Source organism: Rattus rattus, chromosome 14, assembly GCF_011064425.1.
Source record: "Rattus rattus isolate New Zealand chromosome 14, Rrattus_CSIRO_v1, whole genome shotgun sequence".
Lineage (NCBI taxonomy): Eukaryota > Metazoa > Chordata > Mammalia > Rodentia > Muridae > Rattus > Rattus rattus.
The window spans coordinates 75,914,168-76,058,346 of record NC_046167.1 but is presented as its reverse complement, the minus strand read 5'-3'; the positions used below and the strand labels follow the sequence as shown (position 1 = coordinate 76,058,346).

At 46.2% G+C, this 144,179-nt stretch overlaps 1 protein-coding gene and 1 pseudogene across 4 annotated transcripts; one reads left to right on the top strand and one right to left on the bottom strand.

Annotated features, from left to right (window-relative positions):
- Positions 1–28,928: 28,928 nt before the first annotated feature.
- Positions 28,929–92,912, bottom strand: Ptch1 (patched 1). 4 transcript variants are annotated; one of them, XM_032884189.1, is made up of 24 exons: positions 92,643–92,912; positions 83,202–83,394; positions 66,892–67,081; positions 64,530–64,599; positions 64,318–64,409; positions 62,741–62,939; positions 62,316–62,437; positions 61,398–61,545; positions 60,453–60,584; positions 59,978–60,133; positions 59,072–59,170; positions 58,464–58,589; positions 52,281–52,399; positions 51,279–51,681; positions 50,622–50,931; positions 45,288–45,430; positions 43,103–43,286; positions 41,111–41,391; positions 38,807–38,944; positions 36,942–37,084; positions 33,196–33,295; positions 32,495–32,749; positions 30,445–30,988; positions 28,929–30,027 (listed from the first exon to the last, which is right to left on the bottom strand). In XM_032884189.1, the coding sequence occupies exons 1-23, from the start codon at positions 92,643–92,645 to the stop codon at positions 30,446–30,448; spliced, it is 4,149 nt and encodes a 1,382-aa protein (XP_032740080.1). In that variant the 5' UTR covers positions 92,646–92,912; the 3' UTR covers positions 28,929–30,027; position 30,445. The 4 variants fall into 4 exon arrangements, with proteins under 4 accessions (XP_032740080.1, XP_032740079.1, XP_032740083.1 ...); XM_032884188.1 differs by lacking the exon at positions 92,643–92,912 and adding an exon at positions 84,943–86,022; XM_032884192.1 differs by lacking the exon at positions 92,643–92,912 and adding an exon at positions 84,039–84,344.
- Positions 92,913–106,215: 13,303 nt separating this feature from the next.
- On the top strand, positions 106,216–106,660 carry LOC116883262 (annotated as a pseudogene).
- Positions 106,661–144,179: the final 37,519 nt, after the last annotated feature.

The following is a 144,179-nucleotide window of genomic DNA, read 5'->3' as shown; positions in this document are numbered from 1 at the left end:
AGAGGGGCTAGAAAAAAGAGGGTGGCATAAAGATCAATGGAAATTCCACAGCAAAACTGGCAGTGTGGAATCCTGATTGAAGAGAGTGGAAAACATTCGTGAGAACAGGGGACAGCAGGCACCATGATGAAGAGAAAGACAAGTTTTGGTGCCTGGATGTCAGGGGGCGGAGACAGTTCTGAGAGTCTTGAGTCTATATCTAATATTTTGTATGTGTTCCTCCTCCAACCCTCGATTCCTTCTCAATTACCACTAATTAATCCCATGTGAAGCCTGTGAATTTGCCTGGGACTGCTGAGGGACCATGACTCTTCAAGAGACATCAGAACTCACAGGTCCCTATTGACCACAAAATTATGGACTATTCCCTGCTCCGCTGAGACTTGGGTAACAGTAGTAGAATATTAAACACCCTGCATGTGTCAATCATCCATTTGTTCCTGAAGTAGACAGATAAGGCTTTCTTCTCCATCTCTCCAGGCTCCTATGGAGCTAAGCTCTTCCAGATTCCTCCAAGGCCTTGCAGAGGCAGATCTCAAAGACACAACCTCGTGGTTTCCATTCCATTGCATTGTATTGGGATCCTCCCATGGATTCAGGGCATGAAAGGGTGGGAAGTGGCTTGAAACATTAGTTCCAGTTGGTTTGAAGCTATAAAGAGGAAGCTGTAGAGTGTGGTGAGTTTTACAATTTCTAGAATTCTTTTGATCATGAAGACCAATGTGGGGGAGGGGTGGTGGCATGGGGGAGGGGTGGAGAAAGAGGGATGGAGTTGCTTAGAGAGGTGACGGTTACATTTTTTGGCGCCCTACAGCGTTAATTAGACATTTATTTCCAATCTGATTGGCAGCACATTTTTTAAAAAGAATTATTTATTTATTTTATGTATATGAGTACACTGTGGCTGTCTTCAGGCACACCAGAAGAAGGCATTGGATCCTATTACAGATGGTTGTGAGCCACCATGTGATTGCTGGGAATTGAACTCAGGACTTCTGGAAGAGCAGTTGGTGCTCTTAACCGATGAGCCGCCTCTCCAGCCCTCAACAGCACATTTTAATGAAGAAATAGAATGCATCACAGCCTGGTAGTATACGCTTTACTTGCAATTTATGAGGTGAACGTCCCTTGACAACTACATCTGATTCTCTCAGATAGTGTCAGCAAAGCAATGTATAGACACTTTGTTGTCAATAGGCTTGCTGTTATTAATGGCTTCTGCATTTCCTGCTTAATTCTTAGGGCCATTCACTTTCATCGAATTGCTTTCCTTAAGCTAAGAGAAAAAAAAAAGTGCAACGTTGGTCAGTCTGAATCACAATGGGACAGTATGCAGTGTGCTAGTCTGTGATGGAAGAGGCTCTCCCTTAAGCACTAGAAGACGAAATATTGTTTCTTAGTATCTCCTCATGTAGCCCCAACCTGACCTCAAACTTGAACAGTTCTTCTGCCTCAAACTCCAAAGTGCTGGTCTTATAGTTGTACAACACTATACTTGACTGGCGATTTTTAGAAGTGTTTTCCCCCTCCCATTCTCTTTAAATGGGATGTTTCTTAGTTAAGTGAGACTAAATTCTGTAGGAGTCCTAAACCTTCTATGACCCATCAGAAGCAGAAAGTATGTGTGAAACATCCTGGCCATCTAGAAATGTTGATGGCCAACGTCTCTGGAATGTTTTATTTTGTGGTATTTCACCTGTTCCTGTTTACAGCGGGCCTTTAAAGATAAACACCTTCAGTGTTTTCACCTCTACCCATGAGTGAATATCCAGAGAGGAATGGAGAATTCTGCCTTTCTGTAGATGAGCTAGGTGACTAGGAAGAACAGCGGCAGGAGAGAAGGAATCCTCTACAGACAGGAGTGGCTAGAGCTGAACCAATAAACCAAAGTGTAAGTGGCCCTAGTAGAGGCTACTGAGGCAGCACAGAGTAAAACCTCAAACTTTTTCAGGGAAATGGAAACATTGAGAACAGCCCAGGAATTGCCCAGAACACACAGTCCTCTTAAACAAGAGAGCATTTATGGCATTGAGAATTAACATAAGGAGAGGAAAGACCCACATATCAGCTACCCTCTTCCCTTGCCCTGACTAGATGTATTCTAAGGAGCCCTCCAAACGTGGAGCCTAACCGTGGTCCTAGAATTTTGTGACTCAGGGAAAATGCACCCTGTGCCTTATTGAGGACCCTGCTCAGATGCCCAGATGTTCGTCCACCTGGCTCTCATCATCTTCAGTCCAGCATTCCAGTTCCTCAGGTATGAAAGGTGCTACATATATGAAACGTGTGGGAACACATATGTATATGCACACGTTCATTCACATGCTACAGGGAACATGTGACAATCAGAGGACGATTTTCGGCAGTCATTTCCCTCCTTCCACCATGTGAGTTCCAGGTAGAATTCGGGTCATCCAGCAGGGTAACATGCAACCTTTACCTGTTATGCCATTTTGCCAGTGGCCAAGGTGATCATTTTCAGGTCTGAGTATATAGTGAGGTCATGGACGCCTCTGTGTCTGAACGTACGTGCCCACGGTGCTGTTTTGTGTTTTTGCTTGCAGTGCGTAATGCATTCTGGATGTTTCAGTTTTGCTTCTGGTACTGGTCCTGTCCTTGTATGCTTGGATCTATAGCAGACAGCTGCTGTAATACCCCCAGCCTGAGAAATGGCAATGTATACTTGAACTGATTCACAGAACCATCTCTCCGGCACAAGTACCCAACTCCCCTCAAACACAAACCTCACTTGAATGAACAGCTGTTCTCTCCTCCATACCTAGACCTCACTTCAAAGTTCAGATCTCAACTGCACTCTTCAAGCACCGAGAGCATCTCCAGGAGAAACGAAGCCTCCATATGGGATTTGCTCTCTACCTGAGATGCTGGAAGCTGACTGGAGTTCTAAACCTGGGGCTGGGCCAGAAGGGTAAGCAGAAGTTACTAGGTACCTAAAACTGATTCGGAAAAGAACTAAGGGAGAACAAAAGGCCTTGGAGCAGAGAAGGCCAGTGAGGTCTCCAAGGATAAGAAGACCCATATATCAACCACCTTCTTCCCTTGCTCTGCGAGTACTGCTTGGTCTAGATGGATTGTAAGGAGCCTGCCCTTGCTCCTGGTGAATGTTGGGCAGTGGGGGGCTTAGAGAGCTGACCAAGTTACTCCAGGTTTCCTGAAAGGGTCTAGGCTCTAGGCTGGAAATGGATAAGAAAGATCCTTGACCCAAATGATGATCACACTGGTCTGTGTCTTCTTGTACACGTCTTCTCAATGGGTCTAGCATGCAGGCCACGTTTAATACAGCCTTGACCACGAACATTTTGATGTTCAAAAGTCTTAACCTCTGCTTTGAAATTCTGCATTGTTGTGAGCACTCTCTTGTTCTTTTTCAAAGGACGCTTTCGTTTCTGAACTGCCTGACGGAGGAAAGGTGCCATTTTTCTGAGGAGGAAACTGATGGGCTGGGATTAACTAGTTCACCTACTCCATGCCCCAGGCAATTGGCACAGGGATAATGCAATGATCTTATCACCAGGTTGATTCTAGGCTTGTGATTGGCCAAACCTGTTATCAAGGATTTTTACTCCTAAGCTACCCTGAATCATCTGCTAGGTAACAAGATGCCCCTTTGGACTATGAGGTCAAACAGTACTGGGTAGGAGGTTGGGCTTCAGCCAAGTGGACTTAAAGAAAAGCCTTGGGGCAGACAAACAGAAGCTATCTTCTTATGAAAACAGGAGAGATGTTTGAAACACTGAGAGATGGCTCAGTGGTTAAGAGTACTAACTGCTCTTCCAGAGGTCCTGAGTTCAAATCCCAGCAACTACATGGTGGCTCACAACCATCTGTAATGGGATCTGATGCCCTCTCCTGGTGTGTCTGAAGGCAGAGACAGTGTACTCACATATGTAAAATAAATTTTAAGTAAAAGGAAAGAAAATGGGAACTTGGTTGATTAGGCTTATCTAAATTTTTTGAGACCCGAGATTCAGATTCTAGAATATTCACAGACACTGTCACCAAGTGCCTCGGGGACATGTTTAGACACATATGTCTAAGCATGGAACTTGCTCGTGTTTCATATAAACCCTATGTGCTTCCAGGGACTGCCATGCACTATTTTAAATCTTGTGCATGAAACCAGGTTTCCTGGTACAACATTTTCCACTGCGGCATCACGGTGCTGTTCTACAGGCTTCGCCTTTGGGTTTAGGAGACCTGGTAATCTAAGTTCAGGTCTCCTGCTAGAAGTGCTCACAGGGGGGTTGGGGATTTAGCTCAGTGGTAGAGCACTTGCCTAGCAAGCGTAAGGCCCTGGGTTCGGTCCCAAGCTCCAAAAAAAAAAAAAAAAAAAAAAAAGAAGTGCTCACAGGACGGTGAGCATTTTGACTACGCCTGTCAACAGCGTGAGTATTTAACTGGCGGGGCCTTGTGTGTGAGGTACGTGTGAACTGCTCACTTGTCAAAGCAGATGAATTATATCAGTATTTATTCCTATCCCCGTCTTGCCCAAGGCCACAGCTCATGATCAGCTAAGGCACTGGAGCTAAGAACTGTGACCCAGTTCTGCCTCGGTCAGATGCTGGAGCACCTCCTGCCCCATCTTCCCGGATTATAGCTGTACCGCCACAGTGGCGCAGATCCCATGCTGTGGAATCTACTGATGAGCATTTTGCATGACTTCCAGACTTTTGTTGTCCCTTGTCCCCGATTTTTAAAACCTTGCTTCCTGTAACAAAACAAAACAAAACAAAAACAAAAACAAAACAAAACAAAAAAAAAAACCAACCACCACCACCACCAACAAAAAAGTCCTAAATGGGCTGCGTGATAGAACTGAGGAAGTGATGCCTCCTTTGCTGGAAATGCTTTTCCTGTCTCACCAGCGGACCATCAGAAGTCAAAGTCCTCTAGAGTCCAGAAGCCTTTTCCATGTTGTGAACCTTCCACCCCCCTAACTCATAAAAAAAAAAAAAAAAAAAAAAAAAAAGTCTATGCCTGTCTTCAGTGTGTTGTCCTGATTGAGGTCACCTCCTCACGTGTGGACACTCTTAAGGTGTTGGCAAGATACACCTCTACCAGGTGTTCTCAGGAGAATATCCGGCATTAATTACTCCTGTTACCTGCTGACTCATATGAGCGGCTGCTCTTAGGACTGCCTTGCCTCGTATGGAAGCTGCTCTGCATAGACCACCCACTGCACAAACGTTTTCATCTAAAACTCTGCACTCTGTGAAGTTGGGGATTAGTTTTCCTCAGCCTAAAGCCAGGGATGAAGATGGGGTGTTCTACTGAGGGGTGGCAGGGAAAACTCCAGTGCCCACTTCTTCTCTGCCTTCCTTTCCAGAAGGCAAGGGCCTATCTCCTTATAAAAGGGAAAATTTAACAGGAGAAAGTGTAGAGCAACCTAACCATTTTCTCCCAGAATTGGACACAGAAGTGACGTCAGAATGGAGCTGGGGGTAGGAGGTGAGGAGGGGGGCAGATGGGACATGAATTGGAATTAAAATATTTTAAGTGTCACTTTTAACAAGTCAGGGCAAAAATGGACCAGATTTGCCACAGCCCAGGAGGAGAGGTGGCCAGGAGGAGATGTGGCCAGGAGATGTGTGCAGAACACCAGCCCAACGCTCACGGGAATTCTACTCATCTGCTTAATTTGCAGGCAAAGAATAATATAAACGTCATTGTTCGAGGGAGGCAAAACCTCCTCTGAGGGAAACAAAACAAAAACAAAGCCGGTCTTCTCTGCTCTGTGCTTATTTCCCTCCACTGCTCTGATGAAAGTGTTCGCACTAATTTTCCAGGGAGACCAGAAAATATGTACGGTGTGTTTTGTCTCCGGTGGCATCCTGGGTCACTGAGCACCGTCATTCAATACGATTTGTTGATGGATAGATGGAAGAATCGAACCTTTCAGCTTAGGGGGTTGGGGAAGAAAAAAAAAAAAGGTAGCGGGAACTCAATGTCCATAGGAACCCACAGGGGGAAAAAAATCACTCGAAATGTTAAAACCTTAAAGTTTTGGAACACACCAGCCCCAGAAAGAAGCCTTGCAGCTGTCCTGGGAAGACAGCGGGCCAGTTGATTTTGCCTCTGCTGGAAAAGATGCATCTAGAAGCCGTGAGAGCACTGACAAAAACAGCCTTCCATGTGGTGTCTGAATGGCCCAGACTTGGGCCCTCCAGTCAATTGTGTGCGGAAAGAAAGGCCCAAACTGCTACCCAGGGCTGCCCCAGAACTGGTGGGCTGTGAGAGGGAAGGGGGGTGGGGTGGGGGAGGGGAGGGGAGGGGAGGGAATGCTGTCTGTGCAGAGGGGTGAATTCTCCACCGGCTTCTTCCCAGCTGAGAGCAGAAGGAACACATCCCCAAACCCCCTCAAGTTCCCAAGGGAACCAGAGGCAGCCCCAGCCCTCTCCCGATTGGCTCCTGATTCGTTTCAGGGACTGAATTCATTGCTTCCCTGAGGCTGGTGAGACCCTAGGCCCTCTCTCCACAGGGGGCCTGCTGCACCCTGCATCTTAGAAAGAAAGCTATGGGGCCTGATCCTCTCCTTTCCCCAGAGCAGGTCACACTCCTTGGACCCTTGGCTCCTGGGAGCCTTGGTGGGTATGGGTCCTAGAGTGGGGTGCAGGAGCAAGGCTTACGAAGGAAAGAGCCCCCCCTACCAAGCACGGGCCAGGCCTGCTCTAAAATGTTTTGAAATGATTTTCTGCTTCAAACCGACCCATCTGACAGACGAGAACTGGGAGTCTTGAGCCAGTGAGCAGTACGTGGAGATAAAATCAATGTAAGCAAAATACGTCTGAAGAGTTTGTTTTTAAGCTGCGGCAATTAAGACAGGGTAGGTTTGGGTGGACCTGCCGTCTCTTTAGTTACCAGTGCATGCGAACTCATCACATCCTACAACACAAGAGACTTCACACAGCACCAAGTACGGCAGAAAAATGGAACCATGCTGTATTTGCCTGGGAGGGAGTTAGATGTTCGGTTTACTGTTTAAGCAAGCAAACTATTCATCATTGCAGAAGCAGCACTAGTATACTGGAGGAAGTTACAAACGCTGGGTCAGGAAAGGGAAGAAGCTAAACAAGGGGCTGAGTGCCTAGCTCAGGGGAAGACCACATGCTTAGCATGCTTGATAACTTATGTTCAAGCTCCGGCACCAGGGTGGAGGGCATATTTCTGCTACCCGGATATCGTGCGTGCGTGCGTGCATGCGTGTGTGCATGTGTGCGCACGTGTGTAGAAGATAAGCCTGCCCTTTAGAGGCAATGCAAAGCAAATAGAAAAGAATGGGGGAAAATATTAAGACAATTAAGACTGAAAAGGAGCTTGAGAGATGGTTCAGTAGATAAGAGAACTGGCTGATTCAGAATCTGCCCCACATGTGACCTATGTGGCCCATATATATGTATGGCCACCAAAACTAGATAAGATGGATGAAGCTAAAAAGTGCATGCTGAAAGGGACCGGATATAGATCTTTCTTGAGAGACACATCCAGAGCATGTCCAAAACAGAGGTCAATACTAGCAGCAAACCACTGTACTGAGAACAGGACCCCCTTTAGGGGAATTGGAGGATGGATTGAAAGAGCTGAAGGAGCTTGCAACCCCATAAGAACAACAATGCTAATCAACCAGAGCTTCCAGGGACTAAACCACTACTGAAAGACTATATGTGGACTGACCCAGGGCTCCCACTGCATACGTAGCAGACAATAGTCTTGTTGGGGCACCGGGGGAAGGGGAAGCCCTTGGTCCTACCAAGGTGGACCCCAGTGCAGGGGAATGGGGGGGGTGGGGGAGTGGTAAAGAGATGGATGGGGGGAACACCCATATAGGGGAGGGGGAGGAGATAGGGGTTTACAGACAGGAAACCGGGAAAGGGAATAACATTTGAAATGTAAGTAAAAAAATTTATCTAATGAAAAATAAATAAATAAATAAAAATTGAGAGAGAGAGAGAGAGAGAGAGAGAGAGAGAGAGAGAGAGAGAGAGAGAACGAAAACTGACTGCTCTTGCAGAGGACCAGGATTCAATTCATAGCACCCACATATGGTGGCTCACAACCATCTGTTACTCCAGTTCCATGGGATCACTGCCCTCTGCTGGTGTTTGTTGGCAGTGCACATTATGTGGTAAAGTCTCACTGTTTTATTTGGGCTTTTGTTTGTTTGCTTGCTTATTTGTTTTTGGGGGGTTTTTGGTTTGGTTTGGTTTGGTTTGGTTGGTGGTTGGTTGGTTTGGTTTTTGGTTTACTGGTACTTTGCTTGTATTTTATGGTTCCTCACTGTGGTTTTATGGCTTTTGTTTTTAATGTGTGGTCTCTCTTTGTGTATAGGTTCCTTGTGCTTTTTCTTTGTTTATTATTCTAGCTTGTTTGTTTTTTTTATTTGTCTGTTTGAGGGGGGGCAGTGGGAGAGGAAGACCTATGTGGAGTTGAAAAGCTGAAACCATGATCAGAATATATTGTATTTTTAAAAAAAAGAATTTATTTTCAACTTTAAAACGACTAAAAGGTATTAAGTTAATCTTCACACTTCCCAAGAAATATTATTTAAGGTATGAAAATGACAAGATTCCCTTTCCTCTGGCGGCAGCCATCAGGTGAGCCAAGAAGGGTGCATACAAATACATCCAGGAATTATAGAGGAAGAAGCCGTCCCACCTGATGTGCTTTCTTCTGAGATCCACGGCTGGTAATACCGCCAGCTCTCTGTGGAGCACAGGGCTCCACCCCCTACACAGCCTGATAAAGGCTGGTATAAAAGGTTAAGCAAAGTTATGTCATTTACAGGATTCGTGTTGGCCATGTGTGGTGGGATGCCCAGTTCCAAAGGGTGCAACTTATGGCAAGCCTGTCCACCATTGTGTTAACTAGCTGAACTTTGCCTGAGTCTGTGGCTGAGGAGAGAGCTGGGCATCATTGTGGAGCTTTGAGACCTGAGTTCCTACTGGGTTAGTGAAGATTCCACCTAGAAATGTTTGAGGTTATCTTCATTGATCCATTCTATAAAGCCATCAGAAGAAATCCCGACACCCAGTGGATCACCAAACCAGTCCACAAGCACTGAGAGATGTGTGGGCTGACATCTGCTGGCTGCAAGAGCCGTGGCCTTGCCGTGCAGCCTAGAGAAGGTACAATGCTCTCTACCTCCACCATTACCGATAATATATGTAATATCTGTAAAATTCATATCCAATAAACAATTTAGGAGAGTCAAAAAAGGAAGAAGACAAAGAAAGAAAGAAAGAAAGAAAGAAAGAAAGGGAAGAAAAGAGAGACGAAAAGAAAAAACAATACTCTAGAAGCTGAAAGGTCAGAAGTTTTAAGATTGTTCTGTAATACTTACTTACAAAAGTCCATAATAGAAATACTTTTTTGTAGGTTTTTTTTTTATCAATTTTTTTTCTCTTTTTTTTGGAGCTGGGGACCGAACCCAGGGCCTTGTGTTTGCCAGGCAAGTGCTCTACCACTGAGCTAAACCCCCAACCCATCAATTTTTACTCATTAGAAAGATACTGTTTGGCTGAGGCTGGAGAGATGACTCAGTGGTTAAGGACTGATTATTCTCCAGAGGACCCGGTTCAATTCCCAACACCTACATGGCAGCTAACAACTGTCTGTAGCTCCAGTCTCAAGGAATTCAATGCCCTCTTCTGGCCCCTGCAGGCACCACACACACACACACACACACACACAGACATACATTCAGGCAAGCACTGGCACCCAAAAATAAATAAAAGAAAGAAATAGTTTGAGGAAATGTATAAAAACACAAAGAATATATAAAAATCTCTTTAATTCTCCTAGCTGTTATATTTTCTTTTTTGTGCACATATATCTATGTATTATTAGAATACAAAAAACAAAAAACAAAAAAACCGTGGTTGGAAAAAGTAACATACAGGAACTAAGAAAAATTAAAAACATCAAGAAACATGCACCTTTGAAGCTTGTCCTTAGTCTTCTTAATAGCTGGGCTTTGGTTGTTCTACTCCTCTGTGTGTTCTCCAAAACCCAAGCCAGACAGTTTACAGTTAGATGTTTCAGTTGAGGAGTAGAAAAGAATCTCTCAATGAAAATAAAGTTAGGAACTAGAACTGGCTCACCTTCACCCGGGAAACTAAGGAAACTGAGAATACTGGCATTTGTAATTATAGGGTATGTTGGCCAACGTATCATGAGCAGATAAAAAAAACCTACAGGATGAGCCAAATATCGTGTATTAATTCAAAGCAGGCTACTCACTAAACGGATCCCGAATCGTATTGTAGAAAAAAAATCTATGCAAGAAAATCACATTGTTAACAAGCCCAAGACACGTTTGCATCTGTGCATAGATTTATATCACCCTCTTCAGTTTCGGAATTCCTATGTGGAATGTCGCCATGCCAAAAAAACTACCTTAAGCCAAATTACCTTAAGGACTAATTTTTCCCATTACCAGAAGGTAACTGTGGACAAAAACCTATGTATAATATCACAGCCTTTCTGCAAACAAATCCTTTAAGAAGATTGAATTCAAAGTTCTGCCTTCTTCTATGTACCCTACTGAAAACAATCCCTGGTAGGTTAGCTGAAAAAAGTGAACATTATTTCCCAGGTCTGTGAGGCAATGGTTGTTATTTGAGACGGATCAAAACAGGTAACTGAAAAGCCGAACACCCTCGATTGGCTATCAGAATGGCTGCAGTACCTAAAACGGTCAATGGCTTGGTGTCTGAGGGAAACATCTAAAGATACAAAAGATAGAGGTATAAACCACAAATTGAATTTGTAGCTTGCCCTACATTTGCTTTGGCTTGCTACAGACATAATGAGGATCCAGGCCGAAATCAACACTGAAGGCAGAATCGCAGCAAGGAGCTGGGGGTCCGTGTACCTCACGGCAGGGTCCATGTCAGATTTCTCCTCCCTCTTCCTCTGCTCCCTTCCCCTCCCTCTCCTTCCTTCCTTGTCATTCCCCGGGGGCTTTCTATACATCAGGCAAGCATTCAACCACTGAACTAGACCCCGAATCCATAATCCTTAGAAGACTTCCCAAAGTTTGCGCTCAAAATGTTTGCTTATAGACTGAGCGGAGTGGCTGGATGAATAGGTGAACCCACAGAGTACAGGCTATGCCAGGTTGCACATTGTAGATTGCTTGTGCTTTGCTGGGATTAGTGGTTTTATGGCTGTTGCTACTTCAAAAGGCTTCACAGTATAAAATAAATTGCCTATCAGAATAGCATCGATACATAAAATAGTCGATGGCTTGGCGTCCGAGGGAAACATCTAAAGATACAAAAGATAGAGGTATGAGCCATAGTAGCTTAATGAATTCCTTCATGAATTTGTGCTAGACATTGAGATAAACACAAACGTGGGCACAAATCCTCACACTGGGGTGAAATTCGCTAGTTATTGAACATTAGATGCACGTGCAAATACTGCATGAAAGGAACATTGCATACCTGGTTTTTTTTGGGGGGGAAGGTTTATCATGTCTCAAGTTCTATGAATATAGTCCATCATGGCATGCAGGGATGGAATTGGACCAGGCTCAGCACCGGGTATCAGAAGGCTGCTCACTCACATCTCCGTGGGTCATTCAGAAGCAGAAGTGGCAGCATGCTGGCACTCAGGTGGCTTTCTCCTCTCTCTTTCTATTCATTTTAGGACCCTGCCCAGTAGTGATGCCACGCACATTCAGAACAGGTCTTGTTGGCTCAGTTAACCCTCTATCGGAAAGTCCTCACAAACACAATCAAAGGTATTCCTCATCAATGTCCTGGGAGTTTCTATTGGAATTAACCATTACAAGTTCACCCTTTGACAACCTGAAACTCAGACACATAACTTGAATCCATAACATTCCATGCTTAGTTCCAAAGACATATATTTAACTCATAATGGTAAAATACAGTCTCCACAGACTTTACCAGTCTAACCGTGTCCAAAAGTGTAAAACCTATTCTAAGACTCAAAGCAATCTCCTTGCTGGGAGCTTCTGTTCTGCTCTGTTTTTCAGATCAAGTTGTATGCACGTCCAGTATACAATCCCTGTTTGGAAAGGGATGCTAACAGGAGGGTAGGAAGGAAAGATCAGACAAAAGCAAGACGGAAGCCCAGCAGGGCAAACGCCGACCCCCTCGGCTCCCTGTCTGGCATGCAGGTGGCACCATTTGGACTTCAGTGGCCTTGAAGAGCTCCAGCCCTCCTTCTGCCGTCTGCAACACATGCAGCCTTTGAAAGAGGCTGGTTCTACTCGATGCTTGCAATTCTTCACAGTGGACGACCCACGACACTGGCATCCCCAATACCTTGAAGTGTCCGCTCTGATTTAGTTTTCCCCTTCACACAATCATCTCTGAAAGCTTTCTTGCTAGGACTCAAACCCTGTCGGATACTGGCTGGCCTCAGGGCAAACCTTCATGCCGCCATGTTCTTACTCCAAGTGTCTGCAAACCCAGAAGTAGGCAGACGATCCCAAGTTCTGTTTCTGACTCAAGATGCACCTGGATGCTTTGGATCACACTTGCAATGGCCCCTTGGTGCCTTTGGTGCTGAACCTGGGAAAATGTTCTCTCTGGTGGCAGTTTTAGTGAGTTCAGTCTCTTTCCTTGCAGTCAAATTTATGTTTTTACAAGATGGCGGCTGTGATGGGTGGGCTTGCCCTCAGTGGAACTTTTGGGTTTTTTTTTTTTTTTTTTTGGTTCTTTTTTCGGAGCTGGGGACCGAATCCAGGGCCTTGCGCTTCCTAGGCAAGCGCTCTACCACTGAGCTAAATCCCCAACCCCTGTATTTTTTTCTGATGTAAAACATAAAGGTTTGGTTCTTAAAGCTGCCAATCTTTAAAAGTTGCAGGTGCCCAGTGAAATTCACTCTCTGCACCCTGTCTTCTGATGCTTCTTATTTTTTTTTCTTTCTTACACAAAACACATATACTTTTCATATCTTTCAACATTGAGTTCTCATTACAAACCTCAATGCATTGAATGAGGAACAACCATGCCATAGTCTGAATTTTACACTATGTTATATTTCTTCTGCCAAAATTTAGCCTGTTAAATTTGAATTCTGCCTCACTCAAATTCTCAGCACATGGGTAGAATTCTGCCAGAATGTAGGGAGAATGGCCCCTTTCCCCAATTCCCAATAGCGAAAGCTAACACGGTGGCCCAGTTGGGTAAATGCACTTCCCACCAAGGCTGACTGAGTCAATCCCTGAGACCTACACGGGTTCTTCCCCTAATAGTCACTAATTAAGAAAATGCCTTACAGAGTTACCTGCAACCTCTTTTTTTGTTCATTTGATTTTTGTTTAGGGGTTTTTGTTTTGATTTGATTTGATATATTTGTTTTTTGAGACGGGCTCAAACTCACAGAGATCTACCTACTTCTGCCCCCCCCCCCAAGCGTTGAGATTAAAGGTATGTGCCACCAGGCCTCGTGCTGCAACCCTATCTTATAGGAGACATCTTTCTCAGATTCAGCTCCCTCCCCTCTATCAAGCTCACATAAAACTAACAGGCACACCCTGGATCCTTAATCGTTATGAAACCCTACGAGCACAGACTTTACTGTGTATGAGAAGCTAACTTGAGTTCATGGGTCACCATGGTGGAAGGTGATGGTATAAATGTGTTGTATTTGAGATTTGAGTTAACAAAAGGTTGTCTCACAATGGTTAATCTTGATTGACAATTTGATGAAACTTAGAGTCACAATGGAAACAAACTTATTAGCATGTCTGTGAGGGATTTTCTGTTTGTTTTGTTTTTTTTATTCACTCTTGCTAGATGTGAATGAATGGGAAACTGTATGATAAGTAATCACTAAAACAAAGATGTAGGCTGCATTCCTGAACTGAGTTGAGAGAGAGAGAGAGAGAGAGAGAGTAAGAGAGAGAGAGAGAGACAGAGACAGAGACAGAGAGACAGAGACAGAGAGACAGAGAGAGACAGAGAGAGACAGAGAGAGAGACAGATAAAGTGAGTTAGGCATGTTCTCTGCTTCCGGACTGGGGGTACAATGTAACCAGCTGTTTCACCATAATGGCCTGTACCTTAAAAACTGTGAACTAAAAGAAGCCCTTTGTTCCTTAAGTTGCTTCTTCTTGGGTAAATTGTTACATAATTGATAAAATATGTTACATAATTGATAATTGATAAAATAAATTGTTATCCTGCTGTGCTGTGATAATCTAACCATGTGATTTTCAAGCATTCAAAACTGTTTGAGGGGGTTTGTTAAAGAGCTTGGGATTTTTGTCTTTATTGAGTCTTAGAATGCTAGAAGCAGAACATTATGGAACACTCTTGTTGCAGTTTAGAAGACAAGAAAACTGAGAAAATACATAGACAACAGAGTTTTGTTTTTTTTTTTTTTTTTTTTCCGGAGCTGGGGACCGAACCCAGGACCTTGCACTTGCTAGGCAAGCACTCTACCACTGAGCCAAATCCCCAACCCCGACAACAGAGTCTTAACAATATGGCTCTAGGGAGGACAAGGACTCTCCAGTTCTGTGACTTGGCCACCCTGACAAGAAATCTGGCTGCATTCTGCTCCTGTCCCAAGAACCTGAGTGAGGCTGATCACAGGAGCAATAGATTCACTTTTTTGTGGCTGGAGGAAATTTCAAGACAGGACAGAACTCAGTGAGCCACTACTTACTGTTCTTAAACAGGGTCACAGAGAAACAGAAAGAGAGGGGGAAAACATGCAGTTGCTGAGGAAAATAATGTTAGGAAATTTTACTAACACTGCATTTCTGTTGCTGTCCTAACGTTTAGCACTCCCACCACACAGTACTTAAAGTATATGAGGTCTTCTCTAGCCCTCAAGTCTAAACATTTCAACATCTTCCCACAACCAGTTCAGAAGCCCAAAGAACAATATGGTCTGGTTTGTCCCTAAGACCACTTCCTCATTCCTGTTATTGCATCTTGTTTTGGATGCCTACCATGGACTTTTGAAACCTCAAAGCCCATCCTAAGGGGCACACTTCTAACAAGGCTACGCCTGCTCCAACAAGGCCACACCTCCTAATCCTTCCCAAACAGTACCACTCCCTGGTGACTAAACATTTACATATATGAGTGTAAGGGGGCCATCCTTATTTAAAACACCACAAGGTGATTTTGAATGTTTTTATCACAAAGAGAATGTTCATATCACATGTTTGAGGTGATAGACCATCAATAGAGTAAATTATCAATGCACTATCTATAAGTGTACATAGCATCACGTTGTACCCCATAAAGATATACAATCATTATTCCTCAATAAAAAAGGAAATTCAAGTGAGATAATGAAATCAAATGGGCAGTCCTAAAGGGCCTAGAAAAGAAGCCACACAGAAAAGGTCCAACATTAGGATAATACCATCTTATAAAGCAGCAAACAGGACATGGAGATGGAGTTAATATTCCATTTTATAGCCTAATGACTTTCTGCAAATCAAGGAAAATGTCAATCTTTATACAGAGGGATTATGACACAACTGGGAAAGAGAGCAGACAATGCTCTCCAAGAGTTCCTCCTAGTGAAACCTTCCAGACTTTAAAGGCAAAGGAAAGAAACCCTCAGAACCCCCAGGCAAAAAGATCCAGCTACTTATCTACAAGAAAGTGAGACATGATGCTGAGGGATGAAGTTCAGTGGGAGAGCAGTTGATCAGTGCGCATGAGACCCCAGGTTCAACCCATAGGGGCTGGGGGGAAAGTCAAGTGTAATATCAGGCTTCCAAGAAAAGAATTGAGAATCTTTAAAAAAAAAAAAAAAGGGGGGTGGAGAGATAGCTCAGTGGTTAAGAGTCACTGTCTGCTCTTCCAGAGGTCCCGAGTTCAATTCCCAGCAACCACATGGTGGCTCACAACCATCTGTAATGGGATCCAATGCCCTCTTCTGGTGTGTCTGAAGACAGCAACAGTGTACTACACACACACACACACACACACACACACACACATGCATATATATATATGTATAAATACACACACAATAAATCTTTAAAAAAAATTGGGAGTGAAGCAGCCATCTCATGAAACTCAAAGACAAGCGTACTGCATGTCCACCTAGCCAGCCAGACTTTGAAATACTAATGACCTGCAGGATACAGCACAGAATGAACCGCACCCAATGAAGTGATGTCAGGCAAGCTTCAGCAAAATAACCACAGTGATCGTTGAGTGGCAGGAAGCCCAGAGGATGAGCATGAGTCGTGGATGTACAAGCACTTTCCAATAGAAGAGAAAGAACAAAACTGGAGATGAGAGGAGACAGGGAGGAGGGGAAAAAGGAGACCCAGGATGCTGCTGTTAGAAGACGCTCTGGATGGTTACACAGCAAAGGGTTAAGGGAAAATGGAAAAGGAGTTAGCAAACTGTAGGATGCAAAAGTAAAAGTTAAGATGAGATTTAAGGCTGGAGAGATGGCTCAGTAGGTTACGAACACTGGCTGCTCTCCCAGAGGACCTGGGTTTAGTTTCCCAACACCTACAAGGCAGCTCACAACTATAACTCCTGTTCCAAGGGATCCACAACCTTGACACAGTCTAGGGGGTCTTGATCAGGTTCATTTTCTCTGCCAGCTAAAGAATTGAAAGGCAGGAAAAATCTGAAGCACAACAGGGTTGCACCACCCAAAGAATCGGCAGTCAAAAAAAGGCGTTTATTGGGGTTGAGGAACACCTGTGCAACAGACACAGCGGAAAAGACACCTCTGCCAAGCAGAAGGGCTGGGGGGTGTAAACCTCAGGACAAGTTTTCCTCCCCTTATAGGTGAGTTGGTTTGTTTGAAGACATATAGGATGGTTGTTTGATCCATACCTACTATATGACATGTCCTGATCCAGCCTTGAACTTAGTGAGCCAGTCCATCAGCAGGAGCCTCCTGGTTGGGGACAAAAGTTCCCAGGCTTTTGTCTCAAGTCAGGAGGTACAGGAAGAAGCTGGTCATCTTGGAAATTTGCCTTTATTAGCTAGCCTCAGCCCCTCTCCCCATTTGCCTACCAGGCAGTTTGTCTAATTTCTAGTCTCTCACCATCTTCTGTCCTTCTCCAGCACAAGGTATACACGTGTTGCACGCACATACAGACAAGCAAAACAACCATGCATACAAAAATGACAAATCTTGGGGCTGGAGAGATGGCTCAGTGGTTAAGAGCACCTACTGCTCTTCCAAAGGTCCTGAGTTCAAATCCCAGCAACCACGTGGTGGCTCACAACCATCTGTAATGGGATCTGATGTCCTCTTCTGGTGTGTTGAAGACAGTGACAGTGTACCCATATAAATAAAATAAATAAATCTTTAAAAAAAATAAAAAAATCTTAAAAATAAGTATTATTGCTAGGCTTGGGAATGCAAAGGCAGTGAATCTCTGAGTTCAAGGCCAGCCTGGTCTATAGAGAGTTCCAGGCCACCCACGGATACATAGAGATATCATGTCTCAATTAACAAACATATTAAAAATTCTTAGTAAAATATTAGAGGCCAAAATATCCAATCTCTGGTCTGAGAGCAGAAGAACTTATTGTCCACTTGTCCGTATTTTCTTTGTCCTTTCTTTTTTTCTTTCTTTTCTTCTTTTAATTCTGAGTCTTAACAACCAGTCCAAATACCATTAAAGAGTTCCCAGGAGCGCTGACCTATCTATACCTCACCCTAGTTTCTAAGAGGCACATTTTAGAAGTATCGGAACTAGCCCCGAAATTCTAGCTCCGTTTTCCTTTTCCTCTGAGTTCTGTTAAGTTATCCCGAAGCTGTTCATACTTCGTATTGAAGCGTGTTCTCATGCGCATGCGCAGACGCGCGCACACGCTTGCACCTGTGTTGCCTAGAAGAGTCAAAGCTGGCTCCCACTGCCGTGGAGGTCTGCTTCTGGTTTAGCGTTTTAGAGTAAGAAAAGGGCCATTAAAATTCTCTCTGATGGTGGAGTCAGCTCTGGTGGGGGAGGGGACAGACGTAGACAAGGGAAGAAATTTCCTGGTAAGCAGAGCCCACTTAAAAAATTTTCCCTTTCTTTGTTTCTCACTTTTTCCCCCCACTTGAAGCAGCTCTCCTCGGAGTCAAAGCATTTTACAAAACAAACCACTCCAAAGCTTTCAAGTCGAGGGAAAGCCCAAGCAAAGTTAATTAACATGAAGGTTCTCACAAAAGTTAATTAACATCAAGGACTCACAAAAGCTGTCTGTTGGCATCTGCTGGCCTGCCATGTGCAGCGGTCCCTTTGTAGCGACAGGCGCGAGCCCAGTCCGACCTCGTGCAGCATCTGGGGCTCTGAGGCCTCCATCTCCCACGCAGTACGCAGGAATCTTCCACAGAGTTGTCCACAGGGCGACACTCTGCTAACTGATCGAAACTGAGGGAGAAAAGCTGCTTAGACATGCCAGCTTGAGAGGGAAGAAGAAAGGAGGGGGCAGGGAGCAGGGAAGCCAGAAGAGGAAGGAAGTCATCAAATCTCTCAGAAATCTGCTGCCCGTGAAAACAGATTGTTTGCAGTGGAATAATTTAAAATACCACATACATGCAAAACACACACCACTGAATAACATGCCAAATGAAGAACGAAGGACAGACTGCTTGTAAGACAGTTTAATAAACACCAGCATAGAATAGTTCTCTTTGAATGAATGATGTGATTATATTCAAAATCCTCATACCCTCTCTGACCTTGGGCTCTGTTCCTGATCATTTCCCCCCTCAAACACTGAACTATAATACTCTAATCCTCTACCTACTTAAAAAAAATTGACCCCATTTTTTTTTGACATTTTCTTCTTCTCTCCTATGTAGTGCTTTCTGTTTCTTATGAGCATGTTAGAAATTTTGAGGTGACCATTAAATAGGATAAAGCCCCCTCTTTTTCTACCTTACCCATTGAGCTATCTGGCCAGACAGATGATCTGCTTTTTGATTGAAGCATACAAGATATTCTTGATGTCAGTAAATCTTACACGGTCCCTGAAGATACACAAACTCCTAATCTTCCCGGTGATCAAACTGCCACAAATCATATTCGTGGCATTCCCATGCCTCTCTTAGATGTATGCTGTGTCTAATGTATGCAGTACTAATTTAGCCAACACACAAAGCAAGGCGACCTTTCTTTTGTAGTTCTAGGGATGAGATCCTGGCCTTGTGCCTCCTCAGCTATGGCCTTGGCTCTCGTTTCTCTTGAACAAGGGTTTGGTGTGATGATTTGCCCTAGAGTGAAGCTAGGCAGTGTGTCTTATAAATCTGGAGTTGTATGTCAAGTTTTCTGGTCATTTTATCCTAGAATGACCTGGGCAGTATGTCTGTATTATAAATTTGGGGCTGTATGTCATATATTTGGAACTTTGATATTGAAGACATTTGCTAGAAATCTGATGGCCCCCTGGAGGAGCGATGGTTCATATGTCACAGACTTACACATAGGCCAACGTTTTTCTTGAAACAGGGTTTCTCTGTGTAACTTTGGTTGTTCTCGAACTTGCTCCATAGACCAGGCTGGCCTCGAACTCACAGAGATCCGCCTGCCTCTGCCTTCAGAGTTCTGAGATTAAAGGGGTGCAGCACCACTGCTTAGCACCCACAGGGCAATGTTATGAAGATGTTTTCTCAATGGAGAATCCCTATTCCCAGGTGACTAATTGAAAAACCTAGCCAGCGGGTACCAAAAGCTTGGTGCTGTTAGAAAATAATAGAATGTCGAAGGGGTGAGACCTGTGGGGCCTCCTGGAAGGGTTTTATATACTTGCTTGGTGAAATCTTGAGAGATAATGAAGCTGGATATGGTGGTGCACATTCCAATATATAGAGGTAGACAGGGGTAGATTTCCGAGTTCAAGGCCAAACTGAAACAAAAAAATACTAGTTCCAGAGAATCCTGATGCCCTCTTCTGGTGCATACACTTGCAGGTAAAGAACTCACACACACAAAAGAAAAAATTAATCTTTAAAAAATGATAATTGAAGGAAAAAGGAAGCAGTGGCCATTTTTGCAGCATGCATGTACTTTCTTCCAGACAATCAGCAGAATACAGACGCAGCTGCTATTGTAAAGGAACTCTGCAAATGTGACTAAAACTCCTCACCAATACCCTCTAAGTTTATTTTTTATTTTATTTTTTTAAAGAATTATTTATTTTATGTATATTGTCGCTGTCTTCAGACACACCAGAAGAGGACATCGGATCCCATTGCAGATGGTTGTGAGCCACCATGTGGTTGCTGGGATTTGAACTCAGGACCTCTGGGAGAGCAGTCAATGCTCTTAACTGCTGAGCCGCTTCTCCAGCTCAATGAGTTCATTTTTATTGTGTGTGTGTGTGTGTGTGTGTGTGTGTGTGTGTGTGTGTTGCCTGTGCATATGCATGTGTACCATGTGCATGCCTAGTACTCATGGAAGTCAGAAGAGGGCATCGGACTTTCTGGGACTGGAATTATAGACTGTAAGGAGCCATCATGTGTGTGCTAAGAATTGCCATATAGGTGCTGGAAATTGGTGCTGAGTCCTCCGTAAGAGCTACCAGAGCTCTTAATTGCTGAGCTGTCTCTTCAGACCCTCTCACTTGGGAGTTTACTTAGGGGGTGATGACCACCCTACTAGGGAATGATCTCAGGTGTTACCCTATCCCTGCAGTGAGCCCTGTCACAACCTTGACTCTGGAAACCCTCCTGAAGTTGAATGAACCTTCACGGGCCTCCCAGGATTATTGAGTCAACATCTGTCTGTCTTATGCACCACTTTCCCCTCCCGGATTCCATTCAGGTGATGCTGCTGTTTGCTGGTTAACATAATCTAACTCCCAGTTTATCAGAAGCCGCGCGGTAAACTTGCAAGCAAAGTGTGTGTTTGTTACTATGCAAGGACCCAACTCCACACCCTCTTTTCTTACCTGTTATTGCAGTTGGTTTTCTGTTGCTATGGCAAACACATGACTAGAAGCATACATAGTCTACAGGTTACTTCCATCACTGAGGGAAGTTAGCACAGGAAGTCAGGGCAGGAGCCCAGGGGTAGGAACTGAAGCAGAGGCTACAGAGCAACACTTCTTACTGGTGTGTTCCTCATGCCTTACCCAACCTGCTTTTTTACAGCCCAAGTCCACCTACTCAGAGGTGGCACCTCCCACAGTGGGCTGAACCCTACACCAATTAGCAACCAAGAAAATTCCCGAATAGACATATCCAACAAGCCCACGTGGTGAAAGTAATTCCTCTTTCCAGGTTTGTCGAGTTGACAATAAAACGAACCAAAACACCTGTCCTCCAAGAACAGGTCGTGATAGGAAGGGTGCAGACACGAACAAGGCGGACGGAACCAAGTGCATACGGCACATCCGTTAAATTGAAATCGTTTTTGTTGTTTCGGAGACAGAGTCTCTCTCCGTGACCCTGGCAGTCCTGGGACTATGTAGACCAGTCTGGCCTCAGACTCATCAAGATCTACCTGCCTCTGCCTCCCAAGTGCTGGGATTGAAGCTGCGAACCACCACACCCAGCTTGTTCAATAGAAATCTTAAGGGGCAGATAAGAGCACGGTGCCCCTCGATTTGTCATCCCCTCTGGTCTCCGAGGGCACCACACACAGAGCATATACTCACACCGACGCAGTCACATACACGTGAATAAAGATAAAGGCAAACCTTGAAACGTGAAGGAGAGCTCTGCTTTTCACTCACCTGTCTTTTTGCTTTTGTCTTAGAAAGCCGTCTCACGAGAAGTCTTGGCTGCGTGGTGGGGAATTTCTGCAAGGCCTCACACCTGCAGATGCGGCCTCTCTAGGCCTGTTCACCTCTATGCTTGGGTCTCAGATGCCCTTTTCTAACCCTATCATCCACCTGTCACTCATCTTCGCTGTTTCCTCCCACAGCGACCCCTGCTGCTGGTTCATGGTCTCTGCAGATGAACCCTGGGGCGTCTGTCACAGATCAGGGAGAGGGGACGAGAGAGCAGTTCAGCTGTGAGTTTCACATCCATGGGTTAATTCCATTTTGAATTAATTTTTAGTCAACTTCGAGTCTAAAGTATTTGAAAAAAGTTAATGCGATATGGAACACTTTTGACCTTTCTGTTACGTCCCTAGTTGATACAGAATAACAGTTTTCACAGCATTTATATTGTATTATAAGTCATATAAAGATGATTTAAAGCAGTAAGTAATATAAAGGTGATTTAAAGTCTGCAGTAGGATGCGTACAGGCTGTATGCTAACGCCACAACGGGCGATACAAGGAACTTGAACACCTGAGGATGTAGGTGTCTGTGGGGTCCTAGAAGCTGAGGGATGGCAGCAGAGAGTGGGAAATCCACAGGGGGCAAATGGCACAAATGCACTCCTTTGGGAGTGTTTGAGCTTGTGCACACATGACACGCTTTACAGTAGACCTTGGCTCTGTAGTCAGCAATGGAAGACTAGTACATAAATTCAGACAGTCTTCCATTCCAACACTTTGAAAATCCCCTTGTAATTGTGTGTACCTTATGATTACAGGCCATTAGAGGCCATTAGTAAATGAAGTTGGAGATTTCAATCGTGAAGTGCAAACCTAGTTTCATGTATTAATTGCTTCTAATTACGGAAGGACATTTCAGCCAATTAGCTTTTGGAATTTAGGTGTAATCAGAAGGAGAATTCAGAGATTTGCTAATTGCTTCCCTCGGTGCTGCTGTTAGCTCTAGCACAAACATTTGCTGGGTGTGCAGGGTGGCACGTAGTAGGTTCCTGGAGGTGCAAGACTTCAACATCAGTGTGGATGGGAGTCCTCCCTTTGAAATTAACACATAGAACAAATGTTGGAGGTGAAGACAACGAGGTAACAAACTCCTCGATTGCTGTGGGAGTTAGCAACCCATATTGACCCTCCAGGTTACAAGGTGTAAAGGGTCCCTGGCAGCTTTAACCTTCCGAGATTCAGACATTTTGGTTCCCACCTTGGTTCCATGGGAACTGTGAAGAAGGACAAAAGTGTCTATCATGAGATGGGCAAACTTACTTCAGAGTTCAAGCATGAAGGGCTGCCCTTTCTCCCATCATGTAGACCTCCCTGTAGGAGGTCATTGGCCAGTTCTTTTATTTTTATTTTTTGTTTTCTTTTGTTTTGTAACCGGCCTGGCTATCCTAGAATTTGCTTTATAGACCAGGCTGGCCTCGAACTCACAGAGATCCACCTGCTTCTTCTTCCCAAGTACTGGGATTAAAGGTATGTGCCACCACCAGCTGGCCATTGGCCAGTTCTTGACATGATTTCCAATCCTTGCCAGCATCGCCTCCTTTGAAGGGTACGTTGTTCCTTTTTGAGATGCTGGCCTTGCTTCTGTCATCTGATCTGGACCTCTGACAGTTGCTCCTGGTCTGCAGCAGAGGGCCTCCTGCTGCTCTCCATTCCTGCCTCATCTTGCTTTTCCTCCGGCTGCAGAAGCTTTCAACACCAGTCCACCTGCCCCTGCCATCAATTCACATTTATAATTGCAAAGGGAGGGGAGTCTTTGGCATCTCAACTCGGGCTTACTCCCACTGTCCTCGTTATTATATAATAACTTGCCAGTCAGAACTTGTTCATCAAGTACTCCCCCATTGACATAATTTCTTCCTTTATACAAATAAACCAGGTTATTATCCACCCCGCCCGGCTTCCCGAAAGAACACAAACTGTTGTCCGTTGCGTGTAAAGATGGTGTCATTGATAAGAGGCATTTCCTGCAGCAGCTCTCTCAGGAACAACCTGCCCGGCTTGGTTGCCCTTGCTGTGCACTCTGACATCACGTGCTGGTACCTTGAGATGAATTGAGATAACACTCTCCAGGAAAACGGAGTCGTGGAGCCTCCCAGGCTTCTCCCAACAGACATTGCTTCTTGCTGAGGTCTCTGTCTTACGGAAAGGACTGTCCCCATGTCTCAGCCGTGGTGGTTCTCTCTCTAGCGGCGTGTTCAAATTTTCTCGACATTGCAACGTGACGTTGTCGCCTGTAGAATTCACGCTGGAGAACCGCACATTTGAGTCGCTCACTCCTCTCTCAAATAAACCTCGTGAAAAAAAAAGCTCTCGTGTTTTAAGTTTATGGATTCTGTTTCTGGACCCTAGGAATGGCTTTTCTTGGCCACACGAGGCGGCACCCACAGGCTGCAGAGACATCTGCAGCATGTAAGTAAGCTCTGTTCCCTTTGCTTCAAGGGGGTTCCTACAGAAAAGCCTTGATTTCATGTTGAAGAAGTCATGTCATCTGGGAACATCCCAGCTGGGCCATGTTGCTAGCCATCTGGGTCACTTACATTGGCTACACTTCTTTTTGTAACAGAGCCTCAAGCCCTCTGTTTGCTGGAGTTCCAGGATCTGAGCAGGCCAGAGTGTGCCTTGAAGGGGTTCATGACAACTGTTCTAATTTCCTGGCAGTAAACCTATGCAGAGAATGGTGGCCGACACATCCTCTACTACTGCTATGTGAATGATTAAACAGACACACGCATACAGTATATGTTCTCATGTACAACCTTTATTAAGAGCAATTAAAACCTGGGGTAGAGGTCTTCTTGGATGACAAGTAGACCTCCATTTCTTCTTTTGGGAGGTCAGTTATCCAAACAAAGCAACTGTCTTTGTATCAGCATGGTTGCTGCCTGGAGTTCAGAGGCCCAGGTCTTTCTAGTAGCTGTGGTAAAACTAATGTGGAAAAAAATGGGAGGGAGAGGAGAGAAAGAGAGAGAGAGAGAGAGAGAGAGAGAGAGAGAGAGGAGAGAGAAAGAGACAGAGAGACAAACAGCAGAGACAGAGAGACAGAGACAGAGAGACACAGAGACAGACAGAGAGAGACAGTCAAGAGAGACAGAGAGAGAGACAAAGACAGAGAGAGACAGAGAGAGACACAGAGAGAGGAGAGAGACACAGAGAGAGGAGAGACAGGAAAGAAGGGGGAGGAGGAAAAAGAATATGAGGGGTTATATTTTCCTAGGTCCTGAATAGAGATGGCAGTTCTTGATACACAGTTTAATTAAAATCTTGTCCCAGACTGTGATAAGAAATGAAGTTACTTATTAGCTATACACTAATTATAACACATATAAACTGACTGACAGGATTGTACCTGCTGCCAAGCCTGACAACCTGAGTTTTATCCTCGGGTCCACATGGTGGAAGGAGAGAACTGATTCCCAAGAGTTGTCTTCTGACCTACACACGTCCAGTAAATGTAAAAATAAAAAACATAAAGCTAGCAGTTGATCACTGAGTTCGAGGCCAACCTGGTCTATAGATTTAAGTTCCAGGACAGCTAGGGCTACACAGAGTAACCTGGCCTCCAAAAACCCAAACAGGGAAAAACAAACAAACCGTAAAACTGGATGGCAATCAACCACCATCCTGTGGGACAAAGCATGCCTCAACAAACGCTTCTCGAAGTTTGGGTTCTAACTAATGCTAGTAATATTTCCCATGCTCAGATTCAGAAAGTCCACGTTCTCCTTGAGTTGAATTCAGAACCTGCCAAGTTAGCATGGTTTATGATATTCACTACGGAAGGCTTAAGAACAGATCGTTAGTTCTATCCAAAGAAGAAAAGATAACCCCTGAAGAAAAGATAACTCCTGCTTTCTTTTTTCCTAGACAGTCTCTATTATGGAGGTCATTGTATTAACTGAGCATTTGGTTGTGTGTGTGTGTGTGTGTGTGTGTGTGTGTGTGTGTCTGTGTGTCTGTGTGTCTGTCTGTGCATGCATATATACTTCTGCAAAGCTCCAGGATTGTTTCTCAGGAACACATTGTCTTCTAACCAGTGGCCTGGGGCAGTGATTGGCTAGACTAGCTGCCTTCCTCAACACTGAGATTACAAGTACAGCCAGTACCTGGCTTTACCTGGATCCCGGAGATTGAACTCAGGTCCTCATATTTGCACAGCAAGCCCTTTCTTGAATGAGCTATTCCTCTAGCCCAGCTGGAGCTCATTGCAGGGCTTGAATATGCTTCTTGGGTTTCTATACAATGGCCCCAGGCTCCTGAGACGCAAACTCAGGTGCAGGGTAGCAGTCATTGTAGAGCAGATGGGATGGATGCCTTTTAAACACATCCTCACTCACCCAGGACTCCACCATTCTGACCTTCGGACACCACCCTCAGAAAACATGAGTTCTTATTTCATTTATGGATGATACAGGCTTCCAAGGTTTCAAGGGACATGCCCTCAGTTGACCAACTGGATGCTGGGAAAGCCTCTAGGCAGGAAGGGAAGACAGAGGACCCCACATCCGCTGCCTGTTATATCGGGGGCACATAGCCTCTGCTGAGGCCCTGCTCACAGCTGTGTGGGGCCCAACACTGGGACGGGAGTTCCTGTGCCCAGATTCCTTCACACAAATGCAAAGTTCACAGGTCTCAACTCTTTCCCACAGAGGAACATGTGTTTTTGTGGAAAGACCACACAGTAGAGTCAGGACCGATCTGTTGTTTCCAGAATCTGGCCATTCAGCCTGAGACGCAGAGTGCCAAGGCCACATTAGCCTGGAGGAATTTAGAAATTGTTCCTACTCTTAGACCAGACTCCTGGGTTTCCCTCCCACAGAACCCTGACTTTGTGAGTTTCAGCAGCACTGGACTGTGGGTTTTCTAGCACGCTTCCAAGGCATGCTGACTCAAGGACCACACTTGACCAAACACTTCCTTGTCTTAAGAGGAACTGGCAGGCTTCTTCCTAAAGACTGGAGAGTAAGTATTTCAAGGGTCTGCAGGCCAGTCGACCACTATTGCACACCACACAACTCTGCGATTAAGAGAGTGAAAACAGCCATGAACAGTGTGTATAGACAGATATGGCCGTCTCCTGACAAATCCATACAAAACCAGGAGGCAGTCTTGGCTGCAGCTGGCTGATCCCTCCCTCTAGGGTTCACCACGGGCTTAGAATGGTTTGCACTTCCAGGCCTTTACAGTCACAAAAACAGAGGTGACCAGAAACAGGGGTGTTATTTCTACTTGTGTTTTCCCTCATGCGTGATGAGCATATGATGAAATCACATCACTGGACACTTAAAAAAAAAAAAAATCACCGCTGTCCCACGCCAATTAGTGCTACATCATCGGCTATGGTGATACTATTGTCCTGTATTTAAAATACTTCTAAATTTTAAACCAGTGTCTCTTCGCGTGTCTGTGTGTAGGGCGTGCAAGTGTGTACAGGTGTCAGTAGAGGCCAGAAGAGGGCATCAGATTCCCCTGGAGTTAACAGTTCTGAGTGGCCGTCTGTAAGAATGGTTGTCATTCCTAACCACGGATGGACCTTTCCAGGTCATTTCTGTATTTACATTGAATTTGGTCTTACCCACCCCCTAGTCCCCCAGTACCTGTACTGTATGGGAAGATAAAGAAAGGGAACACTCACTCAGAAGAGTCATTAAGGGACTTCCTCAGTGCCCACAGAAACATAAAACAACTCTCATAAGAAAGTGGACGAAAGAAGAAATGAACAAGGCGGCCGGGAACTTCTTGTGTATATAGTTTAAGAAACATTCTAGAAACAAGCGCATAAACCGACAAGTTATATTATCTTTATTCATGTTAGAATTTCTATCAGTGTTTGAACATTAATATTTAGAGAGTTTTGTACATTTTCATCTGAGAACCGCACTAGGTCACCATGCTCACACCAACCCTTTCCAATCACGTGGACTCTCTTAACACTGTTAAACACAACTCCCTCTCCCTTGCTGTCGTTTGCAATGAAATGTGTCCTCACACCCATGTCTCAGCAAAGCCCCAGACATTACGGATTTCATCACATATAAATTCTTTAAAAATATACTTCTGTCAAAAGACTTGATGACTACTATGTACACTACAAAAATAAATTTTCATATAAATAAATTATATGGCATACTTTCGTCTTTGTAATTGAAATGACACAAACTCATTTCCACCCAAATTGGCAGACGAGACCCAGTTTGAATATTTATTTCCTTTAAACTCCTTACACTAAAACCTACCATTGAGTCCTTAACATAAATGTTATATACTCTGAACTATTTAACATTAGTAAGCACTCTATACAAATAAAACTTCTGTTCAAAAGTAAAACATAACTGCAATAGTGTTTCCAATAGAAATAAAATCCCTGCAATTTTTTTTTCTGTTATAAACTGGCATGACAAATTCTGGAGGACATTCTTATGATACAAAATTATAAATATCAGCAAAGATCTTTTCTTTTAAAAATTAAAACATCCAAATGAACAAACAATACAGACAAAATAAAAACTACGAGAGAGACAGACAAGAGACACACACTCTGACTTTAGTCTCCTGCCAGCTCCGTGTCCTTCCTGCCCTGGCTGATGTGATTCATGATGCACGGAAGCCAAGAGGCTGTACGGAATTCCTTCTGTCACATGCGCAAGGCTCGGGGGTGAGGGACACAACCAAGAACTACCGCCAAAAACGGCTTCGGCAAATTACGTCTCCCTCCTCGACTCAGGGTGCAAGATACCTGAGCAGAGCTGGTGTTCGGTAGGCAGACAGTGGCTTGACAGGCATTAAGACAGTAGCAGTCAATGGCCAGGGCCTCTGGCGTACACACACACAGAGACAGACAGACAGACACACACACACACACATGCACACACGCACGGTAGTCACAGGTGGCTTCCAATTAGAACCTTACAGTTTGGGGGATACGCTTTAGAGTCTGAGGGCACTAGATTGCTGGTACTACTAGAGACTCATCACCTTAAATTTTTCCAGTCCACAGAGTGCACTCCTCACGACAGCTTCCACAGGTACCAGTTTCCTTCCTCTATATACTGCTACAGGGGGGCATCTTCCTGCCCTTTCATGGATGGAGGCTAACAGTGGAGAACGAAGTGTGCACAGGGTAAGACGTGTAGGAAAGCGTCCTTAGAAACCCACCCCACACAGCAGACTGTACAACTATTAGCGTGCCCCAGCCAGGCAGTCACAGCAAGGAGGGTAAAGGCTTGAATGTAGACCTTCAATGAAATAGGGCTTTTTGGCCTGCATCTGGGAGGCTATGTGCATGTGTGATCATCAGAAAGGGACAACCACACGTTCCTAGAGGGTAATCTCATGACCCAGCTGAGACTCACCACAAGGCAATGTTGTCCAATTTTTCATCACCAGGGATGATTGCTGAGTATAGAGAGGCCTTAATAGGCAACACTATGTCTGTGAGAACATCTTGTCTTTGAAACACAAGGAGAGGTGCTTGGAGGGCTACCTCAGAAGCAGCCATAGGCATGAAGCAAATCTGGCTTTCTCTGAACAGTCCCAGAGAATAAGACGGATGATTGGGGTTACCCTTCTACCAGCATCAAGACAGGAAAAAGACCCAGACCGTCTCAGCTCACCTAGGCCAGAGCTAAGATCATACAAAGCAAAGAAAAACACAAAGAAGAAGAACTACAACAACAAAATCACAGTACAGTACATTGGAAAGTCACATGCACACACCCACCCACCCATGCGAACCGCATACAAACTACCCCTAGAGAAGCCACTGGGATTAACCTGTTCTCTTCATGTCTGCTCGTTAAACAATAACCACGCATAGCGTGTTCAAAAGTTAACAGTAACAATTCATCCTACCACAGGGTTGTGATATGCAAATTTAAAATATTTTAAACAGAAACCTTTACAAACAATCCTATTACATAAGCAATATTTGCATAGAATTATACAAGTAAATTATACAATATTTAAGCAGCAGCGACATATGCTGGGAGATTTCTTTTTTAAAAACTAGGTTAAGCTTGGTTGCAGCACAGAGACCAATGTACACAGGGGAGAGGACCCCTGTGGTCTCCCCACTCTGGGGCAGGAGTGGAGAGGCCCCAGGCAATAGACTGTACAACATTTCCATGTATATTACATGTGTACACCTCTTAAATATTTATAGAAATATTTCACAAAATAATACAATCAGTTACAGTAACAATGAACTGCTTTCCCATAATTCCAAGCAGTTGTCTTCAAGCAGTCAGTTCTGGAAAGAGGTGGGGGGGGCGGGGCTTTCCAATCTTTGGCCTCTTTGCTTCAGATTTTAATTACCCTTTAAAAGAGAACAAAAAAGGAGGTCACGTTATGGTCACGACCACACTGAACTGTGCGCCTCACACAGCATAGCTCTTAACTCCGGATGGGCAGCTGAGAGCCCTGAAACCCTGCAATGGGGACGACTGTGGCGCTAGAAACGCATTTCATCAATTTTTCACCCCGTAAAGTCATCCGCAGGCTTGTTAGAACTCTGCTGTAACCAGGTAAAGCCGTTAAACTCGAATTCGAGAGAGTAATAGTGAAAGAAAAGAAATCCAGTTTGGAACGGAACTGCTACTCTAAGGATGAGAGTTTGGCCTCACCAGCTTTGCCTTGGGAATAAAAGGTCTCCCCACCCCCAACCCCCAAGTTCCAGTTTGGGACACTGCTCAGATGGCCCCGGGAAGCACCACTGGATACCTGTGGTACACACCTCAGTTGGAGCTGCTCCCCCACGGCCTCTCCTCACACTCCACGTCCTGCAGTTCTATAACCTCCACCTTCGAGTCCCTCCTCTCACACCTGACATGAAAAGGCACATGGGGATCCTCGAACACCCCGTGATCAGTCTCAGGGTAGCTCTCGTAGCCTGGACAGGGTCCCCCTCGGGGGTTGCGCCCAGGTCCAGGTGGGGGGTGCACAGCGACAGTTACAGAAGCGGAAGCCGTCACAGTGGTGATAGGCTGGCAGTAGCTGGGCACAGAGCTGCCCATGGCAGTGGACGTTGGGTTCCGAGGGTTGTGAGAACGGGCCCCACGGGGGCCCGAGCGGTCCCTATTGCTAGGGCCAGAATGCCCTTCAGTAGAAATTTCAAAAGCGTCTCTGCGCGGTCTGTAGGGGGGTGGCCGCAAGCCTTCTCTGGGGGGATCCCTTCGAGGCTGCTGGCCTTGCCGTCCAGGGGACAGGGAGCCAGAGTCCAGGTGGGGCTGTTGCCGAGGGTTCAAGGGAGGCTGATGTCTGGAGTCAGGATGCACCACCTACAGAGGAGATAGAGGTTAACATAGGGAGGGAGGATGGTGGCCTTCTGCCCACAAAACACCTATTCCTTTAGGAACCTCCAGGATATGAATCCTGCCTGCTCCAGCATAGCTGGCTGGAGGCACAGAACTGTTTCCCATAGACAGCTACAGGAGCATTCCCACAACCAACAGCCTCACCTAGCTCAGCCCAGCCTAGGTTCTTCGCCTCAAAACTACCAAGTCCTGGATGGCCAAGAGGCTGGGTGTCTCGGAAATACGCAACCATACACAGTAGCTTTTAGAAGTGTATGGCTCCCGACTCTGGGGGTCATATGAGCTTTGTGTCACCTGTTCCCGGCCCCAAGCCAGGTACGGCCAGAAGCTAATGCACTGTAGTAAGAGCAGAGCCAAAACTTCCACACGGATACTTCTGTTAGGCAGTACATCTCTGCCTGACGATTAGGAATCCGGTTTCTGGGTCTCTGTACAAAGCTCGGAGCAACACAGTGGCCACATCAATCAAAAGGACCGTGACCAACTTCAAAGTCGGTGAGCTTGTACCTATTTTTAGGCTCCTGCTGAACAGAACCAGATTCACACTGCAGCTCAGCAGGGCATCGTCACGGGTGTGTGTGTATGTGTGTGTGTTGGGGGGGGGTGGACAGAAGACGGGGACACAATTCACTGGCCAGCCCCTCTCTCCTTCATGGAAGGCTGCTCTAGCCTGGAACTGGAATACACATTTCCTGTAAACATGGTGGGTGGGGGGCCTCAGGCAAGCAATAGGAGCCTTGGAGCCTTCCTTAACTCTTCAAGATGGGGGGTGAGCGGGGTGGGGTCAGGGGGGGGGGTAGGGGTGGGCTGGTGTGGGTAAGAAAGAGCCTGCAGATTCCTCACTACCTTCTGGAATTAAGTACTCAGGAGGTCTCTGAGTACTTTCAATGGATCTCCAGCCATCTACAGCAAAAAGAGCTTGAAGCCACAAAGCTACGGGAAAGCCTTAGATACTAATTAAAACAACTTTGTGGCAAGGCCATTTAAAGGCACTAGAGACAAGAGCAGGGAAAAAAAAAATAATAAATGCTTCTTGTGGTGGTACACCGCTGTTTGTTACACGTCCTCATGGGTTGTTCCGAAATGACAGACAGTGTGTAGGGATAAGAAAGGAGGAAGGAGATAAAGGTCCTAAAGCCGAGTCCACTCTGCTTAAGGGCAGGGCTGGGGATGAGCCCCAGGGCTTTCAGAATGCTAGGCAAGCACTTCGGCACTAAACTATGCCTCCCTGTAACAATGCTGGAACTGCCCTGTTTCAGTCCACAAGATTAAAAGGAAGCACGTCACAGTTTACCAAGAATGGCACACAGGCAGTTTCCGGTGATTTGACCTGGTGTGTGCACTTTTTTCCTTACACCCCATCTGTCTATAAGATCTGCTGCTGCTCAGAGCAGGCAAGGGCCTCCCCTGAATTTCCTGGCCCACTGCCACAGGACAAATGAATCTTCCCCAGTCCCCCAGGTGACTTACAGTGGACCGGGCAAAGACGGGGTTTTCTGTGGCTTCCACAATCACTTGGTGGGCAGGACCTCCGGTGCCCTGCTGTGCTTCATAGTGCCTGAGCTCCTCACTGATGCCAGACACCGTGGTCTGAGAGCTGTACTCGGAGTCAGAGGAATCAGACCCATTGTTTGTGTGACCAGGAGGCACGGCAAACCGGACGACGCTTGGGGGCGGCTCAGGCGAAGGAGTGGGCAGCCGGTTTAGGCCGTTGGCTGGAGACACCTGTTTAAGGAGGTTTCCAAATAAAAGTGTTACGTTTGTTTCCCCGCTGGTCACTTTCGCAGTTCAAAGCCTAGGATTATTTGCCGGCCTCTGTGACCTCATAAGGGAACCCCACACATTATACTGTATCTACTTCCCTTTTCCCTGCTATCTGGAAGACGCTCAAGATTCGGGCACAAAAATATTGCCCCATCTTCCAACACCGGAAAGGCGGGCAGTATCTTTTATCTATCTTGTCTTATTAAGCCCAAACACTTGTCTGATGTAGAAAACTTTCCTTTTTACACATCCTCAAGATGGAAGCTACCCATTGGTTGGTCAAAGGGAAAAGTGAAACAGTCGCTGTTAATGGATGTTTATTGAAAAGCCCAGACCGTCTGTGAATAGGGCCAGCACCTGAATCTCTTAATCAGGGGTAGCGTTGGCATCAGGGAGCAATCACTGACCTCAGGACATGGTCCGAAGAAGGATAAGAGTACAGGCAGCAGAACCAGTCCATTGAGAACTCCCAAGACGGTGAGGATGGCCAGGACAGCAAAGAAGTATCTGGAAGACAGAAGGGATTTGGGACCTGTCAGTGTGGAAGGAAAGCACTCCACCCGCTAGGCACCCAAAGGTTACTTCCCACCACTTCGCTCAACAAACCCACTCCGCTGAGAAGTCAGCTAGGAAACCCCAGTTCAAACTCGGCACAAGGTTAGTTTGGGATTTTGCTCCTTTTCATCCTTACGACTCGGAGGACTACATTCCACACCCTACAGTGTTAGCTCGTGGAGGGGGAAAAAAATGTTAATTTGCTGCAATCTCCTGCCCACGATGTTATTCACGAACGTGTTAGACCCAACCCAGAAATATGGAATGCGAGCTGAACGGCTGGGCAATCTGAAAGCACAGACACAATACCGAGGGAGGGGCCCCTCTCGAAACCCGGCAGAAGCAAACCAATGAAGTGGAGGGTGTAGAATTTAAACAATTTGGCCCAGGAGGAAAAGCAGCCTGCTTCTGCAGGCAGTTAATCCACTGTGAAATACCCCTGCCTCTTACAGCAGAATCTCTAATTAGGTCTCCAGTGCATCAGGTAAGGCTTTCCCTGGGCTTTCATTAAGCACGACGTTCTGCCTAGAGTTTCTCTGGGTTCCAGTTTTACCAAATAGCTCCAATTGCAACCTTTTTTTTTTTTTTTTTTAGAACACAGGAACCAGCTTTCTGCAAAGAAAAACGCTGCCCATTCTGTGAGAGCCAGGGCATTGTACAGGGCGAGGGCGCTCCACAATGGCAGGGCTGCTCTGCGGGCCAATCTTTTGTTGAACAATTTAGCATCTTTGAATACTCTTGTTTTGCGTCAGCCAATTCAAACATAAAGGCTGAAGCACCACGGTCGAAGAGGGAGAGTGAACGGCGAGTTCTGCGTTCCCACCATTGAGGGCTAAAAGGTCTGGGATCCTTCAAGAATACCAAGGTAAACCTGTCAGCCAGGGCCCGCCTCTGGTCAGCACTCTGCACAGCTGGAGGGTGTGCACTCCACGCAAGGATGCTTTTCTGGAACTAATGATTTCTAGGGCTTTGATGGAAAGGTTGGGGCTGGGGGCTGGGGTATAGGATGTTCTGGAAAGAAAAGAGGGAAGGCTAGATTTCTATCTGTTAATGGTCCCCTGGATCATAAAACTGAACAGCTACCCTGCAACGCCATGTCTACGTATGTTTTGACATTAGATGAAAGGAGAGAGGATCCCTATAAAAATACAAATACCTTACAGCTATTGTAAACACTAAAACCTGCTGAGTTGCATTAGTTAAAAACCCAAGCCGCCAACGTCTCGCTCTAACGTAAACTGTGGAACTTTTGGTGCAGGCATCTATCAGCAGCAGGCATTAAGACATTTGCATCCTATCCATCTAGCTGCAACATAAACAGACCAATTAGATTTCTGACGGCTTCATGTATACAGTGTCTGCTCATTTATTTGACTCTGGTGAGGGCTTTATCCATCCTATTTTAGAAAACGGGAAGCCCTTCTAAGTGCTTGAAACAGAAACCCTGATATCCCTGGGAGGGAATGAGCAGGCCCAGCTAGGACAGGAGGAGGGGAAAGGCTGTGCTCCTTAGTATCCTTTGTAAAGCAGCGCACCATCTCCTCAGCTGACTTGACCTGCAAGGTCTCAGCAACACCCAACTTCCTCTTGGCTTTGAACTGCCCGGGGAGACTTGTATCTCCCAATCCCTGCAGACAATGAGACACACAGCAGAGACGGGTTCCACGCTACTCGCCAGTAATCATAAAAAACGGCACTTGTGAGGCCGTCGTTGCCTTTGTGTTGGCAGAGCCAAGAGACCATACCGAATCAGTCCCATTTGGCATTGGGCATTTACACCAGGTAAGACAAAACTAGTATCTGTGTAAGAGTGTGCAGCAGAAACAACCGCCAAGTCAACACCCCCAAACCAGGACCTAGGTTAGAGCAACCATCGCAGTGCTATTTGGCAAATGAGAAGCTTCTCATCAGTTCACCAACTTACCAATAGGCTGTGTGAATACCAGCACGCTCAGGCTCACCTGGGAGCCGTCTGTCAGCAAGGACCTCTGTCAATCTGTACTTTAACAGTTCCAGATGGTGAGGGAGCATATTATATAGGAGTGGTAGTTTACATTGAAACAGAGTCAATCTCTGCCTACTCTACCCACCAAGAGCCAACTGTACCCTCATTCAGAAAGACTGACCTGCCAGAAGCTTGGCTGCCCAAGGGGCTATGCCTCCAGACTGGTCAATGAACTCAGGTCCTTTCTTTTCCCTCCTCTGGTAGTGGGGACTGAATTCTCTTGTCCCATGCATTCAGCTAACACTTCCAGCTAAACCTCCCTCTCTTTTTTTTTTATTTGAAATTGTGAACTTCCCCTACTTGGCTAGCCTGTGTGTATACACGGGTAAAGCTCGATTAGAGCCAGATGTGGCAGCGCATGCTTATAATTTTAGCACTTAGGAGGCTGAGGCAGGCCAATCAGCAATTCAAAGCCATTCTCTGCTACAGGAGTTTGAGGCAAGCCTGGGCTACATGGGACCTGTTTCATAAACAAACAAACAAAACCCAAAACACCCGACCCTTTAAAAAACATTTTCTTGTCTTCCTCACATTTTCCTGCTTTTAATACACACTACTGTTTTTCCTAAAATGTAGTCTGAAGAGTAGACAGAAGGTACGGGAGTTGTAGCCCAGCCAGGGAAGCACAGAGCCAATCCTGTTTCAAAGAGTACCGATAAAAGAAAAACTAAACAGTGCTTCCAAGAACAGCTGGATTAGGTCATCTCTCCAGACATGGAGCACCGTACACAGCCTCTTAGTCTAAAGACATACTGGTATCTTTAGACATTGGTTTTCCCTCTCCGGTGGATCATGGTTTTAATCCAGTAGCCACCCAGTGAAGAAAACATTGCTTTAAAGTTATTTCTTTCTTGGGCAGTTAAGAGTCTTTCCAAAATGAAAACCCATTGTCCTTTACTTTGCAAAGTCAGCACCTTACCCAAAGGGACCAAATCCTGCCTTGTGACGCAAAGAGGAAGGAGTACACAGGCCAAGCTTACAGTCTCTAAGTTTGACCCTGCAGTCAGGTGTTCAGCACTTACGAAACCTCAGAAGAGACCTAAACACAAAATCTGGGCGCACCGTCCTCATTTCCCACGTGCACGTAGAGCTAGGTGACCATGTTAAAGGCAGACTAGGTTTTCTTTCTACTTTTGCTTTAAGGCGGGGGTCTCGTGTATTCCTGGCTAACCTCAAACTCTAGCCAAGGATTGGGACTATGGAGGGAGCTGAGCTACCTGCACCTGTTTTACACGGTCTAGAAGATGGAATCCAAGGCTTCACGCACTCCTAGCACCCCAGTGAGCTTACATCCCCATCCCCTCCACGGTTCTGAAGGAAGGGGAGCCAAAGCTGAACGTTATTAATTACTGGATAATTAATCCCTCAGTCATCCCTCGATAGATGTTTGCAACTGGGATTTCAACACGTGGGCTGGCCACCACATGCTCTTTTAAGTTGTGGAGTTGTCCCTACTCTAACCCAAGATACTGCTAGACCAGGATGCCTGTAAGAGACAGGCTGAGATTCATCCCCTACCAGACAGGGAAGGAATAAGCCACAAAGACAGTTAACAATTTTCTGTATCAAGCCTCCTCTTCCATTTCTGCTTACCTGACAATGAAGTCAAATTCGGATCCCGCAAGCATCAGTACACCCAGCAGAGTGGACACAGCACCGTCCAGAACAGGAGCGAACATGTGCTCCAGGGCGAGCATAGCCCTGTGGTTCTTGTCCCCAATGGCTGTCAGAAAGGCCTGAGCAAAGGAAAAATCGAGACGGTCACGTTCTGGATGTAGTAAAGTGCTGAGCTGTGTCTGTACTTGGGTTTTGTTGGTTTTTCTCATGTACCTCAGACTGTCCTCAAACTGACTACTGCACAAGAATGAACTTGAGCTGCAGCCTCCTTGTTCCACTTCTGGAGGGCCGAGGTTTGCAGGTGTGCACTGCTATGCCTGGTTTTATGTGGTGCTGAGGATAGAGCCCAGGGCATCCTGCAGGCTAGGAAAGCACATTGCTACCGTACCTATACCCCCCACACTACAAGTTAAGTAATTCTTAAATTTCTGTAGGTGGGTGGAGTCATCTCAAAGACACTACTCTATTGATAAGGGAAAACAAAAACAAACAAACAAACAAAAAAATCCAAAATGTAGCAATATGGTCAAGAGGATGAGTGATTTTTTAATGTCATGATAAAACATTGTTTATCAGGTCTTCTGAAAATAAAGAGTGTGTGTGTAGGTGTTGTGTCTGTATGTATGCACATATGTTTGTTCACCACGTGCCTGCCTGGGGCACACAGAGGAGATAAGAGGACCTTAGACCCACTGGAGCTGGAGTAGCAGGTGCTTGTGAGCCTGTAGTAGTTAAGCCTCTATCAAATGAGCTGACACTCTAGCCTCAGCTCGGGCAGAGATGCTAAGATGGTGCCTCCAACTTCTTCTCCAAAACCTATGCAGACGCACACATGCGTGCAATTCACACACACACACACACACACACACACACACACACACACACACACACACACACACGGGCCATTCGAGATGCGTTCCTAAATCATCACCTTACTAGTAACTTCAAAACATGTTCCTTCTGCACATCCATGTCCACAGCCCGTGAGAGCGGTGACAGCTCTGAGAGGCTACAGAAGGCACAAACCATACTTAAAAAGCGCAACGCTGGAAAAAATCAATGGTAGAACCCTCAGTTCAGGCCCAGAGCTGGGTTTCCCGACTTGGGTACTCCAAACACTATTATTTATTCAGGCAATACTATTTATCCGATGCCTGTTAACACTGTGAGGACATCTGCAGGCAGAAATTAAACCAGACGAGACAACAAGGCTTTTAAGTAGTTTTCCCATCACTGTGTACAACAACCAGCCCATCTTTTGGATTCTAGGCACTCTTTCTGGTTAATTTCTTCCAACAACAAGGCAGTGTGTAAAGAGAGAGGGCTCAATGTCCTGGTGAGACCAACCCTGGTTCTCTCGTTTTCTGCTGCCACGGATGCACGCAGAAGCTGGGAGGTCTACAGAGCTGGGTGGGCTGAGGTGGAAGAGCAGGCTCTTCAGGGCTGTGCACCCGAGCTTTCATTCACAAGCCTGAGGGTATTTCTGTGTCTGCCAGCTACCTCACCCTCAATTATGCTCTCCCCACCAAGCCTCTGAGGGAGGTCTTGCTTTATCCTCCCTTTATGACTGTATTTAAAACAGTGTGGATGTTTGTCTAAGCACATAGAATGTCCTTGGACAATGGTGACAAGTTAGGGACTGAGTGCTACTAGTCACAAACCAACACCACTGTGCAGAGGGCCTTGCGGGCTTCTCTGACACACTACAGTGTGCGGCATGAGGTCTTTCTTATTCCCGTACCTCTCATCAGAAACACTTTAGACCTCTTTGGGAAAATGAGAGACACAGATTCCTCTGCCCTGTCAGTGTTGAGCCAATTTCCCCGAAGGATCTCCCATACCAAAGCCACGTGGACGGTGAATTCTACTCCAATGCCAACAGACGCAATCAGGATGACCACCGGCACAGCACTCAGCTTGATCCCAATGAGGCCCATCATGCCGAAGAGCTCAACGGTCATCAAAGCCAGGACCATGACCTTGAAGGGGGGAGCACACAGTAAGTCAGCTCACAGCACGCTAGAGTGACAAACAGTACAGATAAATCCAAAGTCCCAATGTGGGGGGGGGACGACGACGACAATACACCTGTCACCTAAATACTATGTAAAGTACTGACTTCCTTTACCCCTGGACAACTTGCCTTACACTTAAATTTTCCGTGTGAATGGAGAGGTTTGGACAACTTACTGTCAGGCTAAATAAGGCCCAAAAAGGTGTTTCTGAGGGCAAAGTTTAGCATTTGTATGTGATCGCCTGTGTGTACAGATGCACGTCTATGCGCATGCATGTGTGAGTGTGTGAGCGTATCTGTATGGGTGTGTATGAGTGTGTATGGGTGCATGCAGCCATACACATGCATGTATTTGCCTGTGAGTATGCATGGATGTGTGTGTGTACTGGGCATGTGTGCCTACATGCATGCACACGTACTAGAAGTTAAGCCTAGGTGTTTTCAGACACTTCCTTGTTGTTAAGGAAGGTTCTTACTGAGACCTGAAGCTCACTGGTTAGGCTGGCTGGCCAGGTATCCTCCTGTTTCTAACTCCCAAGTCTCACTGCACCACACCTAATGCCACACTCATGCAGCTTTGTGCAGCAAGTACTTTAATGGCTGAGCCATCTACCGCTTTAGCAAGTAATCTCTGCAAATTAGTTTTCTAATATTCCTATCCTAGAAAAGGAAAAGTAAAGGGACTGGAGCCATCTATGGAGAACTGTTCTATCATGGAGCACAACTTTCCCCCTGTTATTAGTCCATCAGTCACACAGCATTTATACTGTGGTGAGTATTATACCTTACTAGAGATAATCCAGAGTGTACAGGAGGATGTGCAAGGTTACATGTAAATACTGTAGTGCTTTAATATACCTGTCTCGGGCCTCAGGGCGACTCTGGTACACCTGAGTCCTGGAGCTACTACCTAGGACAGCCGTGGTTCATAACAAAGTTTTTGAACTTTAAGCACCAGAAAGTGTCCTTTAACTCCCTGGGTTCCATACTGCAGTGACTTTCATTGTTAAAGGTTGCAGCCTAAAGAAAGCTGATAGGGTAGGTTGAGTAAAGGTTTTTATAGGCAAAGAAGTTGTGCTCTGGTTGGAGACTTGAGAGTCCTCATGTGTAAGTGACAGGGCCTCTGTGCTCTGGAGAGATGGGGAGCCACGAAGCAGATCCTCAGGTTTAAGCAAAGGCTTCGAGGAGCCTTTCGTCTTGGAAAAACGTGTGGCGGAATGGTGAGGAAATCTACCAACAAGATAGGCTTTGGAGTTTCTTGTGCCAAGGAGGAGAAAACTGGTCCATCGCCCAGAAGGCTTTGGTGGTGAATCTCCTTCACTCTCACCACATGGAGAAATAAAAGAAAATGATCTTTCCTGCATGGGGATAGGACGGCAGGTGGTGGCAGAGGTCGGGAGAAACGGTGCAAAGATGGACGCCATCCACAGCTTAAGTGCTGCAAAGACGTTTGCAGACTAAACATTTACCTTTAATGTACCTGCTGCCCAGACTCAGCACAGAAACGAAACCTGTTTTTATAATTCTGGCATTTTAAAGGCTATACGACAGACAGTTTGTGGAGCTTAAAAGCAATGCCAGGATTTCAGACTCTACACGTATTCGCTTCAAATCTGAGGGTGATTTGGACAAAAGTTGCCCCAAACTGGCTTTGAGTGGCAGTTTACTATTTTTCCCTAGGAGATACAGTACACCCAGTGCACGAAAGCCCAAGTGTCATCCTCCCGCGTCCCGTACTAACTTTTGTACCAACTTCTCTATGCATGCTTCTGTAATTACACACATAAGAACTTTCTGGGATGAGGACTTTAGAATTAGAAAATTATTTATATTTTGGTTATTTTTAACTTAATAAATTTCTAGTGCTTCCATGTAGTGTGCTTACACCCACACCCACACCCCCACCCCCGTGCACTTTTTTAATGCAGTGTGAGAGGGACACAGATCCTGGCATTTGAGGATCTACCTTCCCCGTGAACCTCACCACCTCAAATAGAATAAATGTCTTACGGATGATGCAATCCATACCCTCCTCCCCCAAAAGCCCAGACATAAACAAAACTTCCCGGCTGCAGCAAGAGCTGTGCTGAAAGGAATCTGACTTCCATAAAGACCCTTGTAATAAACTCACAATGATCCCGGCTGTCCAGGGGTTCAGGAGGAAGACGGCGCACACTAGAAATGTGCAGGCCAGCACCACGCTGATGGCTAGCAGCAGCCAGTGACGCAGGCTGATGTACTGCTCCCAGAACAGGAAGGGGTAGCCATTGGGGTAGCTGGACAGCCCCAGACTCGTGTAGTTGTTACAGATGACTCTCACTTTTTCTATGGCTTCCACAAAGTCTGAGGTGTCCCGTAGGCCGTTGAGGTAGAAAGGGAACTGAGCGTACTCTATGGGTTCTGCTGCTGGGACTGGAGAGAGGAGACGTGAGGTAAGTGAGGGAGCTCGGTGAAGACCCTCCTCATCCCAACCCCACAGACACTGGATATGAAGTAAAGAGAACTTCCCGAAGGTCCACCCATTCATTACCTTTCTACCAACGAATAAAAGACTCTGGGCCTTTGCAACATTCACAGTTGGTTTAAAAAAAAAAATCTCTCAACATTTGTTTGTGTGTGCGTGTGCACGGACGGGCACACAAGCGGAGGTCAGAGGTTAATCTTAGATGCTGATCTTTCCCTAACTTCCTTGGGAAAAGTCTCTTGCTGTTTGCTGCTGCACATTCAGGGCTGGCTGGCTCTGGCATTCCCCGGAACGTTTCCCATCCCCCTTTCTCCTCTTGCCACGGGCACTAGGATTACCAATACGCTACCACACCCAGCTTCATGTGGGTCCTGGAAATTCAAATCCAGTCTTCATGCTTGTGCGGCAAGCTCGTTACCCATTGAGCCATCTCTCCAGCCTATAATCAACCCTTTGATTTTTATTTGGTAGTGGCAGGGGGGTAGGAGTTGGGTGGGCAGCGGAAGGCCTCTATGATCTGCTCGCTCTTTCTTTCTTTCTTTCTTTCTTTCTTTCTTTCTTTCTTTCTTTTTTTTTTAAAAGGCTTTGATTTTATTATCCCAGAAGCAACCACCATTTGTGAGGTCTAAACGCTCTAAGACTTAAAAGTCGAAAATACTTTTTTTGTTCCTACATCAATCTGCTCTCTTCTTGACCGTTTATAAGACCCAAATAATTCCAGAGTCAGGCCTTGCAGGAAAAAAAAATACTACACTTTCTTGTCCTTTCGTGACCCAGCGACTTAAACCTTCTCTACTTCTCTAATGCAATGCTAAGTCTTCAGCAACAAGGGAAGAAATCCTCACACAACAAGCGTTTAGTTACTGCCCTTGTGTGTTCCACACCCTTTGGGGTCATTCAGTTGACTTGCTAAACATGATTTGCCCTATTATAATCTCAACTATAAATTTTCATTAAGACAAGCCTTGGCTGCTTGCCACCAGGCTCTGGGGTTTAGGTACAGGGGAGTTCAGACCGCTGCCTGCCCTGTTTGCAAAAAGGACCCGTCGTCTTCTTTCTCAAGTCTTCTCTTGGCCCAATATCCAAGGCATATGCTGCTACTAACATCTCTAACATAAATGCAAATTAAATCCACACAGAGCCACCTTTCAAACCCCAGGCTTAGAGTTGGAGGGAAGAGGAGAGCACTGATGTATACAGACTTTTCCTCTCCGGTTTAAACAGCTCTGAGAGAGCGCAGGTGCTTGGTGGCTTATAGAAATGACCCAACGTGCCAAAAAATCCCTTTGACACCGCAGTTGACAGAGTTAAGGTAAACACGCAATCCCCGGCGATAAAACTCGGCAATAGTAAAATAACACTCAACGTGGAGGCGTCCTCAGCTTTCACACGGAACAGCTGGCATCGGGAGAGACGCCTGGAGTTAAAGCTACAAAAGGAGGTTGGAAAGGCTCGCTTCTCAATGTGAGAGTGCAGGGCTGTATTCCATTACACATCCTCATCCGTCTCCCAGAGTCTTAAACTAGGAGAAATATATTGTTCTATTTACACTTTTGAACCCTGGGTAGTGTCAACGGATAAGGCTTTTGCCGAGCTCCAGGCGGTGACTGAAGGAGCCCCTGAGAGCTCCCGGTCTCTCCGAACGGGAGCGCTACTTACTTCTCAGCCTGGTCTCTGGCATGTAGTCAGCTTTGTCGTGCACCCACTCTGGTCTGTGAGGCCGGATGTTGGCCTGGGAGGCAGCGTAAGCTACAGGGTCATTGCTGACCCAAGCGGTCAGGTAGATGTAGAAAGCGCTCGGATTAATGATGCCATCTGCGTCCACCAGACGCTGTTTAGTCAACTACAAAAAAAACGGGAAGAACAGAGGTCATTCAGAGCGGGCTGCGGGGGTAAACACACTGCTGCCGGGAGAGCGAGGCTTTGTACCCACATTCCCGACAAACAGAATACCCACGCCTCCACAGTGCCCCAGTCCCACAAGAATACCTTTGATGTCTTTCAAAATACACTTATTGGGGGATGCAGTCACCAGTGTGTTTACAGCAAACACACGGTTCCGCAGATGGCCCAGGAATTGGCTGAACCAATTAAATCTGAATGCTAAAAAAGACTGTCTGCAGCCAAGGCGGGGAATGAACAATCTGGAAAAACATATTTATAGGAGGGGCAGGGGAGAAACCTGGCAAGCATCCCTATCCACGTCTGTGTGCAGTTAACCTCTGTTGTTAACACTGAAGGAAATACCACCCAGTAAATGGAGGGAGCTATAAAATAAAACAACATCTGTATAAATTTTGCTAACACAGCCTCTGATGACCTGTGCATTCAAAAAAAAAAAAAAAAAAATGCCCATTGCCAGAATGGGAAAGACAAAGACGCAAAGCCAGGGTCCTTCTGAGGAATATCACTTCTGCACCCTGGTCAGATTCACATCTGCTCCCTCTACAGTAGGTCTTGTGGGCTTTGCTTGGGTCAAAGACACAACGAGACACAGCGTGGATTATATATATGGTAGATACATCAAAAAAATTTCCTGTTTACTTTAGACCCAGGCCTCCTTCCAACGTTTGGTCTTTCTTAACGAACGCCAGTGACAGGAGTTCACAGAGAAAAGAGTGGGGGAACAGAGCGTGGAAGAGACTTGGGGAGGGGGGGCGGGGGGGAGAAGAGAGTAGACGGCAAGGATCTGGATTCAATTAATCCACGGGATCTCTAACAACTGTAGGTCCTCAGACTGTCTCTGGAATTACATAGCACAGCTCCTGGCCTCTACGCATGCAGCGTGCTCTTCTTTCTCCCAGGAGAGGAAATGATAGCTCAGTGCCTGGCCCCCACCGCAGGCGTCCCATAGGCTTCCTGATCCCTAACTCCAATTCAGTCCTTCCCTGCTATCCTCTCAGGTGGGCAGAGTACCCTTGTCAGGCCCGACAGCTCACTGCACGCCACTATAAAGCATGCACCAAACTTCGCACCCCACAATGACTCTGAACAATGCACTTTGTAAATCTGTCACCTTTAGTGCCGGCATAAGAGAGGGGATAAGATGCAGAGCTGACAAGAAGGTCACTAACGAGGTGTTTTCTGCCTAAAGATATAGAAAGTAAACTACCAAGGGCAAAGAGGCCTGGGTCTCACCCCCGAATCCGGGGCGCAAAAGCACCCCTGAACATGCCCGAGGAAACCAAAAGGGATACGCTAGAGTCCGAGTACTTCATATACAGAATGCCATCAAAAAGGACAGCTTCCATCACACTGTGGGGTGAGCAGCACGGGGAGGATGCTTGCTTCTATGTGTGCTCCCGTTTGCTAATATTCAGGAGCAGCAAGCTGCCTATACTTAGCATCTACTGTTGGGGCCAAGTTGGCCTCAGAAAGCACTAAATAACAAATGCATCCTCAACCACTCTAGGGACTTCTCTTATCTTTTAAACCACCCACCTCTGTTCAAATAATCACTCCCCAGCAAATTCTCTGTCCCATCTCTGAATATAACTGAGACCATTGTACTAATGTATTTTCATATAATACACGTTTCAGTATTAGCCCAGTATGGGTCTGTGCTTCCCATCACTGGGAAAAGTCAGCACTGTATTTCGCTCATTGCTAATTGTGTTAGAGGCAACACCTGTCCCCTCACTTGACAGGCAGGGAAAGGGAAGCCTTCTGGCTAGCTTGAGGTCACATGGCTGGGATGAGAAGACTCACAGCCAGCCCGGGCTTCCTATTTCCTATCACTTCAGGTCCTCATAGAACACAAGGTGGGATTACACACTGCCAGCCCAACGTCCACAGGCCAGATGACCAGCCGTAACTGTTCAGTGTCCTGAAACACGGCGAATACCTGACTAATGTCGATGGGCTTGTCTCGGCTGCCAGTCTGCACCAGGAGTTTGTAAGCGAGGACCCCGTCATCAGATCCATTTTTATAATTGTTTGGCATGATCCTCCCGGTTTCCCAGTCACTGTCAAATGCATCCTGAAGTCCTACAAACAGAAACATGTGCAACACATTAAAACACGGCCTTGGTCTGGAGGGATTAGGCTGAGGACAGCAGGCAGGGCAGGGGACTTGTCTGCAGTTTTCTCTCACTAAAGGAAGGACTCCTGATCTGCTAGTGAATGAAGTGTGGTGCTAACCAATCGATGCTCAGGGGGGAGAATAAAACACACACGCTTTACTTAAACTAAGGAAGGAAAGTCCAAGAACAAGACAGGACAGCTTAGAGCTGGCTGTTCTTCCAGAGGATCGAAGTTCAGACCCCAGGACCCACTCTGGAGGGCACACGACTGTCTGTAACTCAAACTCCAGAGGTTAACTGTCTCTTCCTGCCTCTATGGGCACATAATACACACGAATAAAAATAAATCTTTTAAAGAAAACACACAAAAAGAAGGAGAGGAGGACATGGCTGTTCATGCCTTTAATTGCAGCACTCAGGAAGCAGAAAGGCAGGAAGATCTGCGAGTTCAAGGCCAACCTGTGAGTCCCAGGACAACCAGGGCTATATAGAGAAACCCTGTCTTCTCCAAAAGAAGGAAAGAAAGAAAGAAAGAAAGAAAGAAAGAGAGAGAGAGAGAGAGAGAGAGAGAGAGAGAGAGAAGGTCTGCCTGGCCTACACCTCAACTTCACTATGTAGATCAGGCTACCTTGGAACTAACAGAAATCCACCTGCCTCTCAGAGTGCCAGGCTGGCTCAGATCTCTCTTTCTACTTCCTGTCTACTCCAGCAAAAGAAAGAGAAAGCAAGAGGAAAAGGACACATACCATATACATTAACCATTTCATGCCACACAGGGAGCTATGTCAGGAGCTCCTCACCAAGACGAGAAAAATCTACCCAAAGCAGTAAAATCACATTCAAGCTCCCAACTTGGCTGCCCCTGGGAACACAGCTCTGTCAATCCGATCCATCTGTTTGACTTGTGCAGCTAATACAAGCTGTGGGATCTGCTGCCAGGCTGTGTAAAGATCACAGCCAGCACCTCTCCGCTCTCCTCCTGCTCTCTTCCTCACTGCCACCCTTCCTTTTAAGTGGAGGGGTGTGTGGAGGAGAGGGAGCACAAGGAAATACCTCACAGGGGAAATTTGGATCTGTTTGAGAACAGGAAGCCGCAGGCAGACACAGGGAGGCTCTGTGGGGCTCTGTGAGAACAGATGACAAACCGCAAGCCCTGGGCGGGAAAGAGGGAGCCTTCTGGGCTTGGGGGATGGGCGAGCCCACCAGCTCACCACACACAGCTGGGCTTGGCCGCTGTAATCAAAACCATCATTATGGACCTGACAGTTTGGCTACAGCTGTAAAGAGGTAAGCATGCTGGAAGAGAAGACAGGGCCCTGGTGACCCAGACTTGGAGCTGAGCACTGCCTGGGGGGTACGCTCCCCAACACCCCCACCAGCCTCGCTGCTCACCAGTCACCTCCCAAGTAGACCCCCCAAGTCCCAGTTCCTCAGGAGAGCACTGCCTTAGATACATATACTCAGAGAGATACATTTTACTCCATTTCAGAACAGGTTTTGGGCGCTACAAAAACTAAAAAAAAAAAAACTAAACAACAACAAAATACACAGTCCGTGAATGCTTCCCAGCCAGGTGTTTGGGAACAGGGAGAGGGAAGAGGTGGAGCAGCCCATGTAACAAAAGCCTCCCTCTAGCATTGTTATGCTGTGGGCATTGTTTTTAGTTAGTAGGCTGGGTCACCCATGGGCCCTGAGTAAAGGGACCACTGGGGTGACACTCTCCAGTCTCAGACTGCTATTCACACACAGTAAGATCCACACAGAAAGGCAGCCCCAGCAGATGTTGTTTTATGACCCAAAGCTCTTCCACACCCCCACTATGGAAAAAAAAAAAAAAAACAGAGAAGGACAACTTCTCCCCCAACCCCCTACAAGAGTCCTGGTCTGTTTTCCAAGCCAGGAGACGGGAGAGCTTTTATTACTTCAGACTTATGTGGTCCTCTTGGCTCAGTGCTACTCCAGGCAGTCCACCTTCAGCTGCTAACCTCCCGAGAGAACAATTCTCATTCCCATTTTACAGATGAGGACTGAGCCTGGTGACAGTCAGAGCTAAGCTCTGAGCCCAGGCAGCCTAAAGCTAGCCGGACTCCACATATATTACTCATTGTGAAAACCCACTCTGAGTACAGTGTGCTGTTAGAAGTAATTGCAAAACACATGGAAAATACCAGAAGCTTAGCAGCCCAGGTACCAGCAGCATCTGGTGTCAAAGTAGGTAACTGAGAGTACATTTGCAAGGTATATTCAGAGACTTCTGTAATACCTAGGGATCTGCATGTGTGCCCTGCCACCAATTAAGAAAGCATTTTCAACAATGCTGGCCCAATGTGCTCGACTCCTACAGTCACAAACAGTAAAGTTCTTTCACGACCACTTCAGTATTTTCTGACTGACCACTGAAAAGCTCAACTTCCACAGACTGGACACCAAACGCTTGCCCCTTGGATGACATTTACATTCCAACAGTTTACAGCAAAACCTTCCATTTCAGCTGCAGTTCTCTCACTAAAAACACTTTACATGGAAAATTATTTCCAGTCTAGGCTAAGGAAATTACCCAAATATATAAGCTCCTAGAAATGAAACGGTTTCGTTCATGTAATTCAGTATGAATAAAAAATGAACACCCCCATCTACATGAAGCATGGATGTCCTGTGAGAGCTCGGGATATTATTTCTCAAGGAGAGAGTGCTGTCCTGGGTTCTAACCCAGGACTGACTTTCAAAAGGGCCTAGACTAGCCATTAAGTATTTTTTAGTACAAAGTAACTATTGGAGTGTTGACAAAGATCGGGGCACAGTGTAATGGACTTCAAAACTACACACAAGTATTTGGAAGGAATGTTCAAAGACCCAAGTAACCACTGACTAGGCCTAAATAATGCAGGGTAAAAGCCTGTGACCAGTGAGTGCTTTGTAGGACCCTGAAGGCATCACAGTTCCACGACTGCATGGGAGTCTACCATTTTAGCATGCATGGACACAGCAGTCTGGCTGGGCGCTGTTTGCTTAGCAACCAAAATGCAGCTCAAATATACAGATACCTACACATCTGAATGTTTTGGGTCTTAAAGAGGTGAAACTATAGACTAATACTGTCTTTAAAAGGGTGTCCCTCAAATTGCCTTTACTTACCCTTCCCAACCTTGGCCTACCTCACCAGAGGGAAGGAAGACACAGGAGAGCACACTCTCCTCTACTCAGTACAGCAGACTTCTTTGTCATTTGTGGCAAGTTATTTGCATGTCTTTGGTCAATGCTGGAGGGTAGGGGGTGTCGAAAAGCAGAGACTCTCTCAACTGTTTGGCTCTTTGTTAATTCACTACTTAAAAAACAATGCCTTGAGGACCAAGAGTAAGAAAATAAAATGTTGAAAGAATTCCAACATTTTAAAGTCATGCTTTCTCCACCATTCCCCAAAGTTGTACCTGGTACACCCCTAAGGACAAAGTTTTAGTCACCGCTCAACACCAATTCCTGTCAAATCAAGTTGTTTATCTCCTAATGCAAACTCAAAGGGAAACTGGCTGTCTGGGTTTTATATACAGACTACTTACTGACTTAAGGCAAAAAGAGGGGACTTAAATATGTGTTTAAAACAAGCCTAATTAGGTGGGAAATTAAGACAGCCACTGGGATTAATGTAAGTCAACGGATCCTGGAGTCAGAATTATGTGGGTGCTCCAATAAAAGCAATTTTGCTTGAATGGTGTGGATAATGGTCCTGATTGTCCTACAGTGATTTGTGTATGTCAACATGAACAGATGTTTTGGGAACCACTGAACGCCATTCATATTCAGTCAGTTTGTAATTACAGGTTACAGACCATTTTCCCTCCCCCCACGCACCCAGCTGACTAACATTTCCTAGAGATGTGTCTAGGATGGTAAAAGGTGCTTGTCACCAAACCAGATGAGTTTGGGTCACCAAACTGGATGTCACCAAACCGGATGAGTGTGGGTCCTGATCTCCAGGACCCCCACGGTGGAAAGAAGAAAGTTGTCTTTGGGTCTCAATATGCATATTATGGCGCGCGCGCGCGCGCGTGTGTGTGTGTGTGTGTGTGTGTGTGTGTGTGTGTGTGTGTATTTGCCCCTTCGTGAAACGACAGGATGTGTATGTAGCTAAGCATTTTTAAGTTCATCGCCAAATGGGAGGATGGCCCGTATGAAGCTCTTTGGAAGTCAATGGTGTCCAGGGTCATTTTAGTGTTGGATGTTGACACACAGGGAGGCCTGGGGAGAGCAAGCCATCTCTGTACCTTCCACTCAAATTTGCTATGAAACCAAAGTATATGAGTGAAAAATTTAAAAGATGGTCGAGACACACAACGGCTGAACCAAAATCCGCTGCTACAATAGGCTGTAATTTAGCAGGCAGCTCAGAAATCCCAAATACTCTAATTTCACTTGGCCACCAAACCAGCTGCCACTCAGAGGAAAACAGCAACAGAAGCACCCAGGCTCCCTCTTTCCAAGTATCTTTCCTCACTGTGTGTTCATAAATGAGTTAACAGGCTCTTGCTCAGATAGTTACAAAAAGCCAGAGCTGGGAGGTTGCCAGGGAAGTGGGCTTCATATAAAACAAGACTGGAGAGGCACTCGGCATTTACGAGCACTTGCTGCTCTTGCAGAGGACCTGGGCTTGGTTCACAACCATCCGTACTTAAAACTTCCAGTCCCAAGGAATCCAATGCCTTCTTCTGAACTCAGGCACCAGGCACTTAAGTGATGCACATACATACATATACACAGGCAAAACACACACAGACACACACAGAGGCACACACAGACACACACACACACATATACACACGCACAGACAAAACACACACACACACAGTATATCTTAAAAAACTAGCTGGGTGCAGTGGCGCTGGCCTGTAATCCCAGCACTCGAGAGGCAAAGGCAGAAGCAGGAGGATCTCTGAGAGTTTGAGGCTAGTGTGGTCTACAGAATGAGTCCTAGGACAACCGGGGCTATACAGGAAAACCATGTCTTAAACAGAGGAGACAGAGAGGGGCGGGGCAATAAAAAACCCACGCTGTTCCATTACAAGGCAACACCTTCATATGGTGGTCAGAAGGGAATCCCAGAGGTAAGACCCAAGAAGGACAGACATGTGTAAAACAAAGGCTGCCTGCCACAGGCCTACCTTGGAGCCAGTCTCTAAAGTAATGCAGCCACATTTGGGGAAGCTGCTTGTTCTCCTCCAGCATGACGTACTTCACGCTGCTGAAACTCTTATGAAGGTCGTAAAGCAGGTGTTGGATATTTGGGTAGTCTGCTTTCTGGGTGACTATATACATGTTGTAGAAAGAGAAGTACTTGAACTGGGCAGCTATGAAGTCATATTCTCTGGTTTCCCGGGGGACAATGTCCGTGAGGTCCAGCCCGTCTCTCACTCGGGTGGTCCCATAAAGGCTGACGCCCAGCAAGCCCAGGAAAAGAAGGATCACCACAACCTGTAACAGACAAAGGAGCGCTGGGTGAGACCCAGAAGAACATTCCCCAGACGGGTGGTACCAACTGACTTCTTTATTCCTTTTTACATTAACAGCCCAAGCTGAGCATGGCAGATTAAGGAGTCAGTCTCCAGAGGGAAAACCATAAAGCCACGCTAAATCTTCTTTTTACGTGATCTCACGAAGAAGAAGGAAATTGTTTGCAAAGCGAGGAGCTTGTTTAGATTCGTATTAATATCCACTACGTGGAACCTGGGCTTTGCAGTCCGACTCTGGCGGACCTGTCCCATAGCACACATGCATGCACGTGGTGATAGGGCAGGAAGCCGCACATGGCGGAGGGTTACCTTGGCTTTGGGTCTCAAGAGGAAAGGAGCGTAGTGCTTCTCTGCAAACGAAGAAAGTGTCCACTTGGTGCAGGGGGGCTCGAGGCAGTGGAGGCTGGAGTCGGAGAATTGGGAAAGCAGGTCCCGGGTGGAACTGGTGCTCTCAGGGCTCTGACAGCTGAGGGTGTCCTGGGTGACGGTGACGGGCTGTACAGAGATCTCAGAGCGCGGCTCGGCGGTGGTGTAGTAGACGTGTGTGTGAGGGTCATACTCCGTGCGGAGCTGAACGGTGGACTGCATGGTGATGTGGGTTTCATGGGCGAAGCTGTGGCTGCTGTACGGGGGTGGGGGGCTGTACCGGGTGTTACTATGAGGCTCTGTGTAGGCCTGCGGTTCAACCTGAATCACCCGGCTGACACAGGGGCTGAAAGACAAAAGATGAATGCACTGTAGTGTGTGGCACAGACATCACCTGGGGTATAGATGGCGGAGGGAGGCCTTGCATTTCTGCTGAAGAGTAATGCTACCCATTGACATCACTGACTTAGCTCTGCAGGCATCACCTAACTGTACGGAGACGCGATCGAGCCCAAACCAAGGACAAGGAGTAGCTGATCCTGAAATGGCCATAAACCCCTTCAAAGCACAATGCCAAAGAACAAAAAGAACTAAAGACAAAAAATCCATCACCCTGCATGTGTTCCAAATAAGTAGTTTTCAGCATTGCTCTGCTCCCAACACCCACCAAACAGTCCACTGACGAACAGACACAGGTTTATGATGGAGGAAAATGACCACATGAGGCAGAATCTCTAGGAGATGTTTCTGGGCATAATCAGGTGCGGCACGGGGAAAGTGTGGGGGCTCACGCGTGTCCCAGAGCCCTCTGTCTAGTACCTTTACCTAACCCCATCACACTAACCCAAACCCTATCATTAGCTACATTCCCTTTGGAAAGTTTCTCTAAGCAGTCTTTCCAACCCTAACCCAAAGACTAAAGGCCCCAGGCACCTGAAAATGTACCTTGTGAAACAGCAGAAAATATCCAATCTTCTGTCCTCGCGTCTGTATAAATCCATGCTGAGAATCGCAGGGAAAATGAGTAGAACCATGGCAAAATTGAATACCACCACCACAGCAGCCTGGAGCAGAAAAACAACAGACGTCACCAACATGCTTCCTGGTCAGCTTGTTGCTTGGTAAGCAAAGATCGCTTTTAAAAAATTATTTATGTGTACGAGGGTTTGCGGGAAGGTACGTGCATCGTGCACACAACAGTGCCCTCTGAGTCCAGAAGAGGGCGTCAGATCCCTGGGATCGTAAGCAGTTATGAGCTGGCATGTGGGTACTGTGAACAGAACCTGGGTCCTCTGGAAGAGCAGGCCATGCTCTTAACCACTGGGGCTTCTCTCCAGCACCCTATATACAGGTATTCTGAACAGTATTCTCTTACCACTCTACTGCTTCCGAGCTGGCAGACAGTAGAGGGTGGGCAGCAGACAGTAGACTCTCCCACCATTTGAAGCTACACAGGTTGGAGTAAAACCAGTACAGACTTACTAACCTGACTAAGCTACCTCTCTACAAAGCCAGGCACAGAAAGGACTTGGAATGTTTTACTCAAAAGAACGAAAACAATCATTTTCCTTGTAGAATGTGTCTAGGAGATCCCACAATTCTGACTAATATAATCTGTGTATAAAGTAGACCAGGTCTATCAAAGTGTCACCTTTAAAAAAAATGAAATAAAAATTTCACATGTGTCCCCCTGAGGTTTTTAATAGGCACATTCCAAATAGCCCCAGGAGCAGCTTGTGGGGTGTGTTAGTGAGTAACGGCCAAGGTCAAGGAGAGTTAAGCAGAAAGAAATTCCAGTGTGTGATTATAGCCTGTAGAATAAATAAGTACGAATTCAAAAGCCGCTCCATAACCTAGAATAAACACAGGGCTAGGTTCTGCAGCACTTGGGCAAATCTCCTGCTGACCTAGTAAAAATTGCAAAATTGGGCTGTTATTAGGCAAAGCCGACAGGACATCCAAGGGCAGTCCTGTTCTGAGAAGAAAAAATTGAAGGAGAATGTTAAATAGCCAAGATAATCAGAAATTCATTTAAAAAGTAAAGCCTCCTAGTAAGGCTTCCGAAAGGCAGCCTCTGAGAACTTCGCGAAATAGGAAGATGGATTGGGGTGAGGAATGGGAGCCTAGCCATCACTGGTACCAAAAGTTAAAAACCAAGAGACACTTCACAAAGGGCGTTTTGAAGGAAGTGTGGGTTTATGTTCCAGGTGAAACAGCAAGCCAGGAGAGATGCCCTTCAATAAAGAGTCCCCTGTTAGGTCGACAGAGCCATAAAATAGCCAAGTCTTCTACATACCCCAACTCCTTTCCTCAGGTGTTTGTAAAAGGACCTCATCAATTTTCACCAAACAGGTTAACTACAGCTCGAACGCATGTGCAGGACTCTGAAGGCTTCCTTATGAAGGAGCACATAAGTGTGGGAAGTTCCTGCCGGCACTGAGACCGGAACACTATTTAGGACACACATTCCCTTCTCTTTACAGACCAGCACTGTGCTGGCTGCTGGAGAAGTAGGGACAACAATGCCTTCCTAGCCTCAAACAATTCACACTCTAGACTGAGATGTTCCCAGTGGCTTAGAGGAAGAGTGCTCACAGGTTGAGGTATATGGTATGTCTGAAAAGGCTTCCCCAGAAGGGTTTAGAAAATGGGTCCAGGAGGAAAAAGGAAGGAACAGGATGCAAGGTTAGAAGACACAGGACAGGAAAGTCAATCCTGACTTAAGCTACTCAGTCCTGGGACAGGAGCTGGGAGACCAGACTGTCAGTGTGCACCTACTGCGTTCCCACAGTAACCAGGATGTGGACAGTTTGCCTCAGAACCAATTACTTAAAAAGCCTGAGGTTTCCCGGTCAATTAGATTCAAATGGAGGCTTGATACAAGGTCTTTCTGGGTTGGAAGCTCTTCTTAGGGGGGCTGGTGACTTCCAGAAATGGTATACTCACACTAGGTATGAACTGCCGACCAACTAGATGTAGGGAATGCTGGGAAGAATAAGAATAAGAGTAAAAGCCAGGTGGTGGTGATGCATGCCTGGAGGTAGAGGCAGGTGGATCTGAGTTTGAGGCCAACCTGGTCTACAGTGTGAGTTCCAGGAAAACCAGGGCAACAAAGAAAAAAAAAAAAAAAAAAAACCTTGTCTCCAAAAACAAGACAAAAAACAAAACAAAACAAAAAAAAGTCCAGGAGATTTTTCCATGAAGACAGTCATACTGGGGGCTGAATCCTATTAGCTTTTTATTTCCAGTGATGTTTAAAGCTCAGGTGCAGGATACAGAGATTAAACCCTAGGTATCTCTGGAGGGCAGTGACTCCTAAGCTGCTAAGCTTTACAAGCGTGTAAGTAGCACGAGCTGCCACAGCAATACAAGCATTCTACAGGGGCTCCTCAGAAAGTCCGACAGGCAGCTATTCTTGCTCATAGACAGAAGCAGTGGAGGGATGAGGGACACCATCAATGTCCCCTCTAACCTATATTCTGACAATATGTTACATATTTAGGGGGAACCATTTTGTGCAAAGAAAATGAATGTTGATATCCTCCATGGATGTGAAAACCTTAAAAGCAACCAGCAAGGATTTCTCAAGTAAGGCAGAATGGTCTCTGCAAAGGAAGACAGTTCAGAGTCTGGGGGGAATGACCTTGGGTATGGATTGGTTCTAATTACTCTGCTTAGAAAAGCCATCCCCAGGCTGGAGAGATGGCTGAGAGAAATTAAGAGTACTGGCTGCTCTTCCAGAGGTCCTGAGTGCAACTCCCAACAACATGGTGGTTCACAACCATCTGTAATGTTATCTGATGCCCTGGTCTAGTGAGTCTGAAGACAGCTACACTGTACTCATATACATTAAATAAATAAAAATTTAAGAAAAAAAAAAAAGAAAAAGGAATAAGAAAAAGCCATCCCCATCATCCACAGTGGCCCAGCAGAGACAGCTATAGCAGGACCCTAGCCTAAAAAAACCTTTTACTGGGTGGGTAAAGGTGTAGTTTAGTGGTAGAATACTCTTTTTGTGGGGTTCTGGGTTTGAATGCCCCTGCCACAAACAGAAAGGGGTGGGGGAATAGGGAGATGACTCAGTAGGTAAGAGCAGTCACTTTGAAAACCTGAGGAAGAGAGTTCAAATTTTGTTGTGTAACAGTTTCTTCCAAGACTGCAACATTGTATCCTACAGGAAGCTCTTTAAACAGAAAGTCCCTGAAACTGACCAGCACAACCAGGCTGCCAAGAAGACTTTTCAGACAAGCTGAGCTGCAAAGAAGTCCAAGATCAGACCAGCTACCTGGAAGAAGCAGAAGCCAGCAGAGAGACTCTCCAACTTGTTGAGCTGCCTGCAGGCTATGCAGTGTCCTCTAGGTTCCCACTTTTGTGAGCTCTCATGAATGTTGGGGTAGGCTTTGGCAATGCAGCTGTCTTTGAGTCATTGCTGCTCCTGTAAATAGCCCCTCACCCATACTCCCATAAGTAAACCCAATAAAAACCTCTGGTCACCATGTTGGGCTTTGGTGGTATCCATACTTTGTTCTGTCATAGATTCCCTGTGTGCTGTGGGTAGATGTGTGTGCTGCATCTTCCCAGGAAAAGTTTTGAATACAACCAATTCCCAGCATCCACACACAAAGCTGAATGGTTCTATGTTTCTCATATTTATAATCCCAGCACTGAGGCGGAGACAGGAAGCTACCAGGAGCTTACTGGCCAGCCTGCCCAGGTGGCTGAAAAGCTTCCGGTCCATTGAAAGACCCTTTCTCAAGTCAGAAAGCAATGGAGGATCAGACCTAATGTCCTGCTCTGGCATCTGCACACAAGCATATGCTTACACATTCATATTCTCTCTCTCTCTCTCCCCCCATACACACACACACACACACACACACACACAGAGAGAGAGAGAGAGAGAGAGAGAGAGAGAGAGAGAGAGAGAGAGAGATTGATTTACAAAGCAGCCCTTGATCATTAGAATGGGTAAAGGTCTTGGTTTGGGGGTTTTCACTGAGGAACTGACACCACAGTGAAGGCTGATCAGGAGACTGAAGATATTTAAGAGCAGGAACCCTATGATTTGAATCAGGGTAAAAAAAAAAAATCTCTAAAGTTTCACAAGGAAAAATACAAATGTTACAGGTTTCATTACAGCACAGGATCTCTCTGGATGCTCTGACAGACCCCCAAAATGCAAAGAACTCATTTGTCTCTGTAAGATGCTTACCTTGGGAGAACTTAGCGTACTGGATTTTCTAAAAGGCTATCCTCAGGGAAAACTCAACGTAGCTTTCAGAGACCACACGGTGGCATACCAATAAGGGAGGAGAGTTTGCCTTGATGAACCATCAGTACTGAGTGGAGAGGAGAGAGAGAATGAGGGAAAGAAGACGTGTGTGTGAGCTGACAGAGCAGAGCAGGGAGCGCACAGCAAGGGGACAGGCAGTGGAAAGGACAGCATGAACAGAGAGGGTCCTAATTATTAAAAGACTCCAGGACCATCGCCATTCCGGAGTCAGCTGCACGCAAACAAGAGCAGACACAGGAAGAACATGCAGCAGATGCATGCCTGTGCAAAACAGCCTCCCGAAACACCGGTGCTACCACCAACGCCACGGCGGACATCTTTCCCTTACTTTTGCTATTACAAAACACAGGACTATTTTCATTGGCTACTTTCATTTCCTCCGGTCTCTGTCCCGGAGCAGATTTGACTTCATCCATTAACCCACTTCAATCTCTGTTTTCAAGCTTCTTTCTGATACTTCTTTCCTCCCCAGGAGTCGGTGCTCCTCTCATAGTCTCAGAGCTTACCCTAAATGTTAAGGAGGGCTTGTTTCTACTAAGTAACAAATGTTACTTAGAATATACACTTAGAAAAATAAGAAACAAATGTTACTTAAGAATATAAATAGGGGGCTGGAGAGGTGGCTCAGCAGTTAAGAGCACTGACTGTTCTTCCAGACATCCCAAGTTCAAATCCCAGTAACCACATGGTGGCTCACAACCATCTGTAAGAGATCTGATGCCCTCTTCTGGTGTGTCTGAACAGCTACAGCATACTCATATAATACATAAATAAATCTTAAAAAAATATATAAATAGAAACACAAGGCATCACTTGTCACCTTTGCTTCCTGGTCATAGTTCTCAGCACCTGAGCAGGCAGCACAGAGGAGTACAAACTTGACAACAGTTTTGTACAAATACATCAAAGCGATTTCTTCAAGCAGCTGGCTGTCTCATGAATTGTAGATCCTACTCTTAGAAAAATGGAAGAGATAAACGCTCCCTTCGGCTGTAGCTTTAAAAACTTGATATTAATCTCCAATTACCTTCCACTGTGTCATCAACTACATGAGAGCCTGCTTCCTCTGCTACAGTGACCACTTCTGGCTTGCTATGGACTACCACAACTACTAGGTATGGCCTACCCTGCTCCTCTCACACCCAGGAACAGACTCTTCAGGCCGAGTGCCTGGGTATGAGAGGACCTGGCTGGGAGGAATCAGGCAGAGCAGTGAGGCCAGCAACACAGCCTTTGCACACAGTGAAGGGCGGGCACTCTAAGCTTGCGTAAACAGCCTAAGTAATGAGTAAGGAACCAAGGTAGAGGAGAGAATGCAAAGGCCAACATAGGAAAAGGCATTGGCGGACATAGACCACCGAGAGATGTTCCTGCAGGATATAGCCAAGTGGCCGACACACCATCATACAGTGTGAGTGACAGTAACTGTCAGGCCCAGGGTTCAAGCAACACCAGTAGGGGTCTTCTAAGACCTTGAGATGGGGTTGGAGCTGTTTAGGGAAGGGAGATATGAGGTGACTGGAAGGGGAGTAGTCTAGAAGTAGGGGCCAGCCAAAGAGGACTTTAAGGAGTATCCTTGGGCCCGCTGACCTAAACTGCACAGTGCAATTTCACAAGTTAACAGCTTTTTGGATAAGGTCTAAGAAGGCAAAGAACCCTGGAACCTGTTTTTGGAAGGAGTGCCAAGGTCACGCCTTGAAGCACCCGCGTAGCAGCGCCGAGACCCAAACGCTGCTGCCATGCACTTGATTTGTAACCTAAGTGCTGAACTCGAGTAAAGCAGAGCAAAGATGCCAAACAGCCAAGCCCCGGGGATCTGCCCACCATAAACTCACCTGGAGGGAGAACGCTCGCAGTGCAGGAATAGGGATTAACGCAGCCATGAAGAAGGCAGTGACATTGCTGATGGAGGTGAGGGCCACGCTGGCTCCCGTGCGCTTGAGGCACTCCCCAGTCCTGTCCTGGGGATGACAAACCACAGTGCTGAGGGCTGTAGTGTGTACCAGCTGCCCCTTAAAGCACACTGTGGCAGTTTCTAATTCTTGGCTCTACCATGTCTAAGGAACGGGGAAAGTCCCAACCACCTTGACCCCAACACCAGGTCCTTGTCGGTTCCTCCCTCATGGTCACCTGCTCCTCATGGTTACCATCTCTCCAAGCAGAAAGCTCAAGATAATGATGACGTAAATGCAAATTCATAGCCAAAGAAAACCACAGAAGCAAATGTGGGTTTTGGGAAGAGATGGCACAGGAGCATGAGATAACCTGCCAAGGCACCCATATTTCCACAGGCACCCTAAATGGGGCTCTCGGTATCTCTCATAGGAACACATCGTTTGACTTAGGACCGACCAGACGGTGGCAAAAACTACAGGACAAACACTAAGGAAACGAGTGGGCTTTCATCATATCTCCCAAATATCATGCTTTTCCCTGCTGTTACCTCAAATGGAATCCTCTTATTCTGTCCCGTTTCACTGAATGCATGGGCCAGGAGAAAGACGTCGTCCACACCAACACCAAGGGCAAGAAATGGCAAAACCTACGGAAACACAGGCAATGACAGCGTTAGCCATAAGATCACAGAGGGAAACACTGAGGCCAGTGCCTTGCAATTGCCAACGGGGAGCTTATGCCAATTTGGTAGATAAGCTACTTATCTGATGGCTTTCATCCACAAAAACCTTTCAGTTATGACTCAGAGATGTTCTTACAAGCTCCTATTTCTGAGGTCCAGGTATAAAAACTTGTTTTAGAATTGAAAGTGAAAAGCTAGCTAACTCATACCTAAAGCTCTAGCTTCTGGCGAGCCCTGAACCGGCATCAGTGAGAAACGCTGAAAATTTAGGATTGTGCCTTCTTGCAGACTGGGCCTAGTCACCTTTGTTTTCAAGGATACTTACACCTATTAGAGTTTGGGAGTCAGGGTTTGAGTAAATGATATAAACTACTCTAAGCGAATGTCTCTATCTACCAACAACAACCCTGGGGGAGGAGGAGCATTATTAATGTATGTGTATATGTACAAGATGTGTGTGCGGGCATATGCTGCCACACGGCTCTACAAAGGTCAGAGGTCAATTTGGTAGAGTCCTTTCTCTCTACCTTTATGTGGGCTCTAAAAGATTGAACTCAAAATACCAGGTTTACATGGCGAGTGCCTTTACCCCACTGGCCCATTTCACTAGCTCCTTCAGGCTTTTAGCCCACAGACCGGATGGGTCTACTGCCCTCCCTTTTCCCTCACAGAAAAGCTTTAACAGACTTTTTAGGTAAGATAGACAAAAAGGGGCCAGAAGGCCAGGAAAGGTATTGGCCAGAGGGCAGCAATGAATGGCCCCTGAAGTACCTGAGTTGTTGCAGCATTAAAGGAAATGCCAATCAAGGAGCAGAGGCCCAATCCTGCAGCCACTGACAGTGCAACCAACAGGACACCAGCCAACCCCACGGCACCCTGGGACTTGGAGCAGTCCCAGCGCAGCATGGTTAAACAGGCATAGGCAAGCTGCAAGCAGAACAATTGGGGGAGGGGGACAAAGGGGATAAGAGAGAGAAGGAAGGGGAAGACACAAAACAAGAGCCAAACATCAGAGTGTGTAATGATTCTAACGTTTCCCCCACCCATCGCCCCATATCCAAAGGCAGAACAACCTATCAATCCCAACAAAACTTTACACTATGAACACCACACAACGGAGTGGGGACCTCTTTTAAAATCCTTCCTAGGCTGAGCTGTCTCTGTCTTGGGCATACTTTTATGTTGGGGGTAGTTAAAAACCAGGTACTGTCAAAGTAAAATTATAAACATGGGAGCCCAGAATTACCATCAGTAGGTAGCCACTGGCCACTCGGATGACACTGACATCAGAGAAGGATTTTAGGATGTCGTCCAGGGTCGTGGTGGTGAAGGAAAGCACCTTTTGAGTGGAGTTTGGGGCAACACTTTGATGAACCACCTGTGGTCACAAGACAAAGCTAAATTCCCAGAAGGAACCAAAGCATCAAGAGCACAGACTGGGGGAACACCACCATGTGCCTCACACAGCTTGCTGATACATTAACACAGGATCCCATGTAACACAGTATTCTACTTTGTAACTCTAAGGTACTCTCTCTCTACCCCACAGCCAGAAGATTGTTCCTTTAATCCAAAACAACTCATTCTTATAAACTTCACCTCCCCCCACTTCATTTGCTGGCCACTTTCAAAAGGTCACAGGCAGCTCCATAGAGGTCACTGCTTGGGAAACAAAGGCCAGCCTCCTGTCACATGACCTGACCAAGGGGCCTGCAGCTGTGAATAGATTCTGTTTTGCTAATGTTTTCCAGACACCTTTTCTTGTTCACGCAGTGTGGGTCTTCCCCACCCCCCCTGCACTGCTATGCCTGAGCTCTGAGGTTCACAATAGTCACTAGGCATGTTTCAGGGAACCCCAGCTAAGAATGAGTGTCTCTTCAGTAACTACTCCCAAGACTTTCAATGACTATATAAAGAAAATCAAGCTTGTATCTCATGCAGTGCTCAGAATTAAAATTTGTATTGAAAATTAACCTGATGGAGGCTTGGTTCAGTGGTATAATCCCTGCAATCAGAGGGCTGAGGCAGGAGGACAGCAGCTTTGAGACTGCCTGGGCTGCACCCTGGGCTGCACAAGTAAGACTGAACAACAAACAAAAATCCTACTAAACCTAAAGGGAAACAATGTTTCAACAGGAAAAGAAGACTGGACTAAGTTACAAGTTGTCCTGATTTCTAGGCAGGGGCTCACCTCCACGTAAGTCCTCTGCCATGCCTCCAGGATGGCGGCTGCCCTATCCTCATTCCAGTTGATGTGAGAGACATAGTCGTAGCCCCTGAAGTGTTCATACATTTGCTTGGGAGTCATTAACTGGAACATGGTTTGCAGGGCATGAGCGCTGTGTCAAGGTGAATGGAGAGAAGGCAGGTTAGCACTGCAAGCCGTGTGTGCTACGTGAAGTCCCAAGCAAATATCCCCAACTCTCCCTCAGATTTCTTCCCTCCTTTGTGCGCACATGTTTCCATTCAAACAAGACCAGGATGGTTATTGTATTTAATAGATTGATGTACCATATTAAAGGTGTAACCTTACAAACCTTTTACAGATAGACCCCAAAATTAAATTAATAAGCAATTTCCTTTCTCAGTTCCTATTCCATGAAACAGGAAGGAGAGGGGAGTAGATAGCTTGACCAGATACACTGGGTTCAGCCACACACTCTTTCTGTGCAGAAATCCCAGAGACAGTGTCCCGAGGGAGAAACCTCAGACGAAACACCTGACACTTGACTGACTGGAGTCTTGGCTGCATAGAGGCTAACTCTTGCCTTGCCTGCAGTTCCTGGTCTTTGACTCTTAACAGTGCCTGACACTGATCAGCTTCTACCCCTCAACTCAGACACTAATGCTGGATTTTCTTGTCCCATTAGTCTATGTAAGGGCAGACCTTCCAAAACCTTGAAATCAACAGCTACAACTCATGAAAACTACAAATACATTCTAGAAAAACTTGCCCACACGAGATCTCTCTGCAAGCTTGTCTGGTGTGCTAGTGTTCCCCAAGGCTCAATGAACTTGGACAGCCAGCTAAGATTTACATAAGTCCAAATGCCGGTGTACAAGAAGAAAAGAGGCACAAGGATAGTGTGGGGGTACTGTGCTGAATTACCTGACAAGCTTTCCAGTGGCATTCTTGACGGTGCCACCCACAATCAACTCCTCCTGCCAATGCATATACTTCCTGGATAAACCTTGACATCCACCGTTCAAAACAAGGGCCACATCAAGAGGCTGTAATGAAAAGACAGTCACATAATTACTGGAATTAGTAGGCAGGTCACATGCCTCGTTAAGATCCAGTGCGTTAAGGGCTTGTTTGTTTCAGAGAAAACATTAATAACAAGGCTAATGAGGGTTATGCTAAATCTTACAGCAAAACTGAGCTCTGTGAACAACCTGAGTTCCATACACCAAATCAGAAAGGAAAAAAGTCACAGAAAATGAAATCTGCAAGATGAAAATCAGAGAGAGAACTGTAAGTGAGAACAGAAAAGGCTCCCCCTCCCTCGCCCCAGCCCTCCTCTGGAAACTCACTTTGGTTGAATTTTTGTTGGGGGCTGTGGCAGGGCAATCTGGGTCGGCTGGATTGAGGCAAGGCCGGTCCATGTACCCATGGCCAACTTCGGCTTTATTCAGCATTTCCTCCCAACTGTCCACTTGGTAGTTTATTTTCTTTAACTCTTCTAGGAATTCCAAGGGGTCAAAGTTTGTCCACCGTAAAGGAGGCTTACCTCTGCGAAAGAAATTAAGAGGTGAGGCCATGAAAAAACGTGGCTCAGACAGGCAGGAGGGCGCATGGCTGCATTTGTGCAACACAGGGCTATTAACACAAAACTCTGGGACTGGAGGATAAAGGAGAAAATGTAAAAGTTCTTTCCCAGTCAAGCCATCAGCAAACTTGAGTCAGGAAAAGAATCCATGACTGAAGATGGCAAACACAGCTTGCAAATTAACAAGTTTAAAAAAAAAAAAACCCAGACAATCTTAATCCCCTAATATTGTATTTAATATCTTTAAAAAATTAGCCAGTGGAGGGAGGGGGGGTTTCTTCTGAACAGAACAGCAAGACCCAAAACTAAAAACCCAAAGAATGAATTACAATATTACATTAGCACCTGCCAGCTTAAAAACTGCTTTCTAAATGTGACCAATCCAAGTATTTGATCTGTTACCTTTAACAATCCTTCTTACCAGCCCCCTCTAACAAGCTGGCAGTGGGGTGGGTAAGCCCCCCACGGACTCTGCCATCACCACCATCACAGCCACCCCACCCCCCACTCCCTCACTTTAGAAATTGTGCTGTTGACAGACCAGAAAGGCTTTTGGCTGCCTGTTATGTGGTTCAAACCGTACTGTAGCTGCTTAACCAGGCTGAAGTCATTATTCAGAGTCTCCCAACCAGAAAACACAAAACCCCTTATTTCCCATCTAAAACTGTACACTGAAGGTCAGGGGATGGCCACTGCAAATTGCTTTTGCAGATATGTGCGGCCCAGGATGGAAACAATAACCCAAGCACTAACTCTTGCATAATTAGCTGAAGAAAGTCTACACTGAGTAACCATCGTTCTTTAAGTGGTGTGGTGTATGTAATTCCTAACTGCTGAGCTACCAAGCTTCCCTTATCCCTTTATAGACAGCACCCCCCAACATCATTACCATGTTCCAAAGCAGGGTTAATATTTTTCTCTGCAGGAAGATCTTGAACCTTAGCTGAAGTATATTTCACTGTGACAAGCACCCAATAATAAATTCTCTTCTTAAATGTCTGAGTTGCTGGTCTGTATAACTACAACCATTTTATAAAGAGTTTTTTAAAAAATTGTACAGACTGTGCAATGATTTGCATTTTATTTGCATATAAATAGGTTGGTAAAAGTGAATGAAATCTAATGATGCCTACAGAACTGTTTCTGAAAAGAGGGGGGAAAAACATTCTGCTGAAATCCTCTCCCCACCCCCACCATTCACTCAAAAAAAAAAAAAAAAAAAATGCACAGGGAATTTCAATGTTTTTATTTCTTGTCCAAAACCAAAACAGAATAAACAATGATAAGCCACACCGGAAACTGTCACGGAGCCCCGCAGTCGGACACTGAGGGTGCACTTACAGGAGGTACGCTGTCCCGGACTGTAGCTTTGCCCCTTCCCAGAAGCAGTCCAAAGGTGTAATGATTAAGCAAGGGTAAAGGTATTCTATTATCTGTTGAAGCAAAAAAAAACAAAAAAACAACAGGAGTGCTTTAGGCTGACAATCATGGCTCGGGTGATTTCCAAAAATTTTGAAAGTCTCCCCCTCTTTGCAAACAAAATAAGAACGTACCTGATCCATGTAGCCTGTCTCTGTGATAAGTTCCCCTGATTTGTAGCACAAATGTTCCAACTTCCATTGCCTATTGGGATGGATAGTGGAGAGGGAGAGAGAGAGAGAGAGAGAGAAAAAAAAAAAAGAAGTAAAACAAAACACTTCTTACTGCAATGAAATGAGCTTAAAACAGGAACAACAGGACTTATCAAAAGGCTGTAATTTCGATCACGTTGAGGCATCTGTCAAAACCAGCAAAGCTTTTGCCAAGCAGAAAGCCCGGCAAGCCCGCTTTAATGAATAGATAACACTGGATCGTAATTAACGTGTGGGGTGTTTATGTAAATGAATGCTACCGAAGTACTTGAAGTCTTGTTTCCTTAAGTGTTCTACCAATAATCTTGTTTACACCATTAATCTGCTTTTCTACACACATTAAACAACCTGCAGCAACCCAGTGGAATTATCACAAATTCAGAATAAGTGGAGCTCGAGTTAGCCAGGCGTGTGTTGGGATACGCTCAGGTGGGAGAGTAGGGCCGGCTTTTCTTTTTTTTTTTTTTACTAGCAGATGTTATTTTTGGTCACGTTGGAAACAAACTTTCCTACTCTTAATGTTATACACAAGCTCTACCAGGTAGGGGAGATTCCCCGTCTGGCAGACATGACATTAAATACATGGACTGTGAATTAGTTTGGTTTTAGTATCTCTCAGAGGGTGTTCTGTAAACCCGTGGCTTTTTCAATATGTTTCGGGAAAGAAGCTTTACTCAGAAATAAAAGGATATTTGGAAAGAATAAAGATGGGGAAATCAAAGGAATGAAAATAAAAATCTCTCTCTCTCTCTCTCTCTCTCTCTCTCTCTCTCTCTCACACACACACACACACACACACACACCCCACACGCACAGTACACCCAACATAAGTAAGGTTTTCAGCACCATCTGATCATCTGATTCTCGAATTTGTTTGAGATGGAGACCACTGATCATTCACCGGGCATCCAGAAAATGGCATTTGAAACCTGAGTTGATCTTTGACCCTTAACGAAAGCTCCAATTGTACTCATTTTTCACTCTTTTTCACCTAAAATATGCAAATGCTCACTATACAAGGTTTCTCTCTGTGTACTTCACAGTACAGAACCTTAAATCTTGTCCTGAGGCATGTGGGTAACAAGTGCTTCAGAAGTAAGTGGGCCTTAGCATATGTGTGTAGAATAACCTTGGGCATGCCAGGTTCTTCACAGGGTCTCTGACTTCAAACTCTGTCATCTACACCAGGCAGTTACTCTACACTGCACACTACAGATGGGAGGAGACCAATTCCTGAATATGTCCCATCTTTCCCAAAGCCTTTTTCTATAAACATTGACCTTGTCCCTGGCTCAACAGGGGCCAGGCATATGTAGTGGCTCCTATTTTAAAGTAACAGACAATATAGATGTATTAAGAACAAAAAAAAAAAGATGTTAATTTGTTTTAAAACTCTTTTCTTATGAATCTACCTCACTCAAGACATCCCAGAGAATTAATTCCCAGGGAGGTTCAACACTCACCCACCTCCATTTGCTTTGTGACCTGTCAGAGAACCAAAATCTTCCCTTCATCGTCCCTCTCATCCCCCTCTCTGCCCTACACATTGTTGACTGAGGCTATCCAAAACGTAACTGCTCCAAAAAAAGGACTGCATAAGAGATAACTCGCCAAGTTAGCAGCATATTTGATTTAGGAAAAAGAAGCCCCCAAGAGAATTATATTCACTTGTAGACCACACTGAGACACTCATTTGAAATACATTATAGGGGCTGGAGAGAAGGCTCAGCGGTTAAGAGGACTTGTCACTCTTGTCACTCTTGCAGGTGACCTGGATTCGGTTCTCAACCCACATGGCATCTCACCATCTAACTCCAGCTCCAATGGGGTGCCACAGACAGGACGCTCTATACCATGAAACTCCATTTTATGCACAAAAACTGAATATTGAAATATTAATTAAGGCATACTGAGAGATAAGTCAATTCTGTCTTCAGTCTTGAATCTCCCCCCGCCCCCAGTGCATTATTACCTACACAGAAATACTCCAAAATAAAATTTTAAATGTTTGAGACACTTCTGGGTCCCAAGCACCTTGGATAACGAACATTCAGTGTACAGTACTTTGCAATTAAACTCTAAAATCAAATTAAGATGGGGAAGTAAGTGTTCAGTGGCAGCACTCTGTATTAGCTATAAAAACTTGGGTTCCAAAGCTTAACAGAAAACTGCTGGAACTAACTTTGCTAACTAACTAACTAACTAACTAACTAACTAAACTAACATTATTTATGGAAACAAGGGACCTACCTGCTATACCTGTGTAGGTGACACGGGGCCTTACCTGTTATACATGTAGACGTGCACACGGCTGGCCTGGAGTGCTGAGTCCAGGTGTTGTAGTAGGGCCTCTGTGGTCAGGACATTAGCGCCTTCTTCTTTTGGAGTCTGAATCATGAGTTGAGGATTAAACATAGCCTCTTCTCCTATCTTCTGGCGGGTATAATTTAATTCTCGACTCACTCGTCCACCAACTGACAAACACGGATAGGTACTGATCAGAACAGAACTCACCTCAAACCTGCGTTGTTTCACTTAAAACAAACCAGCAATGGAATTTGAGTTGGCAGCAATGCTGGCTTTGCAAATGGTAAGCGTAAAGATAATTTGTAAGCTCAGGAGCTGTCTAGCTTGCCACACACCCAGATCTACTGGATAGTCTGACTGACAGACACCATGGGTCTAAGGGGGAAGGGAGTGTTAAAACACTTTTCCCCTGCAGACTAGACCGAAATACCATGTCAGTCTCTTTTGCTTGCATAAACAATGTGGGCTGCAGCACCTTTCATGATGGCTTCAATTTATGCTCTTCTGTGAAATAGTCTAGCAAAGGTAACATGGAAAAGTTACTCCTCTTTGTAAAAAGCCACAGGAAGATGGTCATTGTGTTCAGAACAAAGCCCATGGGCAGATGAAGACTGGGATTCGAGTCAGATGGGCCAGGGGAACTCCATGGCTCTCGCACTCGGCCCCTGGAACCTGGTTCCATCAGAATCACCTGGGTAGCATCCAGAAAACACAGGTGTCAGGTTCTGAGTCACTTGGAATGCAACCTGTGTCTGCAAGCTCTTAGGTGACGTTGGACCAACTACAGAGGCCAAGGAGGCGTGCACTACTACAGAGACCAGCCTGGATCTCCTACAAGTTGGCTAAAAGCTAGGCATGCTGGTAACCAGCTCCAGTGGACCCTGTTTTAAAACTACTTTTACTCTGGCTCTCCTTTCTGTGTACTTATGTACACTAAGTTTTGGGAGCAAACCACACTCAGAATGCCACCCCTGTACTGGGAGGCTTGGGAAGACAGCTGACAGAGGATCTGCCTTCCATGAACACACACACATACACACACAGAGATACACACATATACACTCACACACACACTCATACACACTCATACATACACACACTCATACATACATATACACACACATACACACACTCATACACACACAGACACACACTCACATACACACACATACACACACTCACCACAGACACACACACTCACACAGACACACACATTCATACACATTCATTCACACACTCATACACATGCATACACACACACATACACTCTCATACACACACACTCACACACACTCTCATACATACACACACACATTCACACACTCATACACACGCATACACACACTCACACACACTCTCATACACACTCACACACATTCATACACACTCATACACACACACTCACACACACATTCATACACACTCATACACACACTCACACACACACTCTCATACACACACTCACACACACATTCATACACACTCACACACACATTCATACACACTCACACACACATTCATACACACTCATACACACACACACACACACACACACACACACACACACACACACACACACACGCCAAGGCTAAGGAAACTGTCTGAATAGTTCCCAAAGTCACTGATAAGCTCTGTTTCTGAGAAGCAGTCCTCAGGCTGCAACTTGGAAAGAACTCGGTGATTGTCACTTTCCCACGAGGAGGAATCCTTTTTCTTCAAGTTTAGTATTCAAGGACATAAACATTTGGTTTGGGAAAGTAAGTAAGTACTGAGAACAGAGGGGTGTTTGGTTCTCTTGGCATATTTTATAAACAAGGGGGCAGGCTAAAAAGCAAACAATGCCCTCATTAGGAAAACTAGTGCAGAACCTCGGGCTGGCAGGACCCTATGCGTAGGCCCACAGAGCCGCCAAGGCCACCATGGAGCTCTGAGGTGAGGCTAAAGTATTGTATGGCTGTGGGAGGTGGGCAGCAAGGGGTTCATAAAAAGTATTCCAAGTGTGCAGGCAGCTTGACGAATGCTAAAGAGAAGCTTCACCAATGTCAAGTTATGGAAAAGCAGGACTGGGGGTGTGGCTCAGTACTCGCCTGGCAAAGTCCTGAGTTCCAGCCTCAACACCAGGGAAACTCTGGGAAACAATCTGGATGCACCCCTCAACTACCCAGACAGCCTCCTGTTCCCTGAGGCCAAAGTCAGAATGGACTTCCAGCCAACTAGCCAGCTGAATCTGCCTTCTGCGGGTGTGGAAGCAGCCGGAAGCTAAATAGTCAATGTTTAGTTCTGGTCACTTCTGAAGAACTACAGTGCCATACGTGAGGGACCGCAACCCAACATCTGCTCAACTCTTTCTAATTTTTCCATCACCTCAAGCCCCGAACCTGGAACTCCCCTCCGGCTCCTTTGACTTTTTGTGACCAGATCCTGTTCAGCATACAGTGCTTTATGCTGCTTTTAAAATTAAAACTGGGGTGTGTGTGTGTGTGTGTGTGTGTGTGTGTGTGTGACACTTCAAACCAAGTGCCATAACAACAACAACGACGAATAACTTAAAATAAACTCAAGCAATGGAGTCAGTCCTTCCCCAATGCATAGCTGCTTTTACAGCAAGGATCTATCCATGCAAATCAAGGCAGTTTGATCAAGTTCTACCCCTGACCCCAGGGACTGTAGCAGTGAAGTTTATTACTATTTATAGCACCCAATATGAGTGCTCACAAAAAAAAAAAAAAAAACAAAACACAAAAAAAAACAGTGCAAGGCACATACCACACTACTAAGGACATCACTGTACTCTTTCAAACTGAATTCTCATCACAGGGGGCTTCATAAAGGATAGTCTCAAAATAGGAAACATGTAAGTCATGGGTCCTATTACCAGCCTAAGGTGTATGCTAAAACCGGTGCATTTTAAGCAACTCGACATCCATGCTCTCTTTATGGGTTCGTGTTTTTGTTCTCTTGGCTCTAGTGGCAAATATTTGCAAGCGTCTTCTTTTAAAGATTTATTATTCCTAATCGTGCGTGCGTGCGTGCGTGTGTACTATGCACATGATAGTGGGCACTCAGAGGCTAGAGGGGACTGCCCTGGAGCTGGAGTTACAGTTGGTTGTAAGCTACCTTATGTGGGAGCAGAGTATTGAGTTTAGCTCCTCTGCACCCTATGTTAGTGCAGGGCATGTGAGTTCACTCTGTTCTCTTAACTGATGGGCCCTCTCTCAGTTAATGAACCTTATCGATGTGACGATCAGTACCAGCCTTGCGAGACCACAACTACTAGCGATAAGGTGGAACAACTCTTGCAAGAACGTATGTGAGTTCTATCTGGGATCACCGATGATGCCTCTCCCTCTAAGGTGGCTATGTTTTTTTTAGTCCTAACATTTCACTTTGTGCTCATTTCACGACAACCACAGTTGTTTAAACGACTTAACTCACCCAGGCAGCATCTACCTCTGGGTGCCTACGGCGTATGGCGTATGGCATGTGGTAATAAGTGTTATGAAGTAGAACTGCTTGGTGGACAGGACCAGGCGTTCCTCTCTACTGCTCCGCTCTAAGAGGGCTGCAGGGCCAGTGACGTGAACAGGCAATGATAAGAAAACCAAGTGTCATGAGGGGAAGGTGGTGAAGGGCAAAGAAATTCGGTATTTAGTGACTCTGTAGAGCTGGGGGCTCTAATGCAGGAGGCAGTAACTTGCAGAGAGCTATGTAAATCACTGTTAGAGACTAGGATTGTGTCTGTTCCTCCGCCAGCTCGGGGTCAGTTGTATATCACACAGGTGCTGAGCACCATAGCAGTAGACCTATTTCCAGCACTGCCCTTGGAAGAGGGAGATTTGGGAAGGCCATAAAGGAGGTATGAGAGGCAGTACTGATTGAATCCACCTACCCTGCCAGCCTTCTCACACAGAGTGAGTGTGGGTACCTCAGAGGTGGCAGGAAGTATGAAATTCAATAACCCACAGTATACTAAACTCATGATTTAAGCTTTGAGAATGTAGATAGATAAGTTCCATCTCACTTAAAAGTCAGTAATGTTACATTCAGTGTTTTATTGTCAGTAGAGAGGCTGCACTCTTTATGGGACCCCATGGACCATGGCTCCACTTTCCTTCTAGTCCCCTGGGGGGTCTTGAGCATTCTTTCTTTTAAATTCTACATCTCGTTCACCGCAAATTTAAAGCTGATGCCAGTACTTTGAAGAGGTGGCACCAGCATTGTCTCTGCAAAGTATTTCTCAGTCAGGTTCCATCTATCCTTGTCACCCCAAACCACCCAGCTTGGTTTTCCGAAGGGAAGCATATGGTGGAGCATTCAATCAAGCCACACCCTCTGGATGGGCACTCCTCCAGTCTACAGTAGATGTGAGATGCTTCCCCATGATGTCCCCTGCTGAACAGCCACTACCTTTCACACAGCCCAAGTAGAAGTTGTCCCCGAGCATTCACAACCAAAGCTTTCAGGGAGAACTTCTCGGGAGCTATAGAAAGACGGTCTGAAGGTTCAAATCAAGGTGCTGCGTTTTCCTCCAAGAATTCCACGTCTTTAAGAGAGACCCATCTCCTATCCACTTATCTTCATGACTGAATGACAGGGGCAAACCAGGAGCACGGCACACACTCAGTGTGTTGCACAAATCAATGAATGAGCGGCCTCAGTACAGAGCCCTGGGAACAGGCAGTCATCTGTACAAGATATTAATTCCCCACAAAGCCCCAAAAAGTCAGTCAGTCAAAACAAATGACCCTTTCAGCCTGAAAGTACCCACTCAGAGTCCAATTAGGAAGGGGGGGGGGAGGTCTGTGCACACGAGGGCACATTCACATTCGATTAATCCTGTGAATTATCTAGCAGTCTCAAACAGAGATTTTTCTTTCCCCTCTCTGGTTGCTTCAGGTCCTTCTTTCAGTGATGTGACTCGTTACCGAGAGGGCCAAAAGATGCACACTGCTAAAATGAAGAACTGCAGAACTACTGGCACTGGTTCATGTCTAAATTGGGAGAAGGAAAAAAAAAATCAGTAGTAATGTTGGTAGTAAGCCGGCTGAAAAGTCAGGGTGAGGTCTAGTCACTCTCCCCCATCTACCTCTCTTATGGGGGAGGCGGTGCCGCTTAAAGGCTGGGGACCTTTTATTTCCTTCTCATCTTGAGCATATGAAAAAAATGCTAGAACCAAACACTGGTCCCTCCTAAAAGGACAACCTCACAAAACCACACTAAAAGCAAAAGGCATCCACTCACTCACTCACCCACCCACCCACCCACCCACCCACAGCTTGGAGAGCTGAAGGCAGGTAGTGAATGTTCAGGCACCCACCAGAGCACTGGGCAGGCATCCATGCCCTGCCCCACCCCCACGACACAGACCAGCAGCTTGCAGTGCCATCTGTTACCAGCCTCACCAGGGCTGCTTCCTCTGAATGGCTCTCCCTGAGACCAACCCACTCGCCCTGTCGGATGCAATCAGGTCAGCCCAGCACTCTGCAACCAGGCCTGCTGCCTGCAGCAGCTCCCAAGACAACCCTATGTCTGTTGGTGGCCCCTTCTTCATGGGTGTATGCGTTCTCACCCAAACCGAACTACAGTGTTTTCCTGACTTCCTAAAGGGCCCGACCAGATACATCCTGTTTTCCTCACTGTGTGCCTGCCAGCCTCTGAAGAGCCCCCAAGCTTAGACCGACACCACCTCACCTGAACGCACTACAAATCAAGTCCGATCATTCTGTAAAAAAGCAAGCACTAAGGAAGGAGGTCCAACTCCTCCAGGCAGTCAAACCAGAAACCAACACAAATAATTACGTTAAGGTCTGAGTTCTTAATTTTAAAAAAATAAAAAGGGTTGCCTGGCATGGGTAGTGCATGCCTTTAACCCTGGTACTTGGAAGGCAGAGGCAGGCAAATCTCTGTGAGTATAAGGCTGGGCTGGTCTACAAAGCAAGTTCCAGGTCAGTCAGGGAACATAGTAAGACACTTGCCTCAGAAAATAAAGAGAACAACAACGACGACGACGACGAAAAAAATTAAGTAATAAAATGGGGCTGAAATGTGACTCCGTTTGTAGTGTACCTACCTAACACACATACAGCTGAGCCTGGTGGCTCCTGTGAGTAGGAAGCTCAAAGACGCCCTCAGCTGCATGAGACTCTGTCTCAATGAAATAAAAACAGAGAGCAACATAACCCAAGTATTTGCTGGCTGGCCATGGCTGTGGTATGACACCAACCCCAAGTCCCTTGTTAGTGATGCTGACATCATGTGTGTCAGCCAGTCCTCTGAAAGCCCATATCTAGCCACTTTTCCTTGAGCAGGCAGGCATGCAGGAGAGAGAGTGCAGACCCCACCTTTGCAGACAGGCTCTCAGGCCTCTGGGAATCCCCACACTGGCCTTCGCTGTGCATCCCTGTGCATCCGTGCAGGGACACATGCAGCACTGGGGGCCACTTTCATGATTTTGTTGCCGTCAGGATTAGCTGGATTAGGGGCCAGTACATAAGGACCCCCTGGTGCCAGGAGGAAGTTTCATCACCGGGTCAGCGTGGTGTGTGAACTATATTCTGTCAACACTACTAGTGCTTTCAGCCACCAACCAAAAAAGTGGGGGAGGGAAGAACAGAGTGCTTTGAGTGGGGAAATGTACAAACACCCAACAGCATTCCCCAACCAATTTCAAAATGTGAGTCACTCGAGTCTGTCCTTTCAAACAAGGACCTTAGTTACTTATTTTCTACTTTATCTGTGAAGACTTTAGTGGTTCTGACAGTGATTACAGATAGAAAAGGAAATGCTATACTGCCCACAGGAGGGTAAAAAATACACACACACACACACACACACACACACACACACACACACACACCCCTTTCTCTCTAACCAGACAAAACAGTTTTGGCAGAGACCCGTCAATGAAAACTTGTCCTTTGGTCAAAGCTCAAAAGTCCAAGACAATCCCCCTTTTCCTATAGATGAAAACAGTACCCCAACCAGCAGGGAATTCTCCCCACATTTAACATGAAGGAAAATAAGGTGGGTAAGAAGGTAGAGCAGGGCTTGAGGGAACAACCACAAAACCACAACTTTCAACTCCTTTTATAGCTGAGCTCAGCACTAGGAAACCGTCAGGGCTTTCTCCCCACCTATACCCGTCCATACCCACTCATGAAGACCTGCTTGAGGTAAACATCATTGGTAGGGAAAGTAATGGGATTTCTGCTAGGGTGTGCAAGCATGTGCGTGCGTGTGCAACGCTACAGGACAGTCCCCCTTGCACAGAACTGAGCTGTCCCATCAAAGCACTATCTGTTATATTTCTGTCTTTCTCTTCTGTTTGGCGTATTCACCAAGGACAGAAAAGGAGGTAAGCTTTGGCGGCCCTGACCTGCAGCTGGGACACAATACTTTCGCACAGCCCTGCCGACCCCTGACATAAATTTTACTCCGCAGCTGGCACTTACACACTCAACATTACCATATGTATGGCTGCGCCGTGCTAATTATGCTAATCACCTGTCTAACTCGCTGCTGCGAAAAATGGTTGTATTTAGCAGTCCAGTGCCTACCAATGCAGCTTACTGTGTGGCTGAAATGTACATTCAGACGGCCCTGAATGGCAAGATTTTTCCACGTTGCTGGCTACATTCAGGCCTCAGAAAAATTTATTCAAGTCAACTGGTTTCGGCCCGCAACAAAAAAGTTACGAGAAAAAAGTGAGTGTGTTCTTGCCCTAACATTCTGGATCTGCTTGCAAGCAAAATGATAAATCAATTGGTATGGGGAACAAAAAAGGAGAGAGGTTTCTTTGGGGAGCCCATGTGAAACTGTAGCCTATTTAAAAAAAAAAAAAAGAAGAAGAAGAAAAAGAAGGAAAAAAAAGGTCATCCTATCCCCAAATCTCTAGAGAGAGCAACTAACAGATATTTACTCCTAATCCAGAGCCTCTCGAATTGCAAGTGTGGGTTGCAATTGACCAAGGTATTAGACATGCTTTTCCCTGGACCACATATATATATAGGTTAAAAATGATGAAGCATATTTGACACCTTTTAAACTTAATATTGTTTCAAGAACACACCGAGAAGAAGCAGGTTAGAAGAAATAATCTCGTAGGCAGCACAAGAAAAAATTATCTTGGTATTTTCTTCCTTAGAATATTTAAATGGAGGCAAGCATGATGTTTAACTCTATCCTGTGACGGTTTCTTGTTTCCCACTAAAGGAGAAAAGAAACTGAGGAGTGTGGGAGGTGGGGTGGGGAAGACTGGCAGACTGGGGGGTGGGGGGAGTGGTGGGGGAGGGAAAGGCAGGGAGTCAAGAAGCCCCTATTTTCTGTAATCTCAAATTTCCTGTTTTTACTATTACCATTTCTTAAAGGGGCGCTTCCGAGCATGCTACGGATGGATTTCTTAAACCAGGAAAATATTAGAGCAGTTATTTTAACAATCGCCAAAATCCGATTTCCTCCTAACTCACAAAACATGTTTCTTTTTTTTTTTTTAACCCCCCTTAACAGTGAGTCTGGTTCTTCAGAGGACAGCTGAATACAAATTCTGTGGTCTCCCTAGACCTTCCAATCCTTAACCGTCTGCAGCAGTGTAAAAACACACCTCTTGGACAGTAGCTGGAGGTGCCCAGTTACCTCCCCCTCTTGGCCTTTTGCAGTATCCCGACTTCCCTCTAGAAAGCACAGCAGAATGGTAAGCCATGCATCTGACAAGGTATCTTGAGCCACCTCCCACTGCTACATCACAACAGCCTTGTGATAAATCTTGAGCTTAAACCAAGATGAGCCAACCCAGCAGGCTTTCTCTGACACTGTAGGAGGTCCAAAGAACTGGTCTCTCTTGGCCTAGCTTCCCCTTACCTTTCAATTTAAGCGGATGGGTAGAATGATATCCACAGTAACTTAAGGATGCTTCTTGGAGGATGCAGCTTTCTTCCTACTCATTCCCAACCCCCATACTCAACTATTATTTTTCAGGGGAGAATACTGGCAGGACTAGAACTCACAGCTTTGGGAATGCTAGCAAGTGCTATACTACTGTGCCACATCTCCTACCTCCTGTGCAAGAGGCAAGTTGCTTCTCTATGGCATCTGAACACAGGTGGCTGTCAGTTGCCTTTCAAGGTGTTCCTTTATCTGGGTTTTAGACTTCAAAATCTTGATTGTGCAGCCCCTAACTCAAGCTGAATCACTGTGCTCGGTGGTCAGAGAGCCAAGGGCCTGCTCTGCTCCTCTGGGTCTCCTGCTTTTCTTAAGTAGGAGACGGACCACCCTGCCTCGTGGCACAGAGCAGTGTTTACATTGCAATGCTTGACTATGTAATACATCTGGCATTTTTTGGGCAGGATCCCTGAGCTAGTAGCCAGAAGCCCTTAAGCACACTGACTGTAAGCCCATTTCCAGTTTCTTTTGCTTTCTTCTGTCCATGTCTCGTCAAGAGCTGGAAACCATCTCAGCTGCTAAACGGAGTACATTCACAGCTGCTGCTTTTCACTTATCCCAAGAAGTTGGCCATAAAGCATATAGTGTGATGTGCATGGGGACCTGCTTCTTCACCGGCCTCACTTCTACATGGGGACCCACAGGTATGTGAGTCCCCCATGTGGGACCCACCTCCACACTGGGGACTATTCAAACCAATTCACACCTGGACTTCAGGATTACAAGTAAGGTCCTGCCTCCTCACATTAAATCCCTCCAACAAAGTCAGTCTTTCATTAGCAGGTACCTGACTGTCAACCAAGAAATGGTTTCCCTAACACAAGGCAACTGTTTTGCCAACTATGCTCTAAACTCCAATTAAATCCCAACACCTTCCCTCCCAGGGGAAAGGGATGGTATGCAACTTTCTGGACAATAGGCTCCTGCACACCTGCCAACATTCAGACAGTCTCTCAATAGCAACATTTTACTGTTTAAGCTAATTTTTTTCCTGCTACATCTTAGATGCTGACATGCAGAAAAGAATTGATACTATGTAACACAAAGGGAATATCAGTCTAAAATAGAAGGATATACAATCTGATTTGAAAGAGAAACCCTTTAAGGAGCCCAAATCCAGAGATTAGCAGGAAACAACAACAACAGAAGGGTTTGTATTTATTTCCAGGGCAATCCTAATTGTTATCTGTGCTTCAAAAAATGTTCCCATTGAGAATATTCCAAGAGTTTCCTCCTTCTGTCCATTCTGAACTGCCTTCCCCAGAAGGACCTTTGATCTCTGGGATGTCAACAGAGACCTCATGAGGATGAAACATGTAAGGCTACGGGGTCAGCCAAAATTTGGATAAGAAAATCAGTCCTCTTCTATCTCTCTATCCAAGCTCCTGTTCCCACTGGCTCTAGTGGGTGTTCCACTTAGGGAAAGGCTGAAGCGTGGCGTCTGGGTAGGATATCACCGTGTGTCTCACTTAGCAGCTCAGAGATGCTACAGGGCCCAGTTCTCCCTAACATCCTATGCCACAAGAAGGACAGGGGTTAATATATTCACTCATATACTCTGGCCATTTTATACGCTCAGGAAGAACATGTTCTTAGGTCCTGAAGTTACCTTATAAAAAGTTACTCAGAAGTCTGCAAAACTGTCAGGAATCCTCAACAGGAAAAGCAATGCTTCTCTGCTGATCAGAACCCAACAAAATGCTCCATGGAGACCAACATAGCCAGAGTACACGATGCCTTTGCGGCTAACGCCACCCCACTGTGCAAAAGAACCCATCTACTAATTCCTTCCTAACTGACCAGACAGAAGACCTTTTCAGATTTGATCCACTTGGGAGGAAATGAACTTGAGCAGTTTAGGAGTGAGTGGGTAGAAGCAAGGGGGCTGAGGGTGGGTGACAAGAGATAAGAGGGAAGAGGAAAGCAACCTGTCAGGAGCCTGTAGCAGTCACTGGAAATAACAGTACAATATGAGAATACTAGAGATATAGTGACTTTTACAGATAATCTCCTCACTTCCCGTCCCCCCTCCCCATTGTCAAAACAGTGTTGCTAAGAAGTAAAAGACTTTCATGCAAAATGGCTTCCATGAAATCTGGTTTCCTTCAAAATAACTGTAAAATATTACTGTATTTAAAAACCCTGGCGCATCACCTCCTGAGCACAGCACAATCTTCAGGAGCTCACTCTTGGGAACTCACTGTGTGGGAGGCAGCCACAAGAAGCCCCTCTCTGCATGCCCTGGCCTCCCTACAGAACTTGGAACCCCCTCTTTACCCTCCAGCTAGAAGTTAAGCAAGGGCGAGTACCTTACCCCCCAGAGCATGGGGACCCGGGGGTCATTGGCAGGTCAGCATTGAAGGAGAAATCCAAATGAAATATAAACATGGTATCATGGAAAGCAGACCGATCTCCCTAGCTCTCCAGCCAGCATTAATCTTAGCATCAGCTGTGGTGCATAACCTAAACACACGAACCAGGCAGCTCATACATCTGGAAGCTGTCATCTCCTGGAAGCTCCAAGCAGCGCTGGATGCATCTGAAACAGTCCATGGTCCAAACTGGCTTGTGACAGGTCAAGAATGGTGGGCGGCCTAGGGATAGGTTCAGAGCCCACCGACTGCCCTGTGTGTGGGATACTTGAGCCACCTGCCCTTTTTTTTTTTTTTTAATTGATGCTTTTTACTTGTCATTTATTTTTCTCTAAGAACAAAGGGAATACCAACAACTTGCTTGCTCCTCGACTGTGTGTGCATTTGCTCTTGGAATGACCACCTCTTGTTCATCAAACTGTGCAGACACACGCACACACAGCCGTGCCTTTGAAGACCCAATTAGACCCGCAAAGCCCAGGTCTTCTACCCAGTCATTCATCATTCAACTCAGTGGTTCTCAACTGGGGCATCTAGCAGTGAATGGGGATGTTATCCTTGCTGCTGGCACCTTGTGAGAAGAGTCCAAGGGCTCTGCTGGGCACCCTCTAGGGTGCATAGCCTCTGACAGTGGAGGATTATCCAGATCCAAATGGCAAGAGTGCCATGGCTCAGCAAATGAAGGTTGACAGCTCTAACCGTGCCAAGTACACAGAAAGCTCACAGTACAGACTTGAGCGTGTGACTGCCCATCAAATGAGTATTTTTTTTTTAAAAAGTAGAATCTTCCATTTCTCTTTAATAACTCTCATCCTCCTCCCTAATACTGCCTTAAAGCCTTTAACAACCAAACACTAAGGCAATATGGAGTCATTTCAAGGTTGTTGCCCTTTTCAGAGAAGGAGGCCAGGGGCCGCCTAAGCTTTTATCTCGGGGAGATAAATGAAGATCCTGTCACAGGAGTACCTTGACAACAAACTTGTGACAGAGAGCCTGGAGGGATTGGGGGAGGGGAATTAGCAATGAAAAATTTATTAAGGAGGGTAGGACAGGTCTGCCAAATGGAAGAAATGCCACTGACAAATGGGCAAGGTCCCAGAGAAGCAAATGCAAGTACTTCTGGTATCAGGAAGGGTAGCAGAACCACAGACCCAGGACGGCATCTTCCAAGAGCCTGCAGGCCCCAGCCGCTCTCCATGGCACACGCCCCTGTAGCCCATCCAAGTTACCAGACACTCACCCCTTACTTCATTCACCCTATCACTGGAAGGTGAACACTGAAGGCCACCCATAATTTTTTTATTTTGAGCCTTCACCCATTCTCTTCCTTCTGCCTAGAATGTCCCTCACCTCCACCTTCCCAAGCCTGGGGCCACCCTGGAAGCCTGCTCCAATTTAACCAACATTCTGGCAATGAACTACTTTACTTACTGATTGGTCTATAGACTGCCACCAACGTTTCTCAGGAGTTTTGGGCAGTGCCTGGTGCAGGGTAGGCACAGAGAACCCACACTGACCCAACACTTCTACTTGGAAATAACCACTCATGCATGTGTTTATGTTTCTGAATCACCGTGTTTGGTTTTGTGTGTGTGTGTGGGGGGGGGGGGTTAGGTGCCCAGCTACACCAGGGGTCTTTTACCAACCTTTTCTGTCCTTTCACAAGTAAGCTTCCATTGACATCCTAAGAACTCTGGGTGGTACCTCACATATAATGGTCAGTTTCTTGGAAGGCAATCATTATACCAACATCTTAACGGAACAAAAAAAGCTATCACCCATGCATGCATGGATGGTGTTATTTGTGACAAGGGGAACAAGGAAAATGGCTTCTTCCTGTGGTGAACAGATTTGTAAGCTACATTTCTTCAGGGTGTCAAATTATGAAAAGGCGAGGCCGGGATATGAATGTCAAGGAGGTTCCTTAATTTGCTGGCTATATTAAAAACATTTTGGCAGATAAAATACACCCAGTAAGCTTGTGTGCAGACACATATACACAAGCACAGAGGCAACTCATCACAGGTCTAAACTTTCCAAACTGTCCCTCAGTTTCCCAGCTTCCCCTATCCCTTAAATCCCAAGTCTCTCATCTCTTCTGTTGCTTAACTAGGGGCATGTAAGACTCTTCTTGCCTCATTTGTGTGTACAGCAGCCCCCCCACCCCCACCCCCCGCTCCAGCAATCACACCCTGAACCTGAAGAGAGCACCCTGTAGCAGATGACTTCGCTGACGGTGATAAAAGAATTTATCTGAGACTGAAGCAAAAAGGAACCAGGAACCTAAGCTTGGGCCTCCTGCTCATTTTAATTCACTGACCACCACAACCATCAGACATTTATTGCTAAAAGCAAAGAATCACAGTGTTCTGGCTGCTGACATGAGCACTAAATTTGATATACCATGTCAAATGCTCTCCTTGTCAAGTTTACCTACATTTGTAAAACTTGCTTCTTGCGAGGGCAAGAATGAATGAATGAATGAATGAGGCCAAGGCAGTATATGGAAAGCAAAAGGAACATGAAGGGACCTGCAGACCATACTCCTAGTTATCATCTGATTCTTCTTTGAAGAAAGAGACACCTGTTATGTTATATATATGTGTGTGTGTGTGTGTGTGTGTGTATGTATGTATGTATATGTCCATGATATGAAAAATAAACTCATGGGTATTTTATTGACTTGTAAGGTGAAAACACATACTACATGGGATATGGTGGTGGCTCAAAAAACAGATATAAACTGTCAGGCCTGAGAACCAATGAGCCATACTAAAATGGCAATGCAGAAAGAAAACCTGAGCCTAGATAGAGTTGGGATGTGGCTCAGAGGAAGGGGATTTGCCTTGCATAATTGTGCCCTAGGTTCCATAGCTGTACTAGCAGAAAAACAGAAAAATCATCGAGATGCCAAAAGCTAGGCCAGGGTGTGCCTCAGGTGCGTCCTCCTTACTGAACATCTTCCACTTAGCCAGGTGGAGTTGCTCTTCCTCTATTGTCATTCTTGAAACAATGTTAAGAAAACTCTACTACCTCTGTGAGCTTGTTAAAATCTTTGGAAACAGCTTCTCCAATTACTGAAAACCAAACAGTTACAAGGTCATTGTGGAAAAAGCCAACCATGGAACCACTCGCTCAATTTCTACTCTACAGCCTTGCTGGTCAGTTTCTGTGCCTAGGACCTTAGGATCTGGTGGTTAACCTCCCTTTCTGAGGCCTTGCAGGGGGTAGCCTCTCCTACTTCCTGTCTCTCCAGTACCCCTGGCCTGCCTCAAGACATCTACTACGGCATTTTCCTCCTAATATAACTTTCATGAACCAGTTCAAGTGTGAACCTATACTCAGTGAGAATGCATTGAATTCCTGTAGTCTGAAGCACAAGGGCACTGTGCAGTGTCTCCATCACAGTGACTAGCACAGGCTCAGAAACAGTATAGATACTAAGAAATTTTGTTGCTAGGGACATAGTGAGTGCTCAATAAAACTATTCTCTGAACTACCAATGACAAGGAAGCAAAGTAGGGTAAATTACCTAATGGAATCAATCCAAAAGACACTTGTATTCATTAACCAAACTACTTAAGGCAGGAATGTGCTTTAGTCTTAACAATTAGCATTATTATTTTGTCACTTTCCAACTAAATACTCCACCACTAGTTTGCAAAACACTGAAAGTTAAGGTAACAGAATATTCTGGAAGGTTAGTTTCCAAGCACATTCTGAAACTGGTCACTTAAGGAATTACTCATTAACTCTGGTTTCAAAATTCTGTCCTGGGTGGCTTGTAGTAGGCATGCACCAGATACTTGGGGTTGAAACATCTGCCCAACTACTCTGATGCCCAAGACAGTGTTTGCCAGAAGCTACAATGTTTTCAAACAAGGGACTGGTACTTTTCAAAGAGATAACTGAGAAACTAACAAAGAACCAAGGAAAAAGGAAAGCCTAAAATCACAAAGAGAGTAAAAGCTTCCATGGTGGTGGGAGTGGGTGGGGGGGAAATGAAAAACCTATTTTCAATTTACAAGTCCTTTTATAAAGCTGGTCCCCAACCCCTCCCCCCAAATCGAGACACTTGGATAAAACACACACACACACACACACACACACACACACACACACACACACACACCACAAGGGAAGCTTCCATGGCCCCTCCCATCAAACTTGCGCTCTTTTAAAACACACACACACACACACACACACACACACACACACACACACACACACACACACACTTTCTTGCAAGCCTGACAAACCAACCTCCCCCAAGAATAATTCCATTTAAAAAGCCCCCCACTCGAGAAAACATTAATCTACTTTGCAAACATGCGTTCCAGTTTGTGCTTTACTATTTTTCTCAACTACCCCCCCGCCTTTTGTACCTTGAGACAAATGTTTTTTTCCCCCCAGAGTTGAAAGCGGTCCAAAAACAGGACCACACACGCGGCCGCCTCTGCAGGCCCGCGCGGCGCCCGCCCCCTGCGCGCCCCGGGGGCGCGCACACTCCCTGCAGCCAGAGGGGTGGCCTTGCCCTCCACCCCCCTCTCCTTTCTCCGCAGACGCAGTGGGTGGGTGGGGGGTGGGAGGGAAGAAGCTGAGCCCAGGCGCCCGGATCAGAGAGGCCTTTCCCGGGCCGCGGCTCCCGGGCCAAAGCCAGGCAGGCGGCTGTGGCGGGCCTCGGGGACCACCCCCACGGCCCTGCGGAGTGGTCCATCCCGCGCAGGGCCCCTGCGCCCCCGCCACTCTCTCCCACCACACCTAGCAAAGCAAAGCGCCCGGAGTAGATTACAGCGCGGCCTTTGTCGGGCGGGCCTGGCTGCTGGCCAGCCATGCAAACAATAAACAGTCGCCCCTGGTGCGGGCAAGGACTTCGTTGGCTACAGGGAGGCTCTAGGTGCATGCTGGCAAATATCTTCATCAAACGCAGTAAAGGGAAGGAAGACGAAGGACGCACTAGCGGCGCCGGGTCGCTTACCTTCCACCCACAGCTCCTCCACGTTGGTCTCGAGATTAGCTGCCTTTAATCCCACAGCGAAGGCTCCAAATATGAGGAGACCCACAACCAAAAACTTGCCGCAGTTCTTTTGAATGTAACAACCCAGTTTAAATAAGAGTCTTTGAAACTTCGCTCTCAGCCACAGCGGCGCTTTCCGGCCAGTAGCCTTCCCCTGGGGACGAAGCAGAAGGGAGGAGTGAACGCCGGGGAATCGCTGTCTCCGCACACCCGCTTGGGGATCCCCTCTGGATAGTAGTGGGGGGCGTGGGCGCCCGTGGTGCAGTGACTCGCCCTCGGGACTGGAACCAGGACAGTCCAGAGGGATCCCTGGAGGCGTGGGGGCCTTGGTTGTAAATCTGTGATACTGCAGCGTGGGAACTGCACTCTAGGGACCAGGGGGCGCCCCCACGCATGGCCTGAGCACTAACCCTGAATGAGACTTAGGACGCTGGGGAGAAAGGCTAACAGGGAAGCCGTCAAGAGCAGCCAGGGTTTAGTACCGGGGACTTGGGAGAGGGAGGGCCTGAGTGATCCTAGCGGAGAAGCCCAACACCAAAGAACCCCCAGAACACATCCCCCCTTCCCCTGCTCCAGCCTGTGGCTTCCTCCGGTGCCCCGGAGGCCGGGTAAAGGGCGCAAGCGCACTTAGGGACAATATACAGCGACCGTGGCCCATCTGGTCCCGGCCTGGTGTGGCTGTAAGCGAGGTCCACGTGGTAAGCCCCGCAGCCAGAGCTCGCTCTACACACTTTTCCACAGCCTTGGGAGACACCGCGGGAGCTCAGTTAGGAAGTGCGGCAGCCATCTGCAACTTACACTATTTGTGCTCGGAAGAGGGCGGCCACAAGGATCTTTCCCTCCTCTCCCACTCCCTCCTGGTGAACTCTTTAAAAATGCCGAGTGCACAGGGAAGAGGCCCAGGCCGGCGCCGACGGGGGTTCTGGCTGGGCGCAGGCTGTTCTCGGGGCGGCGGAGCCCCGGTGCTGGCCAGGGCCCCTGCGGGCCCCAGGCTAGGTGCTCGCCTTCCCCGGATTCCACACATTTCAGCCAGCCTCGTAAACACAATGAACCCGGCGGTTCAGCACACCCGTACCGAAGATTTAAGGTGGCAACTTGTTTACAACTGCCCCTCTCCCCGGCAGGCTGGGAGAAGAGGCGGCCCAAGACCTAGAAGAGAAGGGACGTCCTCTCCCGAGAATAATTTTTAAGGGAGCAGAGATTTCAAGCTCAACGAAAGCAGAACCGGCTGCCAAAAAAGGAAACCACCTTTACTTTGGCTCCCTCCCCTCCGTCTCTCTCCGCCTCTCTCCACTCCGCCTCCCCCTCAAAGAGGTTAAGAAATGTGGCAACGCCGAACTTTAGGTTGCAACCGTGGGCAGGGGCGCGGGAGAAGGGCGCTGGGGCCCGGGGCAGTGCCGCACTGCGGCCGCCCTGGAGGTGGTCCACTCCGGACGGTTTCCAAAGCTCCGGAAAAGGCACACCAGGGAGGGCGTGTGCGCGCGCACACACCACACACACATACACACTCACACACACACGCACCCCTCCACCCCCTGCGGACCTCAGACAGCCCTTTCCTCCGGAGTCCGGAGGGAGAGTTTGAAATTTTCAACCTTCACTTTGCTGCTTTCTCAGGAGGGTGTGTGTGTGTCTGTGTGGCAGGGATCCCAAGGAGGAAGAAGAGGGAAAAGTGAAGAGGGAGGAGGGGACAGAAGTGCACCTTGGAAATCTGCTCCAGAGCGAAGGCGGCGTCGCAGTAGCTGGGCCGGTGCAGATAGTCCCGGTCCGGCGCGGCGCGGTGCGGTCCCCCGGTCCGTCTGCGCCTCCCGCCGCCGGCCTGCCTGCCCAGGGCCCCGGCGGCGTTACCAGCCGAGGCCATGTTGCCGCCGCCGCCGCGGGCTCCGGGCGCGCCTGGGCGCTCGGCTCGCGAGGACGCTGCTGGCGGCCGGGGACTCCGGCTCCGGGTGACAGACCCGCTGCTGCCGCTCACACGGCGGGCGCTGCGGGTGCTGCGGCCGTGGCCGCTGCCGGGGACTCAGACCCTGAGCCTTCCATTGCCACATTGCGCGTGAGTCCCGAGGTCTTTGCGGCCGCCGCTGCCCACATCCAGCTCGCGGGAAGGCGAGAGCCGGCACTTCCAGGGCGCGCCTCGCGGTCCCCAAGTCCCCCCCAGACGTCCCCGCCCCGCGCCGCGACCCCTTCACGGCAGAAGGCGCGCGCAGACCCCCGCCGCTTGCGCCGGCTCCCTCGGCGCCCGCTGCGGGCGACGCGACGGTGCCCGGCGGGTCTCAGCGATGCCGGGCCGGGGCTGCCGCTGCTGCTGCTGCTGCTGGTGCGGCTGCGGCTGGAGTTGGCGGTGGCGGCTTCTGAAGCGGCTGCTCGCTCTCGGGCTGCTGGGTTCGCGGTGGCTGCTCGGTCCCGGACTCTGCTTTCTTGTTCTCCTCACCGACCCGCTGGACCATTCTGCCCCCGCGCCGCGCGCCTCTCTCGCTACCGGGACCTGAGGACTCCGCTCTGTGTGTGTGCAGCGGGCAGCGGCCGCAGCAGCTCCTTGACTCAATAGATGAGATGGAAGAAGAAAAAAAAGAACTCTCTCCATTTGGAGAAAGAGGAGGAGGAGGGGAGGGGGTGGAGGGGGAGAGAGCGAGCGAAAGAGAAAAAGGCTGGAACTCCCGCCCCCGGGGCTGTCAGATGGCTTGGGTTTCTGCGACGCGATTGGCTCTTGGAGGGCAGAAATTACTCAGCAAACATGACTATTATTAGCTGCTTAGCAACAGCTCACCAAAGTAGAGAGACCACCCAGGTAGGCAACCCCCGTGTGTGCATCCCAGGCTTGGGGGTGGGGGGGCGCTCGCTCAGCGCCAACCTTCTCGCATGCAATACTTCCATTAAGGAATGCTCCCCCCTCCTTTCTTTCTTATTTCTTTTCTTTTCAACAGTGTCTTCTTTTTTTGAGACGCCTTTTGCGAGCGAGCGCGCACACACACAGACACACACATACACACGCACACGCTCACACAGGAGCATTTGCCTCGTAATAGACAGGGGGGATATGTAATATTTTTTTAAGCGCTTAAACAATTTCTGAGATTCCTCAAAGAAAACCCTTTTAGAGGCACTTTGGCCTCAAGCTGCAGCGAATACTGGGAGGTCCGGCTTGAATTCCCAGGCCTGCACCAATAATGACAGGGTGGTGGATAGTGCGCCAGTGTGTGCCAATTTTTTTTTCTCCTCTTTTCTTTTATAACCAAAGGCAAGACTTAGACTCTTGCAGGGAACAACGCCTTGTATTAAGATAAACAAAATGGAAAGTTAAAGAGGCGAGCAAAGATGTTGGGAAAAGCCACCCCTTTTTAAAACCCCTCACACTCCCTTAGCACCCCCCCAATACACAACAGCACAGTCCAATTTGAACACGTCTATAAGGAGAAGCCAGACACAGTCTGATTTTTTATTCGAATGTTGAACATATAAAAAGAAGCAAATCTTTTCAGCAAACCAGAGAAATGTAAATGAGAGATTTCTTGGTTATTTAGGGCTCATCTGGCCCCCCATTAATTAATCACATTCTTAAAGAAAGTTTTAAGCTTTTTAAAAAATAAAGCTCGATACGCATCCTATAACATTTAATAGCGTGACGTAGGAGAGAATAAAGGCTTTGATGTGGAATTCATTTTAAACAAATTGTTCATAGATCGCTAATATTTGTCCTGATATTGCGTCCAGTGTCACCGAGACATCCAGGGGATTCACTTTACTGTTGAACAAAACAACAACAAAAATGCGACGTGGGGGAGGGGAGTGAATCTTGGAGCCAGCAACACTTTAAATTGTCTACACAACTACGCTCTTTAAGAAAAATAATAACAACTCTTAAGAAAGCACATTCCATTCTCCTGTAAGTTTGAAGTTCCTCCTTCCCGCAGTAGACACCAGACCAGGAACACCAGATTCTGTTACGTCCTATTTTTTTTCCAACTTGAAATGCAGAGGGAATCGGAGTAGTGAGGAGCCAAATGAACCCGTGAAATGGGGCAGTGTGGCTTTAAGATGCACACGGTGTGTGTTCATTGAAAAAAAAAAGAAGAAAGAAAAGGAAAGAAAGAAACCCAGATGGAGGGAAAGGGGGAGGAGCGGGGAGAAGGCGGAGCCTACTCCACCACGTGACCCGGAGCAAGAGGCCCATCCGCGCACCCGCGCCAGCGCGCTCCAGTCTTCGGCCTGCTCATGATGAGGGCGCACAGGTAACAGGGTCGGCGCGCTGGCCTGCACGCCCCAGCCCTCATTACAGTACGCACAACCTTCCCGGGCCCGGGGCTGTGTGCGCGCCCTACCGCCGCGGACAGACGTGCTGGGCACGCCGTAGTACATTCCTGAAGGCGGCCCGGCCCCCTCGCGTTGCCCAATGAACGCGCGGCTTCTCCGCTGCTGGCCAATGGCTGCGTTCCGGCCCTTCCATTCAGCGGCGCCGACTGCGGTTAGACAGGGGCCGCGCAGGGGCGCGCGGCCACCAGCGGAGCACCCGGCTCCTGGGGCCGGGGATGGGGGTGGGGGTGGGAGTTGAGGTCTCCCCCACCCCCATCGTGTTGCAGTCCTTCATCGCTGCCCAGTCAGCCTCCCCTCTAGCCTTGTCTCCTTCCGGGCTTCCCTAGGACGCCTTGCCATCCTGAATCTCAAACCTGCGGAATCCGTTCGGTGTCTGAGGTGGGGTGATGAATCTGAGGGAATAGAGACCAAGTAGATGCATTTGGGGATGCTCACAGGATAAGGGAGAGGACCTGGGTGCCTGGCCAGTACGGAAATTAGAAAAGTCCTAACACCTGGAAGCACGTGATTTTCCAATGACTGAATTTCAGAAGAACTGAGAAGTTCTGCAAAGGCGTGCGGGGTGAGGGGAAAGACCTTAACAGCGAGTAAAGTGCTGAGTTGTTAAGACTCTCTGATAAGTAGTTTGGTTATCAGCAGAAAGCAGAAAGGGGCAGACTACTACTATTTAAGCTTTCACATTTCGTGATCTTGGAAATTGGGTTGTTTTTTCGAAACTTGAGGGTGAGACCGGGAGTTCAAAGGTCAGCCTTTTTTTTTTTTTTTAATTTGAAGCTGGCTGAATGTATGGCAAAGTAACCACCTAGATGTATAAAAGTTGTCTTTTCAAATTCCTTACTGTATTTTACTCTTAACCATTTACTGGTTCCCCCTTCCAGGTTTTTACTTCTTTGGTTGCAGTATAGCTGTTTGGATTCTAGGATGAAACTATAGCTTAGCTATGCAAAGCCTCTTCCACTCGGGCGCTTCTCCCTCCGTTTGACTTAATTCTTAAACGTTTTGAACATGGAACCCCGAGGTTTGCAGCGCTCTGCGACCCCACGCCCGCTGTTTGATAGGTTAACTTTTCAGCATCCTAGACAATGGTCCTGACCTGTAAACTCTACCCGTAGGTTTCAGGACGCAATCCCCAGGCTCTCTCTAACAAGCGCTATCTTAATCTCCCCAGCCCCCACCCGCCGCTTCCCCTGTGGTCTGCTTTTTTCATAGAGATGAATTACTTTGGGGATCTAATTGGCCTTGTTTCTGTAACGTTTTAAGAAAGGGAAGAGGAGCCAGTCTAAAAAGACTGCTCGACTTGGGTGGTCAGGGCTGAGGCTGCCCCCAATTTGCCTCATTGCTGATGCATGTGAGTGTGACATTCTCAGCGATAATGTTGTTCCTAATCAATCTACCCTTATTTACATTTGTAAGCTTTGTGGGCTTTAATATGCATGCCCTGTGCAGGGGACCGCTGAGCCACACCGGGTTTGTTAACTTCCAGCTAACTGCAAGGATTCCACAGACCTGAGAGGCAGAGTGGAGGAATCAGGCCTGCTAAGGTGTCTGGCAGTACGGTCCCCTTCAAGGGTCTTTCTGCCTGGTGGCTCCCCAAGTAACGGAGAGCTTAGGGCCTTGACCAGCAGGGGTTGCCAGTCTCTGTGAAGCCAGCGCTGAGTGACCATCCCCTCTTCCAACTCAAGTTCAACTGAAAACATAAACTGTCATTTTTCCCCCTCCCCATCACGATCCAGGACAGATTCCTTCAATGCTCTGGATTCTCTCACTGTCTCCTCCCCTCTGTTCCAGTGCTTCGGATATCCATAGCCCTACCACACACATCCCAAAAATGACATCAGATTGTCCAAGTGCTAGGATGACACTTGAGATAAAACATCTGTCTTTCGAGCTGGGATGTTCCAATGGTTTGAAACTTTGAGTGCCAGCCATATTGAGGTTTAACTTTTCACTGGCTTCTCAGAACTTTGACAATCTTTAAGAGACCCACTATCATGTAGCTCATTTCTGCAGCATATGAGCGAATATAGCCGTAAATATGTTCCAGTTTGACCCTAGGCTTAGTCATAATTTTCCCCATCAAGTTCAAGAGTCTTCCAGAAATTCAAAGAATTGCAAGTATGATACTAAATCCTACGGTATTCTTATTGCAAGGATGGGGTGCAGAGAGAAAGTGGGTGTGGTGATTTGTGGATGGATGTCACAACGGTAGGAGAAAGTGGGGAGGGGGTAGTGTTCTATGTATGGATTGGTAGCCCAGGATACAGGATGTGAGTGATGGGATAGGGCCTTGGCAGTTCTAAGGCAGCTTAGATAAGAGTTAAATCTTAAGCCAATCTGCCACCATTTCACCCCCATTTTCTTTGTAGAGACCAATGTCTGTGTATTTATACAGCCCTGTGCAGCCTGTGTATTTATACAGATTGTGCAAGGAGATGGCAGAAAATGAGCCCAAAAAAGGTTTCAGGGAAGAGGTATAGAAAGATCCAGAAACACAAGAGTGTAAAACCATTGGGCTTGACTCCCCTCACATCTCTCCACCTCCTGTTTCCTGTCCTTACTAACCCCCCAACCAACCCCACCCCCCCCAGGCTGAAGGAAGGGGAACTGCCCTAGCCAAGTTGTCAAAATAATGCTGCTAATTACCTCTGATCTCCTTTAATGGGAAGCTGCTCCCAACTCCACAAAGGAGTAAATGAGAGAGGTCCACAGCACAGACCCAGGAGCCTACAGTGAGCTGGGGGATGGGGAGGGTAGCCAAGAGGAGGTGCCCGCAGAAGGTCCCAGAAATGCCTGAGTCAATCACTGCATGTTTAAATACTTGAAAAATTAGCTTTATGCGGTACCAAAAAGCTACTGATATTCTTTTGCTAAGCATGTCATCAACTGCAGAGCTTTCAATGAACTTGTCAGAAAGATCAGTATGGACCCCTATACCGAGTGCCCGCCCCTCCTCTCTAAATATCTCCTTTGCTATTGTTCCACTCTAATGGATAGAGATGTGTTCTTGAAACACTCAGATCCCAGGCATTTCTCCTCTCCCTTCCATACCTCTCTGTCTGTATCTGCACCCTGCGCTGACTCTGGCAAAAAAAAAAAAAAAAAAAAGCACACAGTGCATTTCAATGTTCCCTGTCTTTGGATCCTGGGTGAAAAAGAAGCTGAGCAACATGATCCCTTTGACCCACTGCTGGAGCAAATTTATTAGAGATATAGGCATGAGAAATGAAAGGGAAGTAAAACAATTCCAGCTTATTGTGTGTCTTTCTTTCATACTCCTAATCCGGTTTACACATCACGCCTACATGTCTCAATGGGGCATTATACACTGTGACAGAGGCTGTAGAAAATAAAAGGTATGTGTATGGGGGGGGAGCGGGACAGGGAAGGTGGGCATTTTAATCCATATTTATCTTACAAATTTCTTATCTGTAGACAATCGAAAGCAATCTGTTAAACAGTCTCTTTTCACAAAACAGTTCCAAATGGCGCTAACTCCTGTTCAAACAGCTTGTCAGATTATGACAGAAATCTATAACCAGAAATTAGATACACTTTCCGCAATGAGTTTAAAAGTAAAGCTAATACTCAAAATTGAGAATTGCTATATTAAGATGGTAGGGTCTATTGGTGTCACCTTAGTTCAACATTTTAATTTTAAAAGATCATGGATTCAAAGGCATTTTATTGCCTGGTAGAAGGACGCTGGGTGACAACTGGAACACACACATTCACCATTGAAAGGCCCTTGTTTTACAACATGGGACACAATGCACCTGAGGCAACAATGTATTCTGAAGAACCACCCAGAAATAATAAGTTACAGTAACAAAGGATGACACCAGAAAGCATTGTCTTGCTTTGTGGAGGCAACTAATTGCGTGTTGAAGTACTGGAGCCAAGAAGAAGAAAAAAATCCGAACACACACAGAAGGATGAAAAATGACTATTGTAGAACAAGACTTCAGTGGTCCAATTATTAACTATTTAGAGGCACCCACAAGACCTCAGTAGTCAAATTATTAACTATTTAGAGGCACCCAGTAAGGGTCTTCATTATTTCTGCCTAGTGCTGAGGGAGGGAAGAAGGATAAAAAGGAAAGATAATCGTCTCACCCTGGTGCAAGACAACATGGGTCTCTGATGTCATTTCTGGACAAGACACTTTATGGTGGTTCTTATGCGACAAACACTGACATCAGAAACACACTAGGCATTTTAAACATGAACTTCAATACATGAAGACAGACATACCACGTGTTACCCAAAGCAATCTTTGGGAACAGGAGGGTCCCTGTGTTGGGACCAACTCATTCCATGAGGGTCTGGATAAGTGAGACCCACTTCCAGGCTCCCCTGAGGCCGCACACAGCGCTCTGGGCATTGCGCCACCCGCCCACCTCTTTAATGGGTGGCAGGCACCAGAGTGCCCGATTCCGTAGGCGCAGGAGTCAGCACACACCCCTCTCCTCTACCCAAGCCAGGCGGTGAACTCAAAGCGCCCTTGGCCTCTTTTCTCCCCACCAACCGCAGCAGGGAGGAGTCCGCGCCTTTGAGAAGGTGCATCTCTCCACTCTAGGTGTTGCGTTCAGCCAGGTGTCTGCGCATGCCGCCGCCAGCTCTACCTGTGGGTGCGTGGGTCCCCTCCAGCTGGCGTCCCCTGCGCCCAGAAAAGGGTCTGCGGCGCGCGCGCGCGCACCCTTGAGCAGCCCCCTGCCCTCCCCCCCGGCGCTGTCAGTCTCGCTACTAGCCCTTCGATAGCCGCGCTGCCTGTGCCGGCCAGTCAGTAGCCACCACCCGGCTCAAAGAGCGGAAGCCAGGGTGGCGACCCTTTCAAGCGTGCAAATGGAATCCCAGGCGACCCCCTCCGTGGGAAATCCCCCCGGAGCCGTTCTCCTAGTGTGCCGCAGCCGGCTCTCCCTGCCGAGTCGGCGTGGGGGTAGGGGTTCCGGCGTGCGAGCTGCAGGCGACTGTGTGGACATGGTCCCCTATCCTGCACCCCGGAGCCGCATCCATCCCGCCGCCTGCTCTCCTCGCCTGCTTGAGTGTAGGGTCCTGGCTAGGAGAGGGGCATCCCCGGAGACCCAGCACACTTACCATAGCCGGCCTCAGCCCCTGGCCGGAGCGCAGCTGCGGATGGCGCGGATGCTGGCCGTGAGGTTCACATCAATTCCTTTTATTAATTTCCCGGGGCCCCCCTTGGCTGGTGCTGCGTGGCTCTCTCTTCTCCCTGTCTCTCTTCTTCTCCCCAAGGCCCTGTCGCCGCGGGTCTCTTTGTCTGCCCTGTCGCCTTCTCTTTCCCCCGTCTTCGTCTTCGTCTTCTCCTCCTCCTCCGTCTTTACAAAAGGAACGGAAAGTGTAAAAACCCCGGCGCGCGGGGCCGCCGCAGGCTTTCGGCGGAGTGCGGCGCGGACTCACAATTACAAGCCTGTTTCTATTAAGCAGGTCCATGGCCCTCGGCGTGGGTGGTCTGCCGCGCCATAGGCAGGACCTGTCAGGGTCACGTGACGGATCCGAAAACTTTACCCCTTTACAATAAACCCAAGGAAGGCAAAGTAAACTGGAGGAACGTGCTATCAGCGCAGCCCTCCTGGGTAAACAGGCTGCCCTCCCAGCCGTCCTGGGAGGCGCCCGGCCTGGCGAGCCCTAGCGAGCTCTGGCCGCCCCCTGAGCGCCCCCCGCGGCTGCAGTGCGGGGGGTCCCCGGGGCCCTCTCGGTCGCCAGCCGGCGCTCCCCTCTCAGAGTGGCTGCCTTCCTTTTGGCAGTGGTTCCAGAACCCTGGTTTGGGGAGGAGGATGTGCTGAGCGAGCGAGGAAGTGCGTTTTAGCATCTTCCGCAGCCTCAAAGGGGGGTGGGGGCGCTCCCAGGGCTACCAAAAGACAGCACCTTACCCTTCCCTGCTCGCATAGCCAGGACGCGCTGAGAGGCTGTCAGTGGTCCAGTTAATAATCTCCAGGCCCACAGTAGGGTCGTGGGTTTATCATTATCTCTATAGGAAAAGAGACCTATCAGAGTACTGGGATGGGGAGGGGTGTTGTTTTGTTGTTTTGTTTTTTGTTGTCTGTCTGGGGAAGCCACTTCTGAAGACACCAAGGTGGGGCTCCTTGGAATCTAAGCTGGGAAACTGGCTGAGGGATCATAATTGATATTTGCTTCCTTTCCCCTCCAATTACGGTGGTTTTTGGGGGATACCACCCAAATGATCCCACCCACGCTGCCTTCCTGTACCGGGCAATCTCCGGTGATTGGTTTGGGGTGGAGGTGCTGGTGGGTCCTGCCTCTCCCCTTGAATTACAAGGGCCGATTCAGATTAGAGCAGCATGTGTTTGTTAAACTCCTGGGTACACTGTGTTTCACATAGAGCTGGGGGATGGCGTTTATAAAGACAATTATAGATGGGAAGGCAAGGGGGTCACGGGAAGGCAAGGGGTCAAGAGAAGGCAAGGGGTCAAGGTGACACCTTAACAAGAATTCACTAGATGGTCTTCCAGCAGAGCTACCTGACCAACCTTTGTATGTTAGGTAGGTAGGCAAACCCCCACCATTGAGCCACACCCTGGCTCCCAAAACCAGCCTGTGGGCTCTTACTTCAAGCTGACTGTGATTAGGTGTGTGTGGGGACATGCCTAAGCCCACAAATTATTAAATAATAATAATCCCGGGAGTTACCATTTATCCCTCCCCACGAGATGATATTTTTAATAGGGTCATTTGAGTTCCCAGAATGTTTGCACTTGAAGAGCTTTAATTAAGGTTCGGAATGCTGGACAAACCTGTGAATAAGGCTGGTGTAGGAATAGGTTTCATGCCAACCAGCGTTAGTCAAAATGAACTAAAATGAGTATTAACTAAACACTGGACTCTGAGTCATAGCTGAAGAAAAGAAAGAAAGAAAGAAAAAGAGAGAGAGAGAGAGGAAGAAAAGCAGATAGGGAGGCAGAGAGAGAAGAAGGGGAGGGAGGGAAGAGGAGAGGGAAGAAGGAAGGAAAAAAGGAAAAGAAGGGGAGAGAGACTGAAAACAAATTAGAGGGAAAAGAAGAAGGAAAGATGGGAGAGGAAAGAAACAAGGGGGAGAGAGAGAGAACACGAAAGGGAAAAGGAGGGAAAGGAAGTCAAATAAGAAATGGGGGAGTAGAAAGAAAGGGAGTGAGGAAGAAAAAAGAAAGGTGGGAGAGGAACCCTTTCCCCACAAGGCAACAAAAGCAGACCTGTATCTCCCTTGACATGGTATCTAAGACTCTCCCTCTTCATCTGTGAGAAGACTGCAGAAGAAATAGCTCTATTTCCAAATAGAAATATCTAGAATATAAAAGATAAAGGAGCTAAGAAAAATAAAGGGCTATGTAAAGGGCCTTTGGATGCCCCTAGTAAAAAGCTGTCAGCTCTGCTAGCTTGGTGGGAAAAATTCTGTGCGTGCGTGTGTGTGTGTGTGTGCGTGTGTGTGTGTGTGTGTGTGTGTGTGTGTGTTGTTAATGCAGTTGGTGTTTCAAGGGAGGAGGTTAAATGAAGACCCTCAGACCTTTGCTTGTAGCACTTTTGGCTACTTGCTCCTTTTAAATTTGCTTAAGGCTGTTAAGGACACACTCATTTGTGGGGGGTGGGGAGTGGTGTGTGTTGAGTGCATGGTCAGTGATCTGTGTGATACTAGAGGCTTCTTTGGCGCTCAGTTTCCAAATACAGAAGTCAGCATAGGGTCTTGGAAGAGGTCTGGGCACGGAGGGACACAGCAAAGCATCTCCATTGGGAGTGGAAGGTAAGACACAGACACACAGCTTTTGTGACCTTAGTGAAAACACAAGTCCTTTATCCATCTAACCGAAATATATGTGTTCCTATTTTAGTCTCCTACCTAAAAATTGGGGAAAACTGTTTTCAGTGAAGATACTTGAACCCGGGCAAGGATGAGATAGCAAGACAGTAAGAAGCAAGCCTTTGGTGCTTGAAGAGCAAACTGAGAACAGGGTAGGTGAACCCACAAACAGCCTCTTCTAGAGCTACCTGCTCTTTTCTTCCCTTTGGAATCAAGAGCGGTCCAGGGGAGGGTAGTGTTGGCTGCAGTTCACTCATGTATATTACTTTTGGCATCCTTGAGGCCCCAGCAAAGGGGCCTTTCTCCTCAACAGGTTACTTCAGAAATCTGACATTGCCTATGTCCCATCCCTTCCAGAAAGCCAACCTCACAGCCACCCAGTCTGACAACCCATTTGGCATGGAGGTGTTAATGACTGACAGTACCAGACAGTCTCAGCTCAACTCAGGCTTGTCTGGACTGATAAGAAACTGGCATGGAGGCGTTAATGGCTGATGAGCTACTAGGCTGTACAGGTTAACTTGGTTTGTTAGAACCTACCCAGAAGAATAACTCACAGAGTGGAGATCCCAGCACAGGGCCAGATGGAGACTGGAGGCATCAGAGAAGACTTTTGAAGCTGATCTAGAAACAGACCACACAGAGGCCCGGTCAAACCTCTACCTGTCTTTCTGAATATTTTTGGCTAATTGAGATGCTGTCGTCCTGTGCACCCACATCCACACATGCACATGCCCTCGTGGCCTAAGCACTTCTATCCCTTTGTCCTCTATCCAGAGTGAGCTCTAACACCTGGAAAGCTTTCAAGTGACTGGCAGGTTCCGAAAGGGACACTTGCCCACATCAGAATGGATACCACTCTTGCCCAGAGTTGGTGATTGTACCATACTGGACACACTACGGGTGTGGCATCACCTTTGATTCTGGTGTCAGACATGTCCTCACAAGCTTTCTGGAAAGCATTCTTGCTCTGTGCATGGATCCCAGCTCTACAGTGACAGCCCCCAACCCCCATAGCAGCTTCTTCCCTGGGAAAGAGATAGTCACAAGCTGCTAAGCCAACTGGTAGAATGAAGGCTTTGAGGACCAAAGGGGTAGCTAAGAAATGTTCAAAGGTGAATGTGTTTGTCACAACCCCGAGTCAGAGGAAACAAACAAATGAATTACCAAAAGAGTCAAGAGAATCATTTAAACACCAAGAACAAAAAGAAGGGAAACGAGATTTCTGACCGACCAAGCAATGGTGTGGTGTGAATAGAAAACCAAGACAAACAGCTGGGAAAGGAGGGTAGAAGCAGAGTAGATCCTGGGGTAGGAGGAAGCTGGTAGAGGTGTCTGCAGTGTGCAAAACAAACTGAAAAAACAATCCATGGTGATTTCACAGCAGGAAGAAGCTAGTAGGGCCAGGGATGTGGCTTAGTAGAGTGTGTGTGCTTGTTTGCCTAGTGTGCACAAAGCCTGGGTCTGATCTACAGGACAGCATCAACTGAGTCTAATGACACATGCTTGTAATCCCAGAGGCAGGAGGAGCAGTAGTGGGTCAGGGTTGTCCTCTAGTACATAGAGAGTTCAACGAAAGCCTGAGATATATGAGAAGCTATCTCAAAAAGAAAAAGAAGACCTAAAGATGGTAACTTGCCCTGTGTCCTCCAATGGGGAGAGAGAGAGAGAGAGGGGTATCCTTCTTAAAAGGACATCATAAGGGGTATGCTAATGACTTCATCTTGACTTGACCTTCCCAAAGTCCCCATCTTTAAAAGCACATTCTGAATTAATGACAGTTAAGACTTCACATGTGTGCCTTTGAGAGAAAGAACTCAGCCCATAGCAGAACCTAAAACTGGGTCTGAAAGACAAATTCATTTGAAGGGAGGAGTTGGAGCAGACTACAATTGGGCCCTTCTTGATATCCAGTGCTGAAGAACTGGTCCACCATCTCTCTGAAAACCATCCACACTTCCATGAAGCTGACACATTCCCTAGGAATGCTGTGTTGTTTAAGAAAATTTAGGCTTTAGGCATCCCCCCCAGCTTTTTTTTTTTTAAACTAAAAACAAAACAAAAAAAAAAAAAAAAAACCAAAAAAAAAAAAAAAACCACTCCAAGTCTTGTTATGAAACTATCGTCTTCTTCATTGACTTCAGTAAGTTCTTTAACCAAGTACTAAGTGGCTTCCAAAGCTGGTTGCTCATCAAACAAATGACCTAAGGAGTTAAAAAAAAAAAAGATAAAGACAAAAATCAACTATTCTCCATTGCTCTCCCCATCCTAGGGATGTAGAACAGAATCTCAGACCCGGACATAAACATCTTAAAAACAAATTTCCTCTAGAGCAGTTACATAGGGAAATGACTATGGTGTGTTATACATGGTTGCCCATGGTAAAACGATGACACTTTGGTATATGTCTGAGGCTTTCATAATGAAACAACAATGTGAAGGTAAAATCATCCTTCGGATGATTCAGCCATGCAATGACTACGTCTGTCATGGTGTCTCCTACTATAGGCCAGCCACACTGTACTAATGCTTACACAGTCATTGAAGGAAAAATTTATTTTTGGTGCTTACCACCATGCCTGATGACCAGAGCTTGAGCCAAGAATTCCACGTGGTGTAAGGAGATAAATGACTCTGGCTTACTGTTCTTGTACCTCTACATGAACACCCCCCCCCACACACACACAGACACACACACACTAAATAAATAAATAAATAAATAGGTAAGAAGCTTTAAAAAAAAGAGAAAACATCAATGGATTTCGGCTATTTTTGTGCTATTTTGCACAGTCCTCTGTTAGAGGCTTGGAATGTGGGGGCAATGGAAAAGTTATCTTTCTGAAAAACAGTAAGAAATACTTTTTTTTTTAATTAAGAAGATTATCAAAACTGAGGTCATGGCCTCTATCAATAGGAGCAAGACAGTAAAACACAAACGGGACAGAATCTGAATGTCTATATAAGTAGGAACGTAGTAGTGTGGGGACACACAATGGAATTCTACACACAGCTAGAAAGACGCAAGCTCCAGCTTCCCTTTGAGAGCATAGGACAAACATCAGGAGCATGACCACAGTAAAAATAAATAAATACATAAATAAATAGGGTCAGGAGCAAGTCTCCTGTATTAATCAGAGCTCCCTGCAGGACCAGAGATGACATAATGAATAGAAAATGAGTGCATGCACACTGCACACTCACACAAACATGCACGTATGCACAGATTCATATATGGGATTTATCGTATGGGCTTGCACGGTGTAGTCTGGGTAGTCCAATAGTGGCTGTCTCGTGACTGAAAAGATGGGAACCTGGTAGCCTTTCAGTCTACTGGATTGGATGTCTCAGCAGCCCTGAACTGGTGCTGAAGTTCTGGAGGATTCCTGGAGAGCAGCTAGTGTTCAGTCTACCTTGGAATCCTGACAATGCTGGATTTCATCTTGGCCACAGTGACAGGATAAACAAAGTTTCCAACAAGAGTGAGGGTAAACGGACAAAAAAACAAAAAAACAAAACAAAAAAAAAAAAACCCCAAAGAGTCTTTCTTCCGTGTCTTATTATATGGGCTGCCTCCAGGAGTGAGGTCAATATGTAGGGCAAATCTCCCTACTTCAAATAATTAAGAAAATCCCTCACAGGAGTGCCCAGCAGCTTGGGTTTTAGTTAATTCCAGATGTAGTCAACTGAGAGTAGCCATCCTATCTCCCATGAAGAGGTGCATAAATTCCATTGCGTAAGAGTTCTAGAGAGAAGCAAGGAATTTGGGAAACTCATTTGGGAAAGCTATTAGCCCTGGAAGTGTTTTTGTGGAACATCAAAGGTAATTCAATTTGTTTATTTATCAATTATCGACTTGATGTTTTGAGACAGAGTTCAAGCTGGCTTGAAACTTGCAACTGTGGCCCAGGCTGGCTTCAATTTTGTTCCAGTCTTCCTATTTTCCCTGTTCTGAGCACTAGGGTTACAGACACCTCTCCTCATTCCTGACTTCAAAAGTAGTTTGTTTTAAAAAATTTGAGGTGGGCACAGTGGTGCACACCTGGAATATCCCAGAAGGGGAGGAGAGTGTGAGTTCAAGGCATGCTGAGCAACACAGCAAGACAATATCAACCAATCAATCAATTAACCAAACAAAAAACGAATAAGGAAAGAAATAATAAATAAAAAGCATAAATTGGTTATAATAATTTGGTGTGATCTATTTATTTCATAATGAAAGTTTTGTTTTGTCTTTTTTTTCTTTTTTTTTTTTTTTTTTTTATTAACTTGAGTATTTCTTATTTACATTTCAAATGTTATTCCCTTTCCCGGTTTCCGGGCAAACATCCCCTAGTCCCTCCCCTCCCCTTCTTTATGGGTGTTCCCTCCCCACCCCTCCCCCATTGCCGCCCTCCCCCAACAATCACGTTCACTGGGGTTCAGTCTTAGCAGGACCAAGGGCTTCCCCTTCCACTGGTGCTCTTACTAGGATATTCATTGCTACCTATGAGGTCAGAGTCTGCGGTCAGTCCATGTATAGTCTTTGGGTAGTGGCTTAGTCCCTGGAAGCTCTGGTTGCTTGGCATTGTTGTTCATATGGGGTCTCGAGCCCCTTCAAGCTCTTCCAGTTCTTTCTCTGATTCCTTCAACGGGGGTCCTATTCTCAGTTCAGTGGTTTGCTGCTGGCATTCGCCTCTGTATTTGCTGTATTCTGGCTGTGTCTCTCAGGAGAGATCTACATCCGGCTCCTGTCGGCCTGCACTTCTTTGCTTCATCCATCTTGTCTAATTGGGTGGCTGTATATGTATGGGCCACATGTGGGGCAGGCTCTGAATGGGTGTTCCTTCAGTCTCTGTTTTAATCTTTGCCTCTCTCTTCCCTGCCAAGGGTATTCTTGTTCTCCCTTTTAAAGAAGGAGTGAAGCCTTCACATTTTGATCATCCGTCTTGATTGTTTTGTCTCTTAAAAGTCATCCTTGTCACTTTCTCCTCTCCCTCCTTCTTTTCTGCTCCCTCCTTTTCTTCCTAGATCAAAGCAAGATCTAGCCAGGAGTGAACGTGACACAGTAACGTAAGAGTTGCAAAGGAGCTGAGGAGCACAGATGTTGCCACAGGAGCAGAGAACAATGCACTCAAGCCCCATCTCCCATACTGTCATAGAGTGAGAGGCATACTAGGCAGAGGAATGGAAGACTGTTGACCAAGCTAAAAGAGATGAGAAATGTGCAATATAATATATAGGCAATATAAGCAATAATGCATATATATTCACACTGGAGGGCCAAGAAGTATGAGCTGCAGAAGTCAGTCAGCCTATCAGTGGAGTCAGAAGTGTGAATTGCAGAAGTCAGTCAGCCTATCAGTGGAGTCGTCTTTTGATCATCACGTCACATCACATCGGTGGTTTTGTATGAGTCAGGTGATTTTCTTTATTGAGCATACTGCTTGGTGTTATAAATATGAGACGTAGTAAAAAAAAAAAATCCATGAAGTCATGTCCTTAGCCTCTTTGTTCACATTGATGAATCCATTTAGCCATGGAGGATATGACAGGGAGATTGCTTTAGCAATAATCAGTGACGGATAACCACTTCGCTGGAGAATGCAAAAGCGTTGAGGTTTCAAATGATTCATGCAATTCCTGCTGATCCTAATACCATGCCTGTGGTAGTTTGAGTAGGAATGGCCCCGTAGACTCGTGTGTTTGAATGCTTCACCCATAGAGAGTGGCACTATTAGAAGACATGGCTTTATTGGAGGAGATGTGTCACTGTGGGGGCAGGCTTGGAGGTCTCCTATGCTGAAGCTACACCCAGTGTGGCTCACCGTCTCCTCCTGCTGCCTGCAGATGTAGACCTCTCAGCTCCTTCTCCAGCACCATGTCTGCCCGCACGCTGCCATGCTTCCTGCCACGGCAGCAATGAACTAAATCTCTGAAGCTAAAGTCAACTCCAATTAAACGTTTTCCTTTATAGGAGTTGCGATAGTCACGGTGTCTCTTCACAGCAGTAAAACTCTATGACAATGCCCTTGCTCAGCCATTATGGACTCTCTGAAATCATGTATTAGGGGGTCTCTAAAGTAGCAGAGCTTATAGAATGAATCTCTCTCTGTCTCTCTCTCTCTCTCTGTCTCTCTCTGTCTCTCTCTGTCTCTCTCTGTCTCTCTCTCACACACATACATAAGGATTTATTGATACTCTCTCACATATAATATTCTCATATATATGCATATGAAGGGAATTTATTGGAATGACTTACAGGCTATAGCCCAGCTAATCCAACGATATCTGGCTGTGAACAGAAAGTCCAAAAAAATCCAGTATTTGCTCAGTCCACAAGACTGAATGTTTCAGCTGGTCTTCAGGATATGCTAGAATCCCAAAGAAGAAGGTTCTAGTGCTAATGATGTCATGCAGGAATGGATATGCTAGCAAGGCGAGGGCAAGCAGGTCACGAGCAAAAGCTTTCTTCCTTCATGCCCTTATATAGACTTCCAGCAGAAGATGTGGGCCAGGTTAAACATGCATCTTCCCACCTCTGAACCCCAAGATCTGGATCAAAGGTATTTGCCTTCCCACTTCAAAGGTCTGGACCTGAAATGTATTCACCCACTTCAAACTAATGCCAAACTAATCTCTGGCACATGTACCCTCCATTTCTGGATTGTAGTCCACTCCAGATGAAGTCAAGTTGACAAGCAAGAATAGTCACCATAAACCATAAGCCCAAATTAAATGTCTCCTTTTGTAACTTGCCTCGGTCATGGTGTCTTATCATAATAATAGAGAAGTAACTAAGACATTAAAAAAACTAACTTATTTTATGAGCATGAATTTTTTTTTCTGAAAGTCTGTGTGTGGTTAGTGTCCACAGAGGCCAGGGTCAGGTGTTGGCTCACCTGGAACTAAAGTTATAAATGGTCATGAACTACTATCTGGGTGAGGGGAATTGAACCCAGGTCCTCTGCAAGAGTAGCCCATGCTCTTAACCACTGAGCCATCTCTCCGGCCCCTAGGGCTCTCCAACTTTTTAAGTTATAGTACTCGACTTTGAACGCACCTATGTTGGGGGAATGTGTGTAACATTTACATTCTTTTTTTTTTTTTTGGAGCTGAGGATCGAACCCAGGGCCTTGTGCTTGCTAGGCAAGCACTCTACCACTGAGCTAAATCCCCAACCCCTAACATTTACATTCTTAATATTGTGAATTTACTTATTAAAAAGAGCTGGGTGTAGTGTGGTGGTGCATACCTTTAATCCCAGCACTGGGGAGGCATAGACAGGTGGATCTCTGGGGGTTCAAGGCTAGCCTTGTCTACAAAGGGAGTTCCAGGATAGCTAGAGTTACACAATAAGAGACCCTGTCTTTTGGGGTTTGGTTTTTTTTTTTGTTTTTGTTTTTTTTTTGTTTTTTTTTTTTTTGTTTTTGTTGCTGTTTTAAAAGTCATTTTAAAAACTTATTAAAAATGAAAACTTCCTGTAAAACTTCCAAAGAAAAACATTTTGAGTTCTTTCATTTCTTTAAAATATCAGTTTTGATGCTGAAAATGGCTTATACATAGTCTCAAGTGTGACCTGACAGATATCATTTGGAAATAACTTAGTGCCAGGGACTTAGCTTAGGTAAGGTGGAGTCCTTTCCTGCTGTGCTAGTGACTTTTTGTCTTGATAGAATACCTTGGCAAAAAGCAACTTGGGAGAGAAGGGATACACTTCCACTCCCACCTCAAGATCATAATCCATCAGCAAGAAATATGCAGGCAGGAAGCTGAGCAATAGCCTTTCACAGAAGCCATGGAGAAATGCTGCTTACTGGGCTCTCACCAGCGAATGCCCAGTCTGAATGCTTCTACTGCCTAATCTCACCTGCCTACGGACGTCACCATCCACAGTGGGCTGGGCCCTCCTACATCATTAGCAATCAAAAAAATGCCTCACAGACATGCACAGAAGCCAATCTGATGAAGGTAATTCTTCAGTTGACATCCTCTTCTAAGGTGTCTCTGTGTTGTGTCAAATTGGCAATATATTGAGGATCAAATTCAGGAAGAAGAAGGAGGAGGAGGAGGAGGAGGAGGAAGAAGAAGAAGAAGAGGAGGAGGAGGAGAAGGAGGAGGTGGTGGCGGAGGAGGAGGAGGAGGAGGAAGAAGAGGAGGAGGAAGAGGAAGAGAAAGAAGAAGGAGGAGGAGGAGGAGGAGGAGGAGGAGGAGGAGGAGGAGGAGGAGGAAGAAGAAGAAGAAGAAGAAGAAGAAGAAGAAGAAGAAGAAGAAGAAGAAGAAGAAGAAGAAGAAGAAGAAGAAGAAGAAGAAGAAGAAGCAGCAGCAGCAGCAGCAGCAGCAGCAGCATTTTTTAATCCCAGTCCTTGGGGAGAAAAAAGCAAGAAGATCAGAAATCAAGGTCTACCTTAGCCGGTCTAGGCTGGGCTATACCAGAAACCTAACTGAAAAAAATGACATATCTTATGGCAAAATAAATAGATCTCTGTATTTCTATGTGTTCTTTCTCCAGAGCTAAAATGACAAAGTGCCACATAGTAGATGTCTTGAAACAACAGAAAAAAAGTGTTCCTTATAGTCTCTGCCCTGAGCTTCAAAATCCACATCCAGCTGTCAACCACATTCGGGGATGTGGGCGAGTGAGATCCAGACAGTATCTTCTAAGTCCCACATACTCATTAGTGCCGAGTTCATTGTAAATCCAGGAGTATCTGTCATGAGATCCTTGGACCTCTTCCCTTCTTGACATGACCTGCACCAGCTAGGATTTTGGACACATTGACAGAACCCCAAAAGTAGTAATCAAGGTAAAGGACTTCTATTTATTATGTCCTGAACCTACTGATAGGTGATTCAGGATGAATCCAGCAGCCCCAGACGACTTCTGCTTGCATCTCAAAGGTAAAAATGTGTGATGGTAGCTTTGTCAATTCGACAAACCTAGAATTATATGGGGATGAAAGCCTCCATGAGGGAAAGTCTACATTGGATTAGCCTGTGATGTATGCAGAGGATTGTCTTACTTAAGTTAACCAATATGAGAAGCCCCAGCCCACTGTGGGTAGCACCATTCCCTTGGCAGGGTCCTGAACTGTTTGAGCGGAGAAAATGAGCAGAGCAAAAGCAAGGAAGCGAGTGTGCATTCATTCATTGCTCTCTGCTTTCCACTGTGGGTGTAACGTGACTAGCTGTTTGAAGTTTCTGATTTGGTTTCCCCCAATTACTGACTGTAATCCGGAAGGAGAGAACTAACTCTCCCTAGTTGTCCTTTAAACTCCACACGACCACCCCCAAACACTGAAAACCTAAAGAGAAATCTGTGACAGATTTGTGTATAAATATAGGAGATTACTAGGAGCCTCCTCAGTTTTAGGATGGCCTAAATCCCAACGGTATAGCCAGTGATTTCATAAAACAAAGCCCTTTATCAGGGTCTAACACAATGTTCTTGCCGGTCCACAGAAACGATGCCGGAGGGACTAGCAAAATTTCTTGCTGGGCTTCAGTGTAAAAACTCAGCTATTTCAGAAAATTCCTTGCTGACTCCAGATAGCCCATACTCTGTGCCCCTTAGTTCTGAGACAACCCTCTTCTAATTGCATTTAAGCTCGGATGGTTCAGGCCTGCCTTAGACTCTGTGCAGATTCATTAAACCTCCTTTCTCACTGAGCCCTGGCCACAGGCACTGTTCATTTGGAAGTTCAGTCAAAAGCTCTCAGAGCTTCGCTACTCGGCACAAAGTTGTCCTGTATTTGGCCAACTGACTGTTGAATAATTGGCACCACTTTCAATGCCAACCCGAAAGAAACAACGAAGGCAAGGACTGCGGTGCCCAGGAGCCAGGAAGGACACACTGGTTTTCCGTGAGTACTGCTGTGCGTGGGATGGGTGGTCCGTGTATTTACTGAGGGGCAGAGAGAGCTAGTCTGGTACAGGGTCAAGGTCCAGAAGGGATGCTTGGGAAACAGATGGATCTTGTTCTGTACTACTAGTACGTGACCTGAGAGAGGTTAGCACTCTCACGTTTTTATTATAAAGCCCTAAAAATATTAGCTTTCTCGGAGATTTGTTATAACTTGGTAAAGGGAATAATAAACAGAAAAGTGTGACGCGCACAGCCAGCACTCGGTAAGTGGTGATTATTTTTTGAATATCTCATGTCAGGGGGCAGTAGATGTGGGTGGCAGGGCTCTTTCTCTTACCCCCTTACAGCATACAGGCCTGGCATCTATATTTCTTTCCTTCAGGGTTCTCTTCTCCTTCTTTTCTGGCCCTCACACACAGGCTGGAACAGTGGTTCTCGACTTGTGGGTCACAACCCCTTTGGGGGGGTCACCTATCAGACAGTTACATCGTGACTCATTACAGTTGAAAAATTACAGTTATGAAGTAGCAACGAAATAGTTTTATGATTAGGGGTCACCACAGCTTGAGGAACTGTATTTAGAGGGTCATCACAGGTTCGAAGGATGTAGTACCGGAATGACTCTGAAAGCCCCCTTCGGGTTGGACTGACTAATGGAGACGCCCTCCAACCCTTTTGCTTTTTACAGTCACTCTGTCTCCTGCTTTGTGCTTGGTGCCTGAATCTAGGGGAGTCCCGTAGTGTACAAAGACGACTTCTGTATCAACTGTTTTGCCATCCCAACAACTTGTCTTCAGATCCTTCAGGGCACCCTGTAAAAGACGGTCTCCTTGACAGTGACCAGAGGATTTGCATCATGGATGCCGCTGGACTTGGATCTGCGCGCTTAGTAAGGCGCCATTCTGAAAAAAAAAAAAAAAAAAAACAAAAAAACAAAAAAACAAAAACCCGGGGAACTTTACTGTAAGACAAGATGCCTTTAAGTAACCAAATCTGCCCCTTTGTTTTCTGCCACCGCCATGCCATCCAGACTGAGGAAGACCCGGAAACTCCGGGCCCAAGTAAGCCACGGCCATGGTCGTATCGGTAAGTACCACAAGCACCCAGGAGGCCGCGGGAACACTGGAGGCATGCATCACCATAGGATCGACGTTGACCAATATCATCCAGGTTACTTCGGGAAAGTTGGTATGTGGCATTACCACTTGAAGAGGAACCAGAACTTCTGCTCAGCTGTCAACCTGGAATAGTTATGGACGTTGGTCAGCAAGCAGACATGGGTCAATGCAGCAAAAAAACAAGACTGGAACTGTTCCCATCATTGATGTTGTTCGATCAGTCTTCCACAAAGTTCCGGGGAAGGGAAAGCTCCCTAAGCGACCTGTCATCGTGAAAGCCAAAGTCTTCAGCAGAAGAGCTGAAGAGATTAAGGGTGTTGGAGGTGCCTGTGTTCTGGTGGTTTAAAGCCACTTCCGGGGTTAATTAAATGCTAACATTTTCCACGCAGCCTGAGTAAAAACAAACAGACAAAACAAAGCAAAACAAAAGAAAAGAAAGTAACCAAATCTAAAACTGACCTTTTCTTAATCAGCACAGGGGAGCCAAAGGCTAATTGTTCAGGATTGGTTATCATAGACACACACTTCTCCTTTACAGCGGGAATTCCAGATCTCCCACTTGCCAATCTTTTCACCTTAACAGAGGATTTTATTAAGTGTGTGTAGACACAGTCTCAGAAGTTTGGATGACAGCGTCTCTTTAAGTGTAAGTATCTTCTTGTGTTTTGAGGTGGGCTGTCATGTAGTCCAGGTTGGTCTGCAGCTTACTCTCTGTGTAGACAAGGATGACCTTGAGCTCTTCATTCTCCCACGTCTACCTCCCCAGTGCTGGGATTACAGGTGTGTAACACCATGGCAAGCTAGCGTCTTTTTTCTTTTTTTTTTTCTTTTTTCAATAAGGCATTGCCATATAATCCAGGCGAGTCTAGGGCTTTTGATCCTCCCTTAAGAAAACCAGTAAGACTCTGTGTGTGTGTGGCTGAGGAAACAGGTAAAATGCACACAAACATCCAGTTAAAAGTTACTTAAAAGATACTTAGGAGCTGGAGAGTTGGCTCAGCAGTTAAGAGCACTTTTTGCCTTTTTGCTGTTGCAGACAATCAGGGTTCTATTCCCAGTGTGCTCTCTCTCTCTCTCTCTCTCTCTCTCTCTCTCTCTCTCTCTCACACACACACACACACACACACACACACACACACACACACACAGAGCACACCGCACTCAAGTGCATCTCAAAAGTCTGTAACTCCAGCCCCAGGGAATCTGACGCCCTCTTCTGAATTCCACGGGCACCAGGATCATACATACATGCAAACAAAACACTCGTACATATAAAATGATAAGGTAAACAAATATAAAAAGAAATAAAACAAACAAACCAATAAGCTGTGTAGATGCTGGAGAGACAACTCAGTATGTAAAACCTGAGGTCAGAGAACCTCTACATAAAAAGCCAGGTGTAGCTGTGCAGACCTGGGACGCTGGTGCTGTGCCGGACGATGTACATGATGTTAGTGTTGCTCACTGTACTAACTTCCTGTAGGAGCAAGGCCCGCCAGAGACCGCCCCCTGTTTGAGCTAAGGAGCTGCACAGATTCTGGGTTAACACTTCTCAGCACTCATGGTCCACTGAACTCAGGGCACACCTGTGGCAACGTACACACAAAGAGAGAAGAAGACTAAGGAAAGAAATCCCGATGCTATCCATCATTGAGGGAAGTCATGGCAGGAACTCAATACACAAACCTGAAGGTAGGAACTGAAAGCAGGGAATGCTGTTTACTGGCTCAACCATCTACTTATCTTATGCAGTCCAGGGCTACCTGCGTAGGGAATGGTGCCACCCATGGTGACCACCACCACCACCACCCATGTCTCTTTACACCCCTCTCTGTCTGGCACTGTCACCTGACTTGCTACCCACAGACAGATACGCAGAATAAGTGACTACCTGTACCACAGGCCTTTCTGAAAAAATGATAGAAAAATCAGTCAGATGCCTTCTCCCATCAGGCACACTTTGGAAATGTCAACGAGCACGCCATTTGTTCTGTCACCAGTAGGAAAAGCCATGGTTTTTAGAAATTGCATAGCAGGAAGCTGCATGTCTCTGGCCATTGTAGTCTATGTTTTAGAATATTTTTCCATTCCAAGCTGCTAATGGACTATGTACCAGGCTTGCTTCTCTCTGGCTTTCAGGAAGCTTGAGGCTAATTTTGAGGCTGAACAGTACCAACTCCGTAGAGCATCTTTCTTTTTCTTATTCTTTTTTTTTTAAAGATTTATTTTATTTATTATATATAAGTACACTGTAGCTGTCTTCAGACACACCAGAAGAGGGCATCAGATCCCATTACAGATGGTTGTGAGCCACCATGTGGTTGCTGGGATTTGAACTCAGGATCTCTGGAAGAGCAGTTGGAGCTCTTAATCACTGAGCCATCTCTCCAGCCCACATCTTTCTGATCATGATTTTTCCAGGCCTTTTGCACTTCCCCATCCACTCCTGTTTGCTTGACATGTTGTGCCACGCTGTGAGGCAGGCTGTGCCGAGCCATGCTGTGCCGTGGGACTCAATGAAGACAGGAATAAGCAGGAAGAAGGAATATGGCTTCCTAACTAACTACATTGCCAGCAAGGGCTGGTGGCCTTCCCGACCCACGGGGCCTGCGGGATATTTAATAACGCCTTGAACAGACAGAGAAAAAAGTGAATGGAAGGAAGAGCTAGAGTCATATCCCAGAGTCAAGGTCTCGCTCACATGGTCCTTACGTGGAAGATTATACAAATGATGAAATACAGCCACGGGCTTATAGAACGTTTGAAATGGAAAGAATTGTGGGTAAACCCAAATCCTTCTTTTATAGAAACTAGAAGAGCTGAACAGCAAGCAACTTGCTTAAGGCAGAAAGGAGACAGGCTTCTCCCTCCTCTAGCCTAAAGCTTTTTCCATGATCCCACCCACAAAGCTGCAGTGTCTCGTTCTTTGCCTATGAAAAAATTTTCCTTGCAGGTCTTTGAAAATCGTGCGCAGAGGTTATGCCTGCGCATGCGTGATTCTTTCCACCCCCACCCCCACCCCCCACAGAGGTTTCAAATTCAATAAACTTGGGAACCGGGTCCCTGGAGATCATTTTCCTCAAAGCCTTCCACAGTTTTAGTGTCCCGGCTTCCCTGCGCTTTAGAGGTTTCTAGGTGGAGGTTGGGGTGCCCACACACTCCTGTCAGAACAACGGGGCCCGAGAAGTTGGGGGCTTGTGGCTCAAAGGTGGGGGTAAATAGCAGTGGCAAGTGAGATGGGTAAGCAGGGGGCTCCAGAGAACCTGGCTGTCTGGTCTTAGAGGAGGCAGATAGGGATTGCAGATATTTTCTAACATGTCTGTTTTCAGTCAACATCGGAGGGATCCTCACCGTTGCTTCTTTAAACATTCCTAAAATCCGAGGTGGTGGGGGACGACTAAAATACTGAAGACCTTGCTTTCGTAGGACACTAGTAACTTTCCTTATTGCCATAACAAAACAGAGGACAAGATGCCATTTACGGAAGCAAGGGTATATTTTGGCTTACAGTTCGAGGGGATCACAGTGGGAAAGGCCTGGCCGCGGGAGTGAGAAGCAGCTAGGGACTTAGCAAGTGCAGTCAGAAGAGAGAACAGGCAAGGAACAGAGCCAGGCTAAGAAACCCCAGGGCTCACTTCAAGCATTCAAACAATTCAAAACACATCCGTATGGGAGACATTCCAATTCAGGCTTCATCTCTTTGTATCTGTGACGAAACTGCTTGTGGTCTTTAGCCGTAGGGCCTTACCCTCACATTTTGATGGGTAACTACAAGCCTTCTTAACAGCCTGTGTTATTCTGGGGGTATTTGGGGGACCACTTGAAGATAAGTACCTCACATCTGGCCCTGGGCTTCTAGTTAATTGAGGTGAATAGTCCCTCAGTAATGATAACTCCAATAAATCTTATTTCAGGAAACATGAAAGAGTCGGTTTCCATATGACTTTTTCAAATACCCTTTGTTTGGTTATTCTTTGCTTACACTCTCCTCTGCCCTTTTCTCCCACTTCCTTCTCACTTAAACCTTCCCACCCATCCCACCTCATCTCCTTCACAGCATAGGTTTGCCCTGCTCTCCCTCAATGTACCCCTCCACACAGTAGTCTTTTTTCCAATGTCTTGTCCACTACTGGAGCTCCAAGTTAAACACATAAATGTAAGGATTTGAAGCTAGGATCCATACTTGAGAAAAAAAACAAAACACAGTGTTTATCTTTCTGGACGTGCATTACATTGGTCAATGTAATTTTTCTAGTTCCATCCATCTGCTTTGCTTGCCTGCAAATTTAATAATTTTATTTTTCTTTATAGCTCAATAAAATTGTATGGAAGTGCCCCGTTACCCATCCATCAGTCGACAGACAGCTAGGTTGGAGTAGCAGGGGGAAGGCAGTTAGGGGTAGACATGATCTAAATAGATTATATTCATGTGTAAAGTTATCAAACAATGCAGAACTTAAACAAAACGAACACCAAAAGGAATAAACCATAAGTATAAACATCAACTCTGTCTCTATCTGTCTCTCTCTGTGGTGTGTGTGTGTGTAATAGTAGTAGTAGTAGTAGTAGTAGTAGTTGTTGTTGTTGTTGTTTTAGGAATGAGGATCTCACCTTAGTACACAAATCATCCTAACGAATGGGTGTATTTGTCAAGTTCTGGTTGAGTGGATTTCAAAGGACTCAGCTCAGAGCCCTAGGAAGCTCAGCCTCAGCCCCTGGTACCCCCTTCTCTGTGTTTACAATCAGCCAAACACAGAGGCCCATGAGAGAAAGGCGCCTCTGAGAAATCTGGAGTCTGTGCACTGTGGGAAATGCAAGGAAACGCTGCGTCTGTGCATCCCGCTCTCCTTTCTTTGCAGGTGTCTTACCAGTAACACAGTCAAGAGCTTTGAGCGCTCCGTCCTGCTTCATGTGAGCGCTCCCTGGATCTAATGTCCACATCAGGATGGTGCCTCGTTTTCTATCTTGTAAAGTAATGGCCTTTGGCCCAGGTCGGCTCACCGGCAAGGATCCCAGTAATGGCCATGCGGTCACTCTTGTGAAAACAGAGTGGTCGGATTTTGCAATGATGCATTTCCCCGTGAGACAGGCAGCTCTGGCAAATGAGATTGTGTCTCACCCTCACGTTGTCTCAGAATTGACCTAAACCGCAGAGCAGATGGGAGATGTTACAAGCATCTAGCTGCGATTTGTTCCTTGGTCTCCCACCAACGGTGCCTTGCTGGGATCAAAAGAGGGTGGGAGCAAGTGTGGGGAATGGAGTCTGAAGGACTTGTGCTGGTGATGCTCTAGTCTTTCCTGCTTTGAGCTTGTCAGTTGTTATTTCCCCAAGCCTGGACCACTCTCTAAGGTGTCTTTTAACAAGGTAGCTGCTGGGCTGGAGAGATGGCTCGGCTGATAGCTTGGGTTAAGAGCACCAGCGTGGTAGTGCAGTAGCACACACCTATAACCCCGTCTCAGCACTGAGACAGTCGGGTCTTTAGGGCTCTACAGACAGCTGATTTCTCAATATTGGTGAGGTCGAGGCTCAGTGAGAAACTTGGCCTCAAAAATTAAGGCAGATGCTGGGCATGGTGGCATATGCCTTTGATTCCAGTATTCAGGAGGCAGAGACTGGCAGATTTCTGAGTTCAAGGCCTGCCTGATCTACACAGTGAGTTCTAGAACAGAGAAGGATATGTAGAGAGACCTTATCATATATATATATATATATATATATATATATATAGGAGAGAGAGAGAGAGAGAGAGAGAGAGAGAGAGAGAGAGAGAGAGAGAGAGAGAGAGAGAGAGAGAGAGAGAGTGTTGTGGTGGTTTGAATACACTTGGCCCAGGGAGTGGCACTATTAGGAAGTGTGGCCTTGTTGGAGGAAATGTGTCACTATGGGGTTGGGCTTTGAGACCCTCCTCCTAGCTGACTGAAAACAGTTTGCTTCTGGCTTCCTTTGTTTGAAGATGTACAGCTCTCAGCTTTCCTGCACCATGCCTGCCTGGAAGCTGTTGTGCTTCCTGCCGTGATGATAATGGACTGAAACTCTGAACCTGTAAACCATCCCCAGTTAAATGCCCTTTATAAGAGTTGTCTTGGTCATGGTGTTTGTTCATAGCAGTAAAACCCAAACTAAGACAAGGGTCTAACGAGATGGCTCAGCAGTTAAGTGGCTGTTCTCGCAAGGAATCCTTATCTGGCTCCCAACACATACATGATGGCTTAAAAACCATCTATAACTCTACTCTCAGAAGATCTGATGCCCTTTTCTGACCTCTGTGGAAATTGCATGAATATGATACACAGACAGATGCAGCCAAAGCATTCACATATATAAAATAAAAATAAATAAAGTTTAGAAAAAAAATCAGCAATGTAGAGATTCCAGTGGCTGGGTTTTTGAGTCATTTTGACACAAACTAAAGTCATCAAAGCAGAAGGAACCTCAATTAAGAAAATGGCTCTATAAGATCAGGCTGTAGGCAAGCTTGTAGGGCATTTTCTTAATTAGTGATCAATGTGGGAGGGCCCAAACCATTGTGGGTGATGCCGTCCCTGGGCCAGTGGTCCTTGGTTCTATAAGAAGGCAGTCTGAGTAAACCATGATGAACAAGCTAGTCAGCAGCACCCCTCCATGGCCTCTTTGCTGGCCCTGCCTCCAGATTTCTGCCCTGTTTGAGTTCCTGTCCTAACTTCCTTCAATGAAAAACAGTGTGGTGGAGGCATACGGCCAAATGAATAAATACTTTCCTGCCCAAGTAAGTTGCTTTGGTCACAGTATTTCCTTGAAGCAATAGAAATCCTAACTAAGGTAGAGACTACAGTATTCAGAGGAGTTGCGTTGGCTTTATGTAAACACTAGGCCATTTTATAGAAGGCATTAATTGTCCTACATTTTGATGTAGAGTATTCTAGAACCCAATGGATACTGAGGGGCAGATAGATCGTTTTATCTCCAGTCTGAAGAGAAGTAGAGACTTAGAACGACCCTGTAGGGCCAGAGACAGGGTTGGAAATGGTCTCTCACACACACTGGTAGCTCTGCTGGCTGTGGCATCTGCTGCCTTCAAGCCCTATAGTTCCTCTGCTCTGCAGTACACTGGGTCACACAAGAGGCTGGACACACAGCTCTGCTTTCTATGAGTGACCTCCAGAACGCCTTTGCCTAAAAACAAAACCAAACTCGTAAGGCACAGTGACCTGTCAGTGGAGGCAAACATTTAGAAGCTTCTACTTTTTACTTTCGGTTATAAATTTGATTTATGGCTCCCTTTCATTTTTTTAAAAGAGATTTATTTTATATAAGTACACTGTAGCTGTCTTCAGACACACCAGAAGAAGGCATCAGATCCAATTACAGATGGTCGTGAGCCACCATGTGGTTGCTGGGATTTGAACTCAGGACCTCTGGAGGAGCAATGAGTGCTCTTAACCACTGAGCCGTCTCTCCAGCCCTCCCTTTCATTTTCCTTGTTGTTGCTAATACTGGTTTTAAAGTTAACAGAGCATTTTCAGTCTCATACACTCCAGTAAATTAGAATGACAGAGTCAAATGTGGAAGGGTCTGACTGTCACCTCCTTGCTGACAACACTCTCTTCCTCAGAGGTAACAACTGTTGACTGCTTGCTGTGAGGCTCCAGGCCCTTGCTCTAAACACCGAAGCATGCATTTATGTATGTGGAATGAAGGTCTCCTTCATATGAATGGCACACTCTGTGGTCCCCCCTCTTTTCCTCCCACAGAATCTACTTATACACTACACTTTAGCTCTTGCCTTACTGGTGAAAGCTAGTAAGGGGTTTAGTCTCAGGGAAAAAAAAATGCAAAAACATACCATTATTACTGTTTAATGTAAAAAAAAAAATCCCCCAAACAACAAGAGTACTCATTTAGGATCGAGATTTACTGTTCCCTTTCATACCCACAGAGTCAGAAGCTCTGGCACTTTCTAGAATGTGGACTGTAGTCTGCTTTGTTTCTTTAAAATCAGTGGCTCACAAAGTACTGCCTCCCAGCTGAGAGAGGCCCAGCCTATTGTGCTCTAGGAAGAAGCCTGGGACGTCGTTACACTTGACTACCCAGTGGCACAAAGGTCTCCGAGCGTTTCTTACATCCTTGTCCTCTCGGCACAGATTCTCACACCTGTGCAAGCAAAGCTTATTAGTGTGTTTATGTGGTGTGTGTGTGTGTGTGTGTGTGTGTGTGTGTGTGTGTGTAATGCAATACAATGTTTCTCCATGGCGTTGTATTGTCAGCATAAGTAAGGTGTGAGGAGTATGTGCATAGTGGGATGAAGTAGCGTGTGGAGGGGTTATGTTGCAATATGCGGTGTGGTGTATGTATAGGTAGTGTTTAGGGTGTTTTCGTGTGTTATATATGGTGTGTGTTATTACGTGGGTCAGTATTTATGTGTTTTGGTGTACCTTTGTATATGGTGTGATGTGTGCTGTGCTATGTTTGGTGTATGTGATGTGCTGGGTAGGGTATGTAGAGTCTCCAGCCTGCTCCTTGGTACTTCCTGACCCACTCTCCTGGAAGCAGGTGGTCTAGGGAAGGAGGTCAGTCTATCCAGAGATGAGGTGGTGAGGAAGGACTGCTTCCCAACTCACCACATTTCATGGCTCCTGTAACCGTTGTTCCAAGTGAGGCAGACAAATACTAGGGGATGCACATTTCCCTCTTCTGGGTAGACTGCAGGATGGTGGGTACCTGACGAAGTTTCAGCAAGAAGCTCCCCCCATGGGAGAATATACTTGTTTGACCTCATTATTTTACCACCTTCAAAGACCTGTTTTCTGAAATCAGAGAGACCAGCTTGGATGATGTAACCAAACCAATGTTCTTTTTTCTTCCTTTCTTCCTTCCTTTCTTCCTTCCTTCCTTCCTGAGACAGAATCTTACTACACAGCTCTGGTTGATCTCAAACTATGTAGACCAAGCTGTGTTGAAGTCACAGAGATTCACCTGCCTCTGCCTCCTAAGTGCTGGGAATAAAGATATGCACCACTACACCTGGTCATTGTTTTTTTCTAAATTTGGTTTGGACTTGATAATCTTCTCTTCCACGGGTACATAGAGTCTTCCATTAGAAAAACTTCTCTTCCTCTAATGTCCAGAGAGCTGCCTTTGTCATCAGAGGCTGGACCCCAAGTTGTAGACACCCGATTTAAAGATGGACACCATCTCAGACCCTTAGTGAAAATGATACAAGAAAACCAATATCTTCCTCCACTTGTGTGCACATCTACACACACACACACATAGAAAATCAAACACATATGCATACGTATAAATAAAAAATAAGTAAAAGATGACTTTGTTGTTCTTGAATTTTTCTATTTCATATTTCATTTCTCTTGGATAATGACATTTAAGACACTGTTATTGATGACCAGTAGCCTCTGTCTGATACGCCTCCACAACCAGGGCTCAGAGGGACAAACAGACGACTGAGGTGATTAGCAGCAAGTTTTGGGGATTAAAAAAAAATGCATAAAGCTCTACTTATCTTGCGGTGAAGAAATACAAACTTTAATTCTGCTTCCCTTTGAGGTTGATAAGGACAGGAGGCTAAGAATAGACTCAAGAAATTAATTAGACGATGATAAAAAGAGGATACCTGGGGCTTTGGGGAGGCCCATTTACTCCCCAAACACTGCTTTGGAGGGGCCAGCTCTGTCTTCGGAGTCCGGGAAAGAATCATGGCTGCCTCTCCTTAAAGCTTAGCACAGTAAGCCATCACTGCTGGGAACCCATAGGGAACGCTCATTTCTGGCTCCTGCCGCCTGGCCAGGGGGCTGAGGGGAGGCGGGGCGCCAGGGGGTGGTGGTTACTTTTCTCCTGCCTGGCCAGGGGGCTGAGTGGGGCACTTTTTTCCAGAGCCCTGCATTTTTTGAGGATGGAGTGAATGTTTACGTTTTCATGAGGCCATGTGAAAAGAATGTGGATATTAGGAAAGAGCCCTATTTATCCAAATGACAATCGCTAGATCCGCTACGGGCAGCCATGTTCTCTCTTCCACGGAGTCGGGAAAGACAGAGAAAGGGACAGTGTCTGACATTGAGGATCTATGCTCAGATCCCTTCCAGATGAGTTTTCTGCCACTTTGCTTATAATTCTTCACTAGTGACTTCTTCGGTTACCAAATTTCAAAGCGGTTAGTTACATGGCGTCTACGAGGTGATGAGCCCAGTGTCTTGCACAGACGAACTGTGTGGAGAGAGAAGGTGTGAACCAAATAATAGAGTGCACAAATATGTATAACTCATTTGAATCAATATTCATGCCTGGTTACACCATGGGGCCGTTTCAGATGTTGTCACGCCTGGCCCGGCTGGCCCCTGCAGACGTCCCCTGCAGTAATTTCCTCAGGAAGTGAGCTCACCTCCCTTCATGGAAGAGTGTTCTAAAATGCTGGTGTTTCGTTCAGGCGGACTCTGAAAGGTGGGGATCCACTCCAGCCTTTTGGTTGCTCCTGCCTGTTTGTGCCTTTGAATTTGCAGACAGAGCGTGGTGCCTGCAGTTTCCAGGGACTATAGGGTGAAGAAAGGATCAAGGAAGGGAGGGAAAGTAGCCTGAGGCTTAGTTACCTTCTGGTTTCTCTGGGTCGGTGTGACTGAGGGGAGACATTCATAGATGGAAACACCCGAATGCCTTGGCTCTGATAACATGAAAGTGTCAAGTCCTATCGCCCTGGTTCTCCATGTTGATGGTCCAGTGTTTCCTCATAAGGCTAACAACTTCGTTTGAGTTCTGCTTCTGCACTTTACCGTGGCCTTGGGCAATCGACTTATCCTCTCTGCATCTCTGCAATCAAAGCCTCCAAACCAAGGATGACATCTGAGCTTTCTCTTTCTGTATGCTCAGAAGAGGACTCGGTTCATAGACAAACACAGGGGAAATGACCAGAGACTACAAGCTGCTAAACACCTTCGTGTGTGTGTGTGTGTGTGTGTGTGTGTGTGTGTGTGTTACACAATAACTTTCTGGAGTCTGTTCTCTCCAACAATGTGGGTCCTGGGGAATAGAACCCAGATCATCAAGCTTGGCAGCAAGCTCCTTAACCCACTGAGCCATCTTGTCAACCCATCCACTTTTGTATTTTCAGACAGGCCTCTCACTGAGCTTGAAGCTTATTTACTAATTCAGCTAGACTAGCTGGCCAGTATACCCCAGAGATTCTCTGGTTTCCAAGGGCTGGGATTAGAGATGTGATCCTCCATGCCTGGTGTTTTGTGTGAGCCCTGGGGATCAGATTCAAATCCTCCCACTTGTACAGCAAGCACTTTACTGAGCCGTCACCTATCGTGTGCACCTTTTGTGAAAACTACTCAGAGCAGAAGAGGTCCTCACAGGTGACTGCTTTAGAAATGTGACCAGGCTGTTCACCGTCCTCTGCCGTGGCTGTGCCTTACCTCTGAGGTAGCCCTGGACTGTGCACAGGGGACTGAGTCCAAGGATCCACGTGGATGTGACAATCCAATGCTCGTTTCATAAAGAGGAGCACGTTTGTGTCTCACCCTGCTCCTGTGAGGCTAGAGTCACCCCTGTGTGACATGAAATCCTTCAGCCAACGTCGATGCCCTACAGTTGGTTGTTCAGTGTATTCTCAAGGGAACATGGGAGAGAGAAGTCTGGATGCATTTAGGACAGACACATTTCTTCTGAATATTTTCTATTGGTGCCTGCAGGTGAATCCACAGAAGGAGAACCCCATAAACCGGGTGGTGCATGCCTTCAATCCCAGCATCTAGAGGCAGAGGCAACCAGTTCTCCGTGAGTTTAAGGCCCACCGGCTCTACATAACAAACTCCGGGCCAACCATGGCTACACAGAGAGACCCTATCCCCCAACCAACCAAACAACAAACAAAACACTACAAACTCCCCCTCCAACCCACCCCAAAACTGGTGAGTATGGAGGGCTGTTGCTTTTCTCCACAGTCATTCAAAGGGAGTATGGATAAACTCTTCCTTAGTGTGCCACAAACTCTGGACTGGGAGAGACATCCGGTGCCGTGCCCATCACAAACTTAGGCATGACTCCCCCCACTGTCCATTGCCTCATCCAGTTTCTCTCTTCTACCTTTAGGCCTCCCTCTCCCATCATCAGTGGATATGTGTGTGGAATCTATTTCCTTTAACATTGAGGATTTCTTGGTATTATCGACATTTTGGCCTGGGTAGTCCTTTGTTGTGTGCAAGGGGGCTGTCCTGTGCATTGTGTGTGGGCTCTTTGGCGGCCTTCTCGACCTCTGCCCACTAGATGTGACCAGAATGTTCAGTCCCAGCCAGGACGAGCAGAATTGTCCCTAGACACAGTAAGTATGCAGAGAAATTGGAAAAGTATCCCTTGTTGGAAACGCCTGTCTGTGCACCTTTACTCCTAAACACTCGGGAAGGAGGCAGAGGCAGGTGGGTCTCCGTGAGTTCAAGGTAAGCCTGGTCTACAGTGTAAGTGACAGGAAAGACGGGGCTGCATAGTGAAATCCCCCCCCCTCAAAAAAAAGGAAAGAAAGAAAGAAAAGAAAAAGAGAGAGTAAAAAACAAAAGAAAAAAGGTTTTTATTTTTACTTATGTGGCTGTCTGTGTGTGTCCATGTCACATGTGTGAGGGTGTCCGTGGAGGCCAGGAGAGGATGACAACTGAGCTAGATTTAAGGACAGCTGTGAGCCACCAGACATCGATGCTGGGAACCGAACTCAGGTCTTCCACAAGGGTAGTAAGCACTTCTAACCTTGAAGCTGACTCTCTACCCACCCACCCCCACTACTCTTTTATAATATGCTTTTTAAAGAATTACATGTACGTATGTGAGGGGATGCATGGTCCAGAATACATGTGGGGGTCAGAGGGGAACTTGCAGGAGTGGGTTCTCCATGTGTAAGGCCTGAGGATCAAACTCAGGTTGTCAGGCAAAAGTGTCTTTACCTGTTGAGCCATCTTGACAGCCCCTGTTGCTTTTAATGTTAGCTAAACACTAACATTGAGGAGCATGTAGGTATGTGTGTGTGTGTGAAGAGAGGGTGTCACAAAAAATGGTTGTAAATCCAAGCTTGGTCATTATGTTTCCTCTATAATATGTATGTATGTATGTATGTAGCTATCTATGTATCTATGTATGTATCTATCTATATATCTATGTATCTATGTATCTATCATCTATGTATCTATGTATCTATCTATGTATCTATGTATGTATCTATCTATGTATCTATCTATCATCTATGTATCTATGTATCTATCTACCTACCTGTTATTTAGTGTGCATGTGTGTATGTGAGTATGAGTTCATGAGTGTCACAGAAGGCATATGGCAGCCGGGTCTTACTTTCCACTTTGTTGAAGTCAGGTCTCTCTCGTTTCCTGATGAGCTGTGCATTACAGACTAGCAGGTCCAAAAGCTTTCTGCGTGTCCCCCTCTCTTTTCTCCTCCCACCTGACTCCATGATTGTCTGGAAATGAGTCAGGACGGATGAAATACAGACAGCTGTGAGCCCTCTGAAGTCAGGAGGAAGAACTGGATGAGGAGATTGGATGGTGCATGAAAATTCTCTTGAGGCTGCAATGAGCAGTTCAATTTTCCCTGAAGCTTGTCATCGGTCTTTGTGTTGGATCCTCTGAAGGAGAGTTACGGATTATCCTGGGGATGTTGGAGTGGAGCTAATATGGAAACCCACAGAATATACTCCCACAGTGGAGTTCTGGCTTATAACTTTTCAGGGTTGCTTTAGTTATTCTGACCCTTTTTCTTGTTTTTATTTCTCATAGCGTGGCTAATAACTTAAGATGGCACTGATGGCCTAGGTTCAGCCAGAAGAGGCTAGGCTTGTAATAGTGGTGTGGGCAGTACAGTCTAGACTCAGCCTTGAGGGAGATCATATCCACACATTCTTGTAGAAGTGGTTCAGCTGAGGATCAAGATCTAAGTGCTGGAATGTTTCATCTTGGAGAAGCATCCCATGGTTGGTAGAGAGATGCCCCATGAGAGCTATTGATCAGAACGGAAACTTTGCTCAGAAAGAGCAGCTAGCAGACTTGGGAGGGTTAGGATCTGAATGTTCTCCTAAGGCTCCAGCGATGGAGACAGTGGTACCCAGCTCGTGGCTCCTGAGGTGCGGTGGCAGCTTAGGGAGATGGAATAAGTAGGTTCTGGAGTGGACCTTTAAGGCTATGTTGGTATCTTAGTTGATCTCACTACGCTTCTCTGCTTCCTGGCTGCCACAGGTAAGCAGTCTTCTCTGTACACTTTCCCAACTCCATGACTCCTGTCTCACACTCTGGCTGAAACCTCTGAACTCATGACTTCGAATCAATCTTCTGAGCTTTATGAGGTATTCTGTCATAGTGTCAGACAGCTAACACAGAAGCACTGCACCCACAAATGATCGCCCTGGAGGAAGAATGAAAAGCTAATAGACACCCCAAGCCATGAGGTACGAGAAAATAGAAGCCAGAACTTGGGAGCCAACACAGTGAAGTACAATATGCTTCCTTCCCTCTTATCCTACTTCTGTGGTTAAAGTTAGCTGCAGCCAGCTGCAGCCTGAAAACGTTAGATGGGAAATTCCAGAAGTGAATATTTGATGCTTTAAACTGAATGTTGTTCTAACGAGCAGGATAAAATACCTTGTCCTCCACACCCCACATTTGCTACCTTTCACGGGTTCCTTGTGAACCATTACAATGTCAGACAGCATCCCTGTGTGTATACAGCATTCCTCTGTGTGTGTGTGTGTGTGTGTGTGTGTGTGTGTGTGTGTGTGTGCATCCTTTCTGATTGTGGCTTCAGAAATCTACAGGGGATATGGGAAAACGTCCCCCAAGGATGAGATGAATACCACAGCTTTGAGCAGTCCTCCTGAAATAGGTTAGCGAGAATGATTAGTACAGATTAGTCTGGGCCATTTATAATTACACTGTCCAGTACCGATGACAGCTGGCTACTGAGCACTTCAAACGTAATCGTTCAACGCTGTGATGTGTGTCAAGTGTGAAGTGTGCACTGGACTTGGAAGAAAACAAGAGTATAAGAAAATAAGAGTATAAATATTTCATTTCTAGCTTTTGAGATTCCTTATCTGTTGCAGTAATACTTTAGACATATTAGCTCAAGTAAAATCTATAACTAAAATTAATTTTACCTGCCCCTTTTACTTTTTAATGTGTCCATTAGGGGAAAATCCACTTTTATTGAGACATAACTAACAAGTTAATATCAAATACAGTCAAAGTGGGCAGCCGGAAAATTTACCAACACAGGAGACTCCCTGCTGCTGCCTCCTCCAATCTCCGTTTTTCTTTTTGTTTTATTTTATTTTTCTGTGGTGCTGGGGGTTGAACTCAGAGCCTTGTGCATGGTAAACAAGACTTCAACGTCTGAGGTGCACATTTTCTATGAGAGGCATTGATACAGACCATACAGTCTCAAAGGGGGGCTATACTGATCTCCTGGGGGGCAGAAGCATAATTCTTGAAGGTCGGGCGACATAATTATAATTTATGCATAGTTATGGCTATGAGTTATGATGTATCTACGGTCTTAAAATTCATAGAGCAGAAGTTAGGGGAAAATGTCTTTAAAAGTCCCTTGTGTGGATAATAACCAAAGTAGAGAGACACTGCCTAGAAGCATATCGTGTGATTCATGACCGCCTGCCTCTAGTGTTTAGGATAGGATCAGTAGGAACATCTTAATCATCCTGTGCAAACTGGGAAAGAATTGAGGTACGCCGAGTTGATAATAAATGAATCAAAATGCCTCTGAGGTGCCCTGAAAATGTTCCAGATCAGAACAGGAGTGCCATGGACTCACTGAAGGCCATGTCCCCTCTGAATAAAGTCCTTTCATTTTGAGTTGACGGCATAATCATCTGTCACAGCATCTAGGCGAGCTTGGTCACTGAACCTTCCTAATTCTCCTGCCTCATGCACGGGAGACATGCGTATTTGTGCTAGGCTTCTATTGTATGTTGATCCACCTTGGGTAGTGACACCAATGACTCTCTCCTCTTCTCCACGGCCATTGGCAGATCTGTGATCAGACAGGTGGAGATGCCAGTTCTGTGGCTGATAAAAAGAGACTAGACGTCATGATGTGCTGGGGTGCCACATGCCACCCCAGAATGAAGCTTGGGCATCTGGTCTCAAAGCTCTGCAGCTAAGCCAGCAAGTTAAGAAAGGGTCTTGAGAATTGTGGGCCACCGGGGACTCTAGGGGTCAAATCAAAGCATGCTCCTCCACTGGAAATGGAGGGGGAAGCAAGTACAATCCCACCAAATGTGGTTTGTAGGTGGTGTTTTGTTTGTTTGCTTGCTTGTTTTGTGGAATATAATGAACAGAACTGTTGTTGTAAAATTATAAAAAATAAAAGGCTGTCTTTTGCCCCCTCTAGATCTGGCATGCAATACCCCAAGACATCTGGTAGATGTCTTGATCTCAGTCAGCAAAGCCTCTCACCTGATTTGCTCCATCCCATATAAAACTGACGATGGCCTCTCTCTGAGCCTGGCAACAATCTTTCTACACATCCAGTTCCCAAGGCAGGCTTCACTGTGTCAGAAATACACATCCCAACTCCATGGCGGCCCAGTGTCTCTGCCGCCACACGCTCTCCCAAACTCAAACCACCACAAGAAAGAACACACAACACAATAACCTCTGATCCAATTGATAAGGTATAATTGCCCACCTAAACATACAAAGCCCTTTACACATCCGTCCCTTAAGAATATTCATAACAACCTGTAAATACACAGAGTGGAATCTTAACATCAGTCTCCATGTTCTCTCTGTGGTTTCTCTCCCCTCTCCTTCCAGGCTCCTCCTCTTCTCTCAAACTTTTCTCCCGCCCATCCTTCCCTCTTGTCCAATGACAGGCCTAGTTCTATCTTGTACCTGCCTTCAACTGTATAATGACATCATCCCACACAGAACTAAATTAACTTCGATGGGTTCTTAAAGATTGCTCTTGTACAGCAAATAAATGTGTGAGCTGTTGGCATTGAAGTCTATGAGACTTTAAGCCATTGAGCCTATGGGGGAAATTTGTTTACTTGTGGCAGGTGAATATGAATTGATGGGTGCTCTGTGGTTATGCCCTGACAGCCTGGCCCTATTCAAACACGTTTTAAGTGGGTCCCAATCAAAGGTTTATTCACTGTTTTAGTGGGAGAACTAACCTGTGGTGAATCAAGTGAAAAGCTGGCTTCTGCAGTTAACCAAGGAAGATGCTAAATTAGTCTAGATACAATTCTATGGGGTCATAAAGCCATAACTTCTAATCATCTTCTCTCCTAGATAAGGGACTTGCTTTTCAAGTGGCTGGAATCAAGTTTCAACTTCCACAGTTTAAATCCCACTTTACACAGTCTAGGTACTGATACAAATCAGGGGTTGATGAAGTCAGGTATTGATGAGCTCTTAAAAGAGTGTTCTCGAACAGCATTTAAAGAGTATGACCTGCATTTCCAAGTATGACCTCATGTATAATAGTGTAAGTCAGAATTCTGTCACTGTGGCAAATGCTTGAGATAATCCCTTTAAAGGGCAGAAAGGTTTATTCTGGGCTATTGTTTTATAGGTCTCAGTCCACGGTCTTATTGTTGGTCCTGTGATGACCACGTACAACTGGAAGTGGGGGTGAGGGTGGTGGAGACAACCAGGAAGCCCAATATTCCCTTCAAGGATGTGCCCTGAGCGACTTAAGTTTTTCCCTCTTTGTCCATTACCTCCCAATAGCACCTGACTCTCACCTTTAACATAGTCCCACAGGATGTAAGTAAGTGCTTATAGCAAAAATAGTAAGTCTTCAGTTCCAAATCCTAGATACACTTTATGAGAGATATTTTTAAAAATATAGTTGCCACTTAAGCTAAAATTTCCTGTCCCATCCAAGGGTCTTGGCCTAATTTCTGTTTCCTTCTACTAATTATTTTCTGCCATTCCAAGCAAGTGAGTAACAGAAGACTCAGAATCAGCCCACACTTGACGTTGACACACAGGACAACTCTTAACTCTTGACACTGTCTGGTCTTGAACCAGATTTGAACCTTCGGGTACATGAACTCTGCTGTCGGCTGGCAAACCATAGCTTCCTGGTTTTTTAGACTCAAGACAGAGGCGCCTCGGACTTCAAATGGCTATTACAAAACAACATTTTGATGAGTTAAGTGTAAATGAATCAGAAGCATGTGGACTTAATTAGCCTCAAACACAGCCATTTCAAAATGTAGGGGGAAAAAAAAAAAAAAGATCTCGTCTCAGAGGTTTCCCATTGAATCCAGAAGGGTGGGGACAAGGAAGGGTCCGTCTACCACGTGTTCAGGTTGCTCCCTTTATCTTATCAGGACCAGGGAACTGTGGGAAACTTCTTCCACAGCCACTGACAGAGCTTCAGTGTTGTGGTTGCCAGCCCATTCGTGGCCTACATTTAATTAAACCAGGCCTACGCACGGCCGGAGAAAACGCAACTTCCATGTTTTTGAAGATGGGCCAGGGTGCAGTCCACATGGGACCGTGTGTGTGGTCTTCTTTTACAGTTAAAATAACCCCATATTATTCTTCTCATGCCCTATGAGTTTTTCCATGTTACTCCTCATTCTGGCCGCAGAGACAGATGAGGGCTGAACACAGCTTGCTCTTGTTGCCTCTTCTTGGTGGAATTTAGCAGTGTCCGGCAGAGTCAAGGCATACACATGCCTCTCCACTTAATGGTTGAACTGCCCCTTTTCTCCAGCGAGAAAGGTGTTAAAAGCTCAAGGGTCAAATTCAGGCTTCCAGTTGAATGAAAGGAGAGCCTATTACGGAATAGGACAGTTTTCAAGAGGAAATTAACAGGGCTTACTCCTTGACTATTACAATGGAAACGTGAAACAATTACTTTCATAGTTTTCAAGAAGTCATGGGTCAGGCCTAAGCTTTTTTATGCATTGAAATAGCCCAGATTTGCTGCAGAAAGGACAGATCCGTGCACACAGTTGCTGAGTGAGGACATCCTTTTTTATCTTTTCAACATCTTTACAAATAGGTAGAATTGTTCCCATTTCCCAGTGGAAGAAACTGCCCTGATGGAGGTTGAGATCTGCTCAGATTCTTTGGGTCAGAAAGGGTACAGATGGGCAGGGATCCAGACTTCTAAATCCCATGGTTAGGAAATTTTCTAGTGTTCCCTGTCCACCAAGGTGGAATCAGGCAATTAAAAGTGAATTGGTTAAGATCATAGACTCTACTTACTGGTCCAACGTGACTTTCATCGGGTGGGACAGGGAGGGCTCTGCGTCTCCAGTCCCTGGTCATCGTTTGATTACCCTGGTTCATGCCTCTTGTCTGGCATAATTATTAATAGCGTCCCATTTCCCTCTCTGAAGTGTCCTGGTTTGCATGATGAATTGCATAGGCACTCAACTCTGAATCTAACCTAAAAGGGTCAGACCTTAACGGTTTTATTTGGCTAAATCACTGAACCTTTCCATTCCAGGGGTTTTCTATGTTTTTCCAGTCAGAGTTTTCGTGCGTCGATGATGAATAGGTGTGTGTGTGCACTTTCTGTTTGTTTTGTTTTCAGATCTTGATATAAATACCTGATGTAGACTCTCAGGCCTTGGTTAGGCATTGGGGCCTGGCCAATGTGTAATTCTTTACCATCTAGTTCTGCCCAGAAATCCTATAAATTGTGCCTTACCCTGAGGTATAATATTGTGAATCACCTCACACAGCCTATTGCAACCCAGGTTCTGGGCAGTCAAACTGGTCTTTGATCCTTTCCCACTTCCTCTTCCTCCTCCCCCTTCTGCTCCCCTCTCCTTCCCCTTTCTCCTCCTCCTCCTCCTCCCCCTTCCCCTTCTCCTCCTCTTCCTTCTCCTCTGTCTCCTCTTCTCCTCCCTCCTCCTTTCCCTCCACCCCTCTCCTCTTCTTTTTCCTCCTCCTCTGCCTCCACTTCTTCCTACTTCTTTACCTCCTCTTCCTGCCTCACAAGGGATCACCTCTTCTCTGTCTTCACACTGACAATGTCCCCAGACTGTCCATTGGGTTCCCACAGCCCTTTGTTATCAGCTCTCATTACACTCCACCATTCTACTCTCTCACTATACTTCATCTGGGTTCATGTTCTCTTTGTTTTACTGTCTTCGTAGCTCTGTACAACCAAACAAATGCCCTAGTTTCCACCAACCACTTCTTATATCCTGGTCACTGAATTCACAGTGAATGAGGGGGCAAGAGAGGCAAGCCATTGACAGTGAGAAGGTGCTATGGGCACCTCGTTGGCTGAGAGGAGTTACCTGGATGTGTCTCCCATAGAGAGCTTGCTTGCTGTAGACTGCCTGCTTTTGTGAAGGGGCTCGGTCACATTCATATAAGAAGGAAGAGGTTTGTGAAGTTATGAAGATAAGAAAACAAGAGAATGCCAAGGGAGACTAGGAGAGGAAGTACAGCCTAGCCACTTCTCCCGAAGTTCCTTCCACTGCCCATCCTTCTACCACACTGGCTAATTCTTTGACTCTAATTTTGACTCTTCAGCCATCTCTTTGAATCCCTCTGCTTTATCACACTGACTATTTTCAGTTGTAACCAACAGGCAATAACTCTAGTTGATTTACCCAGGGGAAAAATTATTTGCAGAGAACATGGGTACAGGAACTGTTTCAGAAACAGACTTTGCGAAGATTTGAGCCTGAGGTGTTGTTTTGAGAGGAGCTTTTAGGAAGAACAGGTAAAAGAGTGGGAGTCAGGGAGGTCAAGGCAATCGTCTAGGACAGGAGCAGTATCCCCCTGGGGACTCTGCCTTTGAGCTACTCTTGGCTAGGGTTTCTATTGCTGTGAAAAGACACTATGACCATGGCAACTCTTATAAGGAAACATTTAATTGGGATGGTTTACAGTTCAGAGGTTCAGTCCATTATCATCGAGGTGGGGAAACACGGCACATGCAGGTAGACATGGCACTGGAGAGGTAGCTGAAAGTTCTACATTAAAATTTGCAAGCAGCAGGAGGAGAGTGTGACACTGGGCCTGGCTTGAGCATTTGAAACCTCAAAACCCACCTCCAGTGATACATTTCCTTGAGCAAGGCCAACCTATTCCAACAAGGCCACAGCTCCACTGTGCCTCTCCCTACGAGCCCATTGGGGCCATTTTCATTCAAACCACCACATAACCCAAAAGAGTAGGAGGAAGGCTGACATTTATTTCCAATTGTCTTAGTCACTGTTTTATTGCTGGGATGAGACATCATGACCAAGCCAATTCATATAAAAGAAAGCATTTAATTGGGGGCTTGAACCCCAGAGAACTTAGCTTCAGCATCAGCCCGAGGGGCTCTGATTTAAAAGCTGCATCTGAAAACCATGGGCAATCCTGTGAATCCCCAGGACAATAGACCAAAATAAACTGTGGCCTTTCTTCTGGTAAGTTTTAAAGTGGTGCCCTGATGCCTGGGAACCCTGTGAGGGAGCTGTGACACACACAGTAGTGCTGCAGCACTGTTCGTGGGGGGTGGGAGATGATATCCAGACTCAGATGAGACCCCTTCCCTAAACGGATCAAGAGAAGAGGAAAGGGGACACTTGATTCTAGAGCCTTTCAATGGCTTTCCGTCTTTTGGAGGACGGAGTCCTGATGTCCTAGCTCAGGTGAGAGGAGTCTAAGCAGAGATGATACACTGTTTTGATATTTGGGTTGATGGTAATGTGAGGATTGCATGCAACCAGGACTGGTATAATTAACAAGTATAACAGAGGAAGAAATGAGGCAAGGACAGAGGCAATGGTTACTGAGAAGATAAACCAAGAAATATTCGCTGCTTATGAAAGTCCACCCCACGACAGCACAGTCCACCCATTTCACCTTGCTGACTGCCTCCATCTTCAGCCATTAATTCAAAATCTTAGCGTAAGAACCCTGGTCATCTTTTCAAATCAGGCCATGCTGGGCTCTGGGTTGGCAACAGTCAGCTCTCTACCCCTTTGTCCAGAGTGGTTTTAATTCCCCAGTAATTTGACCAGTTTTGAGTGAGCATGTCTCCAGTAGACCCAAAGAGTCTTCAGTGCAGGAGATGCAGGGTTGGCATTTACGAAGTGAGATGGGCGGTGGAGGGAGTACAGATGAAAGCCATCACAGAGAGATTGCTCTACCTTTGCATGGAGGGATCTGGTGCTCCTCACTGAAAGTTGAGTACGTTCCTCCAAGCTGCCCTCAACCAAGGGCTAGAGAGTGGGGCGTCTCAGTATCCTATCCCCCTTGCCCTATGGGTGGGATGAATCTGAGGCCACATCCCATAGTATCCTTCTCAGGCCCTAGAGCAATCAGTTTCAAGTGACCACAGTGGTAACTTGCTGGCTCCTTGATTGCTTACCCATCTGTCTTTATCTTACTGTTCTCCCATCTTTGCCTCTCTTTCTCAACAAGTTACTTACACTTCAATTCTAGTCTCAGGGTTGGTCTCTGAAGGAACCTGTTAATTCTGAGATTTGTAGAGGGAAAAGCCACTTCCACTATTTTGGGCCAAATTTAAAGCAAGCTTTATTAAATACTAACCAAGGGATGGACTTTGATCAGGATCATTCCCTGGAAATTCCCAGCTGAAATGGCCACAAGACCTGTGCTGCAGAGGTTTATAAAACAAATCTATAGACCACCATACTTTCCCATGACGCTTTGTTAGTTTCCAAGAACTGAAACTCCAAGCATTTTAGGAAGTTACCTGGTCCTGTGGGACTTATAGGTTAATTTGAGGCAGTATAAACCAAAACTGTGAAAGAAAGGTTTCTCCATCTATAACCAGAAAGAACAGACTCCAAGTATTGATTGACCTTGCCCTGCCTCCTGAACCTCATGAAGACTTTCTTACAAATCTGGACCCTGATACTGTAACCTTGTTACCCTAGGGCACTGTAACTTTATAACCCTCAGGGCCCTGTAACCTTGTAACCCTCAGGGCCGCTCTCCCCTCATAGATCTCTGCAGTTGATCATTATCTAGGCTCTTTTGGCCTTGTTAAAAGAGTTTGACTTTAGCTTTTCCACCTTGACTTGACACCAGCAAGATGCCATTTCACTGTTCCCCTGCCAGAAAATTCATGCAATTTTTGCATGTAATACAAAAGAAATGTTCTTTTTAAGAAAAGAAGGGCTAATCTCTGTTTGTCCTTGGAAGGAGGATTTCCTAGTGGTTCCCCAGACATCTTCCCTTAGCCTGTAATGAGGAATAGGATCACCACATATGGGGCATGTGAGATGGCTTAGCTGATAAAGAGGCCTGCTACCATGTTTGGAGCTGAGTTCTATCCTTAACCCTCCATGGTGGAAGAAGAAAGAGAAGGGACTTAGGTAATATGTCCTCTGACTTCCACACTGGTGCTGTGACATGCATGTGAACGTGCGTGTGTGAGTGCACACACACACACACACACACACACACACACACAGAGACAGAGACAGAGAGACTGTTTTGAAAAAAATCACCAGGTGTGATGGTTAGTTTGACTGGGTTAAGGATGCTTAGATATGTGATAAGGCATTTCTGGGAGTGTCTGTGAGAGTATCTGGGGAAGAGAGGGAGGGCAGGGAGACAACTTGGTTGTTAAAGTGCTTTCCCGACAAGCATGAGGACTTGAGGTTCAGCTCCCCAGCATTCATATAAAAGCTGGTTATGGCTGAGAACATCTGAGCCCCTGAAGCTAGGGAGAGTAAGTGGGAGGAATGTGGAGACAGGGAGATCCCTTGAGCATCTGTCTAGCCAGTCTACCCAAATTGGTGAGTGCCAGATTCAGTAAAGAAGTGAGGTGGTAAGTGACTCAGGAAGACAGTGTCAGTCTCTGGATCCATATACATGCACACATGAGTACCCACATGTACTTGTGCATATACACGAACACTTACACATACATACACAAGGTAGGGGAAGCTCACATTTTCTGTTTTTATGATAAGACATATCATGCCTTCTGCCTTCCAGTGGTAGAACTCCTGGTATGGGGCCTTGAAACTCCTGGACTTATGCCAGTAGCCCTTGGTTCTCTTGGGTATAGACTGATTCACACCAGTGGCTTTCATGAGTCTCCAGCTTGCAAACAGCACACGGTACAACTTCATGACCATCAATGAGCAAGTCAGTTTCTACAGAACATCTCCCTTATAAACATGTCTTTATGAATACCCTGCTGGCTCTGCTGCTCTGGAGAACCCTGACTTAGACACTAGGTAACTTGGAATCTTGGTCTTTCCCAGGGTACTTATTCAAGGCGATGCTAGGCAGGATCTCTCAAGTTCCAGAAGCTAAGCTTCTCAACTGGACTCAGGCTCTGGAGAGTAGCACCAGGGCATTTGGTTGTTTGTTGCTGGCGTTACTTTTCAGAACTCAATCTCAGCTCATTATCCTGCACACATGTTTGACACATAGAAAGTAATGAGTTTTCATATTCTAGTCTTTGGGGGACTTCTGTTCTCTTTGGAAGACATTTGGGAGAAGAGAGAGATAAAAAGAAAAGACTTTAGTTTCCTTAGCGATCTGGGAATGCACTCCACACCTCATCCTTCCTAGAGGGCTGTATTCCCGTTCCTAAAACATACTAAGAGAGAGTTAGCCCATTTGATGCTATTCCTTTAGAGAAGTGTCAAAGACCCTTGCTCTCACACTGAAAGCATAGGACCTAGAATAGTCAGTGTGTGTTGGAAATGGAGTTCAGGGATCTGTGTTTAAGAGATAATGGGAAGTTGTTGTAGAGGGTTCAGGTATTAAACCTGCACTCTGCTACTTGTTACTTTGAAACAAATGTATTAAAGGGGCTAGGGTTACATTTCTACTAATGCTTGCCCAGGTGCAAGAAGCCCTGGATTTTCATCCCCAGCACCATGTGAACTGAGCCTGGTGGCGGGATCAGAAGTTCAGTCATTCTTGGTTCTTTAGACAGTTCCAGACCAGCCTGGAATATGTGAGACAAAAAATTGTGTAGATAATATGTTTAACTGAAGCCATGAAGTCCTCATATTGGTTCAGGAAGCTAATGAGATTTAATTTTATACTATTCTGGCAAAGGTAGTGTTATGTCTCTATATCTAATTCCTCCCTGTATTTCATTTAAACTGAATGTACCTTTGACACAAAGGATAAAGATGTTAGAGAGGGTGTGGGCAGCAGAAAATTCAATGACCTTTATTTCTTTAGCAGGCAGGCAAATTTATAAGCTAAACTCTTCAATGGATACTTTGTAGCAACATCGGTGTTTTGCGATGTACCCTGCGACAGCACTCCTTCCACAGTTTGCCTGTTCTTTCTAGTCTGTGCAGTACTGAGCCCTAAAGGCACGCTTGGGAAGACATCTTTCTAATGGCGATTAGATTTATGGCCTTTGCCTTCGTGCTAGGGGAGATTAGTAAGACCAAGGCTGTTTAGTTTGGCAAAGACCAGAGAGAACAGAGGATGTGATAGGTACATTATAGAAAATGATAAATGAAGAAAAGGCAGGCTGGGGGGGGGCTGTATGGCATGTGGCAAAGACACTCCGCAAACTCCAGTCACCATCCACTGAGGCTGTTGACTAACTCAGAAGTTTGAGGCTGCTGCGAGGGAAGCCAGATCTCAGGGGAAAGAAGCTGTGTTGATGGGGAATGTCTGGGTGGATGTATTTATATGAAATAGCACCTATGGTTACATTAGTAGGATCGGTTTACTGGGACCATCCATCCTACTTTAGGCCACAGTGACAAGTCTAGCTGTGCTTCCTGTTTCCTGGGTAGGGTGTGTGTGTGTGTGTGTGTGTGTGTGTGTGTGTGTGTGTGTGTGTGTGTTGGGGGAGGGGCCCCAGACGTCTTGGCACCAGTCCCCTCCTTCTATAGGGTGTCTGGGTTTCCAGCAGCTTCTTTCCCCTAAGGGAAGAGCATCTAGCATCCAATGAATGGATGTGGATTCTGGGGTCTGTTGGGGTGAATGTGGTCAGCAGGCCAGCACAATGCCTGTCCTCAGGAATTTAGTAAAGGCCAATAGTAAGGCAGGGGGTCCCCACACTGCACACCTCCTGTAGAAGGGAGTGGAAACAGTTTGATTTGTCACTGGGCACTTTGTGTATCTCTGACCCCAGAGAGAATTCTGTAATGCAAGTCAGTTAGCAAATGGCATATTTTTTTGGTGGGTAATGTTAACAATAGAGTCTTGGGGATCATTCCTGGTCTCTTCCCTGGTTTTTCTCCAAATCTTTTTGTTCCTCAGTTTTCTCTCTAGAGACTGATATCTTGGGCCTCATAGTGGTGGATGGGAATGGTGTGGGGTCAGGCTGCTAATATCTGATGTACTTTGAAGTCCTTGGCAGGTCAGCCCAGATCCCTCAGGCAATTGTGCTGGAAACCATTCTAAACTGGCCATCCTGGTGGTGAGAGAATTCTTCAGTTTCCACCCTTTACTGGCTCCTTTTGTAAAACAGACTTTTCACAGCTCCTCTGAGAGGCCCTCTTCTGGATTAATTAATTCGTTAATTTAAAAAGTTGATACACAATGATTGTGGATAGATGTAACAACTTACAATTCTTTCCCCATTCTTTAGATTTCTCCTCTCTCCTCTCTCCTCCTCTCTCTCTCTCTCTCTCTCTCTCTCTCTCTCTCTCTCTCTCTCCTCTCCCCCTCCCTCCCTCTCTCTCTCCTGTCTTTAACTTCCATTTAGGGTTTTATTAAGCTTTATATAAAACCCTTATCTTCTGGGAATAGAATACTTCTTTATAGATGGCAGCTAATTTGGCTGGCAGCTTTCTCTTGCTTTTATACACAGCATCCGAATGGTACTCCTCTCTCATCCTGTGCTCAGAGCCCAGAATTGCTGAAAATATTGAAAGAGACCATCAGTAGGAACTAAAGGGAAAACACGTTTGGGCTTTGTTTTTGCTTTGTTTGGTAAGTGGGCAAAAGCCCGTGGGTTTCCCTGCTTCGTTTTAGATAGAATACAAAAGAGTGATTCCTTGAACTCCAAAAGTTGGTTATGCCAATTGGGTTTGGAATTGGGGAGGGGGGGGAGAGCAGAGGATGGGAGTGGAGAGAAGAGAAAAAGGGAATGGAAGGGTTAGAAGGAAGGTAGAAAGAGAAGAAAGAGGAGGGGGGAAGGGAGGGAGAGAAGAGGGGAGGGAAGGGAAAGGAAGAGTAAGAAGGCCACCCAGTATTCATTGTCCTTTTGATACAGTGAAAGGAACCCATGTCCCTGGGGAATTAGGAGGATAAGTGCAGGAAACAAGACAGCAACTGGGTGGGAGGCCACACATGGCTACTAAATAGCTCCAGGAATATTATTAATGCAGGAACAAGCACAACATGTATTTGAATTAACTGCTGCTGAGGGCTTGTGAGCTAGGTAGAATTGATAACATGCGGCCAAGAGCAGTTTTCTAGGTATCGATAACCCACATGCCATGCACTTTATAGCTCTTGGCACTCAGGTGCCAAATCTCTCTCCACTTGTATCTTAATACTTCCAAAGGTTGTTGGTGTTTAAGCTCTTGGACCATAGGGAAACAAGAGGTGCCTCTGTTTAAAGGCCTTGCAGAGAAAAATGGAAGGAAGGTGTCAGCAAGAATGCAGTTGCCAGTTCATCTAAACAAACAAACAAACAAACAAACAAACTCAAGTGTATCCACTGGCTACTTGATTTTAAATACTCTGGTAAGGTCGAGAGGTATAAAGTGGAAATATGCCATAGGATCCATTACCAGTGCTCATTCTAACGTGTTAAAGATTGTGCTTAAAGTCTCAAGTTAAATCAGGGTCTTGGAAGTCCCTTGGGACACTGCTCTACTCTCCACCAGAGCAGAAGAGGGTTTTAAGAGGCCAAGACTCCTGTAGAGGGTCTTGGTCTTCTTGCTCAGCTCTGGAGTCCAAACAGGAAGTAAGAAGGTGTCTAGCTGGGTGGGGTGACTGAAGGCTGGGCAGGGGACTGTCTGAGCAGCTGCCTCCACTCTACTTACAGGGGTGCAGGGTGCCCAGGCCACCCTGGTTTTATTTACCTCAAAGCTGCAGTGAGGTCTGGAAGCCACTCCCAGGTGAGGGGGGGGGTCTCCAGCCATCTGAGGTGGGTGAGGACAGCCCCCACCTCCCCTGGGCAGGCACTTTCAGAGATGGGGCTGACTGGCTCAGTTCTCCAGGGTGGTCAGCCTGTAATTTCAAGATTTACTGGTCTCAGGGAGATAGCCAGCCACAAATGGGCAACAAGGGTAATTACAAGAGGCCACTGGGCTAATCCTTGGTTACAAATGTTAGCTAGAAGGTAAATAAGCTTCGTGCAAGCATTTCCTGAGCTGCAGGGCCCCTGGCTCTCTTCGCTTTATTTTCTTCTTAAAGGAGACAGTGTGTGAGAGAGGGCAAAAGAAAGGAAAGAGGAAGAGGGAGGGAGGGAGAGAGGAGGGGGAAAGAGAGAGGGGATGACAGTGATTTTTATTTAATTTCATGTGGCCACTAGGAATTAAAGTCTTTGAAGTCCAAATCATTTTAATGCCTCTTTGTTTCATATTTGAAATTGTTCATGAGAAACGGCATCACATCCCCGCCTGTCTGTGGCCAAAGAAGGTCTGTTCTGAAAGAGGGTGTGGTGAAGAAGTGTCTTCAAATTGAGCAAAAGAAACTTCTGGGGCTTCTGCCCTCCTCAGAAGGATATAAGAGCCATCCTCCGAACCAAACCCCAGTGCTGAGGGAAATCCACAGGATGTAAAGGGTCTTCCAGGCTGCCTGTGGCCTTTATGGGATCACTTGCCCTCCTGGGCCAGCTCTGTGGAGTCAGAGGTCCTTTGGGAAGCCCAGAAGTGGTATATAGAAGTGACCCCAAAGGAAGAGGGCAGCATCAAGCTGGTTTTTTTCCTGGTTATAAAGGTTAGTATCTTCTGATGGACTCCTGAGAGTAACATGACATAGCATTTCCCCAGACCAATTCATACCATAAGGGGTCAGTGGGAAATGGCCTTCATGTATCAGGCAGCCCTCATTGATGTTCTCCAGAAGGCTTTATCACTTTATAAGGCCTTATAGCTTCAAGGTTAGCCACAAAAGCCTCTGCATGGGTCTAAGGTTCCCCATTCACTTCCCTAGAAGTGGGATTCTCAGGAGAGCTGACTCTATATTCTGCTTCAGTAATCTTGGCAGGCTATTGTTTGAAATGCAAAGATTCTACTCCTCCCAAGAGAGCCTCTCTCTGTCATAGTAACAAACTTGACTGTCAAAACTACCTGCTGTAACACAAGGCTCCTCCCACACATCTATCTTAACCTGAAACAGAGCAAACACACAGAAAGGAGGAAAATATTCCTGAGAGATCTCATCTTCCCATAACTTCCTAGGACTCACTGGAGGGTGGAATATGGGAAACACTGTCAGAGACCTTATGCCTGTTTTTCTTTTCTCTTGTCCAAGTGAGTGGGCTCTAAAATAGTGGGGACCTCCTGTGCTGGTTAGTTTTATGTCAACTTCATACAAGCTAAAGTCATCTGAGAAAAGGGAACTTCAATTGAGAAAATGCCCCTATAAGATGGGATTGTCGTCAAGTCTGCAGGGCGTTTTCTTAATTAGTGATTGAGGGAGAACAGCCCAGCCCATTGTGGATGGATGGTGGTAGTCTGGTTTCTATTAGAAAGCAGGCTGAGCAAGCCATGAAGAACAAACCCATAAGTAACATTCTTCCATAGCTTCTGCCTTAACTCTTATCTCCAGTTTAATGACTTGCTTGAGTTCCAATCCTGACTTTCTTTGATGATGAACAGTCATCTGGAAGTGTGAGCCAAATAAACCCTTTCCTCCCAATGTTGCTTTGGCTATTGTGTTTCATAATAATAGTAACCCTAACTAAGAAGTTGGTACCAGGAGTGGGGTATTGCTGTAAGGGACCTGACCATGTGATTTTGGGATGATTGCAGAAGGACTTTGGAACTTTGGCTAAGAAAGCCATTGAGTATCAAAAATCTAGTGGGAGATTCTGTAGAAGCTGGGAAAATAACATTGAGGCCACTTCAGGCAATGCAAGCCCAACTTGTGAAGTTTCATAAGAAAGTATGAAGACTATCAGGGCACTTTGCTATTTTGAATTAAGGTTCTGTGGTCTCATTAGCTGGGACTGAAGAATCAGCTGTGATCAACAAGATACAAGAATTACCAAAGTGAAATCTTTGCTTTGCTCAATACTCAGTGCTGGTCAGCTAAAGCTGAGACATTAGCTATGATTAAAAAGAGACAAGCAGAGGGGGTGGGGTAGGGGGAAAAAAAAAAGAAGCAACAAGCATCATGGGATTGACATCATTTTCTGGGAAGTATTTCCCCAGAGTCAGCACACAGAAGCTATGCTTCAGATGTGGCCAAGGTTGTACCTCGAACTGGTAGCCAAACTAGGTGGTGCTGGTTTTGACAGTGTGAAGGGGTCATGGAGAGCAGCTGAGGCTTGGCACTGTGTGGCAGGGTTGGAGTCCCAGAAGAGAATCCAGAAGAGGCTATTGGGAAAAGCACAGCCCAGTTGCAGCAGAGGACCCTAGCATTTTGGAGATGCTAATACCATGTGGTAACCACCAAGAACAGCTGCAGAGAGCAGACCTAGAGAAGTGACTCAGGTCCTGTGGAGGAGCCCAGAAGATCATGAGTGAATCCTAGATAATTGGACATTAAGTTATTTACATTGGAGTTTGGTTTTGCTTTGTTTAGATGGTGACTATGCCTGTTTCTTCCCTCTTGAAGTAAGAAAGTATTTATTATGGATTTGGTAAGAGTTCACAATTGAGAGACATTTTTAAAGAGACTTGACTTCTAAGTGTTTGAATTTGTAAAGACTGCGGGACTTTTTAAGTCTATAAAATGTTTTACATTGTGACACTGATGTTAATGTGATCTTGGGAATGAATAAGAAAGGAAAGGTTGTAGCTTAACAGTTCCCTGTTTGTCAAGTTAACAAGGGGTTGACTGTACTGGTTAGTTTTGTGTCAATCTGACCATAAGCTACATTCAGCTGAGAGGATCAATTTAAAAAAAAAAAATGCCTCCAGAATATGGGCCTGTAGGCAAGCCTAAAGAGTATTTTTTTAATTAGTAACTGATAATGGAGGAGCCAACCCATTGTGGGGGGTGGGGGGAGACAATGTCCTGTGGGATACAAGAAAGCAGACTGAGTGAGTCATAAGCTCATGCTCGTGCCCCAGGATATCTCACATCAATTAATTTAATCAAGATAATCCCTCACAGGTATGCTCACAGGGTTACATGATTTAGCCAGTCCCTCTCTGACATTCCCTTCCCAGGTGATCCTAGACTGTGTCAAGATGATAGTCACTAACCCTCACACATGGGTTGTCCCCAAGGCCAAGATACCTCAGATATTCTGGGGCAGAGAGTAAGGACACTTGTTCCAGGGTAAGTGGATCTGAATGTAAATGTTGACCCAGGTATTTATCAGCTGAGAGACTTCAATAAAACAATGTGAGCTCTCTGTGCCCTGATTTTACTGTGTGCTACATGAGACCAAGGTCAGCTCTTACCTGGACCCTGAGGGGATTACAGGAGATGCAGGGAAAACAAACTTCTAGCATGTTGCCTGATGACTCCTGCTACTGAATAAAAGCTGGCTGGAAATGGTTTGAACAAGTGGGAAATTCTGTTGCCCCTACTGCTAAACACTGGAAGTTTTCTGCATAGATGTGCCCTGTTGGGTAGGGCTTCATAAACAGTGTTACTAACAACACAAGATCAATAGGCAAATTTCACTTGAAGCCCTGACGAACCCTGAACCCCAAACCCACTTGCTAGCAACTAAAGTCGGGTTACTTGGTTCTTAATCTCCTCCTTTCCCCACTTTTTGCTACTATTTATTGATGACCACTTGCTTTTTAAAAGTTGACTTTGATATATAGTATCCAATTTAATTCCAAAATAAACCTTATAAAGTTATGACCAACTGTGGCGGGAGTTAAATACATTCTGGGTTTGAATCCCTTAGGAATATTTTCACCTCTCTATGTCTCAGTTTCCCTGTTGATAAAAAAAAGTCCAGCCCTTGAGGTTACAGTGGTATTAAGTAATTTCCCTTGTGCTTGGTTCACAGAAGGAGTTCTGTAATGGTTACAAGTAAGAGCACATGTTTACTGCTAGAAACTACACAGCTGGTGACTCGAGACCCTCCCAGGTTTTGGAACAGCTTTATTTGCAAGCATTTCTCTCGACATACAATGCCCTGGCCTGGCTAAGAGAGGGTCATGTTGGACTCTGAAAGATTCAACAGCCTGGCCATGTGGGTGGTCAAGGCTAGAACCATTGCTACTTAGGGCAGCTGCCGCTCTATAGGATCTAAGGCAGCCGGCAGCCTTCCTAGGCTCTTCTGTGGTTCTGCTTTCTTGCTGTACGCCTGCTTGGTTCCTGCCTGCTGCCTCCCACCCACTTTGATGGCCACCATTTGGCCAGGCTGCAGTTATCTCTGAGCTGTCCATGACAGGGCGGGGCTTCTGAGATACTGTGTCTGGGGCTATATGGAGAAAGATGGGGCCCAAAGCCAACACTAGTTCCAAGTGGGTAGAATAGAACCAACTCTCTAGGTGCCAAGTGGTTAGGGCCACAGGGTGTACCTTAAAAAGATCTGAGCTAGAACTTGGGTCAGTGACAGCAGGAGTTTTATTTGAGCTACTGAAACGGGACATGACTAATCTAGAAAGGATATCAGAAGGAGGGGGAGTCCTAAGAGCTATTCTGGAGAATGGATGTTACTTAACTCCTGGACCTAGTAGTTCGGTCCTATGATCCCAGCTGCTAAACAGGCTAACGCAGGAGTGTCCCACATTCAGAACCTGTTTGGGATCCAGAGGATGGGGATCAGTACTCAGCAAGTGTAAATGCAAACACGAACAAGCCCCCAGTGGCTACAGTTCACACCACAAAATGCCCAGTACTCACTCTCCGCCATCTCCCTGTACTTACTTGGGGCTAGAAATGACACACATGACTTCCTTCCTTGATTTATTATATTCTATGCAGGTTCTTTAGGATAACAGCTTATTTCATAAAACTAAGAGTTATAATGAAAACCTCTGTGCTGGCTGGTTTTGTGTGTCAACTTGACACAAGCTGGAGTTATCACAGCGAGAGGAGCCTCCCTTGAGGAAATGCCTCCATGAGATCCAGCTGTAAGGCATTTTCTCAATTAGCGATCAAGGGTGGGCAGGCCCATTGTGGGAGGTGCCATTCTTGGGTTGGTCATCTTGGGTTCTATAAGAAAGCAAGCTGAGCAAGCCAGGAGAAACAAGCCAGTAAGTAAGATCCTTCCATGGCCTCTGCATCAGCTCCTGCTGTCCTGACTTCCTGTGGTGATGAACAGCAATGTGGAAGTATAAGCTGAATAAATCCTTTCCTTCCCAACTTGCTTCTTGGTCGTGATGTTTGTGCAGGAATAGAAACCTTTACTAAGACAACCTTCATCCACTGAACATTCATGGAGAATCTCCACCTATAGTATCCTGGGTAACCCTGAGGACCAGTGCTAAGGCTCACATTTCATAATTCAGACATGAGGGCCCAGAGCAGTTGGGTAGCCATCCCAGATCTGATAGGCTGTAAACAGCAGAATGATTTTCACTCTACAGAACCCGAAAGCACAGTGCCGGTGGCACAACTGACTGGGCTCCTCCACTGCTGGAGAACCATCACACTGAAAACTTGCTGTCGCTCCTGCTGTTAGTAAGCAGGAGACTGGCAGGAGCTGAGCTGAGCACTGGAGGAGACTTTTCACTCTCAAGAGTTTTCACCACTTCAGTCGCGGTGCCACAACAGTGAGCTCGGTTAACCAAAGTAACCCATGGGAGGGCTCTAGAGAGAGCCGATTTTCCTGATGACCATTCTCTGTGTTTTGGACATTGAGCCTGGGGGTGGAGAGACGGCTCAGAGGTCAAGCGTACCGGCTGCTCTTGAAGCTTCATTTCTCGTCAACCCCAAAGGGCTCTGTGTCTCAGGCGTCACATACCCACTCATCTTGCCTCTGTGGACACACTCTTTGTCGGTGGTGCATTCCACCGCACAGCTTCCACTCTCTTCTGGTTGACAAAGACTTTTAGTCCTTCCCCTCCCTCCACCCCTCCTCTCTCCTGCTTCTTCCTTTCTTCCTTCTCTTCCTTCTGAGTGGAGAACAGGCTGGCTGAGAATTTATAATCTCCCTGCATCTGCCTCCCAAGTACTGGGACCACAGACTTTTGCCACCAAGCAAGTCCTGTCAGTAGTTGGGCCCCTCTCTCTGGAATCTTCACTTGTGTAGCTAACACTACACACACACACACACACACACACACACACACACGCACGCACGCACGCACGCACGCACACACACACACACACGCGTTGTTTTTAATATGTCTTGTTTTTAATATGCCCTAAGCAGTTTAACGTCTGGGGCTACTCCCAAACTTCCATGTTGCTAACACCTCCCCTCCGATACTCCTGAAATATTACTTACTAAAATTCATATTCCATCTGTGCTACCCCAGACCCAGTTGGGTCTTCCCCGGCTCTAACGTGGCTAAATGCTTTCTCTACTGCAGTTTTCAAGCCTGATCCTCCTGCTTCCGCAGAACGGCATATGGCGAATCTAAAATCTCCTTGCTGTGGTTCCCTCGCCCAGGAAATCTAAAGTCCCGCCTCTGTCTCCCTGCTTAGCCATTGGCTGCCAGCAACTTCATTTACCAATTAGAGCCAAGTAGGGGACCCTCTGCATCTTACAGGCAGATGTGCAGGTTCCCATGTGATTTGAGGAGCCAATTAACACAAGCAGCATTAGAACCAATCCACAACACATGAATTCCCCGGTCTACTCCACTCCAGCCGCAATAGCCCTGGCTGTTATTAGAGAGCCCACTAGCCACACTCACTACCCGGCTTTGCCCTGGCAAATCCCTTATCCTGCACACTCCACACTACCTTTCTTCTAACGTCACCTATTTGTTAAGGGGCAACTGACAATCGGGATCGCAGATGACATGGCAGAAATCTACAAGCCGGGCCCAAAGTTAATATGGAAGTCCAGGGACTCAGAGTAGGCAGCACAATTTTTACAAAGGACAAAGTGGTGACGAATGCAAACTTCCAGATTAAAATTTAGGACCTTTCACCAACCAGAGGGTGTTATAGGCATACCAGAGGGGTGATGTTAATCTCAACGGTCATCTTGAAGGGATCAGAATCACCATGAAGCACTCTTCTGGATGTATTGTCAAGTATTTCCAGAAAGGTTTAACTGAACAAAGAGGACTCAGGCTGTGGACTAGGGTCCCAGTCTCTCCCTGTTCCTTACTGTGGATGCAATGTGACGAGATGCTACGTGCTTTGCCACCATGACGTCTCAGCACGATGGACTATGGCACTCTATCCACACCACAGCCCTGAAGGATAAGTGTGTACTTTTTGTGTCACAGAAATGACGGAAATGGATGTTGAGAGGAAGGGGGGTGAGTGTCTGAGGTGGCACGATTCCTGTGTAGCAATTCATGGATCTGAGCTCTGGTTTCCCCTAAGTCTACACTCCTACTTTGATGAGAGACCTTGAGATGGGACGTGCTGTTTTCTTTTTAGTGATTGATGGGCAGGTTTCCTGAGAGGATTGTTATGCGGTCAGAGGCATGTCCCTGAATTCAGGAAGCCACCAACTGATCTTTTTACAGATTAGAATTTAGGGAATTTCACCAACCAGAGAGTGTTGCTTGTGTGTTTCCAGCTTGGTTCCAGCCAGCTGTGTCCAGAATTTGAGTTCTTATGTCCGTCTTGCCTTTGGTCTTTTGTGAAGAGGTGCTGCTGAGCCGGCCCTGGCTGCATGGGGTTTTTGATATGTGGAAATAGGCCAACTAATCTTTTCCCTTCTTTTTTTAAGTTGGGTTTCTGCCAAAGCAATCCAAGATATACATAAGACTTAAGTCTTTAGTTTCCCCACATTTCTGTTGCCCTTTCCCATGAGCAGACTTTCACCCCATTTACTGTTATCTTTGATTGAATTATGGAGGTGGAAGGCTTTACAGAGTGGGCCACAGTCCATTTGACTTGGTAATTCTGTGGTTAGAGGGTCAAGTCAGCTTGGGCGTGAGGTGTCCAGAGACAATTTTATTGTGGTGTCTACTTGAAGAACCAGAGTGAGGAAAACTCTGCTCATAATAGGAAAAAGACACCCTGGGTGCTTCCCAGCCTGTTATGAAATACACGACAGGCATCCAGCTGTCCCCAAAGGGACCCTGGTGCTCCTTGGGGAACCATGACTCTATTCAACACCACATATAGTCTTTTTGCTTTGGCTGATTAGGTTCAACTCGGTCAAACAAACAAACAAACAAAAAAACACAAAAACAAACAATAAACAAACAAACCCCCACAGTTTGGGTCTGGGGAGATGGTTTAGTCCATGAAGAGCTTGTCATGCAAATGTAAGGACTTAAGCCTGATTTCCAGAACCCACCTAAAAGCTGCGAGTGGCACATGCCTCTAATCCTAGTTCTGAAGACAAGAGGATCCTTGGAGTTTGCTGGTCTCCAGTCTAGCTGAACTGACAAGTTTCAGGGTCAGTGAGAAACAAACAAGCAACAAATAAACAAAAACTCCGGGTTCAAAAAACAAGATGGGTGGTCATGGAAGAAGGCACCAGCATCAACAGAGGTTGATCATCAACAGGTTGACCTATTTTCATATCACGGCTTCTACATGACCACACACACATGCACTTTCATGTACACACACACACACACACACACACACACACACACGCACGCACTCGCGCGCGCGTGTGCAGGTTTCCTATTGACAAGGAAACATTTGGTTTTCTGGTTGTGTTTAACAAAGACATACCTTCTATCACGTGGCATAATTATCGAGAATCATGGCCATGGTATCACACTCTTGTAATCCCAACATGTGAAAAGCTTAGGTTGTTTGGAGGACAGTCCTTGTCTCAAAGAAACAGGGAAAGAGAGGGAGAGAGGGGGAGGGAGGGAAGAAGGAAGAGGAAATAAGGAAGAAAAATGGGGTTTCATTTGGGAGAACAGTTTTGAGTTTTCCTTACTCCTCCCTGTATTTCTGTCTTTTCTTTCTCACAAGAGGCAGGGATTATTTTCCTGCCTTGATGACGCTGGCTTTGACTATGTGACCGACTTTGACAGGAGTGTTTTGAATATGCAGGAAGCAAACTTTGGAATGTAGTGTTGAGAGCACAGGTGGTCAGAATAATGAAGGTTATATTTTATTATGCTGAGGGTTCTCTCACAGTGTTCACACTCTAGATTCCTATGATCCTAAGCCTGTTTAAGACTGCTCACCTGTGCAATGAATCTAAACTGAGGGTCAGGTCCAGTCTCTAACAGAAGTCTCTGATTTGAGGTCAGGAACCTGGGAAAGTCTCTCCAGCTGCAGAGCGGATCAAGGTGACCTCTCTACAGATGTGCAGAGCAGAGGATTACTCTTGGTCTCTGCTTATACACTGCCCAGTGGGGGTCATGGGATTCTAGGACTATGTCTGGTCATCTTGGGTGAGTGGCATCACTGATTCTGGTTGTCAGGTTAGCCTTGGGTGTAGTGGGGTTCCTGACTAAGCTATTTTTACATGTCTAAAGGTTGGGGTTGTTTGTTGTTTGTTCGTTTTTACTATGCTCATCACATGTGGCTATCTGTGTCTTCCTTCCTGAGCTACCATGAGAACATGTACTGGATAATGAGTCTGTTCATTCCAGAAAGAGCATGTTTAGCAAATCTGAACAAATTTTACAGCCTGGAGTCCAAGGTCAAACAGACAGTAACATTCACTGTGGTAGAAGCTGATTTTGAGGTGTGTTGCAGCAGTACCTTGGGGAAGGCACAGGCTACAGTCTGTTAAAGACTAATTGGTTACACTCCTACTTTTTACTTTGACAACCCAAGGAAGTAACAGTGCT

Coding starts and splice junctions, on each gene's coding strand:
- Ptch1 (XM_032884188.1), bottom strand. CDS start 85,101: ATGGCCTCGGCTGGTAACGCCGCCGGGGCCCTGGGCAGGCAGGCCGGC. Junction 64,600..66,891: donor CACGTCTACATGTATAACAG/GTAAGGCCCCGT, acceptor CCATCCCAATAG/GCAATGGAAGTTGGAACATT. Junction 37,085..38,806: donor TCACCGTCCACGTGGCTTTG/GTATGGGAGATC, acceptor TCCTTTGCTCAG/GCCTTTCTGACAGCCATTGG.